Source organism: Hevea brasiliensis, chromosome 16 (genome assembly GCF_030052815.1).
Source record: "Hevea brasiliensis isolate MT/VB/25A 57/8 chromosome 16, ASM3005281v1, whole genome shotgun sequence".
Taxonomy (NCBI): domain Eukaryota; kingdom Viridiplantae; phylum Streptophyta; class Magnoliopsida; order Malpighiales; family Euphorbiaceae; genus Hevea; species Hevea brasiliensis.
This window is the reverse complement of record NC_079508.1, coordinates 51,533,652-51,677,830: the sequence shown is the minus strand read 5'-3', so window position 1 is coordinate 51,677,830 and position 144,179 is coordinate 51,533,652. Positions and strand designations below refer to the sequence as shown.

The 144,179-nt window shown below is 33.0% G+C and overlaps 8 protein-coding genes, 1 long non-coding RNA gene and 1 pseudogene across 13 annotated transcripts; 6 read left to right on the top strand and 4 right to left on the bottom strand.

Annotated features, from left to right (window-relative positions):
* Positions 1-47,515: 47,515 nt before the first annotated feature.
* Positions 47,516-48,671, bottom strand: LOC110665571 (glycine-rich protein 2). The gene has a single exon (XM_021825771.2). The coding sequence runs from the start codon at positions 48,418-48,420 to the stop codon at positions 47,815-47,817; it is 606 nt and encodes a 201-aa protein (XP_021681463.1). The 5' UTR covers positions 48,421-48,671; the 3' UTR covers positions 47,516-47,814.
* Positions 48,672-51,957: 3,286 nt separating this feature from the next.
* Positions 51,958-53,699, top strand: LOC110632842 (retrovirus-related Pol polyprotein from transposon RE1). Its single transcript, XM_021781189.2, has 2 exons — positions 51,958-53,314; positions 53,557-53,699. Exons 1-2 carry the CDS (start codon positions 52,282-52,284, stop codon positions 53,601-53,603), a joined length of 1,080 nt encoding a protein of 359 aa, XP_021636881.2. The 5' UTR covers positions 51,958-52,281; the 3' UTR covers positions 53,604-53,699.
* Positions 53,700-62,839: 9,140 nt separating this feature from the next.
* Positions 62,840-64,143, top strand: LOC110665595 (fluoride export protein 1-like; annotated as a pseudogene).
* Positions 64,144-67,148: 3,005 nt separating this feature from the next.
* LOC110665573 (flavonol synthase/flavanone 3-hydroxylase) lies at positions 67,149-68,856 on the bottom strand. The gene is made up of 3 exons (XM_021825772.2): positions 68,367-68,856; positions 67,872-68,199; positions 67,149-67,548 (listed from the first exon to the last, which is right to left on the bottom strand). Exons 1-3 carry the CDS (start codon positions 68,819-68,821, stop codon positions 67,336-67,338), a joined length of 996 nt encoding a protein of 331 aa, XP_021681464.2. The 5' UTR covers positions 68,822-68,856; the 3' UTR covers positions 67,149-67,335.
* A 13,112-nt stretch (positions 68,857-81,968) lies between these two features.
* On the bottom strand, positions 81,969-84,678 carry LOC110665574 (uncharacterized). The gene is made up of 4 exons (XM_021825773.2): positions 84,513-84,678; positions 82,477-82,580; positions 82,233-82,377; positions 81,969-82,138 (listed from the first exon to the last, which is right to left on the bottom strand). The coding sequence occupies exons 1-4, from the start codon at positions 84,529-84,531 to the stop codon at positions 82,104-82,106; spliced, it is 303 nt and encodes a 100-aa protein (XP_021681465.1). The 5' UTR covers positions 84,532-84,678; the 3' UTR covers positions 81,969-82,103.
* A 1,508-nt stretch (positions 84,679-86,186) lies between these two features.
* LOC110665575 (G-type lectin S-receptor-like serine/threonine-protein kinase At5g35370) lies at positions 86,187-89,928 on the bottom strand. Of its 2 annotated transcripts, XM_058138305.1 has the most exons (2): positions 89,590-89,927; positions 86,187-88,748 (listed from the first exon to the last, which is right to left on the bottom strand). In XM_058138305.1, exon 2 carries the CDS (start codon positions 88,575-88,577, stop codon positions 86,262-86,264), a length of 2,316 nt encoding a protein of 771 aa, XP_057994288.1. In that variant the 5' UTR covers positions 88,578-88,748; positions 89,590-89,927; the 3' UTR covers positions 86,187-86,261. The 2 variants fall into 2 exon arrangements, with proteins under 2 accessions (XP_057994288.1, XP_057994287.1); XM_058138304.1 differs by having other exon boundaries at positions 86,187-89,928.
* Positions 89,929-102,749: 12,821 nt separating this feature from the next.
* LOC110649679 (DIS3-like exonuclease 2) lies at positions 102,750-108,555 on the top strand. 2 transcript variants are annotated; one of them, XM_021804350.2, is made up of 7 exons: positions 102,750-103,622; positions 104,133-104,515; positions 104,621-104,674; positions 104,787-104,855; positions 105,127-107,361; positions 107,481-107,552; positions 107,640-108,555. In XM_021804350.2, the coding sequence occupies exons 1-7, from the start codon at positions 103,490-103,492 to the stop codon at positions 108,051-108,053; spliced, it is 3,360 nt and encodes a 1,119-aa protein (XP_021660042.2). In that variant the 5' UTR covers positions 102,750-103,489; the 3' UTR covers positions 108,054-108,555. The 2 variants fall into 2 exon arrangements, with proteins under 2 accessions (XP_021660042.2, XP_021660041.2); XM_021804349.2 differs by having other exon boundaries at positions 104,121-104,515.
* A 115-nt stretch (positions 108,556-108,670) lies between these two features.
* Positions 108,671-112,360, top strand: LOC110649680 (uncharacterized). 3 transcript variants are annotated; one of them, XM_058138004.1, is made up of 7 exons: positions 108,671-109,058; positions 109,149-109,271; positions 109,434-109,535; positions 109,672-109,796; positions 110,303-110,589; positions 110,685-110,775; positions 111,181-112,360. In XM_058138004.1, the coding sequence occupies exons 1-7, from the start codon at positions 108,938-108,940 to the stop codon at positions 111,595-111,597; spliced, it is 1,266 nt and encodes a 421-aa protein (XP_057993987.1). In that variant the 5' UTR covers positions 108,671-108,937; the 3' UTR covers positions 111,598-112,360. The 3 variants fall into 3 exon arrangements, with proteins under 3 accessions (XP_057993987.1, XP_021660043.2, XP_021660044.2); XM_021804351.2 differs by having other exon boundaries at positions 109,133-109,271; XM_021804352.2 differs by having other exon boundaries at positions 108,696-109,058; positions 109,133-109,271; positions 110,306-110,589.
* Positions 112,361-114,086: 1,726 nt separating this feature from the next.
* LOC110649677 (uncharacterized) lies at positions 114,087-116,459 on the top strand. Its single transcript, XR_002493813.2, has 2 exons — positions 114,087-114,473; positions 115,124-116,459. It is a non-coding gene; the product is annotated as an uncharacterized LOC110649677 (long non-coding RNA).
* Positions 116,460-126,555: 10,096 nt separating this feature from the next.
* Positions 126,556-128,427, top strand: LOC110649678 (protein NODULATION SIGNALING PATHWAY 2-like). The gene has a single exon (XM_021804347.2). It carries the CDS (start codon positions 126,910-126,912, stop codon positions 128,392-128,394), a length of 1,485 nt encoding a protein of 494 aa, XP_021660039.2. The 5' UTR covers positions 126,556-126,909; the 3' UTR covers positions 128,395-128,427.
* Positions 128,428-144,179: the final 15,752 nt, after the last annotated feature.

Genomic DNA, 144,179 nt, shown 5'->3' with positions numbered 1-144,179 from the left:
ACGAAAATATTGCAATTTATTTTCAACATTTTTCATAAAAAGATTATTTTTCTAAATGAATTATATTTAATATAATTATTTTTAAAATATCTCTCTTAAAATGTAATAATAAATTCATTTAATTTAATTAATGAATAATATTATTTTAAATAACTTATAGAAAATAAAATTTTCATTAATTTAATTAATTATTCAATTATAAAATTATATTTTTATTTTAAATGAATTATTTTTATTTTTAATTATAAATTTAGTTAAATCACAGCACAATAAATGATAATACTATTAATATATTTATTAAAATTCAATACTACTGAAGTTATTTTTCATACTATAAGATTTTGAATTTGAATTTTAATCAAAATTAATTAAAAAATAATAATAATAAAATCTCCTTAACGGACATGCCAATGCTTGTTTCAGGTTTTTATTTGATCTTCTGCCATATGTATGGCAATAATTTGTGGGGTGAATGATTAAAAAGTGTACCATATATTAACATGGGAATTGGACACCATCAAATGCAATGATATTACAAGTTGCTGGATTTTTTTAATGCATGTTTTTGGAATTATTTTTACAGTAACTTGTGTTTGGAAGTCCCTGAATTATTCAGGATTATGTGCTTTGTACTAGCTACCAGAAACTAGAGACATATTGGACATGCATGATATTCCAATGATCAAGACAGACTCATTAGCCTCCAACTCGCGAAAGCCACACATATGGCTACTCTCTTCCTGTCTGCACCTTGACAATTGTGTGAACCCAGAGAGAAAAGGAAAATATATTAGCGAACCCACCCAGACCCAGAAACAAAAAAGGGAAAAGGGGCCGACCTCCTGGCATGGATCAGATGAAAGAAGGGGGTGTTGGTCAAAACTCCAAGGGTCCATGGAATCTTCTGTAAAGATCACTTGCAAACTGTACTGAATTCTCTTGTTGGCTCTTCAGGAGTTGTCTCTGTCAAAAATGAGTCTTCCTTATGGCTAGAGAATGCAGTGACATTATCATATATAGAATAAAAGCCTTGGGCTAGAACTACACAAGGGCCGAATCTACCTCTCACGCAAGGACTTGAGTTAGTATAAAATTCTCAAAATTAATAGTAAATTTAATTTGTAACAGTTTTAATTTTTAAATTTATTATTTTATGAGTAAATATTAATATTTTATTTTATTTAAATTTTGAGAATTATTTGAAATTTTTTAAATTTTAGAAATCGGGTTTGATTTTTCAAAAATGTGAAACTTTGATAATTTTTAAAAATTAATTTAAAGATCACATAGTAAAACTAAAAATATATTTAGACTCTACAAATTTTTCTGAGTTTTATGAAATTTTTGGGCCTCTTTTTTTGTCCCAAAGCAGAGTAAAAATTCAATTTCGAGTATCTTAAATTGAACCGACTGAATCGAACAAAATCGAATCTGACCGATCGAATCGAACTGGTCCCTTCCTTCTTTTCTTCTCCTTCCTTCTCTCTCCCCGACACCCCGTTTCTCCCTCCCGTTTCTCTCTCCTCCCTCTCCCTTCACGTCAGCCACCGCCTCCCCAACCCTCCCCGCATTGCCGATGACCTTCCCCGCTGCCGGCTGGCCTCCAGGCAGCCAGAAAATCGCACCAAAAGCTCTCCATCGCGCATGTGGCACTTCGACTTCCTGGGCTGATTCCGGCAGATTCGGCCACTGATTGGACTGGGTCTTATCCCAAAACCCATCTATACCTCGAGAACTTTTCATAGATACCAAGAACACAAAAATCCATAGAGTTGTTTGTCCAATTTTTGTCTGAGAAGTTTTGGCTCATTTCGACTTTTGGGCTAAATTTCTCACAAACCGTGAACCCCACGAAAAATTCGAGAGTACCGGAGTGCTCTCCTTGGTGAGAGCTTCGTGGCAATATCTATTTCAAATTTTTCCGACACCATTTTCGGGTGGGTCCCATGGAACTTCACAGTATTTTTTCAGATATTAAATGAGCTTAGTAAATTTCATAAAAATTACGTATTAACCCCAGTGTTATGGGTTTCACATAGGTACGTTTGTTTCACGAAAATTCAATAGTTGCTCGAGTTTACAATTTCAAGCTGGATAGATAGGCTACCGGGAAAGCTTCAGAATCGGGTCGAGGTTATAGGCTACCTCACCGTTTTTCGACATCCCGGACGTGTCCAAGGGTTAGATTTGACACAGGTAAACCCGAACCCTCATTTTTCTTAATTATCTAGTGTCTAATTTCGATTAAAAATCTATAAAATATTCATGGTAGGTTAGAAAATTATAATTTCCTTTGCATTAGCTTAATAATATTGCTAAAGACCACGGGGCAAAATGTTAGAATTTTTAGAGCTCATTTGGATAGTTTTTGCAAAAAGGTTATAGGGACTAAATGGTAATTTTTCAAATTGTGGTGGTTGACTGTTTGGATGGGTCCAAGAGGGGCCATGTAATGTGATTGAGTTGTGGATGTATGACTTGTGAATATATGACTTGTGAATATAGAAGTGTATTTTCAATCCTTTTGCAGGTTGTGTAGGTCCTAGGTATAGGGGAGACTCTGCCGGATTTTCGGCATGACTTAGGATGTCTTTGGTCATTTTTAAACTTGTATTGAGTCAAATATATTAAATAATTGCAATAAAATTTGTCAGGTGAGCCAGAATAGCCTTCTTCCTATGCCCAGCTGCTGCAGTGACTTCGGTTCAAGTCTATGAGTAGAATATTGATTCTAATTATAATTTCAATATTATTATATATTCAAGGCATACTCATGCAGTTAAATACTAGACACGTTTTATATTACATCTTTGGTTGATGAAATATTTATGGATATTATTTTATGGTAATTTGAAGCAGTGTGCTTGTGTTAGCGTGCGTGTGGTGTGTGGTATTGGATATGGACAGGACGGTTAGATGCGGTTGGAGCTTGACTCGCTAGGACCTGATCCTTTATGAATAAGTCAGGGTAAGCACAGCTCGAGATGATCTCACTGACCCCCGCATTTCGTTTACTAAGCAAAAGTTCGGCTTGGGAGATACTCGCTGGTAGAGGTTGGATTAAGAGAGCTGTATAAGGGATCAGCTCCCATATATGTACTGTTTGAACATTATTAGGTATGTGAGTGCTCCAAATTACCTTTTTGCTGTTATGATGTGATTTGTATGAAAATTTTGATGGTGTTGCATTCCACTCTTCAGGATGCATTAGCTTTAGATAGTTATAGAAATTATGGTTAAAATCAGTATTTTACTCTCTGAGTCGAACGCTCACTCCTGTTCACCTTTTTTTTCCAGGATACAGGAGATTTCTTGTTAAATTCTAACCTGCCTCTCTCCTTCGCAGACAATCTATTAATATCTAATATGCTTATATAATTTTACTAAATTATAGACTCCGCATGTGTTAGGAGTATTTTAATTAATTTGGGACTGTAATATAATATTATATTGAATTTGTAAGAATATTAAATGAATGTATGTGTGCATGTGATTGGATTGGATGAGGGAGTTGAGCTCCCATTTGATTTTATGACACGATGAGTATGTGGAGGGTGAACTGAGCTCCCCAATATGTTATATATTGTGCTTACAGGTCGACTAAGTCAAAAACTCCCCATTGTATGGTCCATATTATGGTCAGACTCTGTCTAATTGAATTCTTGAAATTGGGCTTAAAATAGGCCTTAAGATTGAGTTAAGGAATAGTTAGGCTTACTACGGGCCTCGGGGGCTTTAGGCTGGCCTAGGTCCTAGTGCCAGTCCAGCCCATAGGTTGGGTCGTGACAAATGTGGTATCAAAGTTTAGGCTCTATATTCATAGGGAATATATGTCTAAAGTTTTGGAAAGAGTCTAATAGAAGTCACATGCGGAGAATAGAGTCCACATTCATCCTTGCATTGTCATCTTTGCTTCTAGTTTCTGCTTCATATAATTATGTGAAAATATGAGTTTATAGAGCTGTGTAACATGCTGTTTTGAATTTTGTGAGCTAATGCTGCTGAATTTCAGGAAAATACATAGAAGCAGAAGAGCTGCTACTGCACCAGTACGGGATGTGCCAGAGGAGGTGTCGGCACAAGATGAGGCGCCTGTCCCAAGGAGGTGGGGCAGGAGACCTAAAGCTGCTCAAGTAGAAGAGTAGCCTCCACTAGTTCAGGAACAGTCTTTTGTGGCCTAGGGTCCTATGGACCCAATGGCAGCTACCCTAGTCGAATTACAGAGAACCATCGATATGATGGCACAATATATGATCCACTATCCACAACAATAGTAGCCCACCGCACCAAGAGGGGAACCTTACAAACAAATAATTAATTTTAAAAAGTTGATGCCTAGTATCTATAATGTAATTGATGATGCTTACCGGTTTTTGGACTCTTGCAAACAGGCAGGGGTGAAACTGCAGTTAAATGACAGGAGATTGGTAGAGTGTGTGCAGCATGTATTGTGACCAGTGCCAAGGCAGTGGATGACAGACTATGTACTATCTCGCATTAAGGGATTATCTTGGACCCAGTTTGTGGAACTGTTTGTCAACAGATTTGGACCAAAAAGCTTCAGAGACCAAAAGTAGTGGGCCTTTGAGGCCTCAAAGTAGAATGGCAGATCCATAGATGAATATGCTACAAAATTTTTAGAACTGAGTAGGTATGCCCCCACAGCAGTGGCTATAGAAAGTATGAAGGTAAAGAGGTTCCTAAAGGGGCTGGACAGGAAGTATGCAAACTTGGCCATGACGTCTGATCAGTCTTTCAATGTGGTAGTTAATCGAGCCTGACAGATTGAAATCAGTTATATAGGCGATGATAGTGGAAGGGCAAAGAAGAATAGAGTAAATGGTTCTTCAGGTGTTCCCTACATGGGTACCACGGATAGTGGAGGTCAAATTCATTACAGAGGAAGAAGTAGAAACAACAAGAAAGGTGGTTTTAAACACAGATCTCGAGGATTCAGACCAGGTATGGATCCAGCAGTGGTCACAGTTTGGGTTATAGCAGTTTTGGGTTTAGTTCAGGATCCTCCTTGACACCTTGCACACAGTGTAGAAGAGGACATTCAGGACCTTGTATGATGGGTTTAGGAGAATGTTTCTGATATGGCCAGCAGGGTCACTTTGCTAGAGAATGTTTCATGTTCAGTGAGCCACATATGGGGTCAAAGGGTTCTGTTGCAAATGTCCCTCGTCAATTGTATCCTGGTGCTTCCAGCATGGCAGGCAGTCAGTTCAGTGGCCAACAAGGTCGAGGACAAGGAGGACATGGATTTGGAGCTAGGTCAGGAGGTAGAAGTCAATTTCAGGGTTTTGCAATGCAAGGTAGGAGTCAGGCTCGGGTTTTCACCTTGATCCACCAGGATGCTTAGGCTTCCAATGCAGTTGTGGCAGGTATTCTTCTAGTCTGTTCCTATGAGGCTTGTGTTTTGATAGATCCGGGTGCTACGCACTCATTTGTCTCTCCCGTTTTTACCATGAGATTGGGTAGAAACCCTACAACTTTAGAATGCCCCTTGTTTGTAGCTACCTCTCTTAATGACAACATAGATTTGGATATGGTTTTTCCAGATAGCCTAGTGGTAGTGGATGGAAGGATCCTCCCAACAGACTTGATTTCTCTACCAGTAATGGATTTCGATGTAATTTTGGAAATGGATTGGCTGACAACTCATTATACCACTTTAGATAGCAGGAATAAAATGGTGTACTTTTATATACCTAGTGTGGAAGAGTTTAGCTTTGATGGTGACTGGAGCGTGGCTCCATATAACTTGGTGTTAGTAATTAGTACTAGAAAGATGTTTAGGCGTGGGTGTCAGGAGTATTTGACATTAGTGAAAGATACATCTGTAGAAGGTGTTGACATTGAGAATGTTCCTGTTGTCAGAGAATTTGTGGATGTCTTCCCTGAGGAGCTTCCAAGGTTACCACCGGGAAGTGAAATAGAGTTCTGCATTGACATCGTGCTGGGTACAAACCCCACATCAATGCCGCCTTATAGGATAACCTTAGCAGAATTGAAGAAACTGAAGGAGCAACTACAAGAGCTTCTAGACAAGGGTTTTATCCGTCCAAGTACCTCCCCCTGGGGCGCTCCTGTTTTATTTGTGAAAAAGAAAGATGGGTCCTTAAGGTTGTGTATTGATTATAGACAGCTGAACAAGGTGACTGTGAAGAACAAATACCCAATTTCTCGGATCGATGATCTGTTTGATAAGCTCCAAGGGGCTAGATTCTTTTCCAAAATAGATCTATGGTCAGGCTACCATCAGTTGAGAATCAGGAATGAGAATGTACCAAAAACAACATTTAGGACTAGATATGGTCATTACGAGTTCCTGGTGATGTCATTTGGACTCACCAATACACCAGCAGCCTTCATGGACTTGATGAATAGGGTGTTTAGGCCGTTCCTGGACCGTTTTGTCATCGTATTCATATATGACATTTTGGTATACTCTCAGACCAAAAAAGAACATGTGTGGCATTTGAGGATGGTATTGTAGGCTTTGAGGGAGCACCAGCTATATGCCAAATTTTCAAAATTTGAATTTTGGCTAAAAAGCATCTCATTCTTGGGACGCGTGGTTTCTAGTGAAGGCATTCAAGTGGATCCTAAGAAAATTGAGGCGGTAACTGATTAGCTTAGGTCTACAATAGTCACTGAAGTGTGAAGTTTTTTGGACCTAGCTAGCTACTATAGACTTTTTATACAGAATATCTCTAGGATAGCAGCTCTCCAAACTAAGTTAACTCAGAAAAATGTTTCGTTCATTTGGAAAAATGATTGTGAGGAGAGCTTTCAGAAGCTTAAGGAATGTCTAACTACAGCCCCTGTGTTGACATTACTGATGAGTAGTGAAGTATATACTGTGTACTGTGATGCCTCCAGAGTTGGTTTAGAATGTGTTTTGATGCATCATGGGAAAGTAGTGGCTTATGCTTCAAGACAACTAAAGAGGCATAAGCAGAACTACCCTACCCATGATTTGAAAATGACGACTGTAGTCTTTACATTAAAGATCTGGAGACACTACCTGTATAGTAAAGTGTGTGAGATATACACTGACCATAAGAGTTTGAAGTACATCTTCCAATAGAGGGATTTAAACTTGAGGCAGAGGAGATGGATGGAACTTCTGAAAGACTATGATTGTACCATCCAGTATTATCCTAGGAAGGCCAATGTAGTAGCAGATGCTTTGAGTAGAAAATCTTCTGGCAGCTTGGACCGTTGATACAGGAAATACATGGGTTGAGGGATCAAGATCTGATCTTGGATATTTCAAATGAGAGGGTATTATTGGCTCATTTTTCAGTAAGACTAGACTTGCAAGACAGAATCAGAGTTTCCCAGCACAAGGACTCGTAATTGATGAAAATTATAGAAAGAGTACAGCAGGGTGAAGGATGTGAATTTGGATTTGCTAATGATGGCGCTCTTATGCAAGGTTTCAGGATATGTATGCCCGACGTGGATAACCTCAAGAATGAGATCATGCAAGAAGCACACTATGCACCCTAAAATGTCTACCCAGGCTCCACCAAGATGTACCATGATGTGAAAGATTGCTACTAGTAGAATGGCATAAAGAGAGACATAGCGGACTTTGTGTCCAAGTGTTTGACTTATCAGAAGATAAAATTTGAACACCAGAGGCCGTCAGGGAAGCTGCAAGAGCTCCCAATCCCAAAATGAAAGTGGGAAATGATCACGATGGATTTTGTAATTGGGATGTCTCGTACCACACGAGGATATGATTTGATATGGGTAATTGTAAATCGTTTGACTAAAATAGTTCATTTCTTGCCTGTGCGAACCACCTATTTTGTTGCACAATGCGCCAAGCTCTATGTTTGAGAAATAGTCAGATTGCATGGAGTTTCTACTTCCATAATATATGATAGAGAGCCCCAGTTCACTTTTCGATTTTGGAAAAAGCTACAGGAGGCACTTGGCATGCAGTTAAACTTCAGTACAGCCTTCTACCCCCAGACAGACGGGCAATCAAAAAGGACAATTTAGACGCTAAAGGATATGCTTCATATGTGTGTCCTGAATTTCAGAGATCAATGGGATGATCAGCTACCCTTGGTGGAGTTTGCCTACAACAACAGTTATCATTCCAGTATCAGAATGGTACCCTACAAGGCATTATATGGCAAAAAGTGTAGATATTCGTTGTGCTAGACAGAAATGGGAGAAGCAAAGGTGCATGATGCAGACCTGGTGCAATACACTTTTGAGATAGTTCTTTTAATCAGGAAACGATTTAAAACGACTTTTAGTAGACAAAAGAGTTATGCAGATCCCAGACGGAGGGATGTAGAGTTTGCAATAGGCGATTACGTATTCCTGAAGGTTTATTCGATGAAGGAAGTTATGAGATTTGGAAAGAACGACAAGTTGGCACCTTGGTATATTGGACCTTTTGAAATTACTAATAGAGTCGGAGCAGTTGCCTATCGGTTGGAGTTACCACCCAGCTTTTCTCATATTCACCCTATGTTTCATATCTCCATGCTCAGGAAATACATACCTGATCCTTCTCATGTGCTGCAATCGGATACAGTAGAGTTGAATAAAGACTTAACGTTTGAGGAGCAGCCAGTAGCCATAGTGAACTATTAAGTGAGGCAACTAAGATCAAAACAGATCCCTATGGTTAAGGTTTTATGGAAGAGCCAGTCAATGGAAGAATGCACCTGGGAGTCAGAGCGGGACATGTGTAGCAAGTACCCTTATTTGTTTAATGTGTAACTCTGTTCTTTTATTCTGTCTTGTGTAAAAATTCGAGGATGAATTTTCTATAAGGGGGGAAGAATGTAACACCCCTAATTTTTAAATTTATTATTTTATGGGTAAATATTAATATTTTATTTTATTTAAATTTTGGAGATTATTTGAAATTTTTTGAATTTTAGAAATCGGGTTTGATTTTTTGAAAATGTGAAACTTTGATGATTTTTAAAAATTAATTTAAAGACCACATGGTAAAACTAAAAATATATTTAGACTCTATAAAATTTTCAAAGTTTTATGGAATTTTTTTAGAATTTTTGAGCCTCGTTTTTTGTCCCAAGACAGAGTAAAAATTCAATTTCGGGTATCCTGAATCGAACTGATCGAATTGAACCAAACAGAATCGGACTAATCGAATCGAATTGGTCCCTTCCTTCTTTTCTTCTCCTTCCTTCTCTCTCCCTGATACCCCACTTCTCCTTCCCGTTTCTCTCTCCTCCCTCTCCCTCCGCGCCGGCCACCGCCTCCCCACCCCTCCCCGCGTCGCCGATGACCTTCCCCATTGTCGGCTTGTACCAACCCTATAAGCATAGTCCTGTACATTTCACTGTTCTGGTGACCGGTGTTGGACCGGATAATTAAGAGGATTAGGACCATGTTTAAGTCAACTAGAAAGCTATGAATGAAAATAAATAGCCATTATATGATGATGAAATGAAAACTTAGAAAATAAAGCATAAAAGGTTAAATGAGCTGGGGGTTACAGCAATGGGTGACCATACAGGGAAATGACTACGAGGTCAGTTGTAACCCTAATTTCGTATGGGACATTATGACACTGTAGTTCCTAAGAATTTTTGCGAAGCTAGTGGAAATGAGAAAACCACAGAAAAGAGTTGAGAATCAGGTCAAATAATTATATCAGGGTTCAAGAAGAAATACAATGTTATTGGTAAACCGGATCAGACCGACGAAGGGCAAATTAGTCAATTCACCCTTAGAGGTGACTTTTGGCATAATTGTCCAATAAAATGTAGAAAATTAAAATATTGAAATTTTAATTCAAAGAAAAGAGGTGAGGGGAAGGAAATGGAAAAGAAAAAGGAAATTTAAAAATTTAACAACTTTATGACATCACTTACTAAGTAAGCATGATGCCATAAATATTAATATTTAAAAGTTGAAAATGTGGGATAATTATAAGATAAAATATAACAAAAAAATTAAAATGTCAAAAATTTATCTTCTTCCCCATTTGGTTGTCGTTCCTCTCCTTTCTCATCTCTTTTTCTCTTTTCTTCCTTTCCTCCATTAAAGCTCACTTGGAGCTTTTGTAAACACTAAAAATTTCCATAATTTCCCTAAGCCCCAATACTAAAATTCACCCTTAGAGCTTGCTTACCATTTTGGGACACAAAGGAAGTGAAGTTGTGAAGGTTTTGGAAAGCACCATATAAGGTTAGTGAAGTTCTTCCCAAATTCTCTTTATATTCATGTTTAAGTATTGAAATTTAAATTAGAAATTGTAAAAATAAAACCAAAATAACATGTTATGGAATCATATAAATTTCGGCAGCCATGAGTGTTGGTTGGATATGATGTATTTTAGCTTGATAAATCATGTGTACAAATTGAATTGAGGTAGTAAATATGATTAGAATACTTTAATTTCATTAATTATTTTAATGGTGAAATTAGGGTTCTTGAACCATGAGAAATTGGGAAAAAATTAGGAATTTTGGGAATTGATGCAATTGGACCTAAATGAGGCTTAAAATGGTCAATTGGAGTGAAATGGAGTGTGTTTGAATGGTTAGAAATGGAATGGTGAATGAACAATGTCCAATTTAGACAGCCTGACCATGGTTAACTTAAAGAACCAAAATTGAAATTATGTTACTCCAATTGGTGTGAGGCCAATTGGAGATGAAAACTAAGACCCAAAGCTATAATTTTTATGTGTGGAAACCTAACCCTAAAACTGAACACAAAGTAGTGTAAAATTAGGTCAAATCTGGGTAATGCACACTGCCACTGTTCAAAAATGACCATATGAACAGTACTTGTTCAAATAGTTATAACTTGATCTAGGAAGGTCCAAATGACCTAAATTTTATACCAATGGAAATTTTAGACAAAGTACTACAACTTTCATGAAGAACACAAATCCAAATTCTGCCCATAATCAAGTCAAATTGCCAACTAAAGTTGGTACCTCAAAACTGCCAGAACCAAATTGGTACCCAGAATTCTGGGTTAGAATCAATCTGGCCAGCCAAATTAAAATTAACATAACTTGAGCTAAAAAACTCTAAATAGAGTAATTCAAAAAGGAAATTAAAGCTAAGACATTAAAGAACAACTTTGATGAAGGAACGTTGGCCAAATTCCCACTGTAGATAGACTAATAGAACAGTATAATTAAATTACCCAAAACTGAAATTTAGGATTTAACCCTAATATACCTTGAATGGAAATTGGCAACCAATGCCAACAAAAATATGACCCAAAATGTGGTATATGGGTGCAATTAGAATTAACATATATAGTAAGTATGAAAAAGTCAAAATTTTAACCAAATTGTCAAATGAATAGTAATCACAATTACACTAAGTACAAAGGATTCAATTTTATGGGATAATTTAAGTCTACAAAATTTAATTCTTGGATTACTTATTAGAAATGAGTTGAATGAATAGTGAAATACTTTGAATTGTGTATTTCAGTGGAGAAAGGAACTAGGAAAAATAAGGATAACATGAGTCAGGTGACTCATACGAGGTTTGTGCACAATAAATTTTGATTTATTGTTTTCTACTTGAAAACTTGTTAGATGTGCATTGTAAACTATTTGTATTAATTATGGGTTTCGAGAAATATTGTGTTGCCTAAATGTGAATTGAAATTCGAAATGAAAATTTGCTTAATGTTTGAATGAAATGTTTGAATAACTTGATTTTGAATTGGTTTTGGATTCACACTTAGCATAACAATATCACTGTATTCCTCCTCCATTTACGGGGTTGAGATAGACTATTTTCCTCCATCTCTAACTTGCTAGTTGAGGTTGAGATCGGATGAGTACTCATATAGCTAGCTAGCCACCTCCCTCATTGATTTCGATTAGTGGGGTTGAGATTGCTTTGTCGTGGTGTACAACACGGCATTGATCGAAAATTTTGTGTCATGACCTAAGTTGTGTATGGATTGGCAACACTGTGATTTATAAATTATTTGACAAAATGGTGTTATAAAAGTTGACTTTAATCCCATGAATTATCATTGTGAAATGATTTAAATTTGTGCTTATTAATGTATGTTTTGATATTTAACATCTTTAAATTTTTATTGTACACCACTGAGTAAAAATTATAGAGTGATAGCTTTTATTTACTATCGCAGATAAGGAGAAAGATAAAGTAGCAGAGTGAGCTGCTAAGTTTGTCAGGGAAGCATCATTGAGAATTTTTGTATGGGTATTACTTTATACCCTTGTAAATTAGTTGATGTAAATATTATTTTGTTTATATGTATCTATGTAATTAATTGAGCAGTTGTACATTAAAGTCTGTAATAATATTATTTTTGATTTTCTTTTTGTAAATTAAGACTTGTTTATGTAAATTAAGTTAAATAAAATGATGATGAGTTTTACTAAACTGTTTTGAGATTGTGTTGAATTATGTTGAAATGAGACTATGTTGGAGTTGGGATTGAAATAAATTTATTGAGAGTGTTTTTTACAGGTGTTAGAAGAACTGTTTTTCCCAATTATAGATGGTATTCTGCCAAAATTTTTATAAAAGTTGCAAAAAATCATGATTATCAAAATATTTTTTTATGACATAAACTCCAACTAAAGGTTTTTAAATAATGCTTTAACATTCCTTTACAATTTTAAAATGAATTGAATTTGTTTAAAATCCCTTGTAGTGTATTTAATGAGTTATCGATAGGTAAAGTTCAGTAATTCATTAGGTATACTAAGGGATCATGTTATGCCTTACGGAGGGGTAAGGTGTGACACGGCTGGCCTTCAGGCCGCCGGAAATTCGGTCCAAAAGCTCTCCAGTGCGTGCGTGGCGCTTTGACTTCCCGGGCCAATTCTGGCAGACTGGCCACCGATTGAATCGGGTCTTGTCCCAAAACCTATCTACACCTCGAGAGCTTTCTATAGACATCAAGAACACAAAAATCCATCGAGCGATTTGTCCAATTTTTGTCCGTAAAGTTTTAGCCCATTTCAACTTTTGGGCTTGATTTCTCGCAAACCGTGAACCCCACAAAAAATCTGAGAGTACCGGACTGCTCCCCTTAGCGAGACCTTCGCGGCAATACCCATTTCAAATTTTTCCGACATCATTTTTTGGTGGGTCTCACGAAACTTCATAGTGTTTTTCTGGACATTAAATGAGCTTAATAAATCCCGTAAAAATTATGTACTAACCCCCCTATTGTGCCTTTCGCATAGGTACATTCGTTTCATGAAATTTCAATAGTTGCTCAGGTCTGCAATTTCAAGCCAGACAGGTAGGCTACCGAAAAAGTTTCAGAATCGGATCGAGGTTATAGGCTGCCCATCATTTTCCGATGTCCTGGAAGCATCTCAAGGGCCGAAATTGGCACAGGTAAACTAAAACCCTCATTTTTCTTAATTATCTAATACCTGATTTCGATTAAAAATCTATAAAATATTCGTGGTAGGTTAGAAAATTATAATTTCTTTTGCATTAGCTTAATAATATTGCGAAGGACCGCGAGACAAAATGTTAGAATTTTTAGAGCTCATTTGGGTAGTTTTTGCAAAAGGGTTAATTGTAGGGACTAAATGGTAATTTTTTAAATTATGGTGATTGACTATTTGGATGGGCGCAAGAGGGGCCATGTGATATGATTGAGTTGTGGATGTGTGACTTGTGGATACAGAAGTATATTTTGAACCCTTTTGCAAGTTATGTAGGTCTTAGGTATATGGGAGACTCTGTCGAATTTTTGGCACAACTTAGGATGTCTTTAGTTCTTTTTAAACTTGTATTGAGTCAAATATATTAAATAATTGCAATGAAATTTGTTAGGTGAGCTGAGACAGCCTTCCTCCTCCGCTTAATCGCCGGAATGACCTCAATTCAAGTCTGTTAGTAGAATATTAATTCTAATTATAATTTCAATATTATTATATATTCAAGGCATGCTCATGCATCATCTATAAATATATTTATGCAGTTAAATACTAGGCATGATTTATGTTACATCTTTGGTTGATGAAATGTTTATGGATGTTGTTTTATGGTAATTTGGAGCAGTGTGCGTGTGTTGGCGTGCGTGTGGTGTGTGGTATTGGTTATGGACAAGACGGGTATACGCGACTGGAACTTGACTCGCTGGAACTTGATCTTTTATGGATAAGTCGGGGTAAGCACGGCTCAAAATGATCTCGCTAGCCCCCGCATTTGGTTTACTAAGCGAAAGTTCGGCAGAGGTTGGATTAAGAGAGCTGTATAGGGGATCAGCTCCCATATATATACTGTTTGAACATTATTGGGTGTGTGAGTGCTCTAAATTATCTTTTTACTGTTATGATGTGATTTGTATAAAAATTTTGATGGTGTTGCATTCCACTCTTCAGGATGCATTAGCTTTAGATAGCTATAAAAATTATGGTTAAAATTGGTATTTTACTCTGAGTCGAACGCTCACTCCTGTTCACCTTATTTTTTCAGGATACAAGAGATTTCTTGTTGAGTTCTAACCTGCCTCTCTCCGTCACAGGCAATCCATTAATCTCTATTATGCTTATATAATTTTACTAAATTTTAGACTCTACATGTGTTTGGAGTATTTTAATCAATTTGGGACTATAATATAATATTATGTTGAATTTGTAAGAATATTAAATGCATGTATATGTGCGTGTGATTGGATTGGATGAGGGAGCTAAGCTCCCATTTGATTTTATAACATGATGAGTATGTGGAGGGTAAGCTGAGCTCCTCAATATGTTATATATTGTGCTTATAGGTCGGGTGAGTCAAAAACTCCCTATTGTATGGTCTATGTTATTGCCGGACTCTCTAGAGTTAAATTCTTGAAATTGGGCTTAAAATGGGCCTTAAGATTGGTTAAGGAATAGTTAGACTTACTACGGGCCTCGGAGGCTTTAGGCTGGCCCAGGTCCTAGTGCCGGTCCGGCCCATAGGTTGGGTCGTAACATAACTATTCTTAGTCCAATCATAAGGCTCATCATTGTAGTCCAATTTTAAGAAAACAAACAGATAGAGTCTGACCATAAATTAAACTATCTAACAGGAAGTTTTTAACTCACCCAACCTGTAAGTACAAAATATATAAACTTAGGGAGCTCAGCTCACTCTCACAATCCTCAAGTAATTAAATAATTAAATAGAAGTTCAGCTCCCTCATCCATAGTAATTGTCCATCTCATACATTCTAATATATCCATAAAATATGTTTACAAATTCAAGAAATAAATCATTATAGTCTCAACCAGTTTAGCACACTACTAGCCCATGCGAAGTTTTATATTAGAAAATAAGGAAATAAAATCATAATAAAACTTCTACTGATAAACCTACGAGAAAGAAAGCAGGTTAATTTCAAAGAGCCCTCCTGTCACCTAAGAAAAAATAGTTGAATAGGAGTGAGCGTTTGACTCACAGAGTAAGATATTTGATTTTAAATATAATTTCTATAACTATCTAAGACTAATGCATCTCTAAGTATGAAATGCAACATACACATATATTTTCAAACAAATCAAACTATATTTGCATAAATGATAATTTGGAGCACTCACATATCCTCGTGTCACATCAATCATGTATATATATATATATATATATATATATATATATATATATATATATGGGAGCTGATCCCCTATACAGCTCTCTTAATTCCAACCTCTGCCAAAAAGATCAAATCAAGCCAGACTTCCTCTTAATGATCCAAATGCGAGGGTCGGCGAGATCAACTCAAAACAGTTCTCACTCCGACTTATCCATAAAAAGGATCGGGTCCCAATGAGTCAAGCTCCAACCATAACTAATCATCCTACCCATACCCATAAACATGCTACACTCACGCTGACACACGCACACAGCTCTAAATTTCTTAAGGCGATATCCACAACACTATCATCAATTAAATATTTAATACAAGGCGTGCCTAGTAATTAACTATATAGATATATTTATAAATGAATGCAAGGGCATACATTAAATATATAATAATATTGAAATTATAAATAAAATCAATATCTACTCACAAATCAACTAGAAGTTATTGTGGCAGCTGGGCAGAGGAAGAAGGCTGACTCTGATTGCCTAAACAATTATATTATGAATTTATTAGTGTTAACACAAAATAAAAGTTTGAAGAGTCAAAAGGCACTCTAATTTATACTGAAAATCTGACAGATTTTTTCCTATACCTAAGACCTACCCAACCTGTAAAGTAGCTCAAACAACACTTCTATAACCAAAGACCTCAGGCTCATATCTCAACAACATCACACAGCCCCTTTTGGGCTCTCAAAACTAGATAAATTTCAAGTAATTACTCAATTTAGTTATAAGGCTTAAAACTAACATTTTGCAAAAAGCCGCTAAACTAACTTCAAAAATTCTATAATTATGCCTCACGGTCCTTAACAATGCTATTATGCTATTGCAAAAGAAATTATAATTTTCTAGTTATCCACAAATATTTTATAAATTTTTATCTTAAACTCGGCATTAGGTAAACAAAAGCAATTTGAAGTTCAGGTTTACTTACCCCAATTTTGATGCTTAGAACGCATCCGAGGCATATGAAAATGGTGGGATGGACTGTAATATTGACCTATTTCCGAAGTGGGTTCGGCAACTCGTCTGTCCGGTTCAAAAATACAGTACTGACCATCGGTAGAATTTCTGCAAAACAAGAACACTTAAGCGAAGCCCGCGACAATAGAAGTTAGAATATAATTTTTATTTAATTAAACAAGCTCAATAAAAGCTTAAAAAAAAAACACTACAAAGTTCATAGGACCCATCGAAATTTTGGTGTTGAAAAAGTTTTTCAATTTACGTCGTTGTGAAGCTGTTGCTGAGTGGAGTGTGTCGGTGGTCTCTGAATTCCCGTGGGGTTTTCGGTTTGGGAGAAATCTAGCAAAAAAATTGAAATGGGCTAAAACTTCTCGTGCGTGATTCGGACAAATCGCTCAATGAAAATGGGTGTTCTAGGACCTAGTTTGATTGGTGATTAGATCAGCAGGAATCGACCCCTGAAGCACAAGCAACGCACGCGCGAAGGAAGGACTTTAGGCACATTTTTTCAGCCACTAGAGGGGCCGGCTGTGCGGAGGCTGGCTGTAGGTGCAACAGCATGTCAAGGATAGAGGGGGACGACCAGCCGACGCTGGGAGGGGAGAGGAGAGAGAAAAAAGGAAGAGAAGGGGAACACGAATGTGCGCGGGAAAGGGGAAGAAGGAAAGAAAAAAAGGGACCGGTCTAATTCTGTTCAATTTGATTTAGCCAGTTTGATTCAAGGTATCCGAAATTGAATTTTTACTCTATCCTAAGACCCAAAACGAGGCTAAAAAGTTTTGAAAAAAATTTAAAAAAATTTATAGAGTTCAAATATATTTTAAAACTTGTTACATAATTTTTAAATTAATTTTTGAAAACCTAAAAATTTAAATTATCATAATATTAATATATTAAAATATTATAATTTACACGTATAATAATTATTTAAAAATTCAAAGTGTTACAGGCATGTATTCCATTAAGACAATGTTAAAATCATAACGCTTCTGGGCAGAAGATTTAGAAAAGGAAGGAAGAAAACACTAAAAAATGAAACTATGCATAAGTTGAAACTTGAAAGCCTTTTATTGGGCCTGGATCTTTTGGAGTATGCATTAAATTGCAAAGAGATGCTTTCGTAAGATGTGTTTTTGGCCCACACCTTCGTTTATCCTTTTTTTTTTTTTTGAAAATGCCATAGCATTGCAGAATCAAACAGAAGCCCCTTGGGCATCATTACAGACTATAGGAATAAGCTCACAGGGTAAATAAAATAACCAGTTATAAGGAAGAGAGCCCCTGGAGCATAGCTTTGCAATACAATCAGTGGCTCTATTTGCAGCTCTCTTGACATGAACAAAAGCTATACGAGGAATACAGACAGTAATGCTTTTAATAGCCAAAATAATGGATTTAATTTCCCATGGGGGAGTAGCACCATCTTCATTTAGAGCTGAAATCACTACTTTTGAGTCAGATTCTACAATGAAGGACTGAGCACCTATATCTTTTGCTAGTTTCATTGCTTCCAATACAGCAAAAGCTTCACCTGCCAAAGGAGATTCACACCTAAATTGCTTGGCACCGCCATCCATGATCCTTCCTTGAAAGTTCCTTACCACAACAGCTATTACAGTAAGATTTTTATGTGCTTGCCAAGCAATATTTGTATTAAACTTCAAGACTCCTTGGGGAGGAGGGGCCCAACTAACCTGATTTTGGATCTGCTACACACTTTGAGTAGCAACTTGACTTCCTTCCTCCAGCTGGAAATTCTTATTAAGAAGAATTGCAATACGCTTGCTAGTTTGCAAAGGATCAGGTTGACAGTGATCAAATATGGCCCTATTACGTTCTTTCAAAATGACCTAACAAATAATGGCAATAACATCAAGTATTTTGGAATCACTTTTAAATTCTTGATTTATGGACTTCCACCAATGAGCAAAGGATTAAAATCCTACCGGGTTAGGCTTGTAGAGACAAAGGCTTGAGATCCAGGTGGCTTTTTCATGGGGACACCAGAAAAACATATGCTTAACTGTCTGAGGGCCTTGACCACACATAGGACAAGCAGAGTCTATATGGATACCTCTGTGGTTTAGATTGTCTCGCACCGACTGTGACACCCCTTACCCGTGTACAGTATACCCGAGTAAGTAATGCCACCTGGTGTACCGGCACACTCTAATATTCCTCAATTAATTTAGACAATGCTTTTGCATATAATTTATGAAATACAATTTATTTAAACCATTCATCAAAAGTATCATTCATTTAAGGTTCCGAAAATTTTAAAGAAAATCCGACGGAGTACTGGCTAAAAATGGAGAAAACCGTTCTTCGGAACCTGTTAAAAACACTTCCAATATACAATTTCATTCATTCTCAAGTCCAATATCATTACAAAACTCAATATCAAGATATCAACAATTTTTCAATTTCAGGTCTCAACAACCTTTTCATTGCTCAAAACATCCCTTTCTCAGGGTTCTCATATATAAACAACCATTAAATACTCAAATTAATACCATACATGACCATAAATCTTTATTATTTACAATAAGCTCAAAATACATTACATAAATCCCAAATACATATGAGAAATAAAAATTTAATTACAAAATGACAAAATGACATCTAGTGTCCTACCAATGCACTGCAGGTGACGAGGTGACACGGACATCGAGCGAATCGCGGATGGACTCACCCACCGTGGTTCATCGGGCTAGCGATCGAGATCTCCAGTACCTACGCGTGGCAAAAGCAATGCGCTAAGCAATAATGCTTAGTGGTGCAATAATAAAATAAAAGAAAATAGCAGATATAAATATGTATTGCATGTGCATGTTTTGTTTGTCATGTATTTGTATATTCATTCCTTTATTTCTTCTACATTGCTCATTTTCATTCATTTGGTTGCCCAAGTAACCTACACTAGACGCATCGGATCGATAACGGGTAACCGCACCGGGTACCTAGTACCTCGCCGTCACACCATCGATTACATATGCATCTCCGGCAGCAACGTAATGCTAACAAGTCAGAATAATATCAGGCACAAGGCCAAGTCTCAATGCAAAGTCAGAATGGCTAAAAGCCATGAAATCACATAATGGCATTTTTGCCATGTGCAGTACTGCTAACTGAACCCTATTGGCATGCCAAACTATCCAAACCAATCTTGTTAGGTATACTAGGGCATTTGAAACTCTTAAATTCGTCAATTTGTGGATTTCAACTTTTTTGGTGTTACTATTCATCATTGGTCAACAAAAATGTTGACTTTTGGAATAAAAATATGTACATTGCCTTTGGTACTCCCAACATACCACATTTGGTGTTTAAAACTTATTGGCATTAAGTGTTAATGCAATTTCAAAGTGTAACCCACACAAGCAGAAAATTTCAATTTTGGTGAGTCAATTTCACTGTTCCATTGGACACTGTTACTGTTGGAATTTGAAGAAATGCAAAACATGAAAGTTATTCCTTATTTTGTCTAGTTGAATTTCCTTTTTTGAATCACTCCATTTGGAGTTTTGTAGCTCCAGATATGGCTCAAAAACCCAGGCTGTCCGGATATGCAGTCTGCAGAAATTTACCATATCTACAGTGCATGAATAGTGACTTGAGTCACTTGGTTGAATGGGTTTTGGCCATAATTTGGGGTATGTTCCTTCATGAAAGTTGTTTGTCTATGTCTTAACTTGTTTCTGTAAAAATTTCAGACCAATTGACCAAATCTACAGTGAGTTATGGCCAAATGAACAGTTACTGTTCATTTGGCAAATTCTGCAGCATTCAGTGCAGGGCATCCGGATTGTGGCTGAGTTTTGACCCTTTTACTTTGGTCTTTTGGGCATGGTTTCTTCACCAAAAATGTGCCATTATAAGCCTAGTTTCATGTCCAATTGGCCAAACTTCAATTGGACTACCACTGCCCAAGTTATGGCAGTGCAAAGGGACTGAAATTTCAGTCCCTAGGCTGTCCATAGGGCAGTTTATACTTTCACTTTACCATCCCATTTTTCAGTTCTAATTAGGGTCAACCTACCTAAAATGGTCACTAATTGACCATTAAAAAGTCCTCTAACCATTTCCAAAGCTAAGTCACCATTTCACCTTCCCAAACCCTAATGTTCAACTAAGTTTACTCATAAACCTTGTCTAACATACTTAGTTCAATCTTCATGCATTTTAATACCTTAACCATGATTTCCAACCACTCTAAGTTTGTTAAACAATCAACCTCATACTCTCATAGGGCTGCTGAAAATTTAAAGTACCATAACACATGTAATTTACTTCAATTCCTTAAAATTTCTTAGCTCAAATGATGTTCTAACTAAGTTTAAAAGAAGAAGAATGAAATTTGTAGCACTAACCTCACTTTAACCTCTTGTAGGAAAATTTTTCCAAGCTAAATCTTCACTTCCTTTCCTTTTCTTGGCTGCCAAAAGGTCATGCAAGGTGCTAGGATAAATTTTAATGAAAGTGACTTAGGGTTTTAAGGTGAGGTTTGAGAGATTTGCAAGCTTGATTGATGAAGAAAATGGAGGGTTTCTCTTGGCTATGGTGCGGCAGAATTTGGGAAGAAGGAGCTGATCACGTTTTGAATTTCCTTTAGTCTTTATTTTGTCCCTTTTAAGTGTTTTAAAGATGCTTGTTTGAATGCAATTGGTGGGGACTTATAAGTGACATCATAAAGATGTCATAAATTGCTTTTTTATGGATTTTTCTTTCCTTTTCTTTTCTAATCATTTTCAATTCAATTTTCAACAATATTTATTCATATTTTATGTCACAATATTTATTTACTCAACTGGGCAAGTCGGCCAAAAATCACCTCTGAAGGCAAAATGACCAAAATGCCCTCCGTTTGGCTTAACGGGTCAAAATTGTCTGTACCAATAGAAAAATTTTTCTAGGTATTTTCTTGGCATTCTAATGCCATGGGAACCTCAATTACCCTTCTCTGGAATCCCAAAAATTATTTTATAAATTTTCCCCCTGGTCTAGGGCTCCTCGTTGCGAGAACCGCAACTTCCCTCCGGTTACCCATCGCTTGGGCATCGGCTCGTTTCACTTGGTTGTATTTTATTTCTAAAATTTTTACTAAATTTTTCTTATTAATATTTGAGTTAATTATGGTTCCTGTCTTTAGTTTAAATATTTTTCCGGACATTCTAGCTGTCCGGACCGACACCTGGCCACGAATAAAGGGATGTACTGAGTGGTTACCGGGAGGGTGTTACAACTCTTCCCCTCTAATTTAAATTTCGTCCTCGAAATTTACCTGATGCAAACAGTTGAGGGAACTGTTGCCTCATCGTCTCTTCACTTTCCCAAGTTGCCTCCTCGGTGTTGTGGTGCCTCCAAAACACTTTCACCAATGGAATCTGCTTGTTTCTCAACTCTTTCACTTCCCGAGCCAAGATCCGTAGAGGTTCTTCTTCATATGTCAAATCCGGCTGTATTTCAATTTCTTCTCCGAGATGACATGTGAAGGATCTGAGCGGTATCTTCTGAGCATGGACACGTGGAACACATTATGGATCTTGTCCAGCTCTGGTGGTAAAGCTAGCCTATAGGCCACTGGACCCACACGTTCAATGACTTCATAGAGGCCAATGAACCTAGGGCTCAACTTACCTTTTCTTCCAAACCTCAACACTTTCTTCCATGGTGACACCTTGAGGAACACTTTGTCGCCAACCACATATTCTATTTCTTTTCTCTTCAGGTCGGCATAAGATTTACATGCATGCGAGGCAATCTTTAAGTTGGCTTTGATTGATTTCACCTTCTCCTCGGCTGTTTCACTGTGCAGCCCTACCGCTTGTCTTCGCCAATTCAGTCCAGACACCTGAGTTCTACATTTTCTCCCATACGATTACTTCATATGGGGCCATTTGAATACTAGCTTGGTAGCTATTGTTGTATGCAAATTCGCGCTGGGAGGTATCTATCGACTTCCTCAAACTCAATGACACAACTCCTCAGCATATCCTCAAGGACCTGATAAGTATTTCACGTTATTGTTATCATTTCAATTCAATATTTGTATCAATTTCATTGGTTTCAATTATTTACCTGGATTACTCTTTCAGATTGCCCATCCGTCTGAGGATGGAAAGCTGTGCTGAAACGGAGTTGTGTACCCAAGGATTCATGCAACTTCTTCCAAAATCTCGATGTAAACCTTGGGTCTCGATCAGATATGATGGAAAGTGGGATTCCATGCAGTCTAACTATCTCACTAATATACAATTCTGCTAACCTCTCTAGTGAGTAGTCAGTCCTAAGCGCGTAAAGTGTGCTGACTTTATCAACCTATCAACTATCACCCATGCTGCATCATGTTTCTTCCGGGTGAGAGGTAGACCACTTACAAAATCCATGGTGACCCGATCCCATTTCCATTCAGGTATGCGTATAGGTTGTAGCAAACCTGATGGAACTTGATGTTCTGCCTTGACTTGCTGACATGTCAAGCATTTAGTCACATAGTCAGCTATGTCTTTCTTCATACCAGGCCACCAATATCAAGCTTGTGTCATGATACATTTTTGTACTTCCAGGTGCATAGCATATACACTGGTGTGTGCCTCTTTTAGAATCTTGGCCTTCAATTCCCATCATCCAGTACACAGTCTTCCTTTGTAATCTGAGACACCCATCTGCTTTCACCCCATAGTCAGTTGCTTTTCCCTCTGAGATCTTGCTCATAATAGCCATTAACTTTTCATCTGTCTTTTGCCCATCTAGTATCTGCTGTAGCAGGTTTGGCCTCACTTGCAACTCAGCCAAAATAGCTCCATCTCGAACCAAGGATAGACGGGCATTCAAAGATCTCAGAGCTGTCATGGATTTTCTGCTCAAAGCATCAGCAACTACATTTGCCTTCCCGAATGGTAATCAATTACAGTCATAATCCTTCAGAACTCAATCCATCGCCTGCTCAAGGTTGAGCTCCTTCAGGTTTGGCAAATATTTCAGGCTTTTGTGGTCTGTGTAAATGTAGCACTTTTCCCCATACAAGTAGTGCCTCCATATCTTCAGTGCAAAGATAATTGCTGCAAGCTCTAGATCATGGGTAGGGTAGTTCTGTTCATGTGGCCTTAACTGCCTGGAAGCATAGGCGACCACCTTCCCCTCTTGCATCAATACACACCCCAGCCCATTATGTGAGGCATCACTGTAGACCACAAAGTCCTTCCCTGACACTGGCTGTGTTAACACTGGTGCCTCTGTTAACATAGCCTTCAACTTCTCAAAACTGGTTTGACACTTGTCATTCCAGTCAAATCTGACATTCTTGTGTAACAACTTAGTCATTGGAGCTATTAGGGAAAATCCCTTCACAAATCTTCTGTAATACCCAGCTAGCCCCAAGAAGCTTCTGACCTCAGTTGTATTCCTGGGAGGCTTCCATTCCATCACTGCTTCTATTTTCTTGGGATCCACCCTAATCCCATCACCTGACACTATGTGTCCAAGGAATGCAATCTCATCCAGCCAAAAGTCACACTTGGACAACTTAGCATACAGCTTCTTTTCTCTCGTGGTTTGCGTAACAATCCTCAAATGCTCATCATGTTCTTCCTGGTCTTGGAATACACCAAAATATCATCAATAAAGACCACTACGAACCGATCTAGGTATGGATGGAAGATACGGTTCATAAGGTCCATGAATGCATTGGTGCATTTGTTAAGCCAAAGGGCATCACGAAACTCATAATGCCCATACCGGTCCTGAATGCGATCTTGGGCACATCTACATCCTTCACCCTCGGTGATGATACCACGATCGAGATCAATCTTAGAAAATACTCGCTTCCCTTCAACCGATCAAACAGATCATCAATTCTAGGCAACGGATATTTGTTCTTCACGTCACTTTATTCAATCGCCAGAATCAATACAAAGTGTCAAAGTCCCATCCTTCTTTTTCACGAACAAAGACCGGAGCTCCCCATGGTGACACATTGGGCGTATGAACCCCTTATCAAGCAACTCTTGCAATCGAGTTTTCAACTCCTTCAATTCGATGGGTGCCATCCTATAAGGAGCAATAGAAATGGAGTCTTTGTGCCGGCGGTGTCTCAATAGCAAACTCGACTTCCCTTTACGGTGGCAAACCAGCAACTCTTCAGAAATACTTAGGAAGTCTCTCACTGTGGGTATGTCACTCAAGTTTGGCTTAGCACGCCTAGTATCCACCACATGTGCTAGGTAGGCTTCACGACCTTTTCTCATCATTCTTCTTGCAATCGTGGTGAGATGACATTGGACAAGAAATCATCCTTTCCCCACAACTGTGATCTCATTACCCTCTGAAGTTTTTAGAAATTCTCTTCAATTTGCAATCAACTATTGCACGATGGCGTGACAACCAGTCCATTCCCAATATCACGTCAAACTCATGGAAGGGCAACTCAATTAGGTCCGCCAGAATTCATACCCTGAATCCTCAATGGGCAACCCTTGTATACTTTGTTCACTACCACATGTGGCCCAATGGATTAGTGACCGAATGTCTTGGTCACTCTCCCTACCAATATCCCCCTTTCTACGGGTAGGTTGATGCAAATGTAAGAATGAGTGGATCTGGATCCACCAATGCATCTGCAGGAGTATTGTAGAGGAAAGCGTACCCACGATGACGTCAGGGCATCTTGTTCCTCTGAGCTCTCAAGGCATAATTTACGGCGGTGGTCTATTATCGGCCTCTCTGCGGCTCGGATGTAGGCCTGCGAGATGGTCCCACGGCCAGTTTACGGACCTTCTACCCCTTGGTGGTGCGGAGCGAGTCTATCTACTTGTGTCGGGCGGTGTAGTAGTTACTGCGTTGGCGGTTCCTCAAGCGATGCTCTATTGACCCACACCTCAAGAAGGCACAGTCACTCTCAACACTCCCCTTATGCCATCTTTGTGGTGTGGACATGCGAGAAGATGTTGGGGCTGGTCCCTGAACCCCATCCACGGAGAGCTACCCACGATGGTGTGGGTGACCTCTCCTAGGGGTGAGCGTGGCTGGGCCCACGAGGTGACCACGGCCTGTGGCTGAGCTGAACTCTGTGCAGGAGGACCCTTGAACTTCTTCCCTGATGCAGGAGCTGAACTCGACTGACCCGGTCCCCTCTTCTGTTGTCTCTCTCTTCTAGTCCACTCACTCATTCTCACTTTTTCAACTCTTATTGCAGCTTCCACTAGCTTGCTAAATTACGTGATTCCCAAGGCGGTGAGTCGTATCTTGATATTGTCATTCAGTCCCTCTTCAAATCTCTTGCACCTTTCAACCGTTAGGGACTATTTCCCTTCCATAGCGGCTTAACGAACAAACTCCTTCTCATACTCGGCCCATCGACAAGCATCTCTGCCTCGGGTTAATGAATTCCCTTCTTCTCTCTTCGAGGTATACTGTAACCACATATTTCTTCTTGAACTCGAGAGGAAGAAGTCCCAAATTCTGACTTGGACTGCACTTCATGGACACGATGTCCCACCATCCGTAGGCATCGTCTTGTAACAAGGATATACGACTTCTAAGTTACGCTGCAGGGTGCAGTGGAGTTGTTTTAAGACTCTGCCCGTTCTGTTCAACCAATTCTCGGCTGCAACAGAGTCATCTTCTCTCTTTCCATAAAAATCCACTGCCCCAAATTTTCTTAACCTCTCCAAGTGTGATTTCTGCTGTGGAGCTGGTGGTGGTGGTGGTGGTGGTGGTGCTGGCATTACTCCGGCCATTTGTCTAAAGAAATCGGCCATTTGTTGAAACATGGCCTGTGGAGGCTGAGCAGGTTCTGCTTGAGCTGGCAGAGCAGATTCTCTCATGCCCCCAGTCTCAGCTGCTGCAGGTGGAGTATGACTCTCCACTTCCTCCTCGACGGCTCTCTGAGATGACGGGTCCATATCCTATTCAGAATAAGAAAGATAAACAGATCTGCGTTAGTGTCACCTCGACTCTTACAAATGCAATACATGGTATGGACTCAATCTAGGCCCAGAAACGCCTAAACCGTGCTCTGATACCACTAAATGTGACACCCCTTACCCGTGTACAGTATACCCGAGTAAGTAATGTCACCTGGTGTACCGGCACACTCTAATATTCCTCAATTAATTTAGACAATGCTTTTGCATATAATTTATGAAATACAATTTATTTAAACCATTCATCAAAAGTATCATTCATTTAAGGTTCCGAAAATTTTAAAGAAAATCCGGCGGAGTACCGGCTAAAAATGGAGAAAATCGTTCTTCGGAACCTGTTAAAAACACTTCCAATATACAATTTCATTCATTCTCAAGTCCAATATCATTACAAAACTCAATATCAAGATATCAACAATTTTTCAATTTCAGGTCTCAACAACCTTTTCATTGCTCAAAACATCCCTTTCTCAGGGTTCTCATATATAAACAACCATTAAATACTCAAATTAATACCATACATGACCATAAATCTTTATTATTTACAATAAGCTCAAAATACATTACATAAATCCCAAATACATATGAGAAATAAAAATTTAATTACAAAATGACAAAATGACATCTAGTGTCCTACCAATGCACTGCAGGTGACGAGGTGACACGGACACTGAGCAGAACTGCCGGATGGACTCACCCAGTCTGTGGTCTACTGGGCTCGCGATCGGGATCTCCAGTACCTACGCGTGGCAAAAGCAACGCGCTAAGCAATAATGCTTAGTGGTGCAATAATAAAATAAAAGAAAATAGCAGATATAAATATGTATTGCATGTGCATGTTTTGTTTGTCATGTATTTGTATATTCATTCATTTATTTCTTCTACATTGCTCATTTTCATTCATTTGGTTGCCCAAGTAACCTACACTAGGCATCGGATGGATAACGGATAAAGCGCACTTTGGGTACCTAGTACCTCGCCGTCACACCATCGGTCACATATGCATCTCGGTGTGCAGCGAGCAGCTAACAAGCTGTAAATAATATCAGGCACAAGGCCAAGTCTCAATGCAAAGTCAGAATGGCTAAAAGCCATGAAATCACAGAATGGCATTTTTGCCATGTGCAGTACTGCTAACTGAACCCTATTGGCATGCCAAACTATCCAAACCAATCTTGTTAGGTATACTAGGGCATTTGAAACTCTTAAATTCGTCAATTTGTGGATTTCAACTTTTTTGGTGTTACTATTCATCATTGGTCAACAAAAATGTTGACTTTTGGAATAAAAATATGTACATTGCCTTTGGTACTCCCAACATACCACATTTGGTGTTTAAAACTTGTTGGCATTAAGTGTTAATGCAATTTCAAAGTGTAACCCACACAAGCAGAAAATTTCAGTTTTGGTGAGTCAACTTCACTGTTCCATTGGACACTGTTACTGTTGGAATTTGAAGAAATGCAAAACATGAAAGTTGTTCCTTATTTTGTCTAGTTGAATTTCCTTTTTTGAATCACTCCATTTGGAGTTTTGTAGCTACAGATATGGCTCAAAAACCCAGGCTGTCCGGATATGCAGTCTACAGAAATTTACCATATCTACAATGCATGAACAGTGACTTGAGTCACTTGGTTGAATGGGTTCTGGCCATAATTTGGGGTAGGTTCCTTCATGAAAGTTGTTTGTCTATGTCTTAACTTGTTTCTGTAAAAATTTCAGACCAATTGACCAAATCTACAGTGAGTTATGGCCAAATGAACAGTTACTGTTCATTTGGCAAATTCTGCAGCATTCAGTGCAGGGCATCCGGATTGTGGCTGAGTTTTGACCCTTTTGCTTTGGTCTTTTGGGCATGGTTTCTTCACCAAAAATGTGCCATTATAAGCCTAGTTTCATGTCCAATTGGCCAAACTTCAATTGGACTACCACTGCCCAAGTTATGGCAGTGCAAAGGGACTGAAATTTCAGTCCCTATGCTGCTGTCCATAGGGCAGTTTATACTTTCACTTTACCATCCCATTTTTCAGTTCTAATTAGGGTCAACCTACCTAAAATGGTCACTAATTGACCATTAAAAAGTCCTCTAACCATTTCCAAAGCTAAGTCACCATTTCACCTTCCCAAACCCTAATGTTCAACTAAGTTTACTCATAAACCTTGTCTAACATACTTAGTTCAATCTTCATGCATTTTAATACCTTAACCATGATTTTCAACCACTCTAAGTTTGTTAAACAATCAACCTCATACTCTCATAGGGCTGCTGAAAATTTAAAGTACCATAACACATGTAATTTACTTCAATTCCTTAAAATTTCTTAGCTCAAATGATGTTCTAACTAAGTTTAAAAGAAGAAGAATGAAATTTGTAGCACTAACCTCACTTTAACCTCTTGTTTTCCAAGCTAAATATTCACTTCCTTTCCTTTTCTTGGCTGCCAAGAGGTCATGCAAGGTGCTAGGATAAATTTTAATGAAAGTGACTTAGGGTTTTGAGGTGAGGTTTGAGAGATTTGCAAGTTTGATTGATGAAGAACATGGAGAGTTTCTCTTGGCTATGGTGCGGCAGAATTTGGGAAGGAGCTGATCACGTTTTGAATTTCCTTTAGTCTTTATTTTGTCCCTTTTAAGTGTTTTAAAGATGCTTGTTTGAATGCAATTGGTGGGGACTTATAAGTGACATCATAAAGATGTCATAAATTGCTTTTTTTATGGATTTTTCTTTCCTTTTCTTTTCTAATCATTTTCAATTCAATTTTCAACAATATTTATTCATATTTTATGTCACAATATTTATTTACTCAACTGGGCAAGTCGGCCAAAAATCACCTCTGAAGGCGAAATGACCAAAATGCCCTCCGTTTGGCTTCACGGGTCAAAATTATGCATGTAGATAGAAAAATTTTTCTAGGTATTTTCTTGGCATTCTAATGCCATGGGAACCTCAATTACCCTTCTCTGGAATCCCAAAAATTATTTTATAATTTTTCCCCTGTCTAGGGCTCCTCGTTGCGAATCGCAACTTCCTCCTCGATTACCCATCGCTTGGGCACCTGGCTTCTTTCTGGGTTGTATTTTATTTCTAAAATTTTTACTAAATTTTTCTTATTAATATTTGAGTTAATTATGGTTCCTGTCTTTAGTTTAAATATTTTTCCGGACATTCTAGCTGTCCGGACCGACACCGGTCACCGGAACAGTAGGATGTACGGAGTGGTTACCGGGAGGGTGTTACACCGACAGCCCATTCAACACAGCTTTCCATAGGAAATTCTTGATCTTAGGTTGGACCACAAGGTTCCAAATGGATTGCCATTCATTCTTCGAAAAGACATGGGAATGGCTAGGCTTCTGATTCTTTTCCTTTCGATGCTTGTTAGTCAGCATCCTGTAACCCGAATGAACCAAATAGATTCCTGAATTATCAAAGTGCTAAACCATAGTGTCTTGAGGGCCAAGTGGGGCAATTGGAATAGAGGAGATAGCTGAGGCCTCTTCCTTCCTGAATAATGTATTAACCAGATGTGATTTCCATTGCAAATTGGCATGGTCAATTAAATCAGTAACAAAATTAACAGTAAGAGGACAATTTTGTGGCCTTGTGACTCTAAAGCTTTTGATTCTTGGCACCCATGGATCATCCCAAATCAAAATATTCTGCCCATCAGCTACATTAAATCCACACCCTTCTTTTAGAACTTCCCTCCCCTCTAATAAGCCCTGCCACACCCATGACTTTTTGCCTAAAGAAGAAGCATTCCAAAAAGATGAATTTGGGAAATATACCCCTTTGATAATCCTTACCCACAGAGCATTTGGATTTGTGATAAGCTGCCAACTTTGCTTTGCAAGGCATGCTAAGTTAAACAACTGGAAATCTCTAAATCCCATTCCTCCTTGGGACTTAGGGAATGAAGCATTTTACCAACTAACCAAGTGAATCTTTCGCTCTGTTCCTTTTCTTCCCCACCAAAAATTAGACACTAGACTATTCAGTTGGTTGCAAAAACTCTTTGGGTATTTGAGAAAGGCCATCGAATATGTGGGGATAGCACTAAGAACAGCCTTTATCAATGTTTCCCTACCCGCTTGAGAGAGCAAATTCTGCTTCCAAGATTGCATTTTGGTCACTATTTTATCTTTCACAAAATTCAGCGCTTGGATTTTAGATCTCCCCCACATTGTCAAAAGCCTGAGATATCTACCTTCCTCTTTCATTTCCACTATGTTAAAAATCCCCATGATCTCATGCTTTAATGTATTCGGTGTTTTCCTACTGAATCTGATACTAGATTTTTTGAAAATTCACCCTCTGTCCAGTTGCCAAAGAGTATTTGTTTATGATATTGAGAATAGCCAAGGCCTCACTCCTACTAGTTTTGCCAAAAAGCAAGGTGTCATCTGCAAATAGAACATTTGTAATGGAAGGAGTCCGTCTAGTAATTCTGAGCCCTGAAATTTTGCCATTTTCCTTTTCCTGAAGAATGATACTGGACAATGCCTGCGACACTAGCAGAAACAAATAAGGCAATAGGGGATCTCCTTGCCGGAGACCCTTTGAAGGAAGGAAAGCTTCAGAAGGAGAACCATTGATAAGAATAAAGAAACTCACTGTAGTAACACATTGCATCACCAGATTTACCCAAGTAGGATGGAAGCCATACTGGAGCAAAGCTTTCTCTAAGAAACTCCATTCCACTTGATCATAAGCTTTGTGCATATCTAGCTTAATGGCCATTGAGTGATTCCTACTATGACTGGTCTTCAGAAAATGGAAAGCTTCATGGGTAATGATAATATTGTCTTGAATAGCCCTCGAAGAAATAAAAGCTGCTTGATCTTGTGAGATTAAAGTATCCATCCACGGTTTCAAATGATTAACAATAATTTTGGAGACAATCTTATAAAAGAAATTGCATAGGCTTATAGGCCTATATTGATTAATAGCAATAGGGCTTTTACATTTGGGAATCAAGATAATGTTTGTTCTATTGATTTCTTTTGACAAACAACCAGAATCAAAAAAGCTTTTCACAGCACAACAAACATCCTCTCCTATTGTGTCCCAATTATGCTGATAGTATAGCCCTGAAAAGCCATCTGGACCTAGAGCTTTCATGCCTCCTAGCTCAAAAACTGCTTGCCTGATATCATCATTTGTAACTGAGGCCATAAGAGAATTATTCATTTTTGTAGAAACCATCTGAGGGAGAAAGATAATGACCTCATCTGCATCCTGAGTTATACCTCTTCCATAAACTTGTTTGAAATAGGAGACAATTTCTTCCTTAACTTCATGCTCTAATTCTGCCCAACTAGCATCATTTTTCTAAAGCTTAACTATAGCGTTGTATTGTCTTCTTTGAATTGTAGAGAGATGAAAAAAATGGGTATTCCTATCTCCTTCCAGTAGCCATGAGATTCTAGACCTCTGTTTCCAATGAGTCTCCTCTCTTCTCCATAATTGTTGGAGCTGACGTAGAGTTTGTTGTTCCACTACTTTGTTTTCCTCCTCCCTCGGATTTGTATAAAGATCCTCCAACTGGCTTTTCAATTTCTCAATTTCCACTCTATCTCCTCTAAAATGTAGGGAGTTTCATCTACTAAGAGCTTTGCGACAGGCCTTCAACTTTTGCATTGCAGCATACATTAGAGAACCTCAAACATATTGACTCCTAGTGTCACACCTTACACCTCCATAAGGTATAACATGATCCCATAATACACACCTAATGAACTATCGATCTTTGTCTACCAGTAACCCATTAAATATACTACAAGGTATTTTAAAATAATTTTCGTTCATTTTTAAATTGGTGGGTAATTTTTTTCAGATATTAAAAACCTTTATTCGAAGTCCAAACATAAATTAAATTTTTAGATATTTAAAATTCCTCAATTTTTACAAAAATTTCGGCAAAATGCCGTCTGTATTTTGAGAAAACAGTTCTTCAAAATCTGAAAAGAAAAACACTCTCAATATATTTTTTCAACCACAACTCCATTATTCAATTTCATTTTATAAATTAGCACAAGCAACCCAATATACAGTTTAAATTAAATCAAACATTAAAACATCTCATTAAGGTAACAAAATTAATATTTACATTCATAGGACTATTAAAAATTTAGTAGTACAAAACTTTATAAGTATATAAAATCTCAATATAATATTATAATAATTTGTATTTGATTACATCCAAAAAAATATATTACAAAAGAGTTGATACAACTGCTCGAATGAAATTACATATATATAATTACAGAATTATATCAAAATCTAATGTACAAGGGTATACCTATGATATACCTGAAGATAGTCTCACTGTGTCTTCAAGTAATCTCACTCCGCTGCTCTATATTTTATTTCACCAGCGACAGCAAACAAAGCTATCGCTGAGTGGTGAACTCAGTGGTGCACAAACTAATAATTTAAAACTTAGTACAAATTATGCTTTGACAACTCATAACAAATAAAAATTTAAAATTTCTAAATCCTTTAAAATTTATGACATCCAAAAATCAATATTTTCAATTATGCAAATTATTCATTTGAATAACATTTTGATCAATTAGTAACTATTTATCTACATTTCTTTTAAATCATGAAACAATACAATATTTTTGAATCACTGAAAAATTATTTATTTCGATCCCAATTTATCAAATTATGTATAATTTAAAAGGCATTATCAACCATTCACATAGTTGAACCCATGACACAAAATTTCATAATCAATGCCGTGTTGTACACCACTACAATTCAAACTCTCCTAATAACCAAGGCTAAAAAGGGAGGAACAAAGAATAGCTAGTGTATATGAGTACTCATCCAAACTCTTCCCCAACTGGCAAGTCAGAGAGGAAGGAACTCACCCCATCTAGTGGAAGAGATATCTCACTAGACAAGCTAATGAGAATTCAAAACATATTACCATGTCAACTGTAATTTCAAATCATATTCAAAACAATTTCTATTTACAAAAGTGTTTATAAACCATTAACATATTTAATCATTATAAATTCATGCTCAAAATTGGCAACACATCAAACTTAAAATTTGCAATTCTCAAGATCATGCAATAAATCCTTAAATGCATAAGAAAATTTATATTTAATTTATACAATTTTATTCAACAAGATAAAATTCTCAACACAAAAAAATCATAAATTATACAATAACTTATTCAAATTGATTTGAAAGTGAAAAATAACAAAAAGTGTTAGTTATGCATAAACCTCTTATCTAGGCTTGTCTTGGTTCAATTCCTCCTCCTTCCTTGGAGGGCTCCTTTTTCAATAAAACACATAACTAGAGTGTTTCAATATCTATTCAATTTATTTCTAATTAATAAATTCAATAATTCAATTTTATACACTTAATTTACCCCATAAAAAAGAATCCTTTGTACTTAGTGTAATTGTGGTTACTATTTATTTGACCATTTGATCAAAATATTAATTTTTTCATACTAATTAGATATACTAATTCTGATTATACCCACATACCATATTTTGAGTCATATTTTTGTTGGCATTGATTGTCAAATCCAATTCAAAGCTTATTAGAGTTAAATCTCAAAATTTTAGTTTTGAGTTACTTATTTGTATTGTTCCATTGGTCTGTTTACAGTGGGAATTTAGCCAACTTTCCTTCATCAAAGTTGTTCCTTAATGTCTTATCTTTAATTCTCTTTTTGAATCACTCCATTTGAAGTTTTGTAGCTCAAGTTATGCCTATTTTTCTAAAACTGACTGGATTAGTCCAAACCCAGAATTCTGGGTACCAATTCTGTTCTGGCAATTTTAGTGTGTAGATTGCAGCTCACTTTTTAGATGGGTTACGGTCAGAATTTGGGTTTGTATTCTTCATAAAAGTTGTAGTGCTATTTCTCAACTTTCCATCGGTATAAAATTCATGTCATTTGGACCTTTTTACACCAAGTTATGACCATTAGAACAAGTACTGTTCATATGGTCAGTTTTGTACAGGGCAGTGTGCCTAAATCCGGATTTGATCTAACTTTTCACCAATTTGTTTTTGGTTTTAGGGTAAAGTTTCTTCACCAAAATTGTAGCTTTGAGTCTTAATTTTCATCTCTAATTAGCCTCACACCAATTGGAGCAACCAATTTTCAGTTATGGCCATTTGAGTTTACCAAGGTCAAACTGCTCAATTGAGGTAGCATCACATTCACCACTTCAATCCCATTTCAACCATTCAAACACATTCCACATGACTCCAAATGACCATTTCAGACCTCAATTAGGTTCAATTACATCAATTGCCAATTTTCTCTAAATTTTCCCCAAACCCTAAGTGCCATGAACCCTAATTATGCAATTGTTTTAATTCATGCAATTTCAATACTCTAAACATACATATAACTTCACTAACCTTAAAATTCATATTCAATTAGGTCAAAGCACACCAAACCCTAACCAATCATAGCTGACCAAATTTTCTATGGTTCTTACCTTGTCAATTTGTTTCAATATTTAACACTTTCTAACTTAGATTAAATACCTAATCATAATTATAAAGAGAGAAGTTGAACATTTACTACTAACATCTTTAGGTAGCTTTTCCCTCTTCAATTTTCTATCTTTTTCTTTTTCAATCTTCTTTTCAAGTTATAAGAACAATGTTTAATCAAGAACTTTAAAAAATTTATGGGTAATTTTGAGATTTAAGAAGCTTGGATTTAAGCTTCTATAACACCCCCGTTGTATAGCCTGGTATATTTCACTGTTCTGGTGACCGGTGTCGGTCCGGACAATTAATGGGATTAGGGCCACACTTAAGACAATTTGAGAAGCCATAAACACAAATAATTAGTAATGTTTAATTAGTTAGCTATAAATAAGAAAAACAGAACATAAGAGGTTAAACGAGCCGAGAGTCACAGCGATGAGTGACCTCCTCGGAAACGACTGCGAAGTCATTTTAAACTCAAATTTCGAACCGTAAAAAGTGACGCTGCGGTCCTTAGGACCCTTATGGACACAGTGGATAAGAGAAAATCACGAAAAAGAACTGTTAAGTCAGTCAAATAATTAGGTCAGGGAGCCGAAAGAAATATTGGATTATTTGCAAACCGGGATGAACCGGCGAGGGGCGATTTGGTCAATTGACCCCGAGAGCCGACTCTTGACCTAACTGTCAAATAAAATCGGAGAAAAGAAAATTTCGGAATCGAGAATTAAATTAAAGAACTAATAAAAAAAATAAATAGAAAAAAAAAAGAAGATGGAAAAGTCAAAGTTGATGACATCATGAATGATGTCATAAACAAATTAATTAAGTGAATTATTAAAATGGGATTTTATGGTCTTCCACCAACTAAAATAAATAAAGAAAAGAAATGAAAAAAAACATTATTTGGTCTTCTTTCCATCAAGTTGCCGCCTCACCTTCATCTTCCCTCTCCCTCACCCAAAACCTCCATTAAAGCTCATTTTGAGTTTGATCAAATCCCTAATTCCACCATAGAAAGTTAAACCTCCAATATTAAACCTTGATTTCAAGCCTTGATAGAGGACTTGACAACAAAAAAAAGAAGAAAGGAAGAAGTTTGAAGGAAAGAAATTCTGCACTAAGGTTAGAAGATTAACTTTGATTTCTTTTGTTGAATTAGTTGTGTTATTAGCCTAATTAACTAGAAACTAAAGAAATGAAAAAGAAAAAAATTATGAGGGACCATTATTGAAATTTCAGCCAGCCATGGATGTAGGAAAGTTTGATGTATTTTGAATGAATTAAAGGTGTTAGTAAGTTTGTAGGACTATGGTAGTAGGATAGGGATGCATAAATGTAGTTAAATACAATAATTTAGTAAACTAGGGTTTGAATGTTAGGGTTTTGAGGCAAAATTTTAGAGAAATGCATAAATGATATCTTTGACCAATTGTGGACTGAAAAATGGTCAATAATGACCAAAAGAGATGTGTGGGAATTGTTGGAATGAGAACCAAATTCGTAGGTCCAATGGTCATGCTGCTGGCAGCATGACCAAACCTACTTTGAAGGACCAAAACTCAAATTTTACAAGTCCAATTGATATGCAACCAATTGGAGATGAAAATAGACATAAAAGAGCACAATTTTCATTAAGGAACCATGGCAAAAAACTGACCAAAACTTGGTGAAACAATTGACCAAAGTGAAATGATAGCAGGCTGCCACTGCACCAAACTGACCAAATGAACTTGGTCATAACTCGAGTTAGACAGGTCAAATTGACCTGAAATTTGGCCAGGGGTTAGAGGAGATATAGATTTAAAACTTTCATGAAGAACATCACCCCAAATTATGCCATTAACCCATTCAAATTATTGAGCAAAGTTGAGTTACCAAACCTGCAACTCTGCAGATTTTCAGTTGAGCAGTAATGTTTGGATAGCTATAACTCTCTCTAGAAAACTCGTATTTAGGCGATTCTTGAACCGATGGAAACCTAAGACATAATAGAACATTTCATATGAAGAAAGTGAGACCAAATTATGAACTTAACTTGATCAAATTATTGACCAAAGTTGGATCAAAATCTGCCAGAACCCAAAATTACAGCATGAGCGATTGCGTGAGCGATAAACTTATTTTGGCCATAACTTGAGCTACAAAACTCCGATTGAGGTGATCCAAAAATGAGAATACACTTAAGACAATAAGGAACATTTTCTATGAAGGAAGTTTTGTTAAATTCCAACAGTAGATCGACCAATGGAATAGTGCAACTTCGGAGAACCAAAACCGAAAATTAGCAATTTTGCCAAAATGACCTAAGCTTTAAACAAATGACCAAAACCAACAAGTTTGGTGACCAAAATGTGATATGTGGGTGAAGTTGGAGTTCCCATACCTATTAAGCCTTAGAAAGTCAATAATTTGACTTGAATAGTGTAATGAATCGTAACTCGAAACACAAAATTTCGAGAACATCGAATTTAACACGTTAGAGCTAGGTAAATGTGAAGTTAAGTTTATTTTGAATTTATTTTAAGTTCTAGTACTGAAACATTGTAAAATTGTGTGTTTCAGTTGAAAAGAATATCGAGAAGGAACCCGAGGAACCGAGTCGAGGCTAAAGGACGACTCGTTTGAGGTTTGTGCACAACATTACTATGCTTTAAAAATTCATTGATTAAATGAATGAAATATGCATTTTATTGTTGCTTTGAATTGTTGAAAGTATTGTGACCTTACTTATGATGTTTTGATTTAAATTGTGAAAGTTATTGTGTATATTTGAAATGACAATGTTTAGCAAATTGTTAAGATAAGTTTTGAAACCACAGTATCATGACCATATATTTGAACACCTCACTAGCACGACTAGTGGGGGTAATTAGTTTCGAATTTTGATTCTTTCTCTGGAGAAGTGTTGAGGTGTGCCAGTAGAAGAGGATGTGAATGGATATCCATATATTTGAGCTAGCTAGCCTTGTGATATGATTTCTCTTTAGCCTCTGGCTATTGAGATTCATGTGATTTCTCTTAGCCTCTGGCTATTGAGATTCTATTTGTTTCGAATGGCATGATCTAACTGTGGGTTTTATGAAATGTGTTTTGATACTTTGAAATAAACTTGGTTTACATGTAAAATCTTACAATGCATGATTGTATTTAATTTTCATGTTTAGTCAAATTTTTGAATGAATGTGCTTTAAGTTTTGCATAAAGATTATTTTAGTATATTGTGCACCACTGAGTCTTAGTACTCGTGATAGCTTTATTCTTTGTCGCAGATCTGAGATTAGAGGAGCAGCAGTGATTTGGTGAGGTGTGTGAAGTCATCAGCTTGAAGTCTTCGGGTATAATTTATACCCTAACTGTAAATATTTCTTTTGATGTATATATTGCACATAAATGTATGGACATGTACATGGGTCTTGAGCAGCTTGTACAAAGTTTGTATAAAAGTTGTAATAAATTTTAGTTTGGACTTCCTGAATGTAAATTTTAGTATGATGAATATATAAATTGTTTATCTTGAATGGAATATGAATAAATGATATTGATGGACAGTATTTTGAAGGAATTATTGAACTTGTGAATTTGAGAAATTGATTGAGATTGAGTATTAAATTGAAGCAGCTGTTGAGAAAAATTTTTAGAAGTGCTTTTTACAGGTATTTGAAGAACGGTTTTCTCAAAATACAGAGGAAACTCTGTCAAAATTTTTATAAAAATTGCGGAAAAATAAAATGGGCCAAAATTTCTAATTAGCTTTCAATTTAATTATATGTTTTAAATATTTATTAGAAATGCTCACCACTTATCAAAAAGAAGAAAATTATTTTAAAATCCCTTGTAGGGTACTTAATGAGTTATCAGTAGGTGAAGTTCGGTAGTTCATTAAGTATTCTACGGGATCATGTTATACCTTACAGAGGGGTAAGGTGTGACAGCTTCCATGGAAAATTTTAGTGAGAGAGTTGTGAGAGAGAGTGGAGCCGGCCAAATGGTGAAGAAGATGAATAATTTGCTTTTTAATTTTGTTTTTTTTATGTCCATAATTGACTTAGTTAAAATTTAATTAAATGAAATTTATTTATGAGGTCATTGCTTATGTCACACACATGATGTCATAAATTTATTTTTGTTTCCTTTTCTTTTTCCTTTCTTTTTCCATACTTCTTTAATTTAATTACATTTTTGAAATTTTCATTTTTCGGATCTTATTGGATAGTTAGGCCATGAATCACCTCTAGGAATGAATTAACCAATTTGCCCCTCGCCGGTCTAACCCAATTTTTCAATAATTCAGTATTTCTTGTGGAACCCTGACTTAATTATTTAATCTAGCTCTCTACCTTTTATGTGATTTTCACATTTTCCCTATTTTAGCAATTTTTTCTAGGACTGCAGTGTCACAATATCCCGTACAAAAATAAGATTACAACTGACCTCACAGTCACTTCTCGTCACTTCTCGGTATGGTCACTCATCGCTGCGACCCTCAGCTCAAAATTTTTATGCTCTACTTTTCTTATTTATATTTTACCTTCTGGTAATTACTATTAACTTTTATTCAGAGCTTTTCTAAGTGATATAAGCATATGTCTAGATATACTAACTGTCCGGACAGACACCGATCACTGAAACAGTCACTGAAACAGTAGAATGCATAGACTGCTAATACAGGGGTGTTACACCAAGCTGTAGCAATTATTGAACCACAATCAGGATGCTGGAGCCATTTTGCTTCAAACCTTAAAAGGAATTTCTTGCTGATGATAGAGGGTTCCAAAAACATAATCAGAGGTCTATGGTCCGAACCAAAGAGAGCTTCACGGAGAACATAAGCTTTTGGAAATAGCTCTCTCCACTCCACTGAGACCAAAGGTCGGTCCAGCCTTTCTAAGATTGCATTTTCTCCAAGCTGCTGGTTGAACCACGTAAAGATTGGACCCTTGCACTCCAACACCATTAAGGCCGTCTGATTAATAAAATTCACCATGTCCTGAACTTGGGAATTAAGAACCATATAACCACCATATTTGTCCTCCTGTGATATCAAAGAGTTGAAATCCCCAATACAAACCCACGCTTCAGAGTTCCCTGAAGAAAGACTTCTCAAACTCTCCTAAAAGGAAACTCGATTCTCTCTCTGGATTACCATATACAAATGTCATACGCCAAGCCTGTTTTCCACCATTTAATTCCACAAGAGAATCCACACAATTGCTCGTGTATTGTATTATATTAAGTTTGATATCTTCTTTCCACCAAATGGCTAGACCACCAGAGAGCCCATTCGGATTGACATAAAACCGATTAACAAAATCTCTCCCAATTCTTCTTTGCAAAGACTCCATATATCTCTCTCTGTTCTTTGTCTCCATGAGATAGACAATGGAGGGACGATGCTTCAAAATGAGCTCTTTAAGAGCTCGAACTGCCCGGGGTTGCCCAATCCCCTGGCAGTTCCATGCTAAAGTGGTCATGGCACTTGTGGTGGCTTTTGGCCAGCCACCAAGGCCTCAGAGGTTTCAATTGTATTCTAAATTTCCACTTGATTATTAAGATCATCATCTCCTGCATTCTGACTACTTGCTATTTCAGCTCTAGCATTTCCAGTCCCAGTAAAACTCTGATCATGGGAAGTAGAAGAGGAAGTATCCCTTGCCCTACGTTTCCATTTTCGGTTTGAAGTTGTTGACCCCTTGAAAGGTGATAAGGAGTCCTCTTCTGTGACTTTGTGGATCTCCAGTGTTGTACCAGAATTTGCTTTGTGTTGGTTCTCATCGGATGGACACCCTTTTTCATTGATAAGTTCGAAGTTTACTTTCTTAGATCCCAGAAGATTATGTGGTTCCTGAATATTGAGAATTCCTGCAATTTCCTTTGGGTTAGGTCCAGATACAATTGTCTCCGGCTTCAACATGCTACAGGCCAGATGCACTAAGAAATCCAAAGGTTTCGGCTCCAGAATCTCAGTATCCAGAGGATTGGGCTTAGGAACATGTAACTGGGCCAAGCTATTTTGAAAAACTTGTTTCCTTTTATCCCAATTTTTAAACTTAACTGGGCTCACTTGTTTATAATGGGCCAAAGATGACACAGAACTCCAGGCCTTTTAACACCCATTATGGTACCCGATAAGGCTATTCCAGAACCTCCGTCTGCAGCATAGTCTTTTTGCGAGGCTATTCTCGGAGAAGATAATTGCTTGTCATTAATGCAGCCGTCTAATTCTATCCCTGAATCAACCGAAGAGATCTTTGGTAAGGCCATGTCAGAGGTATTATTTGCAACATCAGGACAGTGAAGAAGGTTTTTCCTTTGGTTAGGGTTATCATCGAGCAGTGCAATGGGGTCTATATTTGGTTTGGGTTTCTTAGACCTGCCTACTAAGCATGCTTTTTTGTCCTGTCACAATTAATGCTGTCAGTAGGGTTCAACAAAGGAGAGGCAGAGAGACTAGGTTGGACATGTAAGGTACGCGCCGCTTTATTCCGGCGAAGGGATGGGTTTTGGATAAGAACCAGAGCCTTGGATTGATGGTTTGTGTTGTTTTCTTTTGTATTTATGCTTGTGGTTCCTGTATTTTGGTGAAAGGGTAATTTTTGTCTGGAGTTTGGGTTGAAGGAGTTATAGTTTGAAGTAAAGTTGATGGGGTCGATTTAGCAAGAAGCTAGAGACCAAACTTTTGGGTTGAAGCTCCATCTACATCCCGTTCCTTCTGTCTTTTATCACAGTGCCTCACGATGTGTCCCATAATTCCACAATGGAAACAGAACACTGGCAATTCTCATATTTAAATTTTACCCAATCCTTCTTATCACCAGATTTTGACATGAAAAAACCAGTAAGTAGGGGTTTGCTTACCTCTACCCAGACTCTGATCCGCATGATTGGAGCCTAGTCATTCTTGTCTGTATTTAAATTATCCATGCAGATAAGCCCCTTGAAAAGATTGCCAATCTTGGCTGCATTCTCTTGGTTCCAGTTGCTTGGTGGCAAACCATGCATCTAAACCCAGAAGGCATCCACATTAAAATTTATTTCCTTAATGGATATGTCCGGCGGCCACTCCTTAAGAACCAGTAAATTGTTATCAATCAACCAGGGCCCTTTGTCCACTATTCTAACTTTCTCTGCCATGTCTTCAAAAATGAAGATAAATGTGCCTTCCGGTCCTCTCCTAACTTGGAAAGCGTTCTCATTTTTCCAAACTTTCCCCACAGTAGTTCTGAGGATCCATGGATTGTACTTCCTGGAGGCTATCACCCTGGCTACCAATTTGTTTCCTGTCATTTGATGCCCAGCTTCTGATGATGTTGCTAACTCCAGATGGGGTTCCTCACAGCTAAGATTCTCAGTCATACCGATTAACTCGGTTAAAGGGTTGTTGGGGTTGGGTCATAGTGAGGTGAAAATCAACAATAAAGGAGGAGTTGACAGAGATGGGTGAAAGGGAGTAATAGCAATCTCTGAAAAGAGTGGACGACGTTGCTACCAATTAAAGACAATAAAGACAAGAAGCTCCACTCACAGGAGAAAAAACAGCATCAATCTGAATAACAAGACGAGAGATCCCCAGATTTCTTCTCGATGGAAATATCTGAACTAACTATATAAGGTGGCTACTGGTTATGTATTCACACCTTCGTTTATCCATTTGTTAGCAAACGGCTACCGATCATCTCTTATTTTATCCACTAATTAGTTATTAGTGCTTATATTATCAAACTCTGTTTTTTTTTTTTTTTTTTTTTTTTTATAGAAATATAGAAAATACTTCATTAATTAGTAATTGTGTAAAAAAAAAAAAAAAAAAAAAAAAGTAAGAAATCAACATTATTATATTTTCATAATGAAATTAACTACACATATAAAAAATAATATAAAAAATTTAAAATTTTAATAATACTAATATAACATATAGATTGATCAATAGATAGATTATACATTATACTCTTTGATTCTATAATTTTTTCATAATCTCTACCAGATAACCTTCAATTTTAAATTTTTTAAAAAATTTATACTTCATTAAGTACTCTATTAATAATAAATTTAAAAAAATATATTCAAAATCTATATATAAGTTATTGAAAAAAAGAAAAATATAAAGTTATTGGAAAGAAAGGTGTTGGATTGACACCAATGAAAAATACTCACCCTGTCCACTCAAAAAGAAAAAGAAAATCAAATAAAGAAAAAGAGAAAAAAAATTAAGGGGATCTTATAAAGAGAAGACAACTAAGCTTTATTTAAGCTTCATTTATTTTATAAATAATATTTTTTGAAATATATTTTTTATATTTTTTTAGTGTTTGGAGTATTCAAAAAAATTAGATAATAAAAAAAAATTTTTTAATTAAAGGAAAAATTAAATTATTTTAAAAAAAGATTTCTATTTTTTTAAAAAAGAGTCATTTATTATTTTCTTAACTTTGATAATTTGATTAAAAATATGAACATACTTATACATATATAAAATAAATATATATCATTAATTTAATATTGTAACTAAATAATAAAAAATATTTTTATAAGAAATATTTTTTTAAAAATATTTTTTATATATAAATTATTTTTTAAAAATAAACGAAACCTTACTCTCACAAAAACTTTTATAGTAATTTTACAATCAATATATATGATTAGATATAATTCATATCAAATTATAATTTATCATTTAATGGCTAGGATAATGGAGGTATTGCAAAGAAACCAAATATATTTTTTTAAGTTTGCTGCCATTTTATGGGAGAAGTTTTGGGTATGACTTCATTAGAAACTGCAAAGCGCAATTAGTTTATTATAAATTCATTTATAATAAATCCATATTTAACTTGTCTAATATAACAAATTTTTTTAAATTCTCATATTTTTAATTTTATAAAAATTTAATAAAATTATCAAAATTAATAAATTTATAAATAACAAAATTATGAGTGAAATGAGCATATTCTAATTTAATAAAAAAAATTATGAGTTACAAATTTAAAATAATAAATTCTATAATTAATTCATAAAATAAACAAATTACTTTTATAAATTAAATAAAATTTATATTCATTTGATCCAACAAAATATAAAAATTCATTTGGAAGAGAATAAATGATGCTTCTCCTTCCCCGGTACTCAAGGCAATGCTTTAGGACATGAAAATGTGCAACTCTGTTTATGGATATTTAATTTCAGTGTGTCATAAGTTTAATTTTATATTTTTTTTATTTCACTTTCAAATTAAAAATATAAGCTAACATCTTTTATTTAAAAAAAACACACACACAATTTAAAGCAAGTAAGAGAAGAAAAAAAAAAAGTTCAATCAGATTAGTTATTGCATTAAGAATTCATTAAATCATGTGTAACTTACATGCAGGCCATTTAGGATACTATAGTCATTTTAACAAAGATAGGTACTTTCTTGCCTAGAAATGGTCCAGTCTTTGAAATGCCAGCAGAAATATTAAACATAAATTACAACCTGTGAAGCTACCCATGATCACAAATCTACAGTAACTCTCTTCCTCAGGAGGAAACAATCCGCCAAAAGAGAAGCATGTAAATGCCTAAAGTGGAAAGAACAAGAACTTGACTCCATTAACCTGTAACCAACAACCAAGCTTTAATCATACAATTCTCCACCCGCCACCCGCCAAAAACATTCATATTATCATAAACTCTTTAAATCTTTTGATTTTCTTTTGCACAAATCCAGTTACAATCCTCAAATTCAAAAGCCTGCATTCCTAAAACCAGTTACCTAATCCCAGAATAATACTAATTGGAAAGAAAGGATAAAACTCAAACTAAGCAAGGACTGAATATAGAGGCTGCAGAAGCATGAAGTGAAAAAAGGAGATGAAGATTAGATCCTCATGTTCATCGACCGCAACTTTTTCCCTTATAAAGCAAATTCAAACTATTTTGAGGCAAAAGCAAAGATAAAAGAAGAAAACAAGATTCTTGATTCTTCATCTTTCATGACACTTCCCCAGTTCCCCCCATTATCTTTAGAATATTTTACCTAGAAAAGATTGTTTCAAATACAATTAATCTTTATCTCTCTCTCTCTCTCTCTCTCTCTCTCTCTCTCTCTCTCTCTCTCTCTCTCTCTCCCTGTCAGAGTCTTTTAAGAAATAATGAATGACATCTACACTGCAACACTTTTCAAAAATCAACTCAAGTGCATTCCAACATTTTAAAGTTTTCTAAAATCTAAGTGCTCTATTGATAAGTTCAGTGACATTCTATGCAATTTACCATCTTGCAGATCAAAGAAAAACAGAACATTGGGAAGACTACACTTACCTTTATGAAACCAGTTTTGAAACACAATATAGATGCTGAAGAACCATTGACTGAAGAGAAGAACAACTTCGTGTTCTCAATCTTTACTGTGGGTTCTCAACAACAAGGGAGGAGGTTATTTGGGTTTTCGATGTTGTAGAGAGAAAGGAAAGAGAAGGATGGGCGGATTTTGGTATCCATGAAGAGAATATGTTAGTTAGCTTATTTAATTATTGAGTAATTATGGCTTTGAATCTTACAACTCCATTTTGCCCAAGGAATTTACAAGTAATAATGCATCTCCTTGCAATAGGTTATGTGTCCAAAAAAGTTTGGTTTATGGAGGAAAAAGAAGACTACTAAATTAGCCCTAAGGTCCTCTTTATCATTTCACAATCATTAACCGTATTTTGGGTTTTTTTTATAAGGAAGAGCTATTGTCTGATGGATAAAAACTCATGGACTATACTGTTACATTTTGAAAATATAGGCTTTTTATTAAATCTCAGGGATTAAGTTGTAATTTACCCAATAAATTATAAGCAACAGTTCCCGCACAACATCAAATATGAATTTTGATACAGCATAAAACACATCCCTTTTTTATCATTAGAGCTCCTAAAGCTTGATAAATAAACGGAAATTACATTTGCAGATCATTAACAGAAGAAATATTAAAAAGAAAAAGGACACACAGAAAGAAAAGGCAAATGCAAATAGAATATTTTTTAACCATGGGAGAATAGACCGTACATGCTTGACCAAGCAACAGCCATGCCTATTTAGTGCACGAGCGTATTAATTCAAAGTAACGCCTTTGATGTTTGGTCACCCTACAAGTAATGTCATCCTACTCTGCTTAGTGCTCAATATATCCACCTATTGAAAGGACAATTCAACTGCCTTAAAAAAAATTAACTCAAACTAGAGCCGGTAAATGAAGACATACCAATGGACAGTAAAACAGACATACCCTCATGTTATCTTTGGTTAGAGATTTGAGAATGCATGAAATTATACTCAAACTAGAGCCAGGCAACAAAGAGAGAGACAATTGACTGCAGCCTTTCCTCACAGTCTCTTGGTCAGAGATTTCCTTGAGAACGCATGAAAACTATAGGAGAACTCTGACAAAATCACTAGGGAAAAAAAAAAGCTTCTACAGTCAATTCCAAACCATCAAGTACACATTTGATATTGAAGAAATAAACACGGTTGCCAGATGCATATGATAGTACAAGCTTGTAAATGGTTACCCTTAATATCAGATCATTTGGTTTCTCGGATAGGCAAAAATTGTCAAAAAGTTGGGTAGGATGCAAAGCCTGTTAACAAATCCAACGAGCTTATAAAATATAAGCTCTCAGTAGCTACATCCAACATTAAAACTGCACACCATCATTCTCTGTTTGGGTCATTTTTTTTTTATCAAAATATTACTTTATGAGAACATATTTCCTCAAACGAAGAAAAATCTGAAGAAGTCAACTTCCTAAAATTACAAACATCCCCTCAGTATATAAATGATCTTATGCCCTTCTTTTTGGTGTAATCAAGTTCCATTCATTTGCGATAATCTTTTGTCCTCTTTCAATAATTGCTAGCAAAATTTCATTATAAAAATAAGGAAATCAAGGGCATGGACCTTGAAATTCAGATCTGTCATGAAACTCAAAAAGGACCAGATAAGATCACACTATAAGAGCCTCTAAGGAGTGGATGATCAAGACTGAAGGGGGATTTCAATCTTAACCCATCAAATATTGGCCATTCATAGGACTCTGAACTTTGGATAAGATTATGAGAACACTAGCCATACAATTGAAAATAATAATAATAATAATATGAGAGGCAACTAGCCACTTGCCCACTTCATTCGTATGACTTGGTTCATATGCTGCCATAGAAAAATAGATAAACTTCAATTATTTGCATATTTGTTACCATTAAAGATATCCACAATTATTGATGTAGTAAGATAAACACAGGAAAGGACAAGACATTCTATCCACAAAAAAGAAAGAAGGTGAACAAAACTGAGAAATCCAACACTGCTTGCTATCGTTTTCAGTAGAGTACTACCTTATTGATGTATCTATATTATTTTTTTGGCTTTCAAACAAAGCTTATGAATTCAATCCTAAAGTTTAAGGAGACAGTCAATGGCAATTTGGAATTGAGTTTTGCAACAGAAAAGAAAAACCAAGCAGCATGAAGTCTTAACTCTTAAATATAATAGAAATTCGTATGGTCGAAAAAGGAAAAAGGAATTGGCAAAATCAATAATTTCATATAGAACATGTAAATGGATCAATTTCATCATGTTAAACAAATAACTGAGGGAAAAAAAAGAAAGGAATAAATCTATATCTTAAGCAAACAATTACCAAAATTACCCAAAAAACCTAATGAGGAAGAAATAAAGTGGCAATGGCTGCAGAAGTGGTTCTGCTCCATCTCCTCTGCTAATTCCGTCCCTTGAAAAACAATCAACAAACCTCGAAAATGCAACAATCCACAAAGAATTAATTACCGGAGCACCTTCATTGAGAGAAACACCCACATTGTTTCAGTTTTGATCAGCATTAGGGCAATCTCTTGCAAAATGCCCTTCCTCACCGCAATTATAACATGCCCCACGTCCACCACCGGAGTATCCACCGCCGCCGCTCCCTCCACCGTATCTGCTACTCCTTCCACCACCCCAGCCGCTTTGATAACAATCTCTCGCTAAATGACCATATCTCCCACAGTTATAACACGCACCGCCGCTGCCACCACCGGTATTATATCCAGAGCCACCGCCTGACCGGCCACCCCTCCCACCTCTCCCATAACCACCATCGCCTCGACCACTATTATATCCTCCCCCACCACCACCTCTCCCTCTCCCGCCATAGAATCCTCTTCCGCCTCCCCCACCGCGGCCGCCACGAGGGGCACGGCGAGATCTGGAGACACCAACGACGTCGACCGCCTTGGTACGGCCATCCTCTCCGAAATCGATGGAGAACTCAACGGGTTGGCCCTCGGACAGTGTCCTAAAGCCATCGGATTGGATGGAGGTCTGGTGAACAAATAGATCCTCGCCGCCGTCATCGGGAGCAATGAAGCCGAAACCTTTCTGCGCACTAAACCACTTGACGGAGCCAGTGGATCTCTTACCTTCCGCCATGGAATCTTCTAGAAGAATCTAGAAGTTTATGCAAGCTCGTCGGCTTGTTACTGAGGTCGGATTGTGCTGAAGTAGCGTCTGCGTTTTGGGGTTTTAGTCTGTTTGAGTTTGTTAGGGCGCGGACAAGACGTGTGGGCATCGGACGGTATCAACGGCTTTTGGTTGCTATCCTACGGTTAGTAATAAGCGTTTGCTGGTTTATCCGCGAGTGGTTTGACCGATCCGTCTTAATAATCTTTTTTTATTTTAGTCTGGCGCCAAATATTCATTTAGTCCTTACATAGTATATCCGTATGTATTTTTATTTTATCTTTTCTTTTTTATTTTAATATAATTTTCTATTTTATAACTAATATTTTTATATACTAATGAGTTAAAATAAAAATAATAAAATATAATATATCATTGTTAAAATCACTTACTTAATGTACTTATAAAGATTAGAAGCAAGATAAATTGTTTCGTTTATCTGTATAAAGGAGAGAAAAGATAAAGGAGAAAAAAATATATTTTGTACGCATATAAGAGGAGAGAATGACAAAAACTAATTAAATTGAGACTTATTTAATTTTTAATCTCTCCATCATTTTTACTCTCTCTCTCTCTCTATGCGAACCTGAAGATGGCTTACAGAGGCAAATTTTGAGGGGGCATGGAGTCGAAGCCAAATGCTCTGCAGTGCTCAGCAAGTTTGCTTAAGCATTGCTTTATTTTGCAGCCATGCATGTCGTTTTTCCACCATAGTACGGGTTGCTCTTTAAAGCTCCTCCATGGCTCCATTCACGTCCCCTTTCTTACACGTTTTTAGTTTTTTAAGAATCGAATTTTTTACGATATATACTATATATATTTTTTATTTTCAATTAGAGAGAAGGATTTTTAGATTATATGGACACGTTCCTCAATTTTAATTTTTATATTTCGTTCTTAAATTTATTTTATATTTTATTTTTATTTTTTAATTTTAATTTATTATTAAAAAATTTAAATTTTATTTTTATTTTATAAAAATTTTTCTAATATACTATAACATCTTTTTAAGTTAAAAAAATAAAAAAAAATTATTTTTTTATCTTATTTCATTCGATACGGTAGAATTTACCCTTCATTAAAACATATTCAAATTATATTTATAAACTATGATATTGTAGTTAGAAACTTACTATTGTAGGTTAAATAGATTTTTTATAAAATAAATTTAAAATTTAAAATTTTTTGATCGAATTTTAATAAGATAAATTTGAGTATCATATAATTAGGTTAGTAACGAGTTTGAGTTTTACATATTAAGTATTTGTAATCTGAATCCGTTTATATAAATAATTAATTAAATATAAAATATATATTTTTATGATAATATTTATAAATTTTTATATATTTTATTTTATATAAAATAAAATTTAAATATATTATGAAATTATTAAAATTTTAAATTATAAATTATTAATAAAATAAATTTTTTACGTAAAATATTAATTAAAATATATAAAATTAAGTAAATTTAATTTTTTTTAAATAATAATAATCAGATTTAAGATAAATTTTGATAATTAATAATAAATTTTAATTAATTTTAAAATGATTTTAAATTTTTATAATATTAATAGAATTTAAATTTAAATACAGTGATTTTTATAATACGTTACTCGTTGTGATTCTTATCCCTTATTGGTAGGATTGCTAATCAAGCAGCTGGTTGTATTGAGAAGTTGCGTTCTAGTGATAAGCTAGTCCACCTCTGTAGCTGTGTCATATTTTGTATTCTGATTTTCTTGGGCTGTTTAATACATTACTTTGCAATTAAAAATAAAAAACACTAATGAAATATTTTGTCCTTTATTTTTCGCACGCATTCATTTATTTATTTTTATTTAAAGGAGATCAAAAGACTATGATGATGTGTTGTAATTCGAAGCTGAAATTGAAATTGTGTTTTTATTCTATAATTTTGATTGCTCAAATTTTGTAATTGAAATGAGAGACGTAAGGGAGTAAGGAGAGAATTACCAGCGATAATGGTTTGGTTCTGTATTTTAGAAATGATATTTTTTAGTCCCTTATTTAAAGTCTTCTTATTTATTTTACCATTAATATTGAGTACAAAGATAAAAATATCTTTAATAATATGAAAATTGAAGAATTAAATAGTTTAATTTTAAAAATATAGAGATCAAATTATTATTAGTGAAATTTACATTATAAACAGTAAAATTTAAAAGAGTAAATGGAGAGACTTCAATGTAAAATTTTTTCATTTCTTATATTTTTTAAAAAATTAACCAGATTATCTCTAACATTATACGATTGTTATTAGAGATGTGCAAATGATCGGTTTGATTTTAAATCGAATCAAATTAATAAAATTAAAAATTAAAAATTAAAAATTTTGAAAATTGAATCAAATTGATCACTAAGAGATAACCAAGCATAATCTAACCGATAAATATTAGTTCAGTTTGATTATGAACCAATCAAACTGAATTTTGAAAGATTTTATATTTTTAACATTAAATTTTAATAAAAAAATTTAAAAATCAGAACTTAAGAATTTTAGAGTTTCCTTGATTGATATACATATATATATACTGACAATTTGATTCGATTTAATTATTTTTTATAAAAATAATCAAATTAAATAATTAATTAAAATTATCAAAATTTATAAATCAAATCAAATTAATTAAATTTTAAAATTAAATCAATTAAAATAAAAATAAAATGACTGAATTTAATTTAATTTTTTAATTCTCATCGAAACCTGCTCACCCTTTATTGTTATCAGTTGATTCTCACTATTATTGTATTAAATAAAAAATGTGCATTTAAATTTTTGTATAGAATTATTAAGTTGATCAATTATAAAAATACACTAATTATTATTATTATTATTATTTTTTTAAATACGATTCTCCTCTTTCTCTCTATACAGTGATCTACAGAAAGCTGTTGCAATCCTCCGCCATTTTCGAGCTCAAACTTCGTTTTTTTTTTTTTCTCCTTCTCCATTACAAATATTTTACAATATACTCTCTTCTTTCTCCGCTCTCTGAATTAATTTTTATTGACGACGAGCCTTCGTTGCCTTTTACATTTTATGGTACTGTGCCTATTTTAACTCCTGTGCTTGAATTGGAATTGGAATCTTACTTCATTTCAGCTGCTTTGAGTTTGAATTGAAATACGAGGAATGTTAGAAGCTTTGATAGGAGAATAATACCATTAAAAATTCGCAAAGGACAGTTTTTGCCCTCATCATTCCATTCCCCAAGTCTCTCCATAAGGGTTCTCTCTTGTTTAGGTGAGTCGAAAAGTTTTTATTTCCTTCCTTAATTTGTTTATTTTGGTTTGTTATTTCATTCTCATCAGAATTCATTTTTGAAATACCCTTTTATTTACTCATGTTGCTTGTTTAGCTTCCTGTAATTTTTTTATCATTATTTTGCTTAACGCGAAAAAGATTAAATTTTTAAATGATTTCTGCATAACGTTCATTTAACAAATATTAGAGATTAAGCGAGTGGGGTGGGTTCTATTAGCTCAAGGAGTAATAAGGACGAGTCCGCCTCTCAGGAGAAATAAGGATGCCGTGTTTTTAGGCTTGAGTAAAGGAGTGATAAGGTGAATTCTGTAAATATTGTATATTTGAATGAGTCTTTGTGGTTGAGATTCTTTGGGTAATTCGTTCCCTTCCAAGTGATAGTCTTCATTATTTTTCTCCTCCTTTTCAGCAACCTCTGTTATTATTCTTTTTATTTAAGCTGAATGTATACTGTCAATTGGATCATTGAGGTTTCACATTAATAAAATTACATCTTCTTCACTTTGTTATCTTGGTATCAGAGCCTCAACGATCTGCTCACCATGGCTTCTTCTCTGAATGTAGCCAATTTTGTTACCTTAAAGCTCAAACAATCAAACTATCCTCTGTGGAGAGAACAACTTTTGAGTTTAGCTGAAAGTCAGGAATTGTCGGATCATTTGGTTAATGGCTTTCCTGAAGATCAGAAATTCGTTACCCCTCCCAATCCAATTCCAGAAAACTATCAACCACAGCAATCAGACATCTTCAAGGCGTGGCAAAAGTCTGATAGATTACTTCGTGGGTGGATCTATGGCACCCTTAGTGAGGAATCACTCGGACTTGTCATCGGACTAGAAACAGTTCATACTGTTTGGAGTGCATTAAAAGATGCATATGCACAAGATTCTCAAGAGAGGGAATTTACCCTCAGACAGCAATTGACCTATTTTCGCAAAGATGAAAATCGGTCCATCACTGAACATCTGCGTTTGTTTAAAGAACTCTGCGACAGTTTAGCCGCTATCGGGAAAAAAGTACCCGATGAAGAAAAAGTCTTTTGTCTCCTTACCAGTCTGGGACCCCAGTACGAAACGTTTACTACGACGATGCTTAAACCACCGCGACCCAATTTTAATGAACTGGTCTCTCAACTTAAGAATTTAGACCAGCGACGAGTGTGGTTTTCCACACAGAACGAATCTGGTCTTGATCAAATTTCGCATGTGGCTTTTTATGGAAATCAACAGAATTCATCCAGTAATTCCTCGAATCGGCGTCCTAGATTTAATTCCCAAGGGCGTGGTTTTCAAGCCCAGCAAACGCAAAACCCTTTTCCAAACAAAGAGTCGTATCCTTCCCAACGGCGACCTCCCCCGGCTGGTCGTAGAAGAATGACACCAGCTGAACGAGAGCTGTATAAGAACGAAGTGTGTCAATACTGCAACAGAGATGGTCACATCGCGAAGATTTGCTGGTGGATTCCACAAGAAAAACAAAGCAGCCCTGCTCAAGCTCTTTCGGCACTCACATTGGATACTGATGTTGTAGATACTGACTGGGTTGCAGACTCTGGTGCATCGAATCATATGACAGGTAACAAAAATCTATTCCATAAACTTACTGACTATTATGGACCTGATTCCATAACCATCGGCGATGGAACGTTTCTATCCATCGATGGTGTTGGAATGACGTCTATAGAACAGAAGCAAAAATTATCACTTTCAAATGTCTTTTCTGTTCCTGCTCTAAAAAAGAATTTACTTTCTGTAGGCCAATTAACAGATGATTATCCTGTGAATTGTGAATTTTCTAATGTTTCTATTTCTGTTAAGGATCGACAGACGGGACAGGTACTGCTACAAGGGCCACGGAAAAATAACCTTTATATCTTGTCAGGGAATCCGAAAGCATATTTTTCCAATCGATTTAGGTCTGGAACAGCAGACATATGGCATCAACGATTAGGACACCCTCAACCTTCTGCGATTTCTATTTTGTTTAATAAGAACCTTATTGATGTTAAAGGTTCCTTGCATTCTAAATTTTTATGTGATAGCTGCCAATTAGGCAAATTGAGCAAATTTCCATTTAGTTTGTCTTCCAATAAAAGTACCACTGTATTTGAAAAAGTTCATTGTGATTTATGGGGACCAGCCCCTGTTTTATCTTTTGCCAAATTTAAATATTATGCTTGCTTGGTAGATGACTATTCTAAATACTCTTGGCTTATACCACTAAAGAAAAAATCGGATTTCTTTGTTGCTTATAAAGCTTTTGAACAGTTTGTGCTAAGACAATTTGGGAAGACCATCAAGGTTTTCCATTCCGATGGAGGAGGTGAGTTCTTGAATAATGCTTTATCTTCACATTTTCTTTCACAAGGTATTAAACATCAAGTGTCGTGTCCTCATACACCCGAGCAAACAGGTGCTGTCGAACGACGACACCGTTTTATTCGTGAATTAGGATTGACGATGATGTATCATAGTCATGTGCCATTGTCTATGTGGGTCGATGCTTTTCAAACTGCTGTTTTTTTAATAAATAGGTTGCCTACTTCTGTGCTAGGGAATGAAACACCATATTTTAAATTGCATGGAACTCATTTTGATTATAGCTCCCTACGTGTCTTTGGTTCTAAGTGTTTTCCATATATATGGGACACAAGAGGTCATAAGTTTGATCCTAAGTCTTGTTTATGTGTTTTTATAGGGTATAGTGAAAAACACAAAGGTTACAAATGTTTCAATCCCAAAACTAAGAAAATAATAATATCTCGACATGTGAGCTTTGATGAAAATGTTTTTCCGTATAAATATGCATCTCCTAATAAAATGTTTGTTGACAAGCTTATGGATTCTTGGTTAACATCTCTGAGATTCTTGATTTTCCACTAAGTTCTGAAGAAAGTGCAGGTCCAGATGTATTACCAGTTCCTATACCAGCAACACATGACAATCGGACTATAGGAGATCATGAAACAGAATCTGATCCTACAAGTGAGTCTCCACTAGCAGCTCATCATTCACACTCTGATGCTGTTCAAGATGACGGGATGCATCTAGAACAGGCTGAACAGGAGCAGCTGTCTCCACCTCCATTGTTTTTGTCAAATAGAGTTGAAGACACAGTTCAAAATTCCTTAGCAGCAGAGGACGTTGTTGGTAAACAAGTTGTTGCAATTGAATCAGACTCGGTGTTTTTGTCATCTCCAACTAATACTCATGTACCTGGTACTTCTATGATTGATGGTACTGTAATCAGTCTACCAACAGTTCATACGGATCAAGAAGAGTTGCTTCCTGAAGTCTGTTCATCATCTTTGGCTGAAATATCAGCTGAACAAGTTCAGGACGAAGCATTGCAGCCTCGACATTCGATGGTCACCAGGTCACAGTCCGGAATAGTTAAGCCAAACCCAAAGTATGCTTTACATGTGTCTATATCTCCTGATATACCTCCTGAGCCTAAAACTGTTAAGAGTGCTCTTGCACATCCAGGTTGGAAACAGGCTATGATAGAGGAGTATCAAGCTTTACAGTCAAACCACACTTGGGAACTTGTTCCTAGACCAGCGCATGTAAATATAATAGGGTGTAAGTGGGTTTTTAAAGCTAAAATAAATTCTGATGGGCATTTGGATAGATTGAAAGCTAGACTAGTTGCCAAGGGGTTTCATCAACTAGATGGTGTTGATTACACCGAAACCTACTCCCCTGTTATTAAACCAGGAACCATACGCTTAGTTCTTTCTGTGGCTTTAGTGAAAAATTGGCCAATTCGCCAATTAGACGTGAAAAATGCATTTTTGCATGGATTTATAACAGAAGATTTATATATGGATCAGCCACCTGGAATGAAAGATCCTAATTATCCTAATCATGTTTGCAAATTACAGCGAGCATTGTATGGTTTAAAACAGGCTCCGAGAGCCTGGTTTAATAGGTTGAGTATGTTTTTAATTGATTATGGTTTTTTTTGCAGTTTAGCTGATCCATCCTTGTTTGTCATGCATACATCGACAGGTGTATTGGTTTTATTAATTTACGTGGATGATATGTTGTTAACAGGATCGTCTATGGCTCTAGTTCAGAATTTTTTGCAGGTCTTAAGCAAGGAGTTTTCCATGAAAGACCTTGGGCCATTGCATCATTTTCTAGGCATTCAAATTCAATCGACTGACTCTGGGTTACAATTGAATCAAACCCGTTATGCCTATTCAATTTTGGAAAGAGCTCAGATGGTGGATTGTCAACCGATGCCCACTCCACTTGTTCAGCGACACGATGCTGTTACAGACCCGACACCAGTAGCTGATCCCACCTTCTTTCGAGGGCTTGTGGGTTCGTTACAGTATTTGACACTAACCCGACCGGATTTGTCCTATAGTGTCAACTATATTTCTCAATTCATGCACAGTCCAACTTTGTCTCACTTAAAATATGTTCGTCGTATATTACGATATCTCAAAGGAACAATACATTTTGGCTTATTTTTTAAAAAAGATACCTCACTTGTTCTTAGTGCATTTTCTGATGCAGACTGGGCCGGATGTCCAACCACACGACGGTCTACTACAGGCTACTGTACTTTTCTTGGTTGCAATATCATTTCCTGGTGTGCCAAGAAACAACACACTGTTGCGCGTTCTAGCACTGAGGCCGAGTATCGTTCCATGGCTCACACTGCAGCCGAGCTTACTTGGCTTGGATATCTCTTACAGGACTTGCAAATCTATCCCAAGCAGCCGCCTATTTTATATGGTGATAATCTTAGTGCACTACATTTAACAGTCAATCCAGTATTACATTCACGCAGTAAGCATGTTGCTCTTGACTATCACTATGTTAGAGAGCGTGTTGCTCAAGGGGTTTTGATCACAAGATACATTCCCTCAGCATATCAAATCGCTGATATATTTACGAAGTCCATGACAAAGGCTCGCCTAGCACAATTTCGACGCAAACTATGTCTCCACCCTGGACATAGTTTGAGGGGGGATATTAGCTCAAGGAGTAATAAGGACGAGTCCGCCTCTCAGGAGAAATAAGGATGCCGTGTTTTTAGGCTTGAGTAAAGGAGTGATAAGGTGAATTCTGTAAATATTGTATATTTGAATGAGTCTTTGTGGTTGAGATTCTTTGGGTAATTCGTTCCCTTCCAAGTGATAGTCTTCATTATTTTTCTCCTCCTTTTCAGCAACCTCTGTTATTATTCTTTTTATTTAAGCTGAATGTATACTGTCAATTGGATCATTGAGGTTTCACATTAATAAAATTACATCTTCTTCACTTTATTATCTGGTTCGTTCTTGTCCTTTTTTTTTTTGCTTCGCTAGTGGAGAACACATCTTGGAACTGTGGATAAGTAAACTTCTTGTGATTTAGTGTTGGTTGAGTCTAGAAGAAATGTGATTGAATTGCCTAATTTTACTGTTTAAGGTTTGCTTTTGAAGTCCTTTTCTAGTTATGTTGGTTCATGGGATCCACTTTGACCTGTTTTGCATACATTCAAAAATACAGGACAATAATAGTTGTGTTATCAAAAATTTTGAGGGGGATCAGATTTTGATGCTAACAGAAACACAAGCCAGCAAAATATTCAGCTTCAATTTTTAATACACCGTTTTCTTTTTAGGGGGCCAGTAATTGGGACCAAAAGTTGTAGTGGTATCATATCTTGATGTCAGTGTAGCCCATTAAATTATTGAAGCTCATGTGGTCCGAACCTCTCTCTCTATCTAAAACTTATTTATCTTGGGGAACTCTTAATTTTTTTACAAGGAATGATTAATGATAGCATTTAAGTGGACTGTAATGGCAGACTAATTTTGGTTTTCTTGTCAAAATGTCAACGTGGTTTTGTAGAGCTTAAAGTTGGAATCTCTTTAGTTGAATAAGAGGTATCAGACTGGGCCCAAATGTAAATTTTAAAAAATTCACAGGGGACAGACTCTGCTTAGATGTCAAGGAGCTATTTTGGTGTAATTTTACAGTTCTGTCTTAATCACACATGTACTGTGACAATGTCGTTCCTATGTTGTTTATTGTTATAATTTAATGTTTGGTTCTATTTTACTGTCAGTCATGCAATTGGAGTGAATATAGAAAGATCTATGGCCAATGTGCTGCCTGAAAAGTTACTTGGTTAGACAGTATTTCTTATTTGTTCTGGAAAATCACCAAAGTCGCTGTGTCAAATTTGATTGTATTTAATTTCACATGCCCCTTATCATCATATAGGCCTTGTATATTTATTTATTTAGTTGGTGATATTCCATCGTTCTTGTTATCTTTGAATTAATTGATACTCAAATTGTGAATTTATATAAAGCACAACCGGCTGGTTATATGTTTAGAAAATATCTTCTACCAATAATTTTTACTTTATATAATTAAGAATTAACAGTACAATGACAATATTTGGTTGCACTTTTTTGGTTTTTTACTGAAAGCTTTCTTTTGTGTTTCTATCTCTCATTTTATTCATGGTCATTTTGTTTCTATAACAATTCTTGTAGATTGCAACACATGTTACAATATTTGCCTATGGTAGTGTCAATTAATCCTCATGTTTGACCTTTTAGTAACTAAAATTGGAAGAAATAACATGATCATCTTCATCAGCAGCTGCATCATATTTTTGTGATATCTTCTTGGTTTTAGAATAAATCTCATGATATTACTTCTACTTCTGAAGTTATTACGTGAAGAATGATGATTCTGTACCCAATCCAACTGCATCATTTGGTTGGACAAGTAGCATGGGCTCTTCGCCGGGGAGGCATTCATTAAGTTTATCGACACACTGTGCCCCTTCAAATAGATGATGATATTGAAAGTGAAAACCTTCCAGAGGCAGGTGATATTGGGGATAGGGCCCTTCATACTAAGCGGCATAGTGAGAGTAGCAGCATCCAGTTATCCCTTTATAATGCATTAGACAGTGGAGTAGTGTTTCCCATCAGGGAGGATAACTTATTACAATCATATGGGATCAGTTCTTATGATTCCACAATTTTGAATAGTGTCCCTTGTGTCACAAGTTCCAGAAGAAATCATATCTCATCTTTCAGATGCTATGGTGTGCTCTAAGGACAAAAAACCAGTGAGCTTGCAATTAATCACTTACTTTGATTTCTTTATTGATGATTAGAATCATTTAATTTTGTCGTTCATGGTACCAGGCCATATTAATAAAAAAAGTGTTGTATGTTCAAATTATGAGCAGCTCAATTTTTGTCTCACTTCTATATGCAGGAAAAAGAGATGGTTTTATCACCAATATTGGAATATATATCATGTCTAGTTTATCTGTATATATACATTTTACTTTTACTTCCTGAAAGTTTTGTATTCGCAATTTCACATTAGTGAATAGTTAATTTAATGAAAAATTGAATTTTTAGTTTCTTTTTAATTTTTTACTTGTTAAGTATGCCATCGGTAATTATAGAGGTGGAGGTTGCATTCGCATTTGATGTAATTTTCAATTAGTAATGGATGATACAATTCTAAATAGAAGTGCAGGAGTTTTGTCTAAATGTTTTCAATAATCATCATTTGCTCCATTGAGTTTATGTTATTCCTCATCCCTCTTGTTTGTTTCACTGTTTTAGCTAGATCCTTCGTTTTCTCTTAATATGTGTTGTTTTGATCTTTTTTGCAATCATGTTTTTTTACTCTACAACTCTTCATGATCTTTGTTGTTCAATACTCTATTAGTCTAGATAATTCAAAGCTAGAATGCTTCTATTGGTCATTTTCCTATCAATATAATACAACTCAACTCACCTAAATCTTTATCCCAAAATTTTGGAGTCGGCTATATGGATTCTCTTTCTCCACTCTAAACGATTTTATGTTAAATCCTCGAAAATGTGTAATACTTCTAGGTCATGTTGTACTACTCTCCTCCACGTCAGTTTAGGTCTACCCCTTCTTTTCTTTCTATTCTCTACCCTAATATGCTTTACTTGTCTAACTGGAGCTTCCGTCTGTCTACGCTTCATATGACCAAATCACCTCAATCTCCCTTCTCTTAACTTATCCTCAATTGGTACCACTCCTACCTTTTCTCTAATACTCTCATTACGAACTTTATCTAGTCTAGTATGGCTACTCATCCACCTTAACATTCTCATCTCCGCAACTCTTATATTAGACACATACGACTCTTTCAGTGCCCAACACTCACTATCATATAACATGGCCAGTCGTATGGCTGTATGATAAAATTTTCCTTTCAACTTATTAGGAATCTTGTGATCACATAAAACTCTTGTGGTACATCTCCACTTCAACCATCCGGCTTCAATCCTATGACTAACATCCTCCTCACATCCCCCATATACTTGAAGGACTGAGCCGAGATATTTAAAATTATTACTTTGAGCAAGTATCACTCTATCCAAACTAACTCCTTGCATTTATATCTATTTTATATCTCATTAGGTGTTGTACAGTGAAAATAACTGAAAGGGTGGATGTCTACTCATCCTGTACATGCATTTCAATCTGATCAGGTGGTATATAGTGGCAATGGCTACAAGGGTGGATGTCTATTTGTCCTGTGCATGTTTTGAGTGGCAAGGATAAAGGGTCACACATCACCGGGCAAGTTAACTTTAAGGCACATCTGATAAATGTGAAACTCCCTTCCCAACTATGATTTCTGGGTACATGGCCCACTAACTTTTAGGTGCAGATGCTGTGTATTCTTTATTAGTTTGAACTTCAATCATGAAGAATTTGCATTACTGTTCACAGTAGGGATCTTTCTAGGAAGATGCTTAACCCTAGGAGGGTGTTATTGAACTATTAGGAAAGTGATAGTGCTTAGACAATGGCACTAGGAAATTAATGAATCATTTTACTAATCCAAAAGCAACATTGATCTTGTAGAGAAACACACTGTTGACAATCTAAGAGAAAAGTGTAATCTCTGTGGTAAAAAAGAACCTGAATGAATATTTTAGTTATCCTTGAAGACTCTTCTTCATTAAGTAATTATTGATACTCTTTGTGTAAGAATCTCATCATGCTTTGTTTGCGTGTGCAAAAGACTGGGTTAAATCAAGAGGGTGATTGCACAGATAAGTGAGAACTCTATTAGTCTTAAGGGTAATTTTCACATATTAGTCTTCAAGCTACTCTATTAGTAGTTTTAGCACCAGAGGTTTAATCTGAACATTTGATAAAATTGTCAGGATCTCTTTCAAATGATTAAAATTGTCATGTCAAATTCACTTTCCTCCCTTGAATTCATTCTACACCAGTTTTATAGTGTTCTATGAATATAGGATCCCCTGTTGGCATAACAATGATTCATGGATCATAATCTTAATTTAAAATCTCTTGTTTTGTCTTGTTATAGTTGAGATAATTGAGTGCATTCAGGCTCAAGTTCTGTTTGTATGTGTTGTTCTTTTTTTTTTTTTTTTTTTTTTACTCAACTTGATATTTGGGGTGGTGTAGATGAATAGTTTTCTGCATATATGTTTGAAATTTGTTACAGCTTTTTTGGTTCTCTTATGTGATTTGAAAGGTTCAATTTGTAGCGTGTATTGCACAATGTCATTTCTTTAATTGGGCCTTCAGAAACAAGTTAATTTTGGCTCCACAACCTATAAATGAATATTGAAAAAAAAAAGAAGAACTCTTGTTTCAAATTGTCTCTCCCTTTCCAACTTTATTCTTATTGTTTATTTTAGTTGAGGGAGTTGCCCTCAATTTAGCTATGCATTGATCAATACTATACTAATGTATGACAGTATACTTTTCCGGTTTTGACAAGGTACTTATTACAGAAAATTTTTGGCCCTAGTGTAGCTGGTGTGACAATTGACCACTACCCTTTATACCTTGACCTTCCTTCGAACATGGCTGTTCTTACTTTCCTCTCTCTCATGTGCGTGCATAAGAGTGCACACACACACACACACACACACACACACACGTACAAAAACACAGAGCCCATGGGTGCACCTACATACACACATTCCCTTGTTCTTCTATTTTATTTATAATTGACATATTTTCTCTTTTGGTGCTATCCAACTTGTTATAAACAGATTAGCCATATCTTTTGTTAGAAGAGTTGTCTGGGATGATTCTATTATTAATGAAGATTCTAGATTTTGGTCCTAACTGCATATGCTTCCTTATCATGTACATTATATTTCTTGCGGATATTAAGATTTTGATTGGTTGAAGCATCAATAGTCTAGAAATAATATAACAATAAATTTATAAGAAAGTGCATTTGGGCATTCTCAGACTTCAACAGAGATATTTGATGTACTTATTTAAGAAAAAGAAGTTATCATTGCACATATTGTGGATATAAATGATTAAATATAAATGATTGTGGATAGGAAAATTAGAGTTGTTATGTAATTAATTATCAGTTATTATTTGAGATTGTCATGTCTCCGATTCTGATTTGTGTTGCTGATAAGCTGTTCAAGATAGATGGGTAAGGATTGGTTTGTTAGGATTCAATAGATCTGCAGGGAAGTACATATGTGTAGGATTGACTTGTGAATTTGGTGCTCAACCATGGGAATGGAATTTGTGTCTTCCAAAGTGCGCGCCCCTCCCTCCCCTTCTCTTCCCCGCTTCCTCCCTCCAGAAAAACAAAGGAGCTGTAAATGTATGTCCTATGATTTGTAGAGTATGAGAACTTGTTGTAAAATGTACTTGGTTTCCTGCCCTTCTAATGAAGTGAGAGCATATTCAAGTATGTGCATACAACAAGGTGTCATTACTAAATCCATGGTATCTTGACACATAGGGCATGGTTAAGAAATTGGAATGTGACACTAATATTTGTGAGGCTTTTTCTCCAAAATGAAAAACATTTTCTTTAGCTTTCCTGTCATCTCCTCCACTCTGGGATTTTTTCAGTAAATATGATTAGTAAAAATAGAACTCCCATGTAAACTTAGTATTCATTATTTTGGTTGGTTCATTCTTGATGGGATGGTGGAGTGTTGTTTTTGAAGGAGATATAGCCAGTGTGTCTGATCCTTTTGCCATTGGATAACAACTGGTTAGTTGTTAAGTCCCACAACTTTCAGTGGCTGGAATCAGAAAATGCTTGATCTCATTGTCGATGGCCAATGGGTGTTTGTGCTGGTTGGTTTTCTTCTAGGTAATATGCCAGTTGACAAGATGCACAAAACATCTAGGAGTATTGGTAATTGGCGCATGAAAACTTATCTTGCACTCTTATACTTGTGCCTGATCAAATTTTAATAGATAGTAATGTAAAGTTAGCTCTTTCCCGTTGTGTATATTTCAGGCTTGTTCCTTGCAGCCTATTCTTTGGTATTAGGACAGCCAAGCGTTTCAAGTCACTTCTCAAAATACTAAATAGAGGTGAAACTAGAAGTAGCGGCAACTAGAGGGTACACAGCCACAAGCGTCATCTGGCAGTTACAGCAGTTTTAGTGCTTGCGCTTGGCATTTTATGGAGTGTGAGTGGGACACTGCTAAAGGGGTTCAACAGTGGCAGCAGTGGTGCCCATTTATGGCTGGCTTGCTTAGTTGCAGCACCAGGAATATGGATCAGGTGGTTCTTGGCACACGGTTTAATGGACATGGATTAGGGAAAACAGGCTATCTGAAATGGGTCCCATTTGGAACTCTAATTGCCAATGGCATGTATCATGGCTGCACTCACTATTTTGAAGAAAATGGTAAGTTCTAAATCTTCTAAATCAATTTTGAAAATGTAGATCTAAATTTAAGAGAAATTCACAAGCATTGACAGGTTAATATTGAGGGTTCACCAAATTTTATATCTGCCTCAATGTCTTGGCATTATCGAATGAAAAAATGCAAGCATCTATTTTGATAGGCAGTTGTTCCTTTCCTATTTCCATTCATTATTCTAGCTCTATAATGTTACTGTATTAGTTGTTAAAGAGATTTAAGAAAGTCTGAAGTTGAATTCGGCAATTGCATAATTCACATAACTGCAATTTGGAATTTTGATTGGTTGAGGTCTGGTTGGTGCTGCAGGTTCATACCAAGGCCTGCAATACCATTTCAACAGGCATACAGTTTGGAATTTTGGGTTGTCTGAGTGCTGTTTCAACTTTCATTACTGAATAACATGCCATGGAAGAACGTAACCAAAATTGGAAAGCTTATGCTTATGCTTTAATAATAATGCTGATGTTATTTGGCTTGGGGATCCTGATATAATACGTACCTGTTTGGACAAGGGGATATGAATAACATGCTATGGCCAGCTTATTGTTACATCTCTTATTGATACATGCCAGGTTGACGTGGTGCAGAATTTGATTGGTACAAGCTGAAGAAAAGCCACCATTGTTCCACATGTTGCGTCTATTAGTTATGCAAAGGTGAGCCTCTCTACCAATGCCATATACTGTAAAATTCGGCTGGCTACGTCAGCCAAGTTTTGACTGTTTCTTAACTGCATGTGCATGCATATATCTTTAGAGAAAAATTTATATAGACCTAAATAAATTTAAGACACAAAAATGTTGATTTCACCATATATATTGAATTTTGAATTACGATAGATCAGCTCTATACAAGAATTTACCTTATTTATAGTACATTTCAAAAGCATAAAATGTTATGCATACGTACTTTTCCCTTAGTTTGGAAAAAAAAAATGTAAAAAATTTAGGAAATTGAATTATAGATAGAACATATTCCTAAAATTCATTTTGTTAAGATCAGTGGATCAGAAATCAAAGACTCTAGTTGTGAACAGATATCAATAAGATCCATTATTCAATTTATTTGGTCGGACTTGGATTGCAACATAATTAGACATAGTTTAATGATAATTTCCTCTTGAATCGAAAAGGGTCAAATACAAAAATATTATAGAACATGAATTTTTTTTTTTGTATATCAAACAATAAAATTTTATTTTATTTTTCTATATCAAAAATTTTATTTTATAGCCCTTTTTGAATCTGGGTAGTTCGTCCTAAACTGTCCTCTCCACACAATCATGTGGGGCAATCAACAGTGATGTGAGAGTTATCAGTGGGACCGTAGTTAATGGTTCAAACCACTTATGGAGGGAAAAGCCTCATAATGGAGCATATGAGTGAACACTGAAAGCCTAATAATGCAAAGCAGAGCATAGCATAGCCTGAATCTTTTATAGGGCCATATGAAGCTCCTTTTACTATTCACTACTTGGAAAGAGAGGAGCCACAGCCACAAACCTCACCAAACTCGCCAAAGATTTAATAGAGTCGACGTAAAAGCAGGCACTGACACTACTTAGAGCGGTGGTTTGTGACATTTATGAGAGACGAAGGATGTCGACGCTTTTCAAAAGTTGTACGTGGCTCAAGTGTACGCGTTTATTATTATTATTGTTATTATTATTATTATTATCATTACTACAGCTGCTGAAAGAAAAATAAACTAATTATTAGAAAAAAAAAAAACCTGCATTCGTATAATTATTAATCTATTATACCGGTTCAAATTCATTTATAATATAATAGATTAATAATTATATTTATTTTAATAATATAATAAATAGTATAATATATAAATTAAATAAATTATATGATATATCATTTCACGTATCAATAGCAATAACTAATTATAATTTTATTAAATATTTAATATAAATCAATTATCAACAGCTATCAGTTAAAAGTAACAAATAAATCAACACACTTGTAAATGTAAATAAATAAAATTAATAAATTAAATTTTAATTATTTAAAATAAAATTTTAATATTTATTAAGTTATATTTACATAAATTTTAATAATATTTTTAAATTTTATATATAAGTATTCAAATGATATAATGTATACAAAATTTTTATAAATATATAATCTTATTTTTAATATTTATAAAATATGAGTATATATTAAAAAAATATATATTAAAATCAAATTAACTCAATTGATTTTAATTTTAAAGACTTTTTATGAAATTTTTAGTTTAATTCTTCATTTCAACACTAAATAAAATAAAAATTGTCTTGAATAATTGAACTAATTGGATTAATTGGTCACCTCAGCTCAATCATTGAGTCGACCATGTTGTTTTCTTGTCTGCTTCAGTTATAAATCCATACCAATTTAAGGATTGGTTCACTGATTTATTGATTCGATTGGTCATTTCAGTTGAGTTTAATAATTATGGTTGGTTTTTTTATCCCTCTCTTTAAGTCCTAAATTAGGATTAAATTGAGTTCAAACATCAATTCTAATTCGGTTCAAATCATATCTTTTTTAGAAAAAATAATAATAATAATTGGTGGCTCTGCAGAGCGCCATGTACACTAAGTTATTTTCAAACTGAAATTGTTGAAAATTAAAACCAAAACTAAAGGGAACCAAAATCAAATATTAAAAACTAAAACCGATTGAAATCCGGCTAACTGACCTAATTGCGATTCTTCTCCTTATCACGCCCGAAACCAGTCACGACCGGTGGCCAGGCTAAGTTCAGCAGGCAAAAGACCTCCACATTAATTATTGAGGGAGAGAGAAAAAGAATTGCTTGAAAAGATCCAAACTTTACTACTTGTTTAATTAGAAACTCATAACAAGCATCGTATTGCAATTGTAAAGACATACCTTATCTGAGCGAAAACCTTGAGAATAAAATTAACTATTCATTTTATTTTAATAATATAAATTTATATGTATTTTTATATTTGTATTATAAAATTTTATTAATGATAAAATTTTTAATTAATTATAATTTTATTTTAAATGTGGATAAATAAACAAGTTGATTAATATATTATTTTTAAATTGCGAATAGAAGTTAGTTATGAACTTTATGCCTTCTACGTGATAAATGATTTCAAACTTTAAATATTTTATAAGAATATCTATTTTTTGAAGCAAAATATATATTTATACACACAAATAAATGAGATTTGACAAATTGTTATCAAATATAAATAGCAATATTTAAAAATAATTAAAAATATAATTATATAAAGAACAATTAAATTACCAAAATCATTGAGTGAAAAGAGAGATTTTAATAAATACTAAATTCAATATACAATAGAGAAATGAATTTATTTTTTGGTATTAATAAATTTATTAAATTTTAAAATTTGAAATTTAATAAATAATAGATTATTTTTATTTTTTAATTAATTCATATATATATATATATATATATATATATTATCAGATAAAAAAACAAAATCAATATCTTTCTTTAATTTAAATTTTAAAATTTAAAAAGATAAATTAACTCAAGTGAATTTTAAATAATTATTATGTTTACATTCTTAGTTGCATATCAATTATTTAATATTTTTTATCACGTGGCGTATCAATTAATTAATATTTTTTACTAAGTGGTATTCTTTGTCAGTTAGGTTTATACAAATAAGTAAAAGATAATAACAATTGAATGGTAAATAACATATTTATAAGTTAACTATTTAAACAGATGGAATTCATTTTCAACTATTTATTTTTCAATAATCATATGACAGAGAATACGATGATATTTAATATTACTAGATAATCTAAACAAGCCTAAGTTACATGATAAATCTCCTTCCTTATGCTCATTTGACTCTAATTTTCTTGCACCACTCGTTACAGCACACAACAACTACTACTGTGGAATCTTGTTGAGCTTACAATAACAATAATCACCGTACTTCTTGGTCTTATATTTGGGTGGATTCTCTTCGTTAACGAGCTTGGAGTGAGGCCCCACTTCAAAATCCGTCGGAGGCTCCAAGAACACCGGCCATGACATTCTTGCCTCGTCTTTGTTCACTGTTGTTCTGTGAAGCACACTCTTGTACTTTCCGTTGCTCAAGATCTGCCAAAACCATCAACCTAATTTGTTAACATATATAATTTTTTAATACTACGTATTCAGAGTTAATTTCTTTTTCACAAAATATCAACATCTCACTATGTGTACTATTTTCTTAAATATAATAATGTCACTTTGTTGTTTATGCATCTTATGAAAAGGCTTTTTAATTAGCTGAGATTTGAAAGAAGGTGTCTCTCTCATAATTTCAAACTCCAAAGATTCCATTTACTTTAAAAGGTTAAGGTACGGATTAAAAAAATATAAAATTTATATATTATAATTATCATTTTTTTTTTTCCTTTAGGAGAGAATGAGAGAGCTACCTCAATCTGGTCACCGATGTGGATGATTAGTGCATTAGGGCTGCACTTGACATCGTACCAGTGTCCATCTCTAGAGGCCTGAAGACCCTGGACATCATTGGGCACAAGAATGGTGATGCAGGACATATCAGTGTGAGCCACCACCCCAAGTGCCAGATCTGGGCGTGGGCACGGTGGGTAATAGTTTATTTTCAGGAGGTAAACTAACTCATTCCCACCTGCAGCTTCCTTTAGTTCATTCTCTTCAAGTCCTAGACCTTTTGACAAGCTCTTGAATAATCTATCCACCACTCCATGTAGGTTCTTGACGTACTCTTCATTGGCCTTCCTGCCAAGAGAAAAACAAGAAACAGTGCCAAAAACAACAAAAAGACCAAGATTAATATTTCTTTGTTAAACATTAATTAAAAAAATATCCCGAATTTGTACACCTGCAGGCTTAGACTGGTGATAAGTACAAGTTTGAGTTTCGTATATAAAGAAATTGTATCAAACCTGTAAGAAGGTGGATTCTTAGGCCAAAACTTGTAGTTAATAACGGAAGGTGGCCATATCTTGTGGAACAAATGATCAACCCAGCCTTTCTTGGCCTGAATTTCTCTCTGAAGAGATGTTCCATAGCCTTCCATAGTCCCAGGTTCCTTTGCATAAACTTCTTTCTCTTCTTGTGGAAGCTCAAAAAACTCCTTACCCACACTTTTAAACTGGTTCATAATCTCTTCAGGTATGCCATGGTTGATTATTTGGAACATTCCCCATTTCTGGCTAGCATCAACAATCAAATGACTAATCTTTTCCTCATCTAGGTCGCTCATATCGATTACTGGCACCTCAAGGTTGACCCCATGAACAGTGGTGATTACTGGCTGCTCATTCTCTGACCTAATGAACTCTTCTGGGATGGTGTCTTTGGAAAGACAAGCAATGTCTTGCACTCTTTCAATCTCCATTCTCTCTGATAAGCTTTTTCTATCAGCTATGTTTCATTGATATATATAGACAGGAAGATTATTATTTATTAGTTACTCACCCTCACCCTGCATTGTATTTGTACTTCCGTGACTCTTTATCATTTGTCAAAGGTCCCTTTTTTTTTAACCGGAAATAAATAAATTTTCATATACGGTAAATATTTTTTATTTAATAATATTGAAATCGTCTTCAAAAATATAAAATCTCAAATTTAAATTCTGACAAAAATTAATAACTATTTCCATCAACGAATTGTTATTAATCAAGTGTGGCCTAGCTAGTGTAGATAAAAATTTTCTTTGTTGAAGATAAGGAAAGGGTAGGGCTCGTTTGACAGGTTTCTCACCTATAAATTTGGGAAGCAAACATTGCATGAAAGATTATATTGGCATGCAGTAAGTTAGTGATGGGTTTAGTCATAGTTAGGTTTAGTTTGAATTAAAAAATAAATAAATAATAAACCAAACCTACCTAAATAAATTAGTTTCATTGGTGAAAATTCTTATCTAATTGAAGTAAGCATTTTAGGTTGTTTTGGTTTTATAATTAATCCTTGAGAAGGATATGTGTGTGCGTATATATATATATAGATAATAATAATAATTAATTATGATGAAATTTATATAAGATTCCATACAATTAATAATTAAAATTAAATCATGTAAAGTTTTCTGAAAGATAGTTATTCCTTATTTAAGACTTTAAATAAGTTCAAAATAATAAAAAGAGATTAATTAATTATCCATTCAAATCTCAAATAAAATTTACTCCTCATTAATAATTTTTTTTAAATTGCTACATATGCTTAATAATGCGAGCTCCTTTTGTAATACCCGTTATTTTTTGAGATCGGAATATTTGCCCTTGACAGAGTATTCTGGTGAAAAAAATTAAAACTTCACTGACAAGAAAGTGACAATAAGATGTAAAAATATATTTATGTATGTGTATATGTGTGTTTGAGATGTTCAAAATGTATTTAAAAATGAAAATGTTTTAAATGTTTTTATCCCTAAAAGTATTTAAGTATTTGTTTTTGGCAAAAAGAATTTCGAGAGTCGAATGATGGACTTTTGACAGCCAAAGTTCTTTTTATAGTTCAAATGCCCTTTGAAAAGAACAGACTCCGGCAGCCAAAAGTCCCTTAATTGTCATGGGTATAAAAGCGATCAAGGCCCATTTTTTCTATCAAAACACTTGAGTTTTCTTTTCTTCTCTCTCTCTCAACTGTTGGAGCATACAATAAGCTCTTTGAAGATATTTCCTTGAGTTTTTAAAGATCTTGAGGTGGATTCTTCCATTTAGAAGTTTAATCGAAGCATGCAATTTCTCGAAAAATCTGAAAATTTTATAGGTTCGACAGTCAAAGTCTAAGACTTTGACAACCACAGTGGCTACTGCCCAAAATAGGCATCCGATATTCTAAGGTTCGGCAGCCAAAACCCAAGACTTAGGCAGCCAAACTTGGTTCTACCTACTTTATTTCTCCTTTGATTTCAAGATTCTAAAACCCAATTTCGTAATTTTTGAGGGCCCAGAATAAAATGTTTATTATGTGTATAAAGTTTTAGAGCCTTGTATAACTCTCTAGAGTCTAATTTTATAGAATCGGGCTTGAGGGATTCAAAAGGTTAAGGATCCGAGATTAACTACCATTCAAGTTAGGTGGTTGATAGGTTACAAGAGGTGAGTAACTCTAACCTTAATAAAATGGAAACTATTTAAAGTTAATTTATGATCATCCTCATACATTATGTCATATTTATTTAGGATGTATGTATCTAAAATACGAAGATATTGCATAATTGCATATTTGTTATCGGTGCATTCATGGATGATGGATGACCTACTGACTCCCTCATGTTTATGACTATGTTATGTTATGTATATTATAGATCCATAAGAAAATCCCGTAGGGAGATTTTTATGATGCCCAGTCAAGGGAGATCTCTAAGTTGCCTCGAGTGCATGACACACGTTATGTTTTAAGCGAAAGTCTTGCGGAGCCTCTGTATGAGCTGGGCACTTTGAATTCGGAGAGTTACTAGTGACAAGTCCATCCTACATGAAATGTTTGTGATGTGAAAAGCCCATGCGAATGATGCATTGCATATATATGAAATGAATGATATAATTAATATTGATTAATTTACTTACTGAGCTTGCATAAGCTTACCCCTTTCCCTTGACCCCAAGATGCAAGTTTGCAGGATTGTAAGAGTTCTACGGAGAGAGAGCATCGGCTATAGAGTTTTTCTTCATGTATGATGTATGAGTAGGCGAACATGTAACATGTGAATGGATATTACTGTGTTGGTAATAATAGAAATTGGAGTTAAGTAATGTTTTAAGTATGAATAATAATGTTTATATTTATTTAACACTTTTGGGAGTATAAATGCTAAACCATTATACTTTAGAGTTTTATATATGTTAAGGTTCAATTTATGAACCACTTTTATGCTAAAGATGTTTATATATGGATAAAAAGAGTAAAGTGTAATGGTTTGTTATAAGTTTGAGCGTTGATAGTAAAAATGTTAAGGGTATATTTACAAGTTTTAGGCTTACTACGGGTTTCAGCAGCCTTAAGCAGACCCAATCCCTAACGGCAGCAACGGCCCCTAGCTTGGGTCGTTACACCTTTTAATCAATTTAATGCTATGTTAGCCTGTAATATGGATAAACAATGAGGTTGGTCGCTTATAATCAGCTATTTTGATGCTCAAATCAATAATTTTCTTATAGAAAGTGAAACTGATGAGAGTAGAATGTTGTAAACAATAAAGCAAAGTAACTGTATTTGATTTAAGGAGCTATTCCGATATTTATAGGTTGAGGCCTTAGTAGCAGTTAAAGATGCTTGCGAGAATCTCAAATTGTTCGATGGTAATTCCAAGTTTTTCAATGGATATGCCCATTATCAGGCTACATGATTTTCTCTAATCAGTTATCCAAGCTATCCGAATCGTTCAGCTAAACATGACTATCGTTCGGATGGTTATTGCTTGGTTCAATAACTGAGCCATCTAACGCTTAGACCCCCTGACCAAATGTCTTCACCATTTGACTCTCCAATCAATGCTCTTAACCTTTTGACTGAGCTTGTCACGACCCAACCTATGGGCCAGACCGGCACTAGGACCTAGGCCAGCCTAAAGCCCCCGAGGCCCGTAGTAAGCCTAATTATTCCTCAACCCAACTCTAAGGCCCATTTGGGCCCAATTTCAAGAATTCAACCGGACAGAGTCCGGCCATAAAATGGACCTTTCAACGGGGAGTTTTTGACTCACCCGACCTGTAAACACAATATATAATCAATTGGGGAGCTCAGCTCACCCTCCACATACTCAAATGTCACAAAAATAAATGGGAGCTCAGCTCCCTCATCCAGTCCAACATACATGCATATAATAAGTTTACAGGTCTAACATGGTAATTATATTACAGACCCAAATCAAATAAATATTTCTAACACATGCGAAAATTCTAGGAGTTAATAGAATTATACAAATATTAATAAACGACCTGCGAAGAAGAAAAACAGGTTAACCACAACAAATATCCTCCTGTAGCTTGGAAAAATAATGAACAGGAGTGAGCGTTCAACTCAGAGAGTAAAATATCAATTTGAACAATAATCTCTATAGCTATCTAAAGCTAATGCACCCTGTAGGGTGAAATGCAACATCATCAATATTTTCACATCATAATAGCAAAAAGGTAATTTGGAGCACTCACACACCCGATAATGTCAAACAATACATATATGGGAGCTGATCCCCTATACAGCTCTCTTAATCCAAACTGTGCCAGCGAAGAACTCAAGCTCGGACTTTCGCTTAATAAACCAAATCGGGGTCCCAGCGAAGAACTCAAGCCGTGTCTACCCCGAAGGACCGGGTCCCAGCGAAGATCTCAAGCCGTGTCTACCCGTCCTGTCCATAGCCAACATCACACCACACGCACGCCAACTCACGCACACTGCTCCAAATTACTACAACAACATCCATGGCACTTTAATAATTATGAATGTAACATAAAATGTGTCTAGTGTTTAACTACATAGATATATATTTATAAGTGATGCATGGGCATGCTTGAACATATAATAATATCGAAATTACAATTAAAATTAATATTTTACTCACAGACTCAACCGAAGTCACTGTGGCGGCTGGGCGGAGGAGGAAGGCTGTCCCGGCTCACCTGACAATTTTATTACAATTATTTAATATAATTGACTCAATATAAACCAAGAAAAGATCAAATATATTATAAGTCGTGCCGAAAATCCAGCAGAGTCTCCCATATACCTAAGACCTACTCAACTTGCAAAAAGGCTTAAAATGCACTTCTATATTCACAAGCCATAGACTCACAACTCAATCACATCACACAGCCCCTCCTTGGCCCATCCAAACAGTCATCAATCACATCATGTAAAATTACAGTTTAGTCCTCATAATTTAAACCTCTTGCAAAAACTGCCTAAATGAGTTCTAAAAATTCTAAAACTTTGTCCCGCCGTCCTTAGCAATATTACTAAGCTATTGCAAAAAGAATCATAATTTTCTAAGCTACCACGAATATTTTATGGATTTTTTAATCCTATTCAAGCACTAAAAAATTAAGAAAAACTGAGGTTCGGGTTTACCTATGCCGATTCCGACTTCGGAAACGCTCTCAGGACGTCTGACAATGATGGGGTAGCAAAAATCTCGATCCAACTCTAAGACCTTTTCGGTAGCCGGTCTGTCTGGCCAGAAATTCACAGACCTTGACAACCGTCGAATTTTCGTGAATTGAAGGCACCTACACAAAGCCCACAACACGGGGGTCAGTATATAATTTTTACGAAATTTTCTAAACTCATTTAATGCTTAGAAAAACTCTACGAATTTTCATGGGACCCACCAAAATTTTGAAATTTATATTGTCGTGAAGCTCTCGACGAGTGGAGCGCTCTGGTACTCTCATTTTTCTCGTGGGGTTCACGGTTTGCGAGAAATCTAGCCCAAAAGTAGAAATGGGGGAAAAACTTCCTGAATAAAAATTGGACAAACTGCTCGATGGATTTTGGTGTTCTTGGTGTCTATGGAAAGCTCTCGAGGTGTAGATGGTATTTGACACAAGACCCGGCCCAATCGGTGGCCGGATCGGTGGAGAAGCCGAAACGCAGACGCGCCAGTGGGCTTCACGCGCATTTTTCCGACGGCAGAAGCGTCGGCCGTGTGGGAGGCACCGGCGGTGTCTTGGCGAGGTGGGAAGGTCGGGTGGTGGCAAAGCTCGGGAGGAGGGAGGAGAGAGAAAATGGGAGGGGAAGGAGGGAGGTCTGGTGCGGGAGGGAGGTCGGGCGCGGGAGGGAGAAAGAAGAAGAAAAAGAAAAGGGCCGGTTCAATTCGATCAGTCCGATTCGGTCTAGTTTGATTTGGTCAGTCCGATTTAAGATACAAAATTTTAAATTTTTACTCTATCTTTGGACCGAAAACGATGCCCAAAAATTTCGAAAAAATTCTAGAAAACTGAGAAAAATTCATAGAATCTAAATATATTTTTAGTTTTGCCACGTGGTTTTTAAATAAATTTTTTAAAAATTATCAAAGTTTTATATTTTCGAAAAATTAAACCCGATTTCTAAAATTCGAAAAATTTTAAATAATTTCATAAAATTTAAATAAAATAAAATATTAATATTTACTCATAAAATAATAAATTTAAAATTAAGGGTATTACAACTATTTGGTCAAATTATTTGACCATTTACTATTTGACCGAACTTCCTTTAACTTATTTGACCAAACTTCCTTAACTTTTTGACCGTTTGATCGAGTCGTTTGACTTGATTTTGTAGACAGGTTATATTTATTTATTCTCTCTCTCTCTCTCTTTTTTATTTTCTTTCTTTAGTAATTTCATTCTACAAGTGATAAAATCTATAGAAATAATAACTTAAAACCTTCTCAGTTTTTATACTTCACAAAAGAGAGAGAAAAAAATAGGTACCCATAATCAACATCATCTCTCTGTATAGTTAGAATTAACTCTTGAATAGTTAAATATAATTGCTTACAGTTTTGTTTTTACAATACTTGAGGCCTCATATATTAGTTAAGCATGTCTATTTATTTGAAAGTAATGTTGGTTACAAAGTTATTTTAATTATTATGAAGTTGCATTTACAGTTTTTGCAGGGTGTATATAAGAAAATACAATAATATACTCCTTTTTTTTTTAAATAATATACTTATTATATCAATATTAATTTATTTTAATAAACTTTTGAAATGTAATTGTGGTTACTATAAAACAAAAGTAATTATAAAAATATATATTTGATAATTTATTTATATTTTTTAAATTTTTTTGTGATATTAGTTCATTTATTATGATATTGATATTCAGAGGCAGAATGGTGATGGTGACAATGTTGTTATGGTGGCAATATCAATGATTGGGATGGTGATAATGGCATTTATATTTTAAAATTTAATAGTTTCATAAATATTAATTTTTTTCTAAATATAATATCTCAAAATTTATAATAATAATAATAATAATAATAATAATATATTTTTCATTTAATTAATAATTTTTACAAATAAATTCAAGCAACAAAAACTTAATATGTATGATTCAGTTTCCTCTTTTATGAGTATAGAATAATAGATCTCGGGAGTTTGAATCTGTAAGATAATACTAAAGAACACTATGAGTCAGTTATCATCATTTCAATGGCTAAGTCAATATTAAAAACTTGATTGTTAAAGAATGAAAATGTGATTAAGAAATTAATATGTATACCTAATAAACTTTGTATAAGTTTTAATATAGTTTTATATTAGAATTAAGAGTTAGTACCTTAATAAAATATAAGCTAATTTTAAAATTAATAATAAATTATATGAATCCATAATCCTAAAAAAGATATCCGAGCCTGCTTGTCTTCACCATGAATAGGACCACCTCTTGCCAATGGCATGTGCATGGGTGATGGTGTGTTTTAATTAAGACTGTGGCTCTCCCTTTCCTTATTTGGGACCATTTGTAACTTTAAAATATTCAAGGGACGATTTGAAGTTTACCTACTTCACTGTCTTGGCCATAAAATTTTAATTTTCTCAATTCAATTAATTATATTTAGTGCAAAAAATAATAAAATATTTATCATTCTTTTAGTTAATAAAGCATTGTTCTTTTTATTTTTTAAATACCAATTATAAAAACTATTTCTTTAATTTTTTTCAAAAAAAAAAAGGAATTTTAGCTATAGAAAATTTAAACCAAACGAGTCCCACGTATGAGTAGCATTTGCTGGTGACTGCGAGTGCGATTAGTGTTTTGAAGAGGCCAATTGTCAAGCCAAAAAGTTGCATTTCTGTATCTCTTGAGAATGGCCTGCATGTTGCTAAGTGAGAGCCAAGAAATAATTAATATTTAAATTTTTGTATTTTAAAAATTAATAAAAATGCAGTTAATTGTTAGTTTATTTTTATGCTTTGGTTATTTTAGCTATGTTTATTAAGTTAACTAATATTTATAAAAAAAAATTAATTTAACTATTAATTAATAAGATACTAAAATATTAATAATTGTAAAAATTGATTTCTTAATTTTTTTTATCATTATAATTTTTTAAAAAAATTTATTGAATATTTCTCTATATTCATTTTAAAATATACAAAAATTTAATTATTTTATAATTTATGACTACTCCTTTTCAATAATATCTTTTTCAAAAATCAAAATTTAAGTTTTTTCCTTAATATCCCTGAAAATTCATTGAATGTTGAAATCTAATAAATAGTAGAAAATATTTTTCACTTTTATTTAATTTTTTTTTTTGGATGCCCTTTTTTACTTTGTGGGTCATCTTCCATCTAATAGGAAAATCTGAGATGGAAACCATGAACACTTGTATTGAATCTCTGCCAGAGAAAATAAAATACATTCATGGCAAATCTGTTTTCAAGAACAAATTGTCTATTTTTACCTACCGACCTTAGCCCATTTGTATTCGCAAGCAGACGAGAAGGGGCCCATTTTCATTAATTAGCCCCTCAACCTCACCTCTGATGCCAATTGATGTCGTCAACTACTCCGAGCCTAACCTTGTCTAAAATTCTAAAATATTGTTTTTTTTTTTTCCTTTTTAATTGTTCCACCTGAGAAACAATATTTCATTTACTAAAATTCCTTATATATATTTCTCAAAAAACAGGAAGAAAACGTTATACAAAATCCATTAATAAAATTACACATTTTAATAGCTGTTTTAAATAACTAAAACAACATGAATAAATATTTTGGAGATATAAATGTTAAAAATAAATATTTTTCATTTAATAAATATTTTGTATAACCAAACAACCACAGCATGAAAATTAGAATTTAACATGTAAAATTGCTCGAGCGTTAACGTGGGTTTATATATATATATATATATATAAAAATAAAATATTTAAATTTATTTTAATAAAAAATAATAATTAATATGAATAATTAAACAAATATAAAACATTAAAATAGGAAAAAAGAAATAATTATATAAATCATATTTAAGTGATAAAAATTAAAAAAGAAAAAGTATTTAAAGGAAAAAGCTGTTTGATTGCTTCATGAAAGCATGGAGGAGATAAAGCAATGGATGGCCTATCATTATTATGAAAAATAATAATAATAATAATTCTATGAACCGTGAATGTGAATATTATTTTAGCATATTGTGTAAAAGAGTAAAAATAATTTTAAAAGCGTAAGACAATAAATGAGTATATAAGTGATAGTTTAAAATTAAAATTAATTAAAATTAAGAGATTTTTAAAAATTAAAAAAAAAAACTTAAATGAAAATGGTGCTTAGATACGTGGCAGTGGTAGAATTATGATTGAATAGTCAAATATTTTTGTAAAAAAAATAAAGTTAAAATAATTTTAAAAAGGTAAACAAAATTAAAAAAAAAAAGAAAAAAGAAACATTGTCCTATGAACAATAAATGCAAGTGTTGTTTTAATATATCGTGAAAAAGAATAAATAATTTAAGAAAATTATTTTAAAAAGAAAAATAAGACGTACTATTCACTGAAACAGTGATATATATATATATATATATATATGTAAAGGTTATCGCGTACATAGAACTTAAGGCCAGCTTGTCATAAAATGAAAAGACCACTCTACCCCAAGTCACTGTTCTTGTGGGATTTCGTTTTAGTATACACGAGTTCTAAAGCCCATCCGCCGCGATGCTGCGGATTTTATTTTATTTTTTTTATATTTAATATATTAATATAATTAATAAATAAAAAGTATTTATAATGAAAAATCTATTAAATTTTATTGTGTAATAAATTAAATTACTCATATAAATAAAATTATTATTTATTAATAATTTTCCAAATTATTTAGTCTATTCAATTGAAATAAAATTTTAATTTATTTACTATGTTTCATATTAGTTATGTGCAAATTATTTAGTTTAAGACCAACTATTATTAATAATATAATATTTATTATTATAATATATTAGATAAAACATAATTTAATAATTAAAAATATTTGATTATAGAGTCTAGCTACTAAAGAAAATAATGATAAACGATAATATTGGTTAAAAAGTTAAATTTTTTAACTTTTTTGTTTTAAAAAAAGACTTATTTTTGTAGTAATAAATTTAGTTTATAAAATAATGTATATTATTTTAAAGTATTTTTTTAAAGAAATGTTTATTGAAAAAATAAAAAAAATGGAATTCATTCTATCATAAAATAAAATGATCTTAAATCAAATTTAAGAAAGAAAATATTAATTAATGCATATTTTACTAAATAGTTAAATGATTAAAAATAATTAAAATGATGATAATAGAAAAATAAAATAGTATAAAAATATTTTGAAATTCATATGAACACTTAGGTGGTTTAAAACTAAAATAAATAAATAGACTAATAAAATAAACAACTAAATAAAAATTTAAATACGACTTGCATATTTTTTAAATTCTGAATATTTAATTAATTAACAAAAGTGAAAAAAATAAGAAACCGTTACAACGTAAAATAATTACAATAATGTAGTTAAAACATGTAACACCCCGAAATTTTAATTTTTATGAGCATTTTGGTATTTTAATTTTATTTAAATTTTAGGAATTTTTTTGAGATTTTTCGGATTTTAAAAATCGGGTTCGATTTTCCGAAAATATAAACTTTGATGATTTTTAAAAATTAATTTAAAGACCACGTGGCAAAACTAAAAATATATTTGGAGTCTACGTATTTTTAGTTTTGGAATTTTTGAAATTTTTGGACCTCGAGTAAAATTTTAAATTTTGTATCCTGAATCGAACCGGCCGAATCGAACCGGATCGGACCCGTCGAATCGGACCGGCTCCTTATTCCTTTTTCTTTCCCTCTCCTCTTCTCTCTCTCTTTTCTCTCCTCCCTCCCAGCGCCTCCTGCGTCCTCCTCGCGGCGCCACCTCCCAGAATGGCGGAAGCGCGCGATTCCCTCGGCCGCCGATCCGCCACCAATTGGACCGGGTCTTGTGTCAAAATCATCTACTCGAGAGCTTTCCATAGACACCAAACGCGAAATCCATCGAGCGGATTGTCCGATTTTGCTCGGGAAGATTTTAGCCCATTTCCACTTTTGGGCTAGATTTCAAACCATGAATCCCACGAGAAAACCGAGGCCACCACGCTCCATTCGTCGAGCCGACATAAATTTCGAATTTTTCTGGGTCCCACGGAACTTCGCAGTTTTTCCGAGCATTTAGTGAGCTTAGAAAATTCTGAAAAATTTATGTACTAACCCCGTGTTATGGGCCGTGTAGGTATCCTCGATTCGCAGAAATTCGATGCGCAAATTTCAAAGTCTCGAATTGGACGAGGTTTTGGCTAGCCCCCATTATCGGACATCCAAGTCGGAATCGGCAAAGGTAAACCGAACCTTGCTTTTCGTAATTTTCTAGTGCTTAAATAAGATTAAAAATCCATAAAATATTCGTGGTAGCTTAGAAAATTACGATTCTTTTTGCAATAGCTTAGTAATATTGCTAAGGACGGCAAAGTTTTATAATTTTTAGAACTTGTTTGGGCTTTGCAAAAATGATCAATAATAAGGACTAAATTGAAATTTTGCGTATTGTGATGGATGACTGATTTGATGGGGAGGGGCTGTGTGATATGATTGAACTGTTGATATATGGATTGTGAGTATAGAAGTGTGTTTTGAACCCTTTTGCGGGTTGGGTAGGTCCTAGGTATAGGGAGACTGATTTTGACTTAGGACGTAATTGGTCTTTTCTTTGTTTGTATTGAGTCGATTGTATTAAATAATTGTAATATAATTGTCCTTCTTCCTCCGCCCAATTTGTCGTTGTGAGTAAAATATTAATTTTAATTGTAATTTCGATATTATTATATGTTCAAGATGCCCATGCATCACTTATATGCATATATTTATTTAGTTAAACTCTAGGCACGAATTATGTTGCATTCATAAAATGTGCCATGAATGTTGTTGTGGTAATTTGGAGCGAGCAGCGTTGGCGTGCGTGTGATGTGGTGTGGACTATGGATAGGGAGTAATTGACCCGATCCTTCGAGGGGTAGTCACGGCTTGAGTAATTGGGACCCTCGATTTGGTTATTAAGTGGAAGTCCGAGCTTGAGTAATTTTGGATTTAAGAGAGGGATCGGCCCATATGTTATGATTGATACTACAGGTGTGTGAGTGCTCCAAATTACCTTTTGATGTTATGATGTGAAAATGTTGTTGATGTTGCATTTCACTCTACGAGTGCATTAGTTCTAGATAGTTATAGAGATTATGGTTAAAATTGATATTTTACTCTCTGAGTCGAACGCTCACTCCTGTTCAAAAATTTTTACAGGCCACAGGAGGATATTTATTCTGGGTTAACCTGCTTTTATACTTCGTAGGTTGTTTATCGATAATTGTGTAATTTTATTTACTCCTAGAATTTCCGCATGTGTTAGCATTATTTGAATTTGTAATATTATATTCATGTTGGACATGTAAACTTAATATTTTAAGTCTGTATTGATGGATTGTATGAGGGAGCTGAGCTCCCATTTATTATTATGTTGATGAGTATGTGGAGGGTGAGATGAGCTCCCCAATGGATGGTTTATTGTGTTTACGTGAGTCGAAAACTCCCGTTGGAAAGTCCATTTTATGGTGTTTTCTTGAATTTGGGCCCAATGGGCCTTAGAGTTGGGTTAATGAACTACGGGCGGGCTTTACATGGATTGGGTCGTGACAAAACAATGAATTACATTTTGCTATAAAATTATTTAAAAACTATTCAATAAAAATAATAATAATTAAATATTTTAATGTAATTAAAATTAAAATAAAAATTGAAAGAGAAATAATTTGAATGATAATATATTCAAATTAAATTATGAAGTATATAATTATTTTTTATATTTTTATTATTTATTAATCTATTATAAAACTAAAAAAAATTATATATTTTTTTGATATTTATTTTATAATTGTTATGATGTTATAGATAATTAAAAAAAATCATAATATTAAATATCTTTAATTAAAAAAACTAGAAAATGTAAAAAAAAAATTGAGATCTAAAATTAAGGCTTTTTCTTAAATATATAGAATTAATATTTTGTTTAAATGAATAGTATTAATAAGGAACCAACGAGGAAAACAAAAATCATGTTTGACATTAGTTCCCAACATATTGCCATGTTAAAAATATTTAAGTAGTAAAATAATCTAAAACAGAAATTTAAAAAAAAAAATAAGGGCACGAAGTTACTTTTACTGTTCTTAAAAACAGTAAAAGCCGCCCTTCTTTCAGATATATATAAATAATATATAATAATATAATTTCCATTCCTCACCCCATTCCCAATAACCAAACTGCTATTGAATCTGTCAACAAATTTGTGTCTTTTACCCTTTCTGAACTTAACTCATATACGGAATGCAAGCATTATTGCCTTCTATGAAGATTTGCATACATCAAAGAAGCAAACCACTTCATACTAATGGCCAGGCTTTGAAATGTAAAGTTATTTGCACCAGTTGTTTATCTAGCAGCCAACTATGCATTCAAAAAATATGCCTTAAGAACATGCAAAAACCTTCTTGATTCATTGACACGTATATGTTATTAATTTTCACTATAGAGATCTATTAATATAAATATTTTATTACATCACATCTCCAACCAAAAGCATTAGTGAAAAGCACCAGAGATGCCTCTGCAATTAACCGCAGCAGGAACCACAGGCAGGCAATGAACCTAATATTTCAGAACAATTTGTCAAGAAACCTGATAAACAAACACTTGAAGATACAAGAAAGTAAAAGAGAATAAAAAGGCAAAACAAACTTACTATGGTCAATTCCTCGAACATTATCTAAGCCTCGAGGTGGACCACGTGGGCCACCGCCATATGGTCCACTTCCAGGCCCTCCTGGGCCACCATCCCATTTCTTTCCAGAACCAGACCCTTTCCGATAAGCATTTGACTTTTCCATCTAAGACATGAAGGTCAACAGCGAAAAATGGAATATCATGTAGAAGACTGCCAACGTAGAGAAATTAAGTAGCTCAACAATGGAGAATGATGTTGTTACCGAGAACATAGTAGCAAAGAACACGCCTATGAAATTCACAATAGCCCAGAAGAAATCAGTGATAGTTTTCAGTCGCCATATTGATCGTTTCGATTTCACGACACCTGAACAACAGAATGTGAGCATGTTAGTGGTTGCTCATTTATGCTCACAAAAATAAAGCGAGGAGAGCTGCCACAATGATTGGTTTTTGTTCCTCTTCATGTTATTTCTTCCCTTTGAATTCTCATGAAAATATAACGAAACGTGTCTGTTGATAGCACTGCAATGCAATCAATCACAACTTAAGCTAATACAACTCAGTCATTCAATGCACCATATAATAGTATAACATGCCCATCTTCTCATGCGCAATTGAACATGCAAAGAATTAAGCACTCATTTTTAAAAAATAATCACAAAAGATTTAAGCACACAATGACAATACGACACAGAATATATTGCACAACCAAAAAGCACAAGACATCTAAACCCCACCATCCCAACTATAAGAAGAATGCTAGCGTGCAGTTAGTCTAAAAAATGTACTGTAAAACTTTCTAGTATGAGGTAACACTGCAAACAATCACCAGAAGAATTAAGAATTGAGATATATTGTGACAAATGATATGTACACATTAAGAATTACCAATAATTTCCCTTTCATTAAGTACAATATGCTACCAATTTCAGTGCACATGTCATTTCTAACTTAAAATTGTTTATTCTCAAATTGGTCTGAAAAAGATCACAAATTTTATTGGTCTGAAAAAGATCACAAATCTTTTCAGCATGAAGCGTCGATCTAAAACAACAATTACACATACCACAGTGAAATGTACAAGATCTGAAAATGTTCTTATCAGGAAATAATGAGTCCTTTGTGCAACAAGTAAGTTAACAAAGGCTGCCTCAATAAAAATAGTATGTAAGTCACTAGTGGTCCATTGCCTGATAATTTCATGAAAAGAACATGCGCAAAACAGCATAGAAACTAAATAGACACACATGCAAGTGCATGCACCAGCAAGCATAAAAATTCCAACAACAATCTCTTGGGGAATGCTGTTTTACAAAATAATTAACACAATTTTTAATTGTTCTATCTATAAGAGTGCACGTGTGTGTGTGTGTGTGTGTGTGTGTGTGTGTGTGTGTGTGTGTGAGAGAGAGAGAGAGAGAGAGAGAGAGAGAGAGAGAGAGAGAAAGGAGGGAGGTGGAGGAAGGGCAGGCAGTCAGCAGAAGAATTATGCTTCAAAAACAATTTTGTAAAGCAACAAATTATGCTTATTTGATCACACTTGTAAAAAGGCTCAAAATTTCTTCCCATAAAACTTTTGAGGGAAATAAGCAACACAAATAGCAGAAGGAAAAAATGGGATATGTTGTACCAACAAAAAAGATCAACTTAATGCAGATACAATCCCAATCTAACTGGAGTCAGTGACATGAATCATTTTCCTCTCCACTCTGACAGGGTGTTAGCTAGATTTTCAAGGTATACCTTTTCATAATTGTCAAAAAGCTTTAATATCACTTAAATGGCCTCCAAATTTCGAAAATGCACATATAGATTACACAACCAAAGACCTCAAAGCCAAATAAAACCATTTTCAAAACCCCCAAACAAAAAAGAATAAAAAAGGGGAAATGAATTTAATCAAAAGTATAGGCAGGAAAAGCAAAACACATTCAATCCAACCAAAAAAATTATTATAACAAAAAAAATCAAAAGGTGAGAAAGCAAATTACAAAATAAAATCCAGGTTTAGCAATCCAAATTGCGATAATCCGACTAGAGAATCAGACATCTAAAACTAATAAACTGGCGATTAACACATATAATTAAACCAATTTCATCGATTCTTCTACTTCTAACTAATCCTTTAATTTGCACTGGCTCAACCTGCATGTTGACCTCAAAAGATGAACCCTAGTTTCCCATAAGGAACCAAGAAAAGCAAAATTCCTCAAACCCAAATTGCAAAGAGATTAAAAATCTTAAATGGATTTAATCAAAAAGCAAAGAAGGGAAAAAAAAAAAAAAATTTCCTAACCTCGCTCGACGTAAGCCATGAGAGCTAATTTCCAAGGCCTCGGTTTGCACCTCCAAAATAATTCTCTTTGTAACGATGGTCAAGAGAGTTCGTTGGTTTTGATTGGCTACCGCCACAGTCGTTGCGTAACAATGACCACGCGTCAAACGGTCATTGGATGTTATTGTATATTTCGGCCTCGCTAGTACCGAATGCTGCAATGCTGTGGCAGTTTTAAAGGCCCAATCAAATTTCATATCCCGCTTCGAGCCCGGCCTTGCGGCCCTTGCCCACTGTTTTTCATTTAATGGACCTTGGGTTCCAAGATATAAAAAGAAAAAAAAATTAATACATAAATTTACTGTGAGTTAATTTTTAAGTAAAATTCACCAATTATCTTTAAAATAAAGCGTTCTAATAATATCATTCTTAAATTTTTTATAATAAAAATTTTCATTTTATAAATATAAAAACTCTATTAATATTAACTTTTTTGGATAAATTACTATTTAATATATATATTTTAACAAAACTAACTATTTAATACTTATATTTTGAAAAATATACTAATCGGTCTTCAGTTTATTTGTCAATTTTTTCATTATTTAATAGTAATTAAACTATTATTTAATATATTTATTTTAATAAAATTAATTAATTTATCTTCATATTTTAAAAAAACACATCAGTTTATCCCTATTATTTGACTCCGTTAGCTACTTACTCTTATAATTATTTTTTATAACTAAACTACCCCAATTCTCTTTCTCTTATTTCTCTCTTATCCTTATTTATTTTTCTTTCTCCATATTTCTTCTCCTCTATACCCACACCCTTATTTCCTTCATTATTTCTCTGTTTTCAGATAAAATTGACACAAGTTGTTTACACAAAAAGTTTATCAGTTTTCTTAAATTTTTAAGTAATCAAGGAAAATTATTTTTCAATAAAGAAAACATAAAAATGATGTTCACATAATTAAAAAATAAAAAAATATAAATTAAGATTTAGTCTCATATAGCAAAATTTCTAGTTTTTATCGAAGATTATATTTTTTAAAATATTGTATTTTTCAAAATAGATGAATCAACTTATTAGTTTTACTAAAATAGAATGACTAAATAAATGTATTTTTTAAAATTCAGAGATTAACTAGTTAATTTTCTTAAAATAGAGAGACTAAATAATAATTTAAATAGCATGAATAACGAAAAATTTAACGAAAAGACTAAATAGTTTAATAGTTTAACTAAAATAAAATATAAAAATTAAATAGTATTTTTCAAAATATAAATATTAAATAATTAATTTATTCAAAATATAAGAACTAAATAGTAATTTTCACAATTTTTTATCCTCGGGTAAAAACACCATGCTTTCTTTCATTTCTTCCTCTCTTCTCCGTTCTTCCATAAAAGAAAATGAAAAATTATCCAAAAGAAAGCCTGAAAAGAATCATATAACAACGATAAGGTAGCTTACATATATAACACCAACCTCTTGTTAGAAGTTACAGCAGCAGCAACAGTATAAAATGCAATTTAATTAGAAGAATAATAAAATTTCTTTAACCTGTAATATATGCCCCAATTCCAGCCATTCACTTATTGATGATCAACTCATCTTGAATTTCCTGTCAAACTTATAAAAGTTTACTCCAATCTACAAACAACGCCATGATCAAATAAAATTCCAAATTGCATACATTTTTGGTTTTTATATCATTCAAAATAAACTATACACAAGCTGCAGATTCTCAAACATTAAACACTATCTTGGTCCTGAGATCTGCTGCGAGGAGATGTAGGAGAAACAAACATGCGACTCGCTTGTTGTGGTTGTTGTAGAATCATTTGCTTGTGGAAACAACATAAAGTCACTTTGCCCGTTCTCCTCCTTTATCATGGAAGCCTCAGCAAATCTACGCCCATAAAATCTCAAGAAATTCAGAGATTCCACTCTTGGCTGACCTAAAGGAATACTGCCTTCCAACATTCCTACAACATTTACCATATTAGGCCTCCATGATGGTTCCTCATGAACACAACACAGAGCTACACGCACTAATTTTTCCACCTCTTCACTTGTCACCCTCCCCTCTAGCCTTGGGTCAGCAAGCTCCATGTACCTCCCTTGCTCATGCATATCCAATGCCAATAATGGGAAATAAACAACTCCTGATCCTGATGATGATGTTGATTGGCCACCACCGCTGTTACTATTGTCCATGCTGTGGCTCTGTGTTCGGGTCGAGCAATTTTTCCTTCCACTCACAAGTTCAAGCAGTACCATTCCAAAACTGTAAACGTCAGTTTTTTCTGAGATTGCTGAGTTAGTTAGCCATTCAGGTGCAAGATAGCCACGAGTGCCCCTCATTGTTGTAAATAAACTGGACTGTTCAGGGCTTAGAAGCTTTGAGAGGCCGAAATCAGATATCTTGGCCTGAAACTGATCATGCAAAAGAATATTCTCAGGCTTAACATCACAATGAATAATTTTTTGCTCGCACCCAGTGTGCAAGTAAGCAAGCCCACGAGCAGTTCCAAGAGCTATCTCAAACCTCTCTTGCCATTCCAAGACAGGTCCACTGCCAAAAAGGGTCTTGTCCAATGAGCCACGATTCATGTACTCATAAACCAAAAGGCGCTGTCTACCTTGGGCACAAAATCCTCTTAACTTCACCAGATTGACATGGTGTATACTTCCAATTACCGCTATTTCAGTACAAAATTCTTTTTTCCCTTGTACTCCTAAACTGGTTATCTTCTTTACTGCAACAACTGATTTATCTGGCAATGTGCCCTTGTATACAGCACCAAACCCACCTGACCCAATCTGGGTTTTAAAATTATCAGTAGCCACCTCAAGCTCTTCGAGGTCAAACCTTTGGGGTAAGCCTGGGATGTAGAAGGAATCCAGATCACCAGAAGAAAGTGAGCTTGCATGACCTAGTTTTATCTCTCTATTAGAAACTTTCCGTCTTCTCCACCAGAGGAAACCAAGAACAACCATGAGAAGGAGTCCAGTGAAAGGTAAAAGCACCAGAGCAATTACAGGGAATTGTTGACTTTGACTACTGTAAGTGTTATGGACATCTGAAGGTGCTCCAACTATAACTTTAATGTATCCCAACATATCATCTTCATATGTAGTGCTTGATATGATGGAACCCAAGTCATTTTCAAGTGCATAGCAAGATCCTGATGAGTTATCATAAAAAATTGCCAAGCAAGAACAGTCTGATGTGCAAAACTCTTGACAGACAGACAAATTTACCCCATATCTAACAGGCTCAGAGAAATCAATAGCAAAGTAATCCATACCAAAACCAAGCATCGAATACGAAAGAGCAGAGGAATTCAACTGACTGCCATTTTTGGTTGAATAACAAGCAAGTGGCAAAGAAGAACCACTTGGCACGCAACCACTTGAATTTTGTGAAACTTCATGGAAACCTTGCGGACAAGAACAAGTTGGTCCATTGGACTGAGCAGCAACGCACAATCCAATTCTGCCACAGACAAGTGGAATTTGACAACCATTAATTGGCCCTACAAATTCCTGTTCACCGTCACTACCAGAAAAACGTCTGATTATAAAGTGGCCAGAAGCATCCAACTGGGCAATTCGGAAGTCAGATGGTGACAAACTCATCTGAATTACAACAGCTGATCCATTATGACTGAACAGAAAGAGGCCAGTTCTGTTTATTGCCATATATTCCACAACATAATTAGCGTTTGTATAAGCCCTGTCATCCATTGATAACTTCCAATATGCCTGCCCTTTCCACTGCAATATTGCATCTGAATCAGTTATAGCAAGCCGGTAATCACCAGTTGATAAGTTATTAGTTGATACCGCACTGGACAACATTGCTCCCTCTGGTAAGCGTTGTCCAATGACTATTGTATCTGTTGGAAAGTGGAAGCTTTCCCAAAGAGAACCATTGAACTGGTCAAGTAAAACAAGATTACCCATTTCAGTTAGGTGTAATGCATGAACTGGAGATCTCAAAGGTGGAGTTGACCATTTGAGACTGCCATCTTCATCAGCAATACTGATTCCATGGACCGTAAGATCCATTTTACCGGAACTCGAGATAGGAGCATCCGCATTAGCAGACCATATGATTGTGCCCGATGCCACATGAATAACACACAAGTAAAAGTTGGTCTGTCCTCCAGGATTGAAGATAGCAACTTCAAATGTTCCATTATTACGAGAGAGGAGGAAAGCACCTTTGTTGTCAATGAACTGATAGTATGAAGCAGTGAAATTTGGAGAGATGGATTCAGAGAACAAAGAACCAGAAACAAAAGCAGCATAGAACAAGAAACTTGTGCAAAACAAAAAAGTTCTCATGTGGATGATCAATTGGACGATGAATAGAGAAGAGAAACGTAGCAAGTTTGAAGAAGTATTTTTGGTGGGGTTGGAATTGGCCCACCTGGGCTTTCTCCAATTCTGATCTTGGTTTTGCGTTGACTTCTCTCTCTCTCTCTCTCTCTCTCTCTCTCTACACTGAACATATCTTGTTCGTGACGAAGGTAGAGTAAATCATTTACTTGGTGATGGCACCAGCTGAAGATGTTAATATTTAAAAATTTCATTACGGATGAAACCTGGGAAAGTATTTATTTAATGAAAGAACATTGATGATTCATGAATTGACAACCATTTCCTTTACAATCTTTCTGCCCTACTTTTGTCTTCTTTAAACAATATACTGACAATCATTCACCCCCCTCTTCTTAATCTTAATCTTTTAATCCGATAAAGACAACAGCCAGTTCTCTAAGTTTTAATTACTTCAACGTCATTATGACAAAAACATGTCTTTATTTATTACGGCATGTCAGTGCTTCATGAACCAGGAAACCACGAAATTTCCTTCACATGTGTAGTCTATTCACTCATTCATCCCCATTATATGTAATAAACAAAACAAAATAATAATCAATTAAAACGAAAAAGAAAGACCCACTAATCCAAAGATAAAAGTAAATACCTTTAGAAAAAAATAATCAAACAGAATGTGTGCATAAACAGACGTATCAACAAGCACTTACCTTCAGATGAAAAAACAAGCACTTACCTGTTAGGTAATGGCACAGCGACACAACTGCACGACCAATCCTAACAGGATCCAAACCATAATATGAAAAGAACCTCAGGTCCTCATAGACAACAATCTTTTACCATAAATGCTTAGCACATGCCCTGATCTTGGCTTCATATATATATTCATATGAGATTGCATCGCACCAACACAGGATAATGGGGCAAAATAATATTGGAGTAGATAAGGCGGAGGCAGAAAAGGGGAATAAATAAGATCATAAAAAATGGTATTTGGTAGACGCGTGCATTGTAATGATGTTTATAGGGGGGCATTTGCGAGGGGAGTGACCGAGTGAGTTGACTCGGTTGTCAAGTGAGTTTGAGCGAATTGGCATACAACTCCACATCACTAAAATAAAACTTATTGATATATTTTTAATTTATTTTTTATTAAAATTTTTTTTATAATGTATGTTGCACGTTATATTCATTGTAAATATTCATAATTTAATTTTTTTTAAACATTTTTATGTCAATTAACTAATAAATGTTAAAATATTTTGTAAATTTATTTTTATATTTTCTTAAAAATATAATGCTGAAAATTTTCTATATTAAAATTTTATTTTACTTCTTGAATTAATGGTTTTGATTAACTTAATTAAGTACAATTTAATTAATTTTTTATGTTTTTTATGTTACATTTAAATTATACGTATTTATGATTTTAAATTTTATAAATTTAATTATGTGGAAATTGATTTAAAATTCCGTTAGGATTCCTATTTTTTTATTAAGATTTTATTAATTAATGTATTTGTTAATTTAAATTTTATTAACCAATTAAAATAAAATAAAATAAATCTTTTATTATCCTAATATTAAATTATTATGAGTATTTTATAATTTTATTTATATATTTTAATTAATTTCTTACAATGTTCACCGCATGTTGTTTGTGCATATTTATAATTAATTAAACTTTTTTATGAATAATTTTTTTTAATTTTTCGCATGTGATGTATAATAATAATAATAATAATAATAATAATAATAATAATAATAATAATAATAATAATAATAATAATAATAATAACTAATTAAAATAATTTATTATATAAAAATAATTAAATTAATAACATAAAAACAATTTTATATTATGAATAGAAATTAAGTTATTTTTCTATAGTTTTATCAAATTTTTTTAAATATTATAATTTAATAGATTTCTTGTTGAAAAAAGAATAGAGCAGTTATTATAATTAGAATATAAAAAAAAAATCATAACACATTTTTGGTTTGACATTTTTGAAAATTAGTATAAAGATTTATATTTATAATGATTTGGCCTAAACAATTAAAATTTTGTAATTTTATTCTATTTAATTCTTTGCTTTTATAATTTTATTTAAAATTTTATTATTTTATCAAATTTATTATGAGGTCAAAAGCTTCAACCACATAATGCTAAAGTTTTAGACATCATTCTTATCAACTAACTGGTATTCTTAATTTATCTTTTTACGGGTTATTCATGTGTTTCTATTAAATTTATATCATAAGTAATTTTTACAGATTATAAATTTTAAGATACTCTTTTGAAACTAATCATTGGTATTTGAGTTTGCACGAAACTAATTAATGGAGATGTTTGTTTTCAAATTAGACATATATTTTACCAAGAAATAAGGAGCTTGTTTTAATCAACCTATTAAAATTCTAAAATTTTAAAGAAAAATTATATATATATATATATATATATATATATATATATATATATATAATATCTTTGTATGATATAATATTTATCCACTCATCATATACTACACTATTAGATGGCTCTATAATTGAAAAAAAATATTAAACTACCCTTTTATAATAAACACTCAGCTAACAACATTAATCCAATAAAATTAAATTAAAATACTATTTTCAAATAAATATATTGTATTTATGTTAATATATGTAAAAAATAATTAAATAGAAATATAAACATTATACGGTAACAAAAAGGATAGAAATAATTTTTTTTTTAATTTTCATTATAATAACACAATTTTATTTTTTTGAATTAATCATATTATATAATTCTAGTGAGAAAAAAAACTTATTTTCCGTAATGTAAGATTGTTATTTTTATTTTTTATTATAATTATATTTTTGTGACATTATAAATCTTTTAATATTATAAATAATATAAAAATTTAAGGATATTTTTATTTATCTTGAATTCTAATAAAAAAAATTCATTGAGTGAAAATTATATAGAATTTAAGTATAAATAAAATTTAAAATTTATATAAACTTTAAAATTAATTTAAATAATAAATATTTAAAATAAATTAATTTTTAATAACTAATTAAATTTTGTCTTTTATTATTATATTAATAAACCATAAAAGACATTTTGAATAATGCTAATATTCTTACCTCTCTTTATACATTTATACATAATACAGATATATATACCCATAATTCACATTCTTACGGCTCAAAGGCTGAGAAAGAAACACCAAGTTGATTTGTGTTAGGCTAAGCATACAACTTGTTCGTTCACAATGACTATGACTTGTATATATATATATATATATATATATATATATATATATATATATATATATATATATATATATATATATATTACATGTTGAAAAATTATTTTATGGCAGGCACCAGATTAATGTATGGTTGAATATATTATTATCACAATGACATACATATTTAGTTCTATAAAATATCGGTTTAATTTTTAATTTTCTAACGAAAAAATATTATATAAATTTCAATTTATTTTCAATTAAAAATTGAGGAATGAATACCTTAAGTTTGGTAGAAGCATGGCTGATTTGAAAGGGTGTCGGGTGGCCTAACGGGACAAGTTGTATGATAATAAATGTTGGCAACTATCAATCGTGGCTAATATTATAAGGTGGGAACATGATAAGATGTGAGAATTTGATATAAAGAATCATTCAAACAATATTAGGGTAGATTTCTGATCTCATCTCACAGTCTGGTATATATATATATATATATATATATATATATATTTCTTATATGAATATTAAATCAATGGGAGAGTAGTCAACTGCCTGCTCATCATATTCTGTGTCATGTCGGCCATGTCTCATACCAATAAGGTTATTAGATTAAGCTTTTTCTTTTTTAAATCAAAGTTTCTACTCATTTATATTATATTTATATATCTATTATTATTTGAGATTTAAAATCAAACAATTTAATTATTGAGATTTAATAAAATCTTAAAATGAAGAAATTTGATTTTTAAAACTCGATAAAATCTATAATTTAATCCCTCTAATTAATTTTTTATATAATTTATTATTAATTATAATAAAAATAATACAAATACTCATAATTATAAACAAAATAATTTAAATTGAGAAGCTATTTTATTTCTAAAGTTTAAATGAAGAGTTTATTTTATTTATAAAAACTAAAATATTGAGTTAAAAATATATAGAGTTAGAGACATTTTAATTATTTTAATATATTATGAAAAATTAAATAAAAAAATAAATTATAAAATTTTTTAAATAAAAATTAAATTATTTAATTTTAAAAATATTAATATTAAATTATAAATTTTATCAAATCAGACTAAATTATTATTACTGGATAAATCCTTCAACAAGTGCAATAGAAGCCCACCCTATCATGCAATTAAAACTCCAGCCCAGTATCAGTTCTAAGGAAATGGATCCTCAACATCAAAATTCCTTTCTGGGTTGAGGCTCCGATTAAGATTAGTTGGTGGAGTTTGGGCTCAACTTTTTGCTTCTCTCTCTCTCTCTCTCTCTCTCTCAATTTTTTCAACTTCCCCTTTCTTCCCCGTTAGGATGGACTAAAATAATTTAACATTGGGTAAAATTTGTATAAATCGTTAAAAATAAGTAAAATTAAAATAATCATTAAGAATAATGATAGCTAAGTTTTGAGACATTTAATTGAAAATAAAGGCAAGCGTATATTTAAATTTTTTATAACATTTTTTAAATTATAGAAATACAGAAATTCAAAGCAGTACATTATAAGCGGCTGCCAACCTTTGTTTAGACTTTAGACATTCAATAAATTGAATAAAATTCCACATGAATCACAAGTTTATTGAACATTGTAGTCCAGTTCCGCCTTTATTCTACAGCAAGGAATCTGGCATATGAAAAGAAGAAACAAAAGTCTGTGAACTACCTTGCCATACAAGTTTGACAAAAACCCATAGCTAGTGGTACAATACAGTTGTAAATAATTAATAGGATCGTGCTTCATATAGAGAGCAAATCAAGACTTGTTTGCTTATGCTGTGGAAATTGGAATACAATATTGTAAAAGGGATTTTTTTTTTTCCCCTTTCTTATAGATAAGCAAAAGCGGACTATTCAATCTTATTGCACACTCAAAATTACCACATGTCTAACAGGAAAAAAAAAAAAAAAAAAAAAAAGAAAGAAATAGAATGCACTGATTTGGACTTGGTAAAATAGTGGTTGTTGAACTGTTCCATAGACAGCTGGAGTATGGAATATGGCTTCTATAGCTATTAGCTGTTTCAATAATTATTAATTATTTTATTAATTATTAATTATTAAATATTATTTGTTAGTAATTAATTATTTATATAATGACTTAAAGTATAAGTGTTCAATAAATATAGTTATTAGATATAAAAATAATGATATTATCTTGCTAACAGTACTCAAAATATTACCTAAACTTTTAAAGTTAGGAGGGATAATTTTTTATGAATTACTCTTTAAACTTCTAAACACTAATGTAAACACTATGACACCGAATAATATAAATAAGAGAAATGATAGCTTTATTTAGAATAGGGGCAATTTTACTTATTCGGCCTATTATAATTGGCTACAATAGAAACAGACAATGTATATATTCCAAAATATTAATTTTCAAATTTTTATAATATTTTTAAAATGATGAATTGCAATATTATTTGATTACATGCAATACCCTACTCCATAACAAAATGTCAATATTCAATAAGTTTTCAGTAAATTATGTTATATGACAAAAATATGTGTCGTTCATTAACAAAATAAATACTCAAATATTACATACAGATCTAGATTTCTCTTGGAGTCCATTAAATCTGCATTACAATACATGGTTAGAGGGCTACTCAATATATTGTACCAGTTTCAAATATTATTTAATTTTATTGCCTGCAATTTCCCTACCATCCCTTGCAAACATCCTCTTTTCTCACTTGATCTTATATATTAGAGTGCCCAGTTATTTAACATTTTGTGGCAGAGAACTGAGAAGTTTCCATAAAACTTGAAGCTTTGATGATTAAGCAACTCCATTTGAAATTAGGGCAAATTTGGAATGATCCTCTCTCTGTGAACACCTAATAATGACCTCAGGATTAGCTCATTCCAGGGTCACTTCACCTTGAAGACAATATATATCTTATTGCTTAGACAATCCAATTGATGCCAATTACCTACCAAATTGATTCCACAACCCTTTTGGATTATATATATCTGATATAATAATTAATAAAGTATTATGCTTCGTTGATTCTGGTATCAAGCTCATCCATTGGGATGCCCCAATCATGTTCACATATTTTATTGGAAGGTTTTATGGTGAGATTAAACGATTCACAAGGATTTTTTTTTTTCAAAATTGAAATCATTATCAATATGATCAAAATAAACTTACTTATTAATTTGATTTAAAATTAAAAATTTAATTATAACCGTTGTTAATGCCCACTTTGTGACTATTGAATTATGTAATGAATGTAGTAGGTACCACTAATACAATTCTAAATTCTACCATTTGTGCCAAATTTACAAGGAAAGTAAAGTAGTTGGACGATGGAATCATGCCTATTGACAAATATACAAGTACAATCATTTTTTCTTCCCATCAAGGTATTTTTTCTTCCCTTCCTATAAAAAAAATTCAAAAATATTTATTAATATTTTTGATGATATTAGATGTATTTTCATAAAAAATTTATGATGCCATAAGCATTCAAAAAAATTTATCTTGGATCAAATTGTGAAATTGTTCCAATATTATTATTGAATTAGATGCCCTTTTAGTTTATATGATTATAAAAATATCAAATTTAAATTTTAAAAAATCTAAAAATTAAAACTTATATATTTAACCAGCTATATTTACCTACCTATTTCCTCTAATTATTTATTATCCACTTAAAAATTATATATTAAATCGACTATACGAACTAAAAAAATCTAAATGGAATGATAAGCCAATTAAATTTTAATATATTTATTTATTTTAAAAAAATTAAAGACAATAATATTATTAAAATGGATTTCTTTTTAAGTAGAACATTGGTTAGTATTCTACTTTAGTTTTTGTACATCTCATCACCACTAACTTTTTTTTTTCTCTTAATTTTCTTTTTAAAAAATAATTCCACATGTTGAAATATGAATGGCCTGCCATACCAACTAAGATGGTTTCTTGATCTTGAACGAATTCGAAATGGTGTTCCTAAACGGTAATAACTGGGTTTTGAATTTCAATAAATAGGTCAAGTTATTGGAGTAGAGAGTGAGATGGAGGTGGTGGAGTAGGTAAGGAGGAGGAGGGAATGAAATTTTGGATAACAAAGAGTCAGAGGGGATCGATTTGCGATGAAGAAATAGGGCATAGGAATCATTGCATTAAAAAATAGTATATTAGTCACTTATAAATAAATATTATGAAGAATATTGTATAATTTATAATATTAACAAGATATTTAAGTAATATGATTTTTTTTTTAAATAATGATAGATTAGCTTTTAAATCAAAAAGGTATTAATAAAAATTAAAAATTGTTATGCATCGCGGAAGTATGTAAACTGTAAAGAAATAAAATAAACACACAAAATAATAATAATTACGTGGTTTATCTTATCAACGTAGGGTTACATTTATAGGCATTCACTATTTTCAAATAATAAATCATCAATTTACAAGCTTAAACTATATTAATCATCATCTCAATTACATAAAAAATAATCTACATTATAAACTGCTCATAGTAAATATATTAGTCAGTCCTCTCAATTTTCTCTAAATATAACTCAATATATTTACTACTATAATTACTATCCTAAAAAAAGCCCTTAATTATGTAGGTAAAAGTCATCTCGTTAATGGACAAGAATTGAGAAAATGTGTAAGAAATAGAAGATGATAGAAAATAGGTGAATGTTTCTTTCTTGCATGAGAACATACTTGCTGAAAGCGAAGGAAGGAAGATGGCCACCAGTCTCTGCGCACATCAGCCCTGTTTGGTATTGAGTTTCAGAGCTTGAAACTACTTTTCTGAATAAAAGTATCAATTTAGATGTGTTGAAAAAAGTAATTTGAAAAAAATTATTTTATTATTTTAATATTCTTATGACTAAAACTGATCAAATTTAACCATCGTTTGTCATTTGTAAATCACTGAATAATCAAGAAGCCAAGGCAAAAACAAATGAGTGCAAAGTGATCAAAGTGAAATTCTAAATCTGTTCCTCTAAGTTTAAGGGCTTGGTTCTTGATTATCAGAGCCACATGAAAGACAAATAATAATGGGATCGGTGCCATTTCAACTCCCATTTTAAAGACAAGGTGAGTTTCTAAATAAAATTTGGATGAAGTATGACAAATAACCACTATAAAAAAGCATAATAAAAATTTTATGTAATTTTTCTATGAATTTTTTTAATATATAAGTTGTGATTTATATATTTATTAATAAAAATTTATTTTATTTTATATTTAAGGAGTAAAGCAAGTGAAGTTCAAAAATGAGCTTCTCAAGTCTTAAGTATGGAAGCTGGATATGGAGATCAATGATATGTGGATACAGATGACATCAAAGATTAGAGAAGTAGCTAAAAAAGAACTTGGAGAGTATAAAGGACATGGACCACCCTCAAAAGAGAGATGGTGGTGGAATGAGGAAGTACAAAAGGCAGTGAAGAGAAAAAGATAATGGTATAAGAAATTACCTAAATGTGATAATAACGAGGCATATGAACAGTACAAGATAGCAAAGAAAGAGGCAAAAAAGGCAGTTAGTAAAGCAAGAGCACAGGCCTTTGAAAAGTTATATGAGAAACTTAGAACCAAAGAGGGAAAAAAGATATTTATAGATTAGCAAGGAGAAGAGAAAGGAAATGTCAATATCTCAATCAAGTTAGTTGCATTAAGGATAAAGAAGAAAAAGTGTTGGTGAAAGATGAGGACATTAAAGAAAGATGGAGAAATTATTTTTATGATCTCTTTAATAATAGTCAAAATGGTAATAGCGTGAATATAGATTATAGAACAATAGAAAAAAATGTGAATTATACTAGAAGGATTAGATCTTTAGAAGTAAAGGAAGCACTTAAGAGAATGAAAGTGGGTAAAGCTTGTGGACTCGATGAAATACCAATTGAAGTGTAAAAGTATTTGGGAGATATGGGAGTGGCATGGTTAACTAAATTATTTAATAAGATTTAAACTCAAAGAAAATGCCTGATGAATGGAGGAAGAGTATTTTAGTACCTATTTTTTAAAAAAAGGGAGACATACAGAGTTGCTCAAACTATAAGGGAATTAAACTCATGAGCTATACTATGAAGTTGTGGGAGAGAGTTGTGGAGCATCGACTACGTCATGATACTTCTATCTCTCTCAATCAATCTGGTTTCATACCCGATCGTTCAACTATGGAAGCGATCTTTCTCATTAGAAGCTTGATGGAAAAATATAGAGATGTGAAGAAAGATCTACACATGGTGTTTATTGATTTAGAGAAGACTTATGAGAGTGTTCCAAGAGAGGTCTTATGGAATGTGTTAGAACAAAAGAGGGTATCTATTAGGTACATACAAGTATTGAAAGATATGTATGAAGGAGCAACTACTATTGTGCGCACAGTGGGAGGGGCCACAAGAGATTTTCCGATCTCGATTGGATTATACCAAGGATCAGCCATAAGCCCTTACCTTTTTACATTAGTTTTAGATGAACTAACGAAACATATACAAGAGAGTATTCATTGGTGCATGATGTTTGCAGATGATATTGTTCTGATGGATGAGACACGAGAAGGAGTCAATAGAAAGCTAGAACTTTGGAGAAGTACTCTACAGTCAAAGGGTTTTAAGTTAAGTATAATGAAGACAGAATACATACATTGCAAGTTCAGTGAAGGCCAAACTGGTGATAGGGAAGGAGTTAGTTTGAATGGAGTGATACTGCCCCAAAGTAATCACTTTAAATATCTAGTGTAACACCCTCCCGGTAACAACTCCGTACATTCTACTGTTCCGGTGACCAGTGTTGGTCCGGACAGCTAGAACGATCGGAAAAATATTTAAACTAAAGTGAGGGACCATAATTAACTCAAATATTAATAAGAAAAATTTACTAAAAATTTTAGAAATAAAATACAACTAAGTTAAATGAGCCGGTGCCCAAGCGATGGGTAACCTAGAGGGAAGTTGCGGTTCTCGCAACTAGGAGCCCTAGACCCGGGGAAAAATTATAAAATAATTTTTGGAACTCCAGAGAAGGGTCATTGAGATTCCTATGGCATTAGAATGCCAAGAAAATATTTAGAAAAATTTTTTAATCGGTACAGACAATTTTGACCCGTTAAGCCAAACGGAGGGTATTTTGGTCATTTCGCCTTCAGAGACAATTTTTGGCCGACTTGTCCAGTTGAGTAAATAATTATTATGACATAAAATGTGAATAAATATTGCTAAAAATTAAATTGAAAATAAGTAGAGAAGAAAAGAATAGAAAATGAGAAAAAAGACTCATTTATGACATCATTATGATGTCATTTGAAGTTCCCACCCAATCACATTGTGACACCTATCTATAAACATAATTAAAAGCCTAAAATGAGCAGAAAAATTGAAGAAACAATCTGCCTTCTTCTTCTTCCCAAAATCAGACGTAAGCCACTTCCCACACCCTTCCACCATTGAAGCTTCACCCAAGCTTCCAAACCTCTACCAAAACCACCTCAAAACCTCACCTTACCTTCACAAAAATTTGTCTCTACCACTAGAGCTAGATTTGGGCAGCCATTAGAAGAGGAGAAAGTGGAAGAAAGTGAGGTGTGAATAAGCTTAGAAAATCACCAAAGAGGTTAGTGCCATAACTTTTGCTTATACATCTTTCTAATCATGAATTTGAGCTAAGTTAAGTTAAAAATTTGACAAAAATTGAATAAATGAAGCATGGTTATATTCCATGAAGTTTTGGCAGCCTTGACATGAGTTAGGGTTAGGAGAAATCTTTGGTTTAAAGTGACATATTGCTGCCCCTCTTATAAATTATATGATTAGTATAGCAAATTAGGAGTGGGATGCATGAATTGGAGCCTTGGTCAATTAGGGTTAGGGTTTTGGGAGTGAAACTTGGACTTTGTTCATGAAGTGGTAAGTGAACATTATAATGGTCAATTAGTGACCATTTGAGGTAAGTTGACCATAATTTGAAGAGATTTAGAGTAATACAAACTGAATTGGTGGGCTGCCTAATGAGTGCAGCAGGGAGGCTGGGAGTCCAGCCTGTTTGGACTGCCATATCTTTAGCTGTGTAGGTTCAATTGGTGTTTGGCCAATTGGACATGAAACTAGACATATAATGGCACAATTTTTCTGAAGAAACCATGCCCAAAAGACCAAAGCAAGTGGACCAAAAGTTGGCCCCAATCCGGATACCCTGCAAGCAAATTCTGCAGAACTGTTCATTTGGCCATAACTCACTGTAGAATGGTCCATTTGACCTGAAATTTTTACAGCAACAAGATGAGATATAGACAAACAACTTTCATGAAGAAACCTACCCCAAATTATGACCAGAACCTATCCAAAAAGGCAGTGGCAGTCACTGTTCATGGCACTGTAGATTTGGTAAATTCTGCAGATTTGAAATCCGGCCAGCTGTGGTTTTTGGACCATATCTGGAGCTACAAAACTCCAAATGGAGTGATTTGAAAAAAGAAATTCAACTAGACAAAATAAGAAACAACTTTCATGTTTACCATTTCCTCAAATTTCCACTGTAACAGTCCCTAATGGAACAGTAAACTTATGGTACAAAAACTGAAAATTCTACCCCTTAGTGCTAAGCTTGGAAATGGATTTGGTGATTAATTCCAATAAGTTTTAAATGCAAAATGTGGTACATTGAGAGTGTTAAAACCAATACACCTATTTTCTATCCAAAAGTCAACATTTTTGTTGACTAATGAAGTGAATAGTGACATCAAAACTTGAAATTCACAAATTGAAGAATTTTAAAGTATCAAATGCCCTAGTATACCTAACAAGATTGGTTTGGATAGTTTGGCATGCCAATAAGGTTCAGTTAGCAGTACTGCACATAGCATTATGTCATTCTGTGATTTTATGGCTTTTAGCCATTTTGATATTGTATTGAGACTTGGCCTCGTGCCTAATATTATTCTGACATTGTTAGTCGCTCATGCACACGGAGATACATATGTGACCGATGATGTGATGGCCCGAGGTACTTGATACCCAGTGCGGTTACCCGCTTATCCGATCGATGCTCAAGATAGGTTACTTGGGCAACCAAATGAATGAAAGTGGACAAAGTTAACGAAATAAATGGATATACAAATACAAAACAAATAAGACATATACATTCAATGCATATTTATTTCTGTTATTTCTTTCTATTTTATTATTGCACCACTAAGCATCATTGCTTAGCGCGTTGCTTTTGCCACGCGTAGGTTCTGGAGATACTGATCGCGAGCCCAGTAGACCGCAGACTGGGTGAGACATCCTGCAGCTCTGCATAGTGTCCGTGTCACCTCACCTTCTACACTGCATTGGTAGGACACTAGGTTTCATTTTGGTATTTTGTAACTAATTTTTATTTTCTCATATGTAATTGAACTTATGTAATGTACTTTGAGGTTCATGTAAATAATGAAGATTTGTGGTTATGTATGGAAAAATTTGAGTATTTATTCATTGCTTATATATGAGTACCCTGAGAAATGATTGATTGAGAAATGTTGTTGAAAAATATTGAGTTTATGATGACATTGGAGTTTGAGAAATGATTGAGTATGAATATTGGAAGTGTTTTTCACAGGTTCCGAATAACTGTTTTTTCCATTTTTAGCCGGTACTCTGCCGGATTTTCTATAAAATTTTCGGAACCTCAAATAAATTATAATTTCGATAAATAGCTCAAATATATTATATTTCACAAGTTATATTCAAAAGCATGATAAAAATCAATTAAGGTATATTAGAGTGTGCCGGTACACCGTGTGACATTGCTTACTCGGGTATATTGTACACGGGTAAGGGGCGTCACATCTAGGCTCAGTCCTTCAAGTAGATGGAGGATGTGAGGATGATGTTAGTCATAGGATTAAAGCCAGATGGTTGAAGTGGAGACGTGCCACGGGAGTTTTATGTGATCGTAAGAGGAAAATTTTAACGTACAGCCATACGACCGGCTATGTTATATGGTAGTGAGTGTTGGGCACTGAAAGAGTCGTATGCATCTACGATAAGAGTTGCAGAGATGAGAATGTTAAGGTGGATTAGTGGCCATACTAGACTAGATAAAGTCCGTAATGAGAGTATTAGAGAAAAGGTAGGAGTGGTGCCAATTGAAGATAAGTTGAGAGAAGGGAGATTGAGGTGGTTTGGTCATGTGAAGCGTAGACATATGAAGGCTCCAGTTAGACAAGTAGAGCACATTAGGTTAGAGGATAGAAAGAAAAAAAGGGATAGACCTAAATTGACTTGAAGGAGAGTAGTACAATATGATCTAGAAGCATTACACATTTCTGAGTATTTAACCCAAAATCGTTCAGAGTGGAGAAAGCAAATCCATATAGCCGACCCTAAATTTTTGATATAAAAGTTTAATTGAGTTGAGTTGAATTGTATATTTAAGAGTCTATATCATTATATTATTAATAATAAAATTATTAAATAATATTAATATATGTACTTCTATTTAATTATATATACGTGAAAAAAAAACTCTCATATTCTCATTGATAAAATGCGTAAACTATATAATATATTATTTTTTTTAATAAAAGATAATCATTTACTTAGATACACCACCACCGTCCATACGACTTTTAATCTGACGTACAGACTCCGGAGACATAAATTTCACTGACTTCTCCTTCAAATTCAGGCGCTCCCTATCCCCGCTGCGCACTTTAGCTTCTACCAGTCCCAACACATACACCTGTCGCCTGATCCAAAGCCCCATCCACTCTCCCACCAAAAAAAAGAAAAGGAGACACACCACTTCCTGAAAGTGAAGGGAAAACAAAAGAAAGTGAAAGAAAAAGAAAAAAGAGAAAGGAAATGAAAAGAAAAAACAAGGTGCTCTGCTGGGTGGAGATCAAGAGAACAGAAGAGAGTAGGAGTAGAATTAGTGGTTAGTAGTAGACAAAGGAATCCATAGTCGGCGCTACTTGTCTTCGCCGACCAATCATCACGTCCCTTTCCTTCTTTTTTTTTTTTTACTTCCTACCACCCAATCTTTTTCTCTCTCTATAACCTTTTATTATTTTTATTTTTTAGTATTATTTTCTCTCTAAAGAAAGATTTCTCTTATAAAACCCTATTACCTCCTTTCCTTCCTCTTCTTGTTGTTTCTCTTTGATTCTTTTTCTTTATTTTTTTTTCGTTTTTGCTTTTTATTTTTACTATTTCGCAGACTTATCGGTTCTTCCGGGTATATTTTTTCACAAATCGGAAGATGCCTCTGTTTTGATTTCTGTTTTTTTGGTTATCTGATCTAGGGTTTTATCCGTTCAAAATTTTTTAAATGTTTTGTTTTTGCGTTTTGTTTTCTGCTAAATTATATATATATTTTTTAATTTAATTGTCGACTAATATTGTGGAATCATGAGGGGAGCTACTGAGCAATCGTCGTCTGTGGTGGTTGAGAGGGTTGAGGACGGTGGAGATAAGGATAAGGAGAAGAAGAAGAATAAGCGCCGATCTAATCGTCGATCTAAGCAGAACTCTCCTAATCCAGGTTTTTTTTTTATTTTATTTCAATTAATTGTTTTAGTAAATTTTATAGCTTGGACAATAATCCCTACTGTACACGTTAGTTACAGTTATTTGTGAAGTGGGTGAATTTTGATTAATTTTAAAAAAAGAAAATCTCGTGGATGTGAATTTTTTGTTTGTCCTTTTATGTTCTTACTTTTGTCGTTACTTGTTTGGTTATCTTGTTGGGTGATTCATATTTCCTTTCAATTCTCGCTGGGGATTTTGGTGGCAGACCACTGGATTTTGTTTCTTTGAATAGGATTATGAATTTTGGAAGCTGGGTGATTTTGCTAGCCACCAAGTTACTCGAATTTTACAAGTATATTGGCTATGATGGTGTATTTGACTTTCCTTATTGTCTTCTGTTTTAGCTGGCTTCTAAACTAATGTCTTTGGGTTCCTTTTTGAGTGCATGAGTAACATTCAAATCATTGGTTTTGGTTTTTATTTTCTTCTAACTTCATTATCACGAGAGCAGCTTCTATTTCAGTGAATGAAACACGCGGGGATTTGTCAAATGCATGTGGAAGTGGTGTCAAAACAAAAAGTTATGCGTCATCCATGTGTTCTATGTCAAGGCAACCAGAATTAGATGCTCATGCTCTGTGTGAGCATGGGCTGACTTCCGTGTCAAATGTTGCTTTCAATTCCATGCCCACTATGCATATAAATGAGGAAGTGGAACACATACTGCCATCTGATCTTGGTGGGCAAACATTTTCAAAATCATGTGCTGAACCAATTGCTGGTGGAGTTCCCCTTGGAAGATGTATGAACAAGGATTTGCTTCCTTTCTATCATTTTGATGATAATTCTCGAGGTAAAATTTTTGCTCCACACTGGTCCATGGAGGCTACTAATGAGGCAGTAGAGGTTAGTTTGATAACTAATTCAATGACAATTTTTCATTATGTTAAGTTTTTTGGTTATTTTGGTTGACCCATTTTTTTCATACTTCTTATCTTAAATATTTGGCAGAAAGATGATGCATTTAAAGCATTATTTCGAGTAAATGCCCACAATAGACTTGAGGTATGCATTGCATAATTTGCCTGATCAATTATATAATGCATTCAAGTTTATTCAATGCTCTTAATTTGTTGGTTCTTGCTTAGTAATTTGCATATGCTGTTTCTATTGACAGGCATACTGCAAGATTGAGGGAGTTTTGACAGATGTTCTCATTAGTGGCATTGCTGCACAGAATAGAGCTGTAAGTCTAGAGTTTAGTGGTTCTAAGAGATTTTCTAATTTGTGACGTTTATATGTCATTTTTTTACCTTATTAAGAATGCAGATAATGGCTTGGAATTGCATTTGGAATTAGATGCCTGATTGATTTGTCTACTGTAGCAAGGAATGCTCTGTTTTACTTGTCTTCTGTAGCAACGAGTGTAATGTTGATACACTCAGAGACACACTTCAGTTCACTTTTGAAAGGGTGGGATTTCTGATAGTTTGAAATTACTTTTTTTGCACCTGCAGGTGGAAGGGGACATAGTGGTCATCAAGGTTGATCCATTGCCACTCTGGACTAAGATGAAAGGGTCAAATGGACCACCTGTCAATGTTTCTTTGGCAGAAGATTGCAATTTGGTTGTAGAAGCCAGTGAGACAGCTGATGGTAACTGCAAGGGTAAAAGTAAAGTGGATGTGGATTACGAATATGCTGAGCCTGAAAGTTTCTCCATTCCCCAGAAGGGAATTCATTATGATGATAGTTCTTGTGCTGGTGAAGGAATTCACCAGGAGCTGAATGTTCCAGTGGACTATAATTTTGGTAATGGGTATCATCCCTCTGCTTCAGATTCTTCACATTTTCGTTATTCTTCTGGGCAGAGTGAAGTTATGAATGGTGTGGACAGGCTATGTGCTATGATTAATTCATACCCATTAAAACGACCAACTGGTAGAGTCGTTGCCATCATTGAAAGGTCCCTTCGTCGAGATGCTATTGTTGGTTTTTTAAATGTTAAGCAGTGGTTTTACTACAGGGAAGGTTTTAAAAAAGATGCAAAAGAGAACAAAAATTCATCATCCATCTCTGCTTGTGAATATATTCAACTTACACCAACTGATCCAAAATTTCCCAAAATGATGGTACTTATGCAAAGCTTGCCTGACTCTATCAAGAAAAGATTGGAGAGAGGAGACCCAACAATTGAGATGGAGCTGGTAGGTGCACATATTGATAATTGGGATGAAGAAAGTCCTTTTCCATATGCCCGTGTATCACACATTTTTGGACGGGGTAGTGAAATGGAGCCACAAATCAATGCAATTTTATTTGAGAATGCAATTTATTTTTCTGAATTTTATTCTGAATCTCTTTCTTGCTTGCCAAGCAAAGCTTGGGAAGTGCCAGCAGAGGAGCTTACAATTAGAAGAGACCTTAGAAATTTGTGCATATTTACCATCGACCCTTCCACTGCTACTGACTTAGACGATGCTCTTTCTGTTGAAAGGTTGCCCAATGGCAGTGTCAGAGTTGGTGTTCACATTGCTGATGTGTCATATTTTGTGTTGCCTGATACAGCCCTAGACAAAGAAGCTCAGAGTCGATCAACAAGTGTCTATATGTTGCGTCGCAAATTACCAATGTTACCTCCCCTTCTTTCTGAGAATCTGGGCTCACTTAACCCTGGAGAAGATAGACTTGCATTTTCTATTTTCTGGGACTTGAACAGTGTTGGAGAGATCTTGGATCATTGGATAGGTCGCACTGTGATACGATCTTGTTGCAAGCTGTCATATGAACTTGCTCTGGATATGGTTGATGGGATGATTAGTGAGGAGACCTGTGACACATTAGGAAATCGACTGCCTCTGTTGCATGGTCCTTTTGAATGGCCAGATGTCATTAGATCTGTCAAAATTCTTCATGAAATTTCAAAGACTTTGAGGCAGAAGAGGTTTAATGATGGGGCTCTACAGCTTGAAAGTTCCAAAATTTTTTTTCTATTTGATGAATATGGAATTCCATATGATAGTATGCTTTCTGAGCAGGAGGAGTCCAGTTTTCTAGTTGAGGAGTTCATGCTTTTGGCAAATAGGACAGCTGCTGAAGTTATATCTAGAGCTTTCCCAGATAGTGCACTATTGCGGAGGCATCCTGAACCTAATATGCGGAAGCTTAGAGAGTTTGAAGCTTTTTGTTGCAAGCATGGTCTAGAATTGGACACTTCTTCTGGTCACTTCCATCAGTCGTTGGAGCACATCAGAGAAAAGCTGAAGGATGACAGTGTGTTGTTCGATATTGTGATGTCTTATGCTTCAAGACCAATGCAGTTGGCAACCTACTTTTGCAGTGGTGTTATGAAAGATAATATCAATGATTGGGGTCATTATGCACTGGCTATTCCTTTCTACACACATTTTACTTCACCCTTGCGTCGATATCCAGATATAGTTGTACATCGGACATTGGCTGCAGCTATTGAAGCAGAGGAATTGTATACAAGAAGTAGAAAAATATCACATAAAGTGAGATTGGGAGAGGAACTGACAAGATTTTTCACTGGTATTTACTTTGATAAAGATGCAGCAGAATCCTCAGAAGGCAGGGAAGCATTATCAGCTGCAGCAATCAAACATAGAGTTCCCTGCACTGAATTACTTGCGGGTGTTGCTGCTTACAGTAATGATAGAAAGCTGGCTAGTAGGCATGTTAAAGATGCCTGTGATAAGCTATGCATGTGGGTTTTGCTGAAGAAGAAAGAGGTATTTTTTTTCCTTCTCCATTCACAGCTGACTGTCTGTATTTATCTCCATTTGATTATCACAATTTTGTCTACAGATGTGGTCAGGACTTCATTATTTGCGTTTCTTTTTTTCTGCAGTTTTTATTGTCAGATGCTAGAGTTTTGGGTCTGGGGCCCAGGTTTATGACCATTTATATCCAAAAACTAGCTGTAAGTTGCTTTGTACTAGTTCATATTATGTGTCCATATTAGGTTGTAGAATGTTGTTTTCTAATGCTCACTTGTGTAAGCTTTCAGATCGAACGAAGGATATATTATGAGGAAGTTGAAGGCTTGACAGTGGAATGGCTTGAGGCTACATCAACATTGGTGCTAAATTTGTGTGCCTACAAACGCACATTTAAAAGGGCTAGCCCTGGTAATTACAGAGCACTTAATGAGGTTGCATGGGTCATAAGTCCATGTAACCTGAATGCGGAAGCTGGCAGAGTTGGAAGGTTTGCGAATGAGTGCAATGCCACACCTTCAGGCAAGAATGGTTTGGCATCCCAGCATGTAGATCCTGTTTCAGAGTCTGAGATTGAGCCTGTTGTTTTCCCCCTCACTGTCCGTCTCCTTTCAACAATTCCTGTTGCACTTCATGCAGTTGGCGGGGATGATGGACCCATTGATATTGGGGTGAGGCTATATGTGAGCTCATATTTTAGCTAAATCATGGCACGTGAGCTTACATTGGGAACCGTGAGTCCTAAGTTCTGCAAGTGAATGAGCTCATGGAGATGAAGCCTAACAGAGCTGGTAAAGGTCTGTTGTAGATAAGGATTTAGTGCATAGTAGAAATAGTCAGATAAAGAAAATCTGTGGTTTGGAATCGCGGATATTTTCCCAAGTCTGGAAGGTGTAGATATTGACGGGCCTTGTAGTTTTGGTGGCTGTTTTTAACGAAAGCTGCTGAATGGAGTTGGCCCTTGTTTTTGTAAGGCCGGTTCCATAGATTATAAAAAAATTGGGCAGGGTTCGGAGCGAATTTTTATGATTATTATTTCTCTTGTAATTTGAATTAGTGCAGCTGCGGCCCAATAAGTTTTAATTTTGGGTGGCTGAGTTGCTCTTTTCTTATGGACAAGATGCATCGGAAAGTATTCTTCTGTCAAAATCGATTAACAAGGCTTTTTTGTTTAGCGGGAAAGAAATGATAAAACCATTACTTGAATCATTCTTCTCAACTCAATTTTAGAACATCACTTGAAGGTTATTATGCGTACGCGATTGCTTAAAACTTGCTGCTTCCGTTGGCAATTGAGCTTGTCATTTTTATTGTATTTTTGAAAATTCTTTATACCACAATGTTAAATGGCTGTTCTATTAAATTTGGATGAAATCTCATTCCCAATACGATGAAGCAGTAAAGCAAGACAATGTTGGTTGCGACACAATAGAACTCTGAAAGAACGAAGCAAGAAATAAAAATATCCTAATTCCCCTCCATGCGGAATCAGATGCCCTGTCATCCGATGCCCTAAATGAAAATTTGTTTTAAGCGCCAAAATTAGCCTTCTCGAAAGTTCCATAGCATCCGAATCTTGCGGCATAACATGAAAGATGACGTCAGCAATCGGATGGTACGGACCGCTTATCGATCTCTCCAAATCTACTTCTCACATCGGCGACATCGTTCAGCTTCTCGTTTTTGTTCACCGGTGCAATCCCGTTCAGGTCTCACTCTCTCGTTCCTTCTCTGTATGTTAATTTTTTTTTTTGGCCAGTGATTTTGAATATGGATTTTGCAGTATAAGCTATCAACAGGGGGGGAAGTAATCAGGACGGACATTCAGGTTGGCGATGATACGCTACCGTTTTTCTCAGTCTCATTGTGGCAAAAGCAAATGGCAGCTAAGGCAGTTGCCGGTGATGTCGTATTTTTGCAAAGTAAGCTTTTTAGCACTTAAAATATATGAAAAATTTTCGTGTCTTTTTCATTTTGGTATTTCTGTACCAGAAACTGATTTGGTCATCTCTTCAATTGTTGTGTGTGTGTGTGTGTGTGTGTGTGTGTGTGTGTGTGATGTTTATTTCCTTTTTGAATTCCAGATGTCAAAATCGCTAAATTTGGATGTGTCGTTGACGCTAGAACTGTCCAGTTTTCCTCCTTAAAATGTCTGATCCATCCTTATGAATTGCTTATCTCTAAAGGTATTTCATTTTCCTTCTCTCCCTCGACTGTGTGTTCTTCTGAATGTGTTTCTTTGCTTGGATATTATTATTATCAGTAGGATGAGATAATTTGAAGCTATTCAACCCCTCAATGGGCTTGTGTAAATATATGTAGGTGTTGATGACTTAATTGGGGAATGTCGAGTAGGTAAAACGACTATGGAAAAGTTTGTGAAGGTAATAAAATGGGTGCAGCGAGCTGGTTCTTCTCTTTACAACATTCGGCTCAGCAGCTTTCAGGTATTCTTTTTTACTTTCTAATTTTTGTTTCCTCGATCCAGTTTCATTTTACACCGTTACCATTAGCATCTATAGCTTACTTGTTGCTTGAGGAATTTGTATCGCATATAAATTTGTTCTCAAAAAGATGGAAAACATCTCTTCTAATGATTGTGGAAAATGCTTTGTGCTCAAGTCATTTCTTTTGCATGCGTTCAAATTACCCCATTTCTTTCTGGTTGTTTCATCCAATCAGCGATTTTATTGTCTAGTTCAACATCTTTGTGTATTCTCCACTTGTTGCTTGATTCCAAATGTAATGCAATTGTACAACATTTATGCTTTTCAATTCTTAATGTCTATGTATTCGAAGATATTATTAAATATCAAACGAAAGCAAAAGGTTGGCAGATGATTCTGTTGAAGGAACGAGCTGCCATATACCATCATGTTGTTATAAATTGTGCTGGTACTGAAGGGATGTTGTTTGTGTACTCATGAATAATTACTCAAAAAAACTTGCATAGCAGAAGAGGGAGCTGCCAAGGAACTGGACAGTACCGGAACAAAGTGAATCTCGGGATATTTTCCTGCTTTCAGAAGTATTGCAGCTAAGGAATTCCTGCAAGGCAGTCTTTAATGCATCTGCAGGTGAAATTTTCCTACCAATTACCTGGAGAGCACTAGGCGATTCTGATAAGGAAAAGATGTTTGTTAGTAGGAGAATAAACAACGTTGAAGATAGTACTATAGCAGAAGATTTTACTTGTGTTGGCTGTCAGTTATGTGGTTCTCCTTTGGATTCAGAGAATAGGTAGGGAAGATTGAAGCTTCTTTATCGCTTTAATTTTCTTCCTGTGGTAATGGGTGAAAATTTGGATTACTGAATGGTTTGTTGCATTGCTACAGGCATATATTCAAGCAAAACTCAGTTCCACTCTATTGCCCAAAAAGTTCAGATCACCTTCACATTGTGGGCATGATATATAGGCCCTTCATGGTATAGATTTGCTTGTGCTCATTTTAATATACCTAACCTTTTTTTTTTTTTGAAATGATAAGAGCACTGAATTTTTAGATTGATTAAAGTCTATTCATCTTTGGAATGTGGTTTCATTGTGCTTCTATCTCACACTCTGGTTGAAATTACTTCCTTGCCTGTATGCTATCAGTTTCCTGTTTAGTAATTTCACGGATAAATATTTAAACAAGTTTCTCATTCTCTCTCTCGCTGTCAAAGAAGTAAACATTAATGTTTGAATGTATCAAACAACACTAAGTGAATTTGGTTTTGTTTTATAAATTCCTTTGACATCTTGCGATCTTCATCTTTTGCTTTAGAGCTTATTCTGCCATTTCACTAGCTTTATGTTAATATGCATTTTATCATTCCTGTCAACTGCAGTTATATGTGTGGGATGAATCAGAATACCTGCCACTATTTGTAAGAAACAAGGCTGCCGAGCTCTTGTTTGGAAACATCAAGGCTGAGAGAGTATATTCCTGCTATAAAGGGCAAAAGAATGGTCAAAACTGTGATCAGAAAGATCATTGCAAAGAGACTATTCCTAAAGCTATTGGGAAAGCAGTGGTGGATTCTTGCTCATCAGGTGCAGATAAGAGCCAACAAGTTGAGGGGAAACACCATCATCATAAAAAGGTTGACTTCCGCCTGATTTGGTTAATTCTTCTAAAGATGCTGTTGCAACAAGGGAAGAACAGCCCTTTGAAGTTTGAAGTAACTGTAAATACCAGTCTAGATATGGAGAATGGAAAGTTTGAAATGGTCTCTGTGTCAGTTCCGTGCATCAGAACCAGATAGTAATGTTGAAGTCCATATAATTTGAAAAATGTGGAATTTCAAAAAAATTACTTGGGAGAGAATTAATGCTGCAACAAAGTGAACACTGAATTTCTACAAAAGTATATCAAAAAGAGATCTGATTCTCATGCCAATCAAGTTGAAAAGCTAACTAGCATGAGATCATATGCCTATACCAGCTTGGGATCAAGATTCAGATCCCGTATCTGAAAAAGATGCTTGGGCTACAGAATTTTGGGCTTCTAGTAACTTTGGTTGGCGTTCTGCTTGTTCTCTTTCACGTTGATAAACTTCCATGATAATATCAAGCATTCTGTTTGTTGTGCCAAAGAACACAAGCGGTGCTAAAGACTTCAGTTTATCCCCACTGGAATAGCTACCAAAGCCCTTGCCATTGAGAAGAACCATGTGCCTAATGAGCTGCAGATATCTGCATTGATTAGCTCTCACCGCATTTTCATTTCAAACAATATATCAATGTGGAATAGCAACGTGACGGGAGGAGAAAAGAATGTTGACAAATTGTTTCATGCCTAAGTACGACTTGAGGTGTGACGCTTTCTGAAACGAAAGTAAGGCAGTAAACTTGTTGCTTAGCTTTATTGCATTTTCCCCCTATACATGGAATTGTTGAATAGTTCAAATCAGGAACCATGCTTGGTCTTAATTTGTGCTTGTCATTTTCAGATAAGCTGACAAATTCTAAACTCGGTTTATATAATCAAATGGTTTGAGATGTCAAAATCTCAAAATTTCTATAATAGTAAGGTTTGTAATGTCAACTTGTTGAGTTGCAAAATAATACCTGCAAAGTATGAGATATTATCTGCTTGCTTGAATATTGTTAGTAAGTGCATGCTTAGAAAAGCTGAAATTGAAAAATTGAGATGCTAATCAAGATTTGTATAACCTAAATATAAGCAAGTCCAAATAACTGAAAAATGACACTATCAACTAAGACAACCACAGATCAACCAAGGGTGAAGCAGAACTAGGAAGCTATCAGGACTAGAAACAATAATCATTTGCTTCATATGTTAGAAAATAAGGTTTTGTTTTTATATTCCAGGGTAAAACTCTTGCAAGGATTATTTAGCTTGCTATCCCTAAAATTAATCTACAAACAAGCAACATCATAAAATCTTCTTTCATATTTCCCATAAGCAGCATACCAGAAGATGCTAAAGGATTCAAATGCTTAAAAGTCTGGTAAGAGAGCATCGCAGAAGTCAGAAGATCGTCATACACTAACAAGAGGATCATTTACATGCCAGAACTCAATACAAATAGAAAGAAACTAAAAAAGTTATATAGGAAAGGAAAGGGGAAAAAGTTAACTGACTTGGCAACCGAGCAGTCCTCCAGGTGTCTAGCATTCTCCTGCCCTGCCATTTCTGATTATTGGCCTTTTTTTTCCCCTGTTGCCCACTTTTCGCTTTCGGCCAATCCAGCAAAAAACTTGATCAATATTAAGAAGCATGGACAATGTGGAAAACCCTGATTTCAAAGGCCCATGGGAAAAAGAAACAAAGGAAGAATATCCATATTTTATTTGAATAGAGGGAAATGGAGAGAAAAGAAATTTAATTTCCCTAAATTATCTTATGCTATAACCAACAAACAAAATAATATCCGAAGATGAGTAAGGGATAATCAAGCCCAAAGCATCATCCGAGTAACCTCAAGGTATTTATACCCCAGGTAAAGAGTTGTTTGTTCAAACATATTACAGGATGTTTGGAATAAGGATCTTGAGATAACTATCCTAATTTTAGTCCCACTCAATCACAAACTCTAACAGTAATCTATACCAAAGTTCAAATCCATCCTTCTATATCCGGAAAAGAGGAGAACAATCATCTCTTGTTTGAACATCAATGTCAAACAAACAAAGGAGATAAAAGAAGGTAAAGGAGGAAATATGAAGAGAAAAGATATAAATGCTCTTAATTTCTTAAAAGTCTCTAACAAATGCACCCTCAATTATTTCTCTCATTTCTAGTAATTTATCTAAATAATATTATTTCTTTTCTCTTCATTTCTTCTCTTTAATTTTCCTTTATTTTTATAGTAAAGCGTTCAAACAAAGGGTAAGAGATGTTTTGAAATTCACCTATTCGTATTGTTTAATAATATTGAATATTTTAGTAATTGTTAACTTAGTTAGATGTTTATCTAATGATTTAAAGAAGCCGCGTTTAGTAAGAATAATTATTAAATTAGTAATTAAATATAAAAATTTTATTCACCCTAATTAAAATACTCCTTTAATATAAAAAAAAAAATAATTTTATATGAAACTCACTGTTTATGTTGTTCATTAATATTAACCGTTAACTATTAATAGTTAATTATTTAGATAATAATTTAAAATAATAGTATTCAATAAGAATAACTTTTTGATTTAATAATTAAATATAGAAATAATAATATAATAATATTATGATTAAAAGTAACTTTTTTTATGAACTACTGTGCCACCGTTTCAACAACAGAGCCGAATCCGTTAGAAAATGTGAACAAAGGGCTTTGCTTTTCTCTGCGTAAATTGGTCTGACCGATCTCAGTCTCAGTAGCTAAGCAGCAACGGGCCCGACCGGTTCACACATTTGCTGGTTTGTTATTTTTGGGGGGGGAGAGGAAATATACGAGTTAAAACGGATAGCCTTTTGGGAGGGAGAGAGAGGGATGAAAGGTGTAGAAGGGACATTGCTGTGCATAGGGGATTTGCTAAGCGATCTTGGAGAGAAAGAAGCAGATGCTGTTAGAACAGCTGATCATCACCTAACCTACAAATAAGCAGGTTCACCTTCATTTTCAATTACTTATTCTGGCGATACCTTCAATCCTCCTTGGATCTTACCAAGCTCTTCCAGGTTTGTATACATGCACACACTTTTGGATTTCATCAGTCGTTGTTCCTGCTCTTAATTTATTATCATTTTCCCTTTATTTTTGAATTATTCTTGAATTTTACCTTTTCTTGGTAGTCTTTCGTTAAATTGAAGCTGTGAATGTAACGCTCCTGCGAGAATTGGCCCTAAGAAATCACTGTTTTATTTGACTTAATCTGATCTTGTCTTCAATTGGTATTAGATGTCCTCAATTGAGGTCTTTGTTCATTCTGTTTTTCAAATTCAAACAATTTACATAACTTAAGTAGATGATAGTGAGTATTAATTGCGTAGGTTTAGTTTCAGAAATTAGAGCATAGGGATTAATAATTTGCCACCTCCAGTGCAATGTCTTCATGGGCTAGCAAACAATAGGATGCAGAATTGGGACTGGACTTGAAAATAGTCACACTTCATGGTAAAATGCTAGAGGACGGGACTAACTCCAACTTTTCCCTTCCAATACTCTAGTTTGGTGGTTGGTCTTGGGCATTCACCCTTTTGGATACTGTTATGCAAAGTAATTCATCTCAAATTTACGTTTGGGCTAACTCAGGTCTGCTTGCAATTGGATCAGCCTAGGGTGCATCTGATCAAAGATCAGCAAACTAACTTTTTCTATCTTGCTTCAGGAAAATTACAGCCACTTGAATAAGGCACTTAACAGGACAGATCACTCCTGGAAAACTCTTACTCTAAAGGTATTCTGGATCAATGTTTAAGAGTATGCATGATATGTAGAGTAATTCTACATCAGTATTTAGCTTGGTAAGCATTTTCTTGGACATTGTATTTGCATGTCTTACCATCATCGTTAGTGGAGTATGAGTATACAATGCAAATTATTGTACGATCCCCAATATATTTGTAATTCATACAAAGATTGTATGTGATTCTATGTGCAAGCCTAGATAGTTTGAAATTTTGCATGGTACTTTGCTGATGCATTATTTATATGCTCAATCTGTAACCTTGTTGCTCTTTGTTTTTGTAATATTCCATTTATGCACTGCTCTGGAAACTGCAAATGAGCTGGTCCAGTCGACTAACTCAAATGTCAGGTTCCTGTCTGAGAACGTTGGAGAGCTTGAGAAATTTGTCAAGAGAGAAAATTCTGCTGTTGCAGCAGCCAAAAGGGAGGTTTACTTATTGGCAGTAGAAATGTCCAGTAGTTTAGGTCTCCTTTGAACATCGCTGGTAAAGTGCATTTGTTGGAATTCTTTTTTCTGTTTCTATTTTTTTTTTTCTTTCTTATATATGTTTTTGTTCTTGTCCCCCTGGTAAATTATCTACAATAGATTAAAGATGCAGATTTTAAGTAATACATTGGGTGGAACTTTTTCTGCTAAATGCTAATGATTTCTTTAAACTACCCTGATAATATATTGTTAAAGACTAAATCAATGGTAAGTTCTTTGCTTAAGATGTGGCATCGTCTGAGAATGGTGCTATGTATATATGCTTATGGAGTCCATTGTATAAACAAGGAAGGCTTTGATGTACCAAAACTTCCCCGAATGAGGCCCTTCTACACTGGCGTTCTTAATCTGCATGGCATTTTGTTTTTCTGGATCTAAGCCCAAGTCATTAATGAGGTGAGCAGCAGGAGTGCAGGACTAACAAAGGACTACACATGGAGCCTTCAGCGTTACTTCTTTCCAAGCATGAAAGCTAAGCTTAAAGCCTGTCTCGTAAGAGCTATGGGGTTATCCACTGAATGTGAAATGAGAGAAAAAAAAAAAAAAAGCTTTTACAAAATAAATTACATGATTAGTAGAAAGAAATGGACTATCACCAGAGAAAGGAAGACTCCTGGAAGGAAAAAAGACAAGTAAAATTTATCTGGAGGTGATCCTACATTGAATTATCATATACAAAACTGAATATAGTTTATAGTTTACTTCTGGATGGATTTTTTTGGGAATGAGTATTTGAATCTAACTCTGTCAGATGAGTAATATATCTTTAGTTACTGAATCAAGTCAGGTTAGGCGGATAGATATATTTCCCACTTTAATGTATTGCACTTTCGTATTTAGGGATTAATTTAGGCTTGATTAGCTACCTTTCAATGAGTTTAACTTGAATTATTATATAGTAAAATTTTTTTAGTGAAATTTAAGTTAATTTAAAAATTGAATTACTTATTTTTTTTTTAATTAAGAAAGCAAACTAAATATTGAAATAATTTTATTATGCTCACCACACCATCAATTATTGGCTTAACCATGTATAGTGACCACTCTTGCTTAATACAACTCCTTTGGACATGAACTAAGAAACAAACAAGTACACCAAACTTATTCTCACCACTGGCCACTAAACTTCCAAAACAAAACCCATCACACAAGAAAAAGAAGACTACCCATCAACAACCTTCCCTTCGATCTCCATTCTCTTAAGTGCTCCAATTAATTTGCTTTCTTGTTTAACAATAAATGTCAGCTTCTTATAATCATAGGGAACTTCCCTAATGATGCTCCCAATATATGTTTAAAACATAAACTATGAGTTGATTCTCTTCTAAATAGACAATTCTTTAGCTATCATAACCTTTTCGGTAGTTCTTCTTGCTAATTAAAATAAATTATTCAGAGTTGAGTGATGGATCTCAAGGCACTGACATCATTGGCCTTCAATTTTGACTTTATCTATACACTGGCTTCTTTATTATTTTTGCTATGTTCTATTATATATCATGACGTATGGGATGAACAACACAAAGCTAGGTGCATAGTTTGCTAAAAAAGGGACAGGAAGATTTGAAATTATCGATCCACTTGGACTTCAAGAAACCTATTTAGACTAATTTTTGTAAGAAATTATTTCTTTTAACACATTAAATCTCCTACATGATTAATAGGAAGTCTCAAATTTTGATCTAATTCATCAATTCAATTTAAATTCGACGTTTGCGATAATTACAAAATCTTTTTAAGATATTTGGTTATCATAATTATCAGTTTAGAACATTTAATTACTATAATTACAAGTTTGATGGATAAAATTTAAATTTCTCTAAATCAATTTTAGACTTTGATTATAATTGCACTCAATCTCAAATATTGGGATTAATTTTATCTGCTATTGAAAGGTTTGACTATAATTATAATTACTGTAAATATTTGCCTTTTATATTCAATTGTAAAATTAATTTTAAAAATTGAATATAATTACACCCAATATCAAATTATAAATTTACGAAAAGGTATAGTGTTTTTTTTTTTTTATTTAAAATCACTCCAACTCAAATAATTTATTAACATATATGTTTTGAAGCACATCAATGCATTATTGAAATGTAATTGGAGATATATATAAATATTGGGATTTGTTGTTGTTAATATCATCGTAGTATAGGAGTAGTCTAATCACTTTCATGATCTCTATTGCCAAAGTCCAAAAGCAAAAAGTGGTTTTGGCTTATGTTCTACCAATTAATACTTAAGAACATTAACATGCATCCAAATTACAAATCTTACTGCAATTTATTTATTAGCAAAGGAACTAATCAAAAGTTTGCACATTCAAATTATAGCTTAATTTGTTGAGTCGGACGGCAATCTTTTCGATGTGGTTAATGGAAAATATCAAAACTAGGGAAGGAAAGAATGATAAGAAAGTGGTAGAAGCTGTTAGAAAATGTAACAATTCATGAATGACAAATTACGAAAAGATGAACAAATCAGAAATGTCATAATCACTTGAAATGCCAAAATAGAATGAACCAATTGTTGTTAGTGCAAGCATTGATATGTAATTGGCTTCATTTGTTTTGTTTTTTTATAATTAATTTCAACTAAAATTTGAACTGAGCCTCAATCATTTCTGAAATAGTCATAATTACAATACATTTTAAAATAAAAAATATATGTATTTTTATACATATTTTACATTTTAATCACTGAATTGCATACATTAATGTGAATTTTTTAAATTAATTATTGACAATAACACATAAACGTATAGTTCCAAATAATCACTTTAATCAATGATAGAGACACAAAACCTTCTCCATGGACATTATTCAAGTGGGTCGGCACAAGTGATGAGGAGAGGATTTTAATTTGTACTTGTCAATGAATAAGAAAAATAATTATGAAATATTAGAAATCCCTTTCTACATATATATAATCAAAAGTCCCATATCTTATTTTAATTAAAGAAGGTTCAAGTTTAAAGGAGTTAGGAATGAACACAAATATTTTACCTGGCTTGTCAATGTGGTATCTACACTCTTAAATTAATCAGAAAATAATAAAAATTAGAAGCAAAGACATTACAAATTAAATAGGGAAGAAAAGACATTACAAATGACAAAGCAGATTTTAAAAATATATATTATATAATAAAAGAATTACTGTAGCAGAGCATGCTTGGGATTTCCCAATTAATGTAATGGTTTCATTTCTTAAAAAATTTTTATATTAACAATCCAAGAGGGATGGAACCCCACAACAAAAGCAACAGCAGCAACCTAAAATAATTAAAATATTAATTAATTAATTAAGCAAAAGAGGTATATGTTGATTAGTTTCAAAACGTCAACTAAAAAGTGAGTAATTTTTTTGATAAATTAATGATTATTTAGAGAGCATATATACTAAGCTTAATCACAGACAAAGAGAAGTCCCCAAATTTAAGATTTGTCCAATTTCTTGCAATGCTTTGCCGGTTGGTCGATGAGCAGTGCCCTCGTAGTGAATCATTCCTATGTAATTGTCACTACTACATATAAATACTCGCGATTAAATTCATGTAATTCAAATCATCTTTAATTAACTAATCTATATGTGTTGGATAATTAAACTAAACTCAATTAGGATAAGAATTATTAGGATGTATTAAAATTTTTATATTATTTATTTTTACTTAATTTCAGTTTATTGTGTGTTTTATGCACAAAGGAGCATTGTTGGGCTATATATTCTTTTAAGAAGTGGGGGGAAAATCCTTATGAGGGTCTAGGCAAATTCCAATTTTGAAGAGAAAAAAAAAAATGTAATAAACTGATTCATACTACAAAGTGTATATAAATATATGTATAAAGCCACTACAATAAGTATTGAATTAACAACATTTATTTTAGTATTATTAAATATTTAATGTTAAAAAGTAATAATTCACAGAATTTATATAATTACAATAATATGGTTATGATAATGCTATTAAAAAAAATAGAAAAAATAAAAAAATATATGGTTTCACATTTTGATACATTGAGTAATCGTGATTTGATTTTTTGTAAATTTAATATCCTGCATTTTCCTCCTTTAACAAATGTGATCAAAACTATTAATTACTGTTAAATGATGTTGATGTGATGATATATGGTACATGCGATACTTGTGTGGCACATATATGTCACTTATGTAGCAAACAAGTGGTGTTGACGTATCTCTACATTTGCATCATTTAATAGTAATTAACAATTCGGACTACGTTTATTAATTGAAGAAAATATAATGTACCAAATTAATAAAAATTAAATCACAATTTTTTATGTGTTTAAACACAAAATCATAGGATATATTTTGTACTATCCCTAAAAAATTTTAGTTATGAAATTTCTATGTATGGTATTTATTATTAATTTCCAAATATTTTAGGAGAAAAGATAAAATGTGGTTAAATTTTTTTTTTCTTTGTTTGATCCAAAATATTTTATTTTTTGGGAAGCATATTTTTCAAAGATTTATTTCTTGAGAAATATGATATAAATGTATTTATTATATATGTTAACTTTCTAATAAGTACTTTGCTTCTAAATTGTAAAAGACAATAATACTCATAAAATAATTTAAAATATTATAACAAATTAAAGGATAAATTAATAAATTATATTACACTTGCACTTAACCAATGAAATGCAACTAAGTCTCACCTAGATAAGGAACTTTTCTCATTCAAGAAGTAGAATATCCAACCTCTCAAAAAATTAATTCGATAATACAAATCAAATAAGACATTTTCCGACACTTTCTTATTCTACTTACCCAACTAAATAAGTGAACCAATTTAAATATTGGCTTTTTGTGCATAATGTGCAACATGAAATATACTGAGAATGAGAAATAATAAAAGTTGATATTGGCATATGGCTCATAGAAAAAAAGAAATTGATAACTTAACATTTATATTATTTTAGATTTTTCCTAGGCAGGGAAATCAAATTAATTATTGTTAGAGATTTAAAAGAATGATTATCATATTAAAAACACATTAATTAAGTGGGCAAAATAGTTTTGAATTCTAGAAGAAGTCAAGGTTGTCTGCCCTAAAAAAACCCTAGATGCATACCCTAATTTCCCATAGGCATGTGAAAAACTCACAAAACACCAAAAAAACCCTAATGGGTTAGGGTTAGGGATTGTAACCGGAAAGGAAACATAATTTGACCTGAGTTTGCTTCACAGGGTAGTCCTGTCAAAGTAGATCATATATGAAATTAACATGATAATTAATTAATCAATCTACTGCATTACATTAGAATATTTTAATAATTAGAGAAGGGAATCTCCTAGTCTTAAGAAAGACAAAGAATATCATGTCTTACTAGGTATATACGGAAGCATATTTCTATTAATTAGACCAAATTTTTTTAATTATTTACAGAAATTGACAACATTAATTGTCGTTAATTATATTATAAAAAAAATATAATAATTAGAGCTAAGCATATTCCATCTATTTTAATGATTTAGTACTTAATTTTCTTAGAAATGGACCAATTATGAAGTGTCTTGACTTGGATTATTAATGTTTAATGCTAATGCTCTCATCACCATCCACTGATTATGATTGGCATTTTGATGATCTAAGTATTTATAGAATAATTAATGGAGTTGCAGAGCAAAAACAAATAATTAATAAGTAATTAATTAAACATATTGATTAAAGATGATGTGCATGTATGGAACCCTGAAAGGCAAGTTGGTTCAGATTGAATCCTGCAGATAGAAATTAAACTCTGAGATTGATTATTTATAAATGATCTTACGTTAGCCAAAAAGTGCATATAGTGATCTTGAAATTGATGTTCTGAAGAACTTGATTTAGCTAATTTTTTGTTTGCGTTAAAAGTTTTGACATAATCTTGAGGTGGAAGCATAATTTATTCTAATGTTTTTATTAGTTAGATTTTAAGTCGGGATAGGAACATTTTTAGTAAGAAATTTATACAGACAAATGCTAATACTTGGATTTCACCACTGATTACATATCATTAATTTCAATTGCATTTGATTAATTTTTATTTCTCACCCTGTGTTGCTTATTAGACCAAAGATGATGAATGATTTCAAAATTAAAAAAAAAATTAATTCTTTAGATCAATTTTTTATGAAGAAAATCACAAATTCACATAAACTTTTGATTCAATTGAAATTTTTCTTTTTTTTTTTCAATGAAATTTTCACTTGTAAAATTATTTAAATAGTGATTGCTAACGGAGAAAAAACAGAAAAAGGAAAGGAATTTGACATTAGTAAAGGCAGGGGTGTGCAAACGGTCGGTTCGGTTTCGAACCAAACCAAACCAATAAAATCAAAAATCAAAAATTTTAAAAATTGAATCAAACCGATTAATAAGAGAAAACGAATCGAACCGATATATATCAGTTTGGTTCGATTTTAAACCGATCAAATCAAAATTTATAAAATTTCATATTTTTAACATTAAATCTAAATAATAAAACATAAAAACAAAAAAAAAAATAGAAATCAAAACTCAAAAATCTTAAGGTTCAGTTCGATTTTCTTTGATTTTGGTTCGGTTCGATTCAATTTGGTTCGATTTTCTTTGATTTCCTATATATATTAATAATTTCAGTTCGGTTTGATTTTTTTTTTATTTTTTATGAAAATAACCCAACCGAACCGATTAAATGAAATTATCAAAATTATAAACTGAACTGAACCGATTAAATTTTAAAACCGAACTGATTGAACCAAATTGAATTAATTCGATTCAATTTTTCGATTTAAACAAAAAACTGCTCTCTCCTAAGTAAAGGTAGTTATATGTGTTTTATACATACTATTTTCCCTATTTTTAAAGAAATTAATAAAATAAAATAGTTTTATTTATAAAATAATTATCAGGTTTATAGATTGATTTGAAAATATTTAATTTACGGTTATAATAATTTTTATAAAATTAAATTAAAAATTAAAAATTTTATAAAAAAATTAAAATTAAATAATTTTTATAAAAATATTTATAAAATTAAGTTATTATACGTGATATTTGTAAAAAAAAAAAAAAAAAAGTGCAGGTCTTATTAGGTCACAGTTAGCTCATCCATCACTGTATAACACATCTATACATGTACTTTCATTTGCTTTTCCACCTTTATTTATTTAATTTCCTCTTATTTGTGTTGCTTTATTTATTTGTTATATATATATATATATAATGTTTTATACATATTTAACAAAATTTTAATGAATAAATTTCAGAATAAATAGATAAATAGATTTGAATTTAAAATTTTTTATTTTTATATTTAAAAAAATTAATTAAAATACTCAAGTTGTTATTTACATAATAATGTTAAGTGTGAATATTTATATATCTCCTTTAAAAAAAGTAAATTAAAATAAAAAAAATTATTGATAATTATTATTATTATTATTATTTTTTTTTTATCCTTCCCTCTTTTAGAATTTCACAGTCTTTATCAACGGATTGCCCAACTGCTTTTGACTCGGTAGTAGTTGCCGACCTGGGATATGACCCTTTGGGTTGACTTTTCATTTCCCATTTAATTGTTTCTACAATTCACAGGAATATTACCATTTTCAAAAATTAAGTCATATCAATTTTTTTTAATTAATTATCCAAATGCTAATTGGTTTTTCTTAATATATATATATATATATATATATATATATATATATATATATATATATATATATATACACACCATGATTTGTGTGTTCAACCTAATCGAGTTGAGACTTATTATGATTTATATGTTAAATATGAGTAAGAATCTTATTTGGTTTAACGATTACATGCAAATAGTTATATATCCCAAGCCAATTATCGCACCAGCGTACAGAAAATGCAAGTTGTATATAAGTGGATCTAAAACATTTTTTACAAAATAAATTAAAATTAGAGATAAAATTAATGAAGGTTATTTTTATTAAATAATAAAAAATTACATAAAAGTTTATAAACAGCTCATATTTTAGAGCAAATTACAATGATTATAGTACATATCAGTTCTTTATCAATCATCAACTATATTTTCAAAAATTTATCAAACACTTTGATTTAGCTATTTAGATACTTACTCAACTATCAACTGTGTTCAACAACTGAATTAAATACCCTCTAAGTCTTTTTACGCCCAATGTATACATTTAATTAATTTATAAATTTCATATTAATTAAAGTAATAGTGAGTCTCACATATAAATACCTATTGCCATCTTCTTGTTAGATGAGTATATAAACACTCTGATGCAGCTAAGAATTATCTTTTGTGTTGTACATATTATTTCGTTTATTTGTTTTAGTTTATGATTAAATTATGCAGCAGCTTCTTGTTGGATTTGTAGTTTATTTGGATATGATATTAGCTTTGATTTTTTTAAGAAAAATAAACTAAAACAAAATTAACACACAAAACAATTTATATATTAAAGGTAAATTAATCATTGTGCTCCTAATAGAAGAAAACAAGTTTAATTGTTAAAGAAAATATTATTGATAGGAGTAGCCACGAAACTCTAGATGGGTTAGTTTCTATAATTGTAAAACAAATATAAAAGAATATCCTGATGAATAAAAAAAATAATTAATCATAAATATACTCTAAAATTAGCATAATTTCTTTAAAAAGAAATTACATATTTTAACTATAAATAAAATATTAAAAGAGTTTTTCTTATTTAAATTTCATCTATTATAAACTTAAAATATTGGATATATAAAGGGTTTATTAATTTTATAATTATACAAAAATTTTCTAGGGGTTAGAATGAATCTACAACTGCAAATGTATTACCAAGTCCATCTTGTATTTTCCACGCATTGTTTTACCTATTGTCAGGTGTGAACGCCCATTTGATCCGGCCATCCCTGCCCCATCTATATTATTTGCACGGCACCAATGGTCCCATTAGCACACAGGATGGGACCCATTTTATAATATCAATGTCAAATCATGCGGTGTGTCAAACCAATCAAGTCCATCTTTTTGGATTTGACATAAAAGATTTTGCTAGTGGAGCCATTGACGTAAACCATCCTTCAGAATAACCAAACATTCTCAGGGAACTGAAAGCGAACTTAGCAGGGAAAGAAAAGAAGATGCTAGAGGGTTGAGACGGTGGAGCCGGCAACCACTGACGTGGTCACAACAAGGTAGCGTAGTAAAAGAGCCGTATGTGTATAACTAGCTAGTCCTTTTAGAGGTTTAGCTGAATCGTAACCGCCACTCATGTAGGCTAGAAATTGAGGAATAGATATGTGGGTGAGGCTAAAAGTTTTGTGCAAAAACCTTTCGATGATTTCTACGCTTAGAATATATAATTAGTCACTCTCTCTGCCGTTTTCATGACATTATTTTAACTCATTTAATTTTACAATTTTGCTTTCTTACTCTTCTATTTTTTCTTATTTAATATGCTTACTTGCTTTTTCACAATTTTCTCTCTTCTACCCCTTCTCACGTCCAATCTTTTGCACTTTGCATACAATAATTAATCACTATATATTATTATTATTATTATTATTATTATTATTATTATTATTATTATTATTATCAAAGATTTAAAAAAAAAACCCAGTTATCAGGGTTTATATTCTTGATAAATCTCTTATGTTATAAAATACTTTTTTTTGTCCACATTTATCAGTCATTCTTCACAAGTTATTTTATCCACAAATTATTTATTTTTAAAAAAATCAAGAAGCATTAATTATTTTTGAAAATTTTATTTTTATTTTTATTAAATACAATAACTATCTATACAATTTCCTAAATTTCATCCTAATAACTCCCTCTCTCCCTCTTAATTAGATGAAATAAAAAATAATTTAGTTAAATTAAGAAGGGTGTATCTAATATAAGCTTGAACTTATATGAGCACAAACTTAACAATCGTTAGAATAGATATTTGCATTGAGATAAGTGCAGAACTAATTAAAGTGCATATAGAGAGAGTGCATAAATCTAAATATAAAAATTTAATTTAACGGTTAATAAACTCATCCTCATATGAGTTGAGCTATCTATAAACACACTCATTAAAGAGTACTCTCCCATTTATTTTTATTTGTTGTATTTCAATTTTGTATAATAATTAAAAAAATAATTAGATAACCTTATTTTTTTTTTCTAATATTAGTTTAAAGGAAAAAAGAGCGATCATTATTAGTAGAATGGTTAGATCCTGTCAGGAGTTAGCAATTTGAGTCAAGTGGGACAAAATTTTTATATATATATTCATATAAAAATGAAAAAAAAAAGTTTTTTAAGATAATATAATCGATGTATGTGAAAATAAATTTTAGTATGTTTTTATTTATAAAATTATATATTTTAGAAGCATTATAAAATATGATAAATGTTTTTGTAAATAATCATTCAATAGTGGATAACTAAATATTTCGTTATGAAATTAATTTTAAATATTAATAATATGTTAATTCAGAAAACATAAAAAGAATTCTTTTTATACTCTTGTTTCCGAAAAGCCTATTAGAAGAAATTAAATGGTCATTTAAACTTATTTTTTGAAAAAAAAATTATTTTAAATATTGGTATAAAAAGTTTTAAAAATTTTATTTAATTATTCTAAAATTTTTATAAATGAAATTTGTCAAATTTAATTAAAAACTTTTTCTAATGACATATGTGTATCAAAAGAAATTTGAAAATATGTGACAAGAAAGATTAACAATTCTATACGGAGTTTGAACTTCAAATAAATAAATGTCTCACGTTCAAACCAATTATTTAAAAAGAAGACAATAAAAGAAAAATTAGCCAAAATAATTTGACAGCGCAGTCCTCTGCTGATCTAAGCATCAATGCTATGTGGCGTGCAATTGATGGTTGGAATTTTTTTGTTTTTTTTAAGCAAGGGAAAATCAGCCACCAACAATAAAATATGTGAATATCCTATAATGGAGGGGCATCACAGTAAAATTCTGATGGCCATTAGTGAGAAACTATGATTAACAAGACAACCCCTACCCTGCGCTGCTGACATGTGTGTTTCTATAAAACGCTAAACTAATCTAATGCTTTACTCCATTATTAAAGCCTCATAGCCAATTACTTTGCATCCTTCACTGTCTCCTCTCCTTCCTAATTCTTTCTTTATATATTCATCGTCTCTGTACTTCCCCAACCTGACATATATACTCTCAGCTTTCTTAGCTACCTATTCAGCTCGCCATGGCTATGGCTATTGATGATGTTTTTGAGCTTGATTTTTCTGGCTACAGCTCCACCACAACTATCACTACTACTACCGTTACCACTACCACCACTTCCACTGAAAATGATCACCATACCTGTGACTGGAACGTTTGTTCTCCGATTGTCGACTGGGAAGCCTTTCCTGTCAACCATGATGATTTTCAGGATCTTATTGAGTCTATGATGGAAGATGAAGGATTGAATCAGACAACCAGTAACTCAAACTCCTCCACAGACACCATTTTGATTGACGAAGAAACCAGCGGTGAAGATTTCAAAGGCTTGAGGCTTGTTCATCTGTTGATGGCTGTCGCTGAGGCGCTTACGGGTGTCAACAAGAGCCGTGATTTGGCTCGGGTGATATTGGTTCGGCTCAAGGAGTTGGTATCCCCTAACGACGGAACCAACATGGAGAGGTTGGCGGCATATTTCACAGACGCCTTGCAAGGTTTGCTAGAAGGAGCCGGAGGTGGCCCCGTCAAGCATTTAATAAACAATGGGCCGTATCACCATCACCACCGCGACGATCACCATCATCAAGCGGACGTTCTTGCGGCGTTTCAGCTGCTGCAAGATATGTCTCCCTATGTGAAGTTTGGGCATTTCACAGCCAATCAGGCTATTCTTGAAGCTGTGGCTCAAGATAGGAGAGTCCACATAGTGGACTACGATATCATGGAGGGTATCCAGTGGGCATCATTGATGCAATCGCTGTTTGCCAGGAAGGATGGCCCACCAACCCCACACCTCAGGATCACAGCATTGTCAAGAGGTGGCAACAGCAGAAGATCAATCGGAACGGTCCAGGAGACTGGACGCCGACTGGTGGCTTTCGCCGCCTCCATTGGTCAACCATTTTCTTTCCACCAATGCAGGTTAGACTCAGACGGGTCTTTTAGACCATCCGCTTTGAAGTTGGTCAAAGGAGAGGCATTGGTCATGAATTGTATGCTGCACCTCCCTCATTTCAATTACCGGGCACCCGATTCTATCGCTTCCTTTCTATCCGGAGCCAAGACTCTTAACCCGAGATTAGTAACCCTCGTGGAAGAGGAAGTGGGGCCCATTGGGGATGGAGGGTTTGTGGGCCGATTCATGGATTCATTGCACCATTACTCTGCCTTGTACGACTCGCTAGAGGCAGGTTTTCCGATGCAGAGTAAGGCGCGGGCATTGGTAGAAAGAGTGTTCCTGGGGCCCCGTATAGCTGGGTCACTAGCTCGAATCTACAGCACACGTGCAGACGAGGAGGGGTGTTGTTGGGGGGATTGGATGGGTGCGGGCGGGTTTAAGCCAGCTAAGATAAGTTTTGCCAATCATTGTCAAGCAAAGCTTTTACTAGGATTATTCAATGACGGGTATAGGGTGGAGGAGTTGGGTTTCAATAGGCTAGTGCTTGGGTGGAAATCCAGGCGTCTTCTCTCAGCCTCTATTTGGACTTCTCCTTCCAAGTCTGATTAATTTGTAAATTAATTAAAAATCTTTTTTCTATTATTTTTTATTTATTTTTTTTTTTTTACTGAATTGTGATTCTCGCACCTATTCTATCAAATTTTAAACCAGAATTAGTGTGTACCAATTAATTACAACTCTGTTTGATTATTTTTTTTTAAGATATTAAGTATGTAAGTAATTTGAGCTTTTTTTCATTAGTTGGTCACTCCTTTTTTCTGTTTCTTTTTTAAAAAAAATGGGGAAGTATGTAGATGCAAATCATAAATATCACAAATATATAAATATATGTCTGTAAGCATGTAAAAAAAAAGTGTTTTCAATGCTTGTTTGTAAAGAGAGTTTGGACTGCGAATTGTTTATTGCCAATTTGTCTGCAGATGTAAATTGAAAATAATTGAATTAAAAAGAAAAAGTATTTTTTCTCACCTTGATCATTGCATTTCAATAATATATATATATATATATATATTATTGAAGCAGCAAGTGTAGAATAGATTTTGAGACGTGATGAATCACTATCTTTAAGGTATTAATTGCTCCCATTGAATTGTTGCAAAGTTATAGGATACAACAAAATCTGAAATCTGCAGACAGTAACTCCTGAGGATTTCCTTTAAGAACTATTTATAGGAACTGAATTTAGAGAGATAAGAAGAAGAAGAAATAGAAGTAGTATATTTCTGAATTGAAAACTCATTCATATTTATAGATGATGAAAAGTCATGGCACTTATTCTAGACAAACATATATGTCTATTTTAAATAGATATGACTGTTTATTTAAATCAGTATATCCTCTAACAGATGTGATTATATTCGTTTATTAAAAGACATCTTCTAACAGTTATAACTGTTTGTGTGTAATAGACATGTCTATTTATTAACAGATGCATCTACTTGTTAATAAACACATCTGTTTGTAAATTTATTTATGAGAATTAAAATAAGATAATTATTTTATTTAACACACATAGGTGCCAAGTGCCATAACAGGATAATATATATGATTATATATATATTTTTCACTTCTTCCTTTTTATGTGCTTCAATAATGTGGGAATTCTTTCTCTCTCTATTATCTAACATACAAGCTATTTATAATAATCATTCACTTAGCTTGTATTGTTAGATCCTATTATTTTATACATAATAAAAAGTATCTTTCGATTTAAACTTTTCCTTAATGTAAGTATTTCAAAGTTCTAAAGAAATCATAGTGGCCTTAGCTTAAACCTAGATTCCTCTTAAATAGAACCAGAAATACTACATACATGAACCAATCAGTTCGAATTAAAAAGTTCATTAAAATTTTAGCACGAATATGGCCTTATTCTACCTCCTGTCTTCATGAGTATTTACAAAAGTTATTCTCAATTTTTGTTGAAGCAACACCACTTCCTATGTTCATATAGGTGAAGTTTCTTTTGTAATAATATTAAACTTCATTAAGAGTATAAATACACATCCTCATTTCATTAACTTAGTACACTAAGTACTTAATTATAATATTTACTAATGACTTGTAGTTACCCTTTAAACTTTATTTAGTAACAATACTATAAAGTAGGGTTTCCATTGCTAGTAAATTTAATAGAATATTTTTAATCCTAATCCAATACATGTATTTTTTATCATATCTCTCAAGAGTCCTTTTGTAAATGGATCTGCCAGACTATTATAAGACTTAACATAAGTAATAGTAATAATTCTATCAGAGATTAATTGTCTCACATACTCATGTCTTAAGCTAATATGTCTAGACTTTCCATTATAAATTTTATTATAAGCTCTAGACATTATTGCTTGACTATCACAATGTAAGAAAACAGCAGGCATCAGTTATGGCCACAATTTGATATCTAGTAAAAAATTTCTCAATTATTCTGCCTCCTTACCAGCTGCTGCTAGAGATATAAATTCTGATTCTATTGTAGAATGAGTTATACAAGTTTGTTTCTTTGATACCCAAGAAATAACACATCCTCCTAAGGTACAAACCCAACCGAAAGTTGACTGATTATCATTAATACTAGTTATCTAACTAGCATCTGTATAACATTCTAATACAATTGGAAATTTATTATAAAAAAAACCAAAGTTTATAGTTCTTTTTAAATAACCAAGAACTCATGAAATTTATATATTGCAAAAGCAATATCAGGTCTAGTGCAATACATAGCACACATTAAGCTATCAAAAGCACTAGCATACTCAATTTGAGCAATTGCCCTGCTAGAATTTTCAATTAATTTGAAAGAAATATCATATGGAGTTTTTACTTCTTTGACTTTTAAATGATTAAATTTATTTAATATTTTCTCAATATAATGAGATTAGCAAAGAGCAAAACTCCTACTTTGTTTCTTTACTTTGATACCTAAGATTGTATCTACCTCTTTGAAATCTTTCATTTTAAATTTTGAGGTTAGATACTTCTTTGTATTATTCACACCTTTCATATTTATTCTAATTATAAGCATGTCATCAGCATAAAAACAAATTATCACACCAAAATCATTTGTAAACTTGAAATGAATACATTTATCAGCACTATTATGTTTAAAGCCATATTCCACAATTACATAATCAAATTTCTTATGCCATTGCTTAGGTGCTTGTTTTAAACCATATAAATATTTAATTAATTTACAAACTTTTCTTTCATTCTCTGGTAGAATAAAACCTTCAGATTGCTCTGTATATACTTTTTCTTCTAAGTTACCATTTAGAAAGGCTGTCTTAACATCCATTTGATGTACATATAAACTATATATTGATGCTAAAGATAAAAGTACTCTAATGGATGTTATTCTAGCCATTGGTGCATATGTATCAAAGTAGTCAATTCCCTCTTTTTGTTTAATACCCTTCGCAACCAATCTAGCTTTAAGGGTTCGTTTGGATGGGGTGAAGGGAGGTTTAATAAAGTAAGGTAAGAAAAGGGAAAGGAATGTATAGTATGGTAAGGTAAAATAATAGTTTTATTTATGTTTGAAAGGAAAGTAAGATAAATAAAGGTTTTATAATCTTATTTTATTTGATTGGATGATATTGGAAGGTAAGATTAAATATAAAAATTACAAAATTATCTTTTTTTATAAAATTTATTATTTTATAGTAAGAAGGGATAATTTGAACTTTTTAAAAAATTGATATGCGAAATATAGGAAATCAACAAATAAAAAATTTTTCAACCCTCCTAGTGGGTTGGAAATTGGAGGGTTTTGGGGGGTTTTCAACCCCCCAAATAACCTCCCAAAAACCCTCAATTCCCTTAATCCCTCCCAACCCTCCTTGCCAAACAAGGTAAAATTTCATTAAAACCATCCTTTACTTTCTCTTACCACTATAAACTCTCAATCCAAACAAAGGGTAAAAGTTTGAATCGATCCATCTGTATTATATTTTCTTCTGAAAACCCATTTACATCCTATTGGTTTGGAACTAGGTGGCAAATCAACCAGAACCCATGTATTATTAAATAATAATGAATCCATTTCATCATTGATTGACTCTTTCCAAAAAGCCACATCCCTTGAAGTCATTGCCTCTTGAAACGTTTTAGGAGCATCTTCTACATTTAATAAAATTGGTATTTTGTTAAGTACAACTGACCTATTGCCTTCTAATAGAAAGATAATAGCTTGAGAAGATATAAAATCTGGATGTAAATTCTTTTCTTTTCTAACACGTTGACTTCTTCTAATTTCATTAGAAGAATCTAACTTTCTTTTGTTGCTAGAAGTCGATTCAAAATTAATATCAATATTAGAATCATTGCCTTGACTTGAACTATTCATGGGCCCATGTGCAGAGTCATTATGAAATTTATTTTCAATAAATTTAACATCTCTTGATTCTACAATTACATTAGAGTCTAAATTCAAAATTTTATAAGCTTTGGAATTTTCTGCATGACCAACAAAAACTCCTTTCAAATCTCTAGGACCTAATTTAGTCCTTTTAGGATCTGGAACTCTATAATATGCTAAACAACCCCATACTCTTAGATAGTTCAAGTTAGGTTTTCTATTTTTTCATAATTCATAAGGAGAAACCTTAAATTTTCTAGAGAGAATTCTATTATGTAAATGATAAGCAGTAAGTAAAGCTTCTCCCCACAAATTTATTTGCAAATTAGAATTTACAAGCATATAATGAAGCATATCCACTAAGGTTCTATTCTTTCTTTCTACCAATCCATTTTGTTGTGGTGTATATGGTGCACTAATTTGATGTATAATTCCATTTTCTTCACAAAATAAAGAAAATTCAATGAAAAAATACTCACCACCTCTGTCACTTTTCAAAATTTTGATCTTTTTTCCTTTTTGATTCTCAACTTCAGATTTATAAATCTGAAACATTTGGAATGCTTGATCTTTAGTTTTCATTAAATAAAACATAAGTATATTTGGAAAAATCATTTATGAAAGTTATAAAATGCCTATTTCCTCCTTTAGTTAATATTCCATTTAATTCACAAATGTCATAATACACAAGTTCTAATAACTTAAAAGATCTTTCAACTTTTGAAAGAGATTTCTTAATCATTTTTGCTTGTATACAGATTTTACAAAATTTTTTATTGTCATCTATATGTGAAATTAAACCATATTTAGCCATAAATTTTAAAGATCTAAAACTAATATGTGCTAAACGATCATGCCATAAAGATAAAGATAACTCAACAGTATAAACAGAAATATTCATATTATTATTAATACTGAGTTTAAACATTCCATCACATGAGTAACCTTTTCCCACAAATAATCCATTTATGGACACAATTATTTTATCAAACTCTAGAACAGCCTTATAACCTTTCTTACACAATAGACTAGCAGACACAAGATTTTTCCTTATTTCTGGCACATACAACACATCTACTAATAATAGCTTCTTTCTAGAAGTGAAGTTTAATTCAACACTTCCTTTTCCCACCACTTTAGTGGAATCATGATTACCCATTAGAATTTTCTACCCATCTACAACTTCTTCATAATTTTTAAATTAAGTCTTATCATTGCAAACATGAACAGTAGCCCTAGAATCATACCACCAGTCATTGAATTTGGTTGTTGTAGCCATATTGAGTTTTGTTATCATTCCGATATGCAAATCTGATATCATTGCAATCAATTCAATAGTTTGTTCAACTATATTTGCTTTATTGGAATTTTGAGCACTATTATTCGTATCTTCTTTCTTATGTTTCTTTAGTAACCTGCATTCACATTTGTAATGCCCTTTCTTGCCACAATTATAATAAGTTCTTCCTTTCTTTGATTTGTTGTTACTACCATAACTAGTATTATTGCCTGCTGCTTCAGCAAACTTTCTCTTATTTCCAGAATTTTTCTTTTGAAAATTCTGACTTCCTTGCACAAAATTAACTTTTGTAGTAGATTCAGATACAAATTTCTTATCATGATTTCTTGTCTCTTCTTTAATGTACAAGTGTTTCTGAATCTATTACAAAGAAAATTTTTTTGTGGTATGCAGTAATTTTTTCCTATAATCATCCCAACTAGAAGGAAGTTTTGTTATTATTCCTCCTACTTGCAATGATTCAGGAACTATCACTTTCAAATCTCTAAGTTTTGAAACAAGGACATGTAACTCATAGACTTGATTCATAATAGATATATTATCAACCATTTAGAATACAAAATATTCAATGATGAGAAATTTATCTACACCTTATTTTTCTGAGTTATATTTGAACTCCAGTGATTTCAAGATTTCTATTGGAGACTTTACAGCAGAAAAATGATCATATAGCCTATTTGACAAGCTGTTAAGAATATGACCTCTACATAACAGTTCATCTTGTTCACGTTTTTTCCAATCTGCTTTCACTTGTTCAGAATCTTGTGGGGTTGGTGGTGAAATGGCAGGCAGACTTGGATCAAGTATATAAGAAATCTTCAATGCGGAGAGTAAGAATATCATCTTGTCTTTCCAGCGAACATAGTTTGTCCCATCAAAATGATCAAGTTTTATGAACTCTTGATTCATCACGTAAATAGTCTTGGACTCCATTACGTTTAATACCTTAAAATTATAAAGGCAGTGAGTATAGAATAGGCTTTGAGGCGTGATAAATCACTATCTTTAAGGTATTAATTACCCCCACCAGATTGTTGCAAGATTATGGCAATACACTTCCATGATATAACAAAACCTGAAATCTGCAGACAGCAACTTTTGAAAATTTCTCTTAAGAACTATTTATACGAACCGAATTTAGATATATTAGAAGAGAAGAAGAAGAAGAAGAAAAACAGAAGTAGTATTTTTCTGAATTGAAAACTTATCCATATTTATAGATGATGAAAAGTTATGGTACCTATTTTAGACAAATATATCTGTCTATTTTCAACAGATATGAATGTTTATTTAAATCGGTATATCCTATGACAGATGTGATTATATTCACTTATTAAAAGACACATCTTCTAACAGTTATAACTGTTTGTGTGTAATAAATAATCTATTTATTAACAGACACATCTACTTATTAACAAACACATCTGTTTATAATTTATTTGCAATAATTTAAATAAGATAATTATTTTATTTCATATACATACGTGCCATATATATATATATATATATATATATATATATATATATATATATATATATATATATATAATAAGCCATGCACAGTGAGAAATTAATAATTAACAGAGCGAAATTAAATTGGAGTATGAATATATAGTGTAATTAATTAACAGGTCTCAAGTCATCCTCTGAAATTGAATTCAACAAGAGGCAGCTACGTCTCTAATAATCAAACTGATTTCCCACATGGATGTATGCGTGAACAATTTTCAATTTTCAAAATTTTTTCACCTCTTTAGTCAGTGTATAACTTTGAAAAGCAACACCAATTCAGGTTTCTTAATTTCAATAATAATAATAATAATATATATGAGATCATTCGCGGGCTCATTAATTTCTTTTGAATTCCAAGGATATATATATATATATATATATTTGTTGAGTTTGCCAATGCAATTTTACCATAAATTATTTAGTTATAATTTATCATATGTGTACGTTGAATATATCTTATCACATCTACTATTGTTGTATATTATAAATGAATAAATCTTTAAATATGTCTTTGTTAGTAGATTTTGAATGTGATTTTGTTTTATTTTTTAAATTAAATTATTATGTATTTTTGTTGGTAAAATTTTTTTTAGAAGAGTATTCTAGGAGTTGTAAATTATTCTTTCTGTAATATATCAAAATTTAGAAATTATCAGATAGAACTCATAAAAAGTAATAGAGTTAAAAAGTACAGCGTGCAGTTTGCCTATTAACTAATTTATGTGCATTGTCAATAATATCAATGTTTTATATAAATAATTAATTTTATTTATGTGAAAATATAATATATTAATTTTTCATATATATGTATTGACGGAAAATGAAAGGACGCAATAAAAAGATTCATATTTTCTTTCCTATCTTTTCATTTTAAAAATGTGAATAATAATTAATCTTATTTAAAATTTAGTCAATTTACATATATTATTAATACCATCAAATTTTTTACATAAATGATTAATTTTATTTATACCAAAATATAATATATTAATTTATATTTCATTTATATAAATGATGACGGAAAAGAAAGCACGTTTTCCATATTTTCATTTTAAAATGTGAATAATAATTAATTATATTTAAAATATAATTAAATTTTTTCATAGGCCTTACATTTTTCATGTAAAATTAATATATATCATATGTTAAATAAAATAAATACCATTTCAAAATATTGGGATTTATTTTTTAAATGTTGAATAATAATTAATCAAAGCGAGTATATTAATGTGAATTCTTTAAAATAAAATATATGTCACTTGTTAATAATTTAAAATTTTTAACATATATTTTTCAATTTTAAAATTGATATTAATACAAAAAAATCATATATAGTTAATAAAATTTAAAAGAAAAAAGTTGAATATAGTTATGAATTAATTAAAGTAAATATGTAATTTTTTGTAATATTAATCAATATAATAATGATTTTAAAGTCATTTTTAAAATTAGAGAGAAACAGTGTATTACACACATATTAAATATGTGAAGAGAGTATTGATCCTAAACTAGGCGAACCTCCTCTCACATATTAAATATAGCATGTTATATGATACATCTATGTTAAAAAATTGTATCCGACTATAGTATTATTAAAACAAACACTATTATTATTAATTCATCTTTTTTAAGGATAAAAACTCATACAGTGTGAAGAGGAATAATATAAAAATTTGATGTTAAATATTTGATGAATAATATTTAAAAAATTTGATCATATTTATGATGATTCAAATATAATAAAAGTTGTTTAAAAAATAATATAAAAATTATAATATATACATAATACTTGTAATAGTAAAAATAATAATCATTACTTTATCTAAAACATAAAAAAAAAAAATTTAAAATGATGTTAAAATAAGCAGATAATAATTTTGATGAATTAAAAGAAAATATTTTAAATTGTAAAATTTGTAAATATTTAAAATCTTTTAATTCTATTTTATTCTTTAAAATCATGATTTTATCTCGATTTTATTTAATTTTGATTTTACATATATTTTGATTCAATTTGGTGATTTTAACTCATAAAATCGTAAAATTATATGAGTTAACTCGTGATTTTAACAACTATGCTTAGTATCTGTTGAGTAATATTAGTTGTTTTAATAATTATCAGTTGTTTTACTAATTATTAATTATTAGATATTAGTTATTAGTAATTATCTATTTATATAAAGGTTTAAAGTAGATTTGTTCGGTAAAACTAACTGTTATATTATTTTAATAATTTTTATAATTTAAGACAAAAATATATATTATTGGAAAATACTCCTTCGACCTTTAAATGTTAAGAGATGTATGTTTCACGATATATTCTTTCAATCTCTAAATACTAGTGTAAGTATTGTGCCATTGAATAGAATAATTAAATAAGGAAAATAACAATTTGACCACACTACTTTAAAAGTTGTTGCTAAACAGGGTGGTGTTAATTGTGAGCAATGAGATAGAAGTTTTTTTATTATAAATTTTAATTTTATTTATTTATTATATTTTTTAGATGAAGAGTTGAAGATGTTGGGCTGTTGTTTGCTGACATATCCCTCCCTTTCTTATGTGTAAACCAGGCTTAATTAGGGAAGTTTTGTCAGAAAAAAAAAAATGAAAGATTCCAAAGAATGTGCCGATCACAGCAAACACTAATTTGTTTTTCCATCAAAATTAGAACATATATGTTTGTTAAACATTTTAATTAGTATGCACATGCCACACTCACAAAGCAAAAAAAAAAAAAAAAATCACTTCCCCTTCCACACCCTCACTTTCTCATATATAATTAATTAATTTTCTTAATTAATTAAGTTTATTATATTTTACTTATTCCTATACCTCCACATCATTAATTTATAATCATTTCAAAAATAGTAGTGATTTCATAGTTACCCATATGGATTAAATTAATTTGCATTTCCTTTTTTTTAAAAAAAAGTAATTAATTAATTAGCTGCCCAGTTCTCGTTTTTTTACAGCAAGTTGGGTGCCTTGCCTTGTTGATTATTAATTAAAAATAATTAAAAAAATTAAGTAAAATATTCAGTTATTATTAATTATAATATATATTTAAAGAAATTAAAAAAAAATATTTTGTAGTTTCACCCATTTTTTATTTCAAAGTTTGTGGTTTAATTTGTGATAAAGTAGTACCCTGAGGTTCGTATCGTTAGCAAAGAACAACTTTCCATCCTCTCTCTGTTAAAAAATGTTGATATGGAACAAAAAGGTGCTAACGTGGAAGAGAAATCAGCTGTCGTGGAATAAAAAAAAAGTGAAAATTATAAAAAAGTACTCTGTGATTGCACTCATTTTCACTTTAGGGTCTGAAGTTTACTTTGTGACAAAGTGATACCCTGTGGTATCGCTCTATTAACTAACACAATATTTTGCCTAACGCTATCGATTTTCACTGATGTGGCATTAAAATAGTTTTTTTTTAACTATTTTAACAATAAAAAAAATAATCACACGCTACTAAGATATTTCATGCAAAAAAGAGATTTTATTCACTTTAGGCATGTAAATTTTCAAAGTGACATATGATGATGTGGAGTTTTGTATGAAAACTCTAACTTTTGGAATCACTATTAATAGATTTTTGAATCTGAAGTTTGCACATTCACTTTCAAAATCACTATTAAGGATGACTGATGTAGTATAAACTCTCGGATAAGTTATTGATTAATATTACTGAGAATTTGGATATGAGCAATAGTTTTATCATTGGAGCAGCTAAATTGAGTCAGTGCTCTTAGCTAACTAGCCACCTATTCCTCCCTTTTATGACGTGGCCAATACCTTTCTTCACTTTGAACACAGCTTCCATCAGCACTGCTTTAAGGAGTTCATGGCTGAAGCTGCCCCTTGAACCACTTCTAGACATTGTGTCAAATTCTTCTGGCCTATGGATTTGGCCATCATAGAATACTAGAATTTGAAAATTGAGTTTTTCAAAGAAAATATACATAAACTTTTCTATAGTATTCCGAAAGTGAAGGATCTCGTATTTTGGATATTTTCGAGAGTTAAATAATTTACTTGATTTGTTAATGATGCAAACTTCAGGGTACTACTTTGTTGGAAAATGAATCACGGATTCTAAAATAAAAATGAGCAGAGCCACAGGGCACCTTTTTGTAATTTTCACTTTTTTCTGTTCCACGTTAGCAAATTTCTATCAGCACTTTACTATTCCATTTCCATGGTGCTCGTTTTTCCAATTATGAAACATGGCTAAGCGATTCTACTCACATTAGACCTAGCGCCCAAGTGGTTTAGCCTATAGTGGGCCAACAAATATTGAATGGCGATATGGGCGAGGGTTTCCGAGGAATACAAATAATTTTCAATTTTTTTAGTATTTTTTAATAAAGAGAAGAAGGAAAGTCGTTATTTGCTAACGGTGTAAATCTCAAGGTATCACTTTATTACAAAGTGAACTATAGACTCTAAAGTGAAAATGAGTGGAATCATATAGTACTTTTTTTTATAAATTTTCCTATATATTTTATACTATTAATTAAAAAATATTATAATCATTTTTTTTAAATATAATTTAAATTAATTAAATAAAATTTATAAATTAAATATTATAAACAAAATTACAATTAATATGTTAGTTAATAAAAATTTAGTTATTTCAGTTAGTATTGGATGCCAAATCATAATTAACCAAACTAATAACTAAAAATCAAAAATTTTAAAAGTTGCTAATCCATAATCACAACTGAACTGAACATATTCTTAATAAAATCATTAAATTTCATTAATTTAATTCAGTTTGATTATTCATCAATTTCTGTCAATTAAAAATCCCTTTCTACATATATATGATCAAAAGTCGCATATTTTATTTTAATTTTGAAGGTTCAAATTTAAAGGAGTTACGAATGAGCACAAATATTTTTCGAAGGCTTCTACATTCTTAAATTAATCAGAAAATAATAAAAATTAGAAGCAATTGTTGAAGGGTTTTCGTTTTATAAATAGAGAAGAAAAGACATTACAAATGACAAAGCAGATTTTAAAAATTATATACAAAAAAACTAGTGCAGCAGAGCATTTCCCAATTAATAAAATGGTTTCATTTCTTATAAAATTTTTATATTAACAATCCAAGAGGGATGGAACCCCACAACACAAGCAACAGCGGCATCCTTAAATAATTAAAATATTAATTAATTAATTAATTAATTAAGCAAAAGAGGTATATGTTGATCAGTTTCAAAACCTTAACTAAAAAGTGAGTAATTTTTTTTTGATAAATTAATGATTATTTAGAAAGCATATATACTAAGCTCAATCACAGACAAAGAGAGAAAAACAAATCAGTTCAAGTCCCCAAATTTAAGATTTTTCCAATTTCATGTAATGCCTTGCCGGTTGGTCGATGAGCAGTAACCTCGTAGTGAATCATTCCTAGGTAATTGTTACTATTACTTATAAATACTCGTGATTAAATTAATAAGTATTTAATTAATCACATTTATTTTAGTATTATTAAATATTTAATGTTAAAAAGTAATAATTCACAGTATTTATATAATTACCACAATATGTTTATGATAATGGTATTAAAAAATTGGAAAAAAAATATAAAAAACGTCTTGTAATTTCACATTTTGATATACGAATATCATAGTTTTATTTTTATTAATTCGATATTCTGTATTTTTTTTTTAATAAATACAGTCTAAATCATTAATTACTGTTAAACAACAATGACGTGACGATACATGGCAAATGCGGCACTTGTACGATGCCTACTTATTACTTGTGTGGCAAACACGTGACACTGACGTGTCTCTATATTAGTATCATTTAATGGTAACTAACAATTTAGACTATATTTACTAACGGAAGAAAACAAAATATATTAAATTGATAAAAATTAAATCACAGCCTCTTATGTGTCAAAACGTAAAACCATAGAGTATAGTTTTGTATTATCCCCAAAAAATTTTAGTTGTGAAATTTTTATGTGTGGTATTTATTGTAGGAGAAAAGATAAAATGCGGTTGAAAGTTATTCTTTTTTATTTTGTTTGGTTTAAAATATTTTATTTTTTTGAGAAGTATGTTTTCTGGGGAGTTATTTCTTGAGAAATATAATATAAATGTTTTTAGTATACATATTAACTTCCTAATAAGTAGTTTATTTTAAAATTATAAAAGACAATAATATTTATAAAATAATTTAAAATATAATAAATTAAAGGATAAATTAATAAATTACATTACACTTAATTAATGAAGTGCAACCAAGTCTCATCCAAGTAAGTAATTTTCCTTGTAAAAAAAAATAAAATGCTTAACTTCTCAAGAAATTGATTTGATAATACAAATTAAATACTTTTCAAAAAATTGCACTTTCTTAATTTCCTTATCCCAACTCAATAAGTGAACCAATTTAAATATTGGCTTTTTGTGCATAATGTGCAACGTGAAGTATACTGAGATTGAGAAATAATAAAAGTTGATATTGGCATATGGCTCATAGAAAAAAAGCAATTAATAACTTAAAATTTATATTGTTTTAAATTTTTCCTAGGCTGGGAAATCAAATTAATTATTGTTAGAGATTTAAAATAATGATTATCATATTAAAACCACATTAATTAACGTGGTAAAATAGTTTTGAATTCTAGATGAAGTTAAGGTTGTTTGCCCTAAACAAAACCATACATGCATACCCTAATTTCCTTTTTTTTTTTTTAACTGCAAAAATAAGGGCTCTCCGGGTATAACGGTCATAGCCACTTTAGGCTCAAGACTCGAGATCACTGGTTGATGTCTTCGATTTAACCCAACCCAATAAGAAGCGACTTATCACCGAACTTGAGGAACAATTGGACAATCTGCCGCTGCCGCCTCCCATTGTACTCCTAAATAGAAATAATATTTAGTCATCATGCTAGTGCGGGAAGTCGAACCACGGTGAGACAAGACCATCTCACCAGGTTAAACACCAGACTACCACGCTCAGTGGTCATGCCCTAATTTCCTATAGGCATGTGAAAAACTCACAACACACTAATTAAAAAAACCTAATGGGTTAGGGTTAGGGTTGGGTTGTAATTGGAAAGGAAACAAAATTTGACCTGAATTTGCTTCACAGGGCAGTCCTCTGATATTAGATCAATATATGTAATTAACGTGATAATTAATTAATCAATCTACTGCATTACATTAGAATATTTTAATTAATTAGAGAAGGGAATGTCCTTGTCTTAAGAAAGACAAAGAATCTCATGTCTTACTAGGTATATACGGAAGCATATTGCTATTAATTAGACCTTTTCTTTTTTAATTATTTACAGAAATTGACAACATTAATTGTCGTTAATTATATTATAAAAAAATATAATAATTAGAGCTAAGCATATTCCATCTATTTTAATGATTTAGTACTTAATTTTCTTAGAAATGGACCAATTATGAAGTCTTTTGACTTGGATTATTAATGTTTAATGCTAATGCTCTCCTCACCATCCATTGATTATGATTGGCATTTTGCTGATCTAAGTATGGAAACCCTGAAAGGCAAGTTGATTCAGAAAGGCCTTATACTCTTATTTCCGAAAAGCCTATTGGAAATAGTCATTTAAACTTATTTTTTGAAAAAAAAATATATTTTAAATATTGGTGTAAAAAAGTTTTAAAAATTTTATGCAACTATTGTAAAATTTTTAAAATTTGTCAAATTTAAACTAAAATAGAATTTTAATAGTATTTAATTAGACTCAATTATAAACCCATTAAATTTGTGCTCGAGACCGTTAAATGGTCTATAATTTCGAATCAGCCCAAAATTGAAATTGCGGTATTGGACTTAATCCTCTATTCTCAAATATTAAATTGAATCAGATCAAAATCAATAATATTTAATTAAAATAATAAAAATATAAAATTAATTAATGTGATTTTTTTAGTGAGCCATGTTGTGCAAGCAAAGAAGTTTCCTGATATTATCTCTAACTTATTTAAAAATATATTTCTCTTCATAGCAATTCCAATCATAAAGGCTTTATTTAGATTTAATCATATATAAGAAAGGAATTGAATTGAATTATATCATTGCATGTTTTGATTTTTTTTAAATGTATTATTTATTTAAATTAAAAAAATAAATTATTTTACTTATTATATTTTTAAATATGAGAATTAACAAAAAGAAAATTATAAATTTATCATTTCTAAATAGATTAAATGTTAAAAAAAAATTAAGTAATTCTTAATTATAATAAAATCAAATGCAATATAAATTTAAAAATGAAAATAGAATGTAGATTCAAACTATATTTTTATAATATTTTAAATATTTTAATAAATTTTAATTATAATAAAATGGTTAAAGGTATATTCTACTTTACAAGCCAGAGACTGAACGTCGACGGGTGATTTTCGCCGCCTCTATTGGTCAACCGTTTTCTTTCTACCAGTGCAGATTACTATCGGACGAGTCTTTTAGACCATCCACTTTGAAGTTTGTCAAAGGAGAGACATTAATCATGAATCATATGCTAAACCTCTCTCATTTCAATTGCCGGACATCGAATTTTATTGCTTCATTTTATCCGGAGCCAAGACTCTTAACCCAAGATTAGTAGCTCTCGTGGAAGAGGAGGTGGGGCCCATTGGAGAAGGATGGTTTGTGGACTGGTTCATGGATTCATTGCACCATTACTCAACCGTGTATGACCCCCTGGAGGCAGGTTTTCCGATGCAGAGTAGTACTTGATGTAAAATTCTTAATAGATCATAATAATCATAAATATAGTATAAATTATAAAAATAAGATTTAATTATCACTTTAATAATAGATCTTGAATAAATAAATTCTCACAAATCTAGAAAATATATATGATGCAAAGTTTTAATTGAGCCATGTTAATGATTGAGACAGACTCTTTGATTCAATAAACTAATTTTTCCCTCTTGACCCTTCTTGATTCACACACAAAACTTTAGTGATGGAAGAATTTCTTGAGATGACCATAATATTTTTGACTTTATGAAAGAAAATGTGTGTGACCTTATGGGTAGAGAGAGGATCAACTTATACATATATATATCCAAAACTTAATCTGATACATTTATCGAGTATCCTTATATAATTAAAATTAAGATTTACTTTAATTAAAATAATCCTTGTATAATTAGGATTTGT

What these genes read in the sequence shown, in the direction of transcription:
- LOC110649680 (XM_021804351.2), top strand. Translation starts at nt 108,945, where the DNA reads ATGACGTCAGCAATCGGATGGTACGGACCGCTTATCGATCTCTCCAAA. An exon ending in TGATGTCGTATTTTTGCAAA is followed by an intron (nt 109,272 to 109,433) that starts GTAAGCTTTTTA and finishes TTTGAATTCCAG; the next exon opens with ATGTCAAAATCGCTAAATTT. An exon ending in TTCGGCTCAGCAGCTTTCAG is followed by an intron (nt 109,797 to 110,302) that starts GTATTCTTTTTT and finishes AAACTTGCATAG; the next exon opens with CAGAAGAGGGAGCTGCCAAG.
- LOC110665575 (XM_058138304.1), bottom strand. Translation starts at nt 88,856, where the DNA reads ATGAGAACTTTTTTGTTTTGCACAAGTTTCTTGTTCTATGCTGCTTTT.
- LOC110665574 (XM_021825773.2), bottom strand. An exon ending in TCTTTGCTACTATGTTCTCG is followed by an intron (nt 82,378 to 82,476) that starts GTAACAACATCA and finishes TTCATGTCTTAG; the next exon opens with ATGGAAAAGTCAAATGCTTA. An exon ending in TGTTCGAGGAATTGACCATA is followed by an intron (nt 82,139 to 82,232) that starts GTAAGTTTGTTT and finishes CTGAAATATTAG; the next exon opens with GTTCATTGCCTGCCTGTGGT.
- LOC110649678 (XM_021804347.2), top strand. Translation starts at nt 126,910, where the DNA reads ATGGCTATGGCTATTGATGATGTTTTTGAGCTTGATTTTTCTGGCTAC.
- LOC110632842 (XM_021781189.2), top strand. Translation starts at nt 52,282, where the DNA reads ATGGCTTCTTCTCTGAATGTAGCCAATTTTGTTACCTTAAAGCTCAAA. An exon ending in TGCATCGAATCATATGACAG is followed by an intron (nt 53,315 to 53,556) that starts GTAACAAAAATC and finishes ATTTCTGTTAAG; the next exon opens with GATCGACAGACGGGACAGGT.
- LOC110665573 (XM_021825772.2), bottom strand. Translation starts at nt 68,821, where the DNA reads ATGGAGATTGAAAGAGTGCAAGACATTGCTTGTCTTTCCAAAGACACC. An exon ending in AAGAATCCACCTTCTTACAG is followed by an intron (nt 68,200 to 68,366) that starts GTTTGATACAAT and finishes TTCTCTTGGCAG; the next exon opens with GAAGGCCAATGAAGAGTACG. An exon ending in ACATCGGTGACCAGATTGAG is followed by an intron (nt 67,549 to 67,871) that starts GTAGCTCTCTCA and finishes TGGTTTTGGCAG; the next exon opens with ATCTTGAGCAACGGAAAGTA.
- LOC110665571 (XM_021825771.2), bottom strand. Translation starts at nt 48,420, where the DNA reads ATGGCGGAAGGTAAGAGATCCACTGGCTCCGTCAAGTGGTTTAGTGCG.
- LOC110649679 (XM_021804349.2), top strand. Translation starts at nt 103,490, where the DNA reads ATGAGGGGAGCTACTGAGCAATCGTCGTCTGTGGTGGTTGAGAGGGTT. An exon ending in ATGCCCACAATAGACTTGAG is followed by an intron (nt 104,675 to 104,786) that starts GTATGCATTGCA and finishes TTCTATTGACAG; the next exon opens with GCATACTGCAAGATTGAGGG. An exon ending in TTTATATCCAAAAACTAGCT is followed by an intron (nt 107,553 to 107,639) that starts GTAAGTTGCTTT and finishes GTAAGCTTTCAG; the next exon opens with ATCGAACGAAGGATATATTA.